This window comes from Camellia sinensis, chromosome 6, assembly GCF_055761805.1.
Source record: "Camellia sinensis isolate YWXY chromosome 6, ASM5576180v1, whole genome shotgun sequence".
Taxonomy (NCBI): domain Eukaryota; kingdom Viridiplantae; phylum Streptophyta; class Magnoliopsida; order Ericales; family Theaceae; genus Camellia; species Camellia sinensis.
The window spans coordinates 112,606,164-112,750,342 of record NC_138966.1 but is presented as its reverse complement, the minus strand read 5'-3'; the positions used below and the strand labels follow the sequence as shown (position 1 = coordinate 112,750,342).

At 36.1% G+C, this 144,179-nt stretch overlaps 3 protein-coding genes and 1 pseudogene across 17 annotated transcripts; 1 reads left to right on the top strand and 3 right to left on the bottom strand.

The window, feature by feature from the left end:
• The first annotated feature begins 11,037 nt into the window (after positions 1–11,037).
• On the top strand, positions 11,038–40,331 carry LOC114290087 (sterol 3-beta-glucosyltransferase UGT80B1). Of its 5 annotated transcripts, none has more exons than XM_028233980.2 (17): positions 11,038–11,402; positions 11,613–11,680; positions 11,834–12,060; positions 12,151–12,673; positions 15,570–15,718; positions 16,549–16,791; positions 18,811–18,922; positions 19,232–19,402; positions 24,448–24,511; positions 24,610–24,667; positions 24,774–24,951; positions 26,128–26,258; positions 37,062–37,164; positions 37,329–37,405; positions 37,699–37,746; positions 38,401–38,550; positions 39,816–40,331. In XM_028233980.2, the coding sequence occupies exons 4-17, from the start codon at positions 12,247–12,249 to the stop codon at positions 40,014–40,016; spliced, it is 2,112 nt and encodes a 703-aa protein (XP_028089781.2). In that variant the 5' UTR covers positions 11,038–11,402; positions 11,613–11,680; positions 11,834–12,060; positions 12,151–12,246; the 3' UTR covers positions 40,017–40,331. The 5 variants fall into 5 exon arrangements, with proteins under 5 accessions (XP_028089781.2, XP_082730677.1, XP_028089780.2 ...); XM_082874551.1 differs by having other exon boundaries at positions 11,613–11,684; XM_028233979.2 differs by having other exon boundaries at positions 11,613–11,684; positions 11,834–12,673.
• A 36,171-nt stretch (positions 40,332–76,502) lies between these two features.
• LOC145792839 (citrate-binding protein-like) lies at positions 76,503–77,500 on the bottom strand (annotated as a pseudogene).
• A 5,206-nt stretch (positions 77,501–82,706) lies between these two features.
• On the bottom strand, positions 82,707–89,998 carry LOC114290086 (uncharacterized). 4 transcript variants are annotated; one of them, XR_014332853.1, is made up of 4 exons: positions 87,270–89,998; positions 84,312–84,697; positions 83,494–83,879; positions 82,707–83,104 (listed from the first exon to the last, which is right to left on the bottom strand). XR_014332853.1 is itself a non-coding variant. In XM_082874549.1 (3 exons), exons 1-2 carry the CDS (start codon positions 89,941–89,943, stop codon positions 84,312–84,314), a joined length of 3,060 nt encoding a protein of 1,019 aa, XP_082730675.1. In that variant the 5' UTR covers positions 89,944–89,998; the 3' UTR covers positions 82,707–83,879. The 4 variants fall into 4 exon arrangements, 2 of the variants coding, with proteins under 2 accessions (XP_082730675.1, XP_082730674.1); XR_014332852.1 differs by having other exon boundaries at positions 83,494–84,697; XM_082874549.1 differs by having other exon boundaries at positions 82,707–83,879.
• A 2,226-nt stretch (positions 89,999–92,224) lies between these two features.
• LOC114280684 (citrate-binding protein) lies at positions 92,225–126,806 on the bottom strand. Of its 8 annotated transcripts, none has more exons than XR_014332854.1 (8): positions 126,602–126,806; positions 123,066–123,144; positions 116,233–116,465; positions 100,563–100,664; positions 99,707–99,894; positions 93,591–93,736; positions 92,774–93,462; positions 92,225–92,690 (listed from the first exon to the last, which is right to left on the bottom strand). XR_014332854.1 is itself a non-coding variant. In XM_082874554.1 (8 exons), the coding sequence occupies exons 4-8, from the start codon at positions 116,300–116,302 to the stop codon at positions 92,464–92,466; spliced, it is 738 nt and encodes a 245-aa protein (XP_082730680.1). In that variant the 5' UTR covers positions 116,303–116,465; positions 123,066–123,144; positions 125,348–125,454; positions 126,602–126,803; the 3' UTR covers positions 92,225–92,463. The 8 variants fall into 8 exon arrangements, 7 of the variants coding, with proteins under 7 accessions (XP_082730680.1, XP_082730679.1, XP_082730682.1 ...); XM_082874554.1 differs by lacking the exon at positions 92,774–93,462 and adding an exon at positions 125,348–125,454 and having other exon boundaries at positions 92,225–92,695; positions 126,602–126,803; XM_082874553.1 differs by lacking the exon at positions 92,774–93,462 and having other exon boundaries at positions 92,225–92,695; positions 126,602–126,803.
• Between the last annotated feature and the right edge of the window lie 17,373 nt (positions 126,807–144,179).

Sequence of the window (144,179 nt, the reverse complement as noted above, 5' to 3'; positions counted from 1 at the left end):
ATTTAAAAAAAATTAACCTATTATAAATTTAAATTTTGAAAATTGGAATGCTGCAGTCATTGTTCACAATTACAAAATTTTATATGTAATTTGCAAAATTTATAATTTATTCAAACTTTTAGCATTACAAAATCAATATTTAAGTTTTGTCAAATATGCCATAAATGTAATCATTAATTTCGAATTGCTTCCGTGTAAGTGGCACATAAATTTGTCTTTTCTCAAACCCATAAGATTTACTTCATTGTATTTTAAATCGTCAAGTACAAAATCAATAATTACAGTTTTTCTGTTATTATGTTATGATTAAATGAAATTTTGATATAGATGATCTAATATTTCAGTTGTACAGGCTTCATGGCACATGTACTTGAGGAGGTTCCACTATTCAGACAGGCACATCGGGCTGACAGTATGTGGGACCGTCCGGTATGCAATAACGTTTGTTGGACTTTATGTTTACAATTATATTGCATTTTGTTGTATATTTTGTGATAATGCTATTATTTAAACTGGTCATTCTGTTGTGCAGGATGAGGCACACATTGTGTTGACATGCCGTCGGGCAGATTTTGAATTGTGGAAGCATCTGTTGGACCATAGAGTCTTGCAGTATGTATTATGTGCGGGATTCTATGGTGTGTATCGTATCGGGCACTTCGACTAGACCACGCACTCATCACTGCTCTCGTTGAGAGGTGGCGCACAGAGACTCATACATTCCATTTCCCGATCGGGGAGGCCACCGTCACGTTGCAGGACGTATCCGTCCTATATGGTCTTCGGATTGATGGCCGAGCAGTTACTGGAGTTGACCTACCTTTCGCGACGGAGCAGTGGATAGCCCTATGTGCTGTGCTATTGGGAGTAGCACCTACACCAGCAGATTTACAGACAGGTAGAGTGAGGGTGAGGTGGCTGGCCGAGCACTTTGCTCATCTTCCAGATCATGCTCCAGATGAGTTGGTACAGCAGCATACCCGAGCATATATTCTGTGGCTTATTGGAGGGGTACTTCTTCCTAATAAGTCACAGAACCTGCTCAAGCTGATATACTTGTCATTGCTGAGAGACATTGAGGAGATTGGGCAGTAAAGCTGGGTTAGCGCGGCTCTGGCATGGTTGTATAAGATGCTATGTCGAGCAGCTCAGGTGGGTACGAGGAAGATTGGAAAACCACTTGTGTTGCTACAGGTTAGTAAGAATTTTATTACATGTTTGTTCATATTATATGCCATATATTAGTATTGTAATTGTGTTCAAACTATTGCAGATTTGGGCATGGGAGAGATTGATTCGCATTGCCCCGTCTAGGTGGCAACTGGTTGGTCCTGGTGAGCTTCCTATGGGTGAGGGGGACACGCAGTAGCCCACCGGACCGCGAGGTAGCCGGTGGAGGGTTGACATGGGCCACGAGGTCGTCTCGACCCACGTAGTGGTAGTTTATAGAGACCAGCTGGACCGAATGATCGAGGGCGAGGTATGAAATTTTTTGATTGCGTTTTAGTTGTCTTCTTAATTGTATATGTTTTGAGTTCACGAGCAAAATTTAATTTATTTGTCGTCATTGTAGTTTATTTGGCAGCCTTACGCTGGGGTCCTCGGTACGCTCCCCGACTGCTGCCGACTGGGTCAGGAGATATGGATGGCGAGAGTGACACTCATTTGTTTTGACGTGGTTGAGTGGCATCTCCCCCATCGTGTCCTCCGACAGTTTGGTCGGGTGCAGTCCGTGCCGGATCTGTTCGACACTATGTGGCAGTTGCACGTCACTGATAGGCGTGGCCGAGCTGGCACTGACTGGCATCTGTTTTATATGCTGTATATACAGTTGTGGGATGCCCGCCAGGACAGTATTGTACAGGCTGACTACAGCGATGAGGTGATCCCCTCTTCCGACCCTTACATGTTGTGGTATCGGCGACATACAGACCTACTAGTCGGGAATCCGAGCCTGGATATCAGGGAGTTGGGCCTTATCTTGAGGCATTGGTGAGTATCATATTATGTGTCAGATAGTTATTAAAATCATACTTGATTTACTTTCAGTCAACTGTAGCGTAATAATACGTCTGAATGTTTGTTTAGGTGGCTGGAGCTGGGAGGTCGTTTCACTTGGCTGAGGACGCCCATTTGAGACGTGATGGACAACATGCCTTGTAGGCCGTTGCAGAGATCCGAGAGTTATTGTACCAGGCATTCCAGCTTGCCCATCAGGGAGATCGTTTGCATTACGGCCACTACGGTGTACACACTTCAGTAGCTGCTCCAGACACATCACCGCCATCTACGTCAGCACCTTCCACTTCAGCGTCTGCCACATCAGCTCCTTCGACATCAGTCACCCCACCACATACTACTCCATACATATCTGCAGATTCTCTCGACGTACTTCCTACGCAGCATACTGGCATACCTTATACGCTTGACCCTGATTGGACACCGCCCCGATACATGCATGACGTTGTTACCCCACCCACCCAGTTACCACCACCAGACAGTTCAACCGCGACCATAAGTACACATGATGCAGTTCTCACTGACATCTCCCACATTGACGCTGAGGCCCATATTGAGCCCTCCCAGAGTGCGCGGGAGAGGCCGAGGTTTTGGTCGTGGCGGACGTCGCGGCCGAGGTCAAGGTGCGGGTAGAGGCAGAGGTCGAGCTCCAGTTGCAGATCGTGATACAGTTGCACCAGATGATGGAGTTTCACATCTCACAGCAGTATCCGATCTTCCGCCATAGACAGGATTAGGGGCAACACATGTAGTAGAGGGGGGGTCACACTCACAGGCTCCACAGGATACGCATTTACGATTGAGGAAGCCAAATATTCAGAGTGTCTACCGCAGGAGACCGAGGAAGGAGGTCCACGGTCGGGGTTGTGGGACTGGGGGCAGGTTAGGGCATTAGCGGGTGTGATGTGGAGTGTATAGTTTATTTTATTTTTAGTTTTTGTAAATCAAACTTGTACAGATGATGTAAATGTGTCATACTTATTTATTCGAAAAATATAATTTTATAATTTTTTATTCTTACTTGTTTTGATGATTTCCATAAAAATGAAAAGGAAAACAGGAAAAAAAGGATAAGAATTGATAGGATTTTATTATTGAGCAAGATTGGAGGACCACTTGTGTTGTTATAGGTTAGTAAAAATTTTATACAAAAAAAATCTGGGAGAAAAATGTAAACATTGCATAATGGATAGTTGTGGGGAGAAATATGAATAAAAAGGAAACAAAATAAATATCTAAACAAACACATAATTTTGTTTTCCCTTTTCTTTCACTTTTCTGAATGATTACATTCACTGTCTTCTTTTCATGTACAAACCAATGATAACCAAACAAAATGTAAACATATATATTTGTTGTTCATCTAGCTTAAATGTATATTTCAACTATTTGTTATATGAACATGTACTTCATTAAGTATCATTATTATATTCCACATCAATAATGCATGAAATCATGAAAGTCTAGTTCAAGTAGCGTTCTTCAAAATAACAATAACGGAGAGAAAGTAAAGGTAGAATTACAAGAACTATTCGAAAACAATTGAAATATCTCCCTTCATTAATAAGTCGTGGATAAGCATTAAAAATTGCATGCATTACAGAAATGGTTTGGGTGTTCATCCAAACAATTTCATTCATTATCATCATCATCTGACATCTCAATATCAGATTCATACATAACATCCATGCTCCAGGCGTAGTACTGGTGTGCATCATCCATTAACCCATCTTTGGCACGCTCATTTGCAGTCTTCATTAGTCCGGACCTTTGCAAACGTTGGGTCATGCGATTAACCTCGTCGTGGATACGATGTAATGCCCTTTGCAACAACTGTGGAGTGTCAGTTGGCATACGCATGGCTAACCGGCGAGGAAATTTAAGATTAACTTCACGACATAGCTCAACGAGAACGTTTGCTCGAGTTTTGCGAAATTCCCACTCAACTCTCATGGTATTGACGGTGGCACGTGAGTAACGCAAATTTGGATTTATTGGGTATTCAAATTCATCTCCATCTGCAACCCAATAGCGACCCATTGCTGAATATAGATCAACCACCGTATATCTCATGATGATATCGCTCGAAATAGCTGTAAAACTTTTGTTGTGGTATGATGCGATATTTATACCATATATACACATGGTAGCTGTATGTATGAAATTATTATAAACAACTATGCATCAGAGTTGTCTCGTCAACTTTTATGACCTGAACAACTATGCATCAACTTGATAGGAGTTGTCACTTCGACTTTTATGAATTGCATAATTTATTGTTATTCCAAAACAAAAAGTAAAAACATAAAAAGAAAAATAATAAAATAAAAACCAAGCTGATCAACCGACTACACGTCTGAATTAGTCAAATTTCTCTGCCTGAAATTTTTTTTAAAAAATAAATGTGAAATTACAATTTAAAAATCTTTAAAATATTTTTAAATTTTTGGAAATATTTATTCACAAATTTGTTTTACTTTTTAGGTGTATTGACATATTTATTAATTTATTGTTATTTTGTTATGACACCCCTTCAAAATTTTAATGGATTGCATAATTCACAAGGGCACAGTAGGTATGGTACAATAATAAATTGTAGCTCGGCGCAGTGATACGTCCAACATTTGTCAATGATGCTCGCCAATGACTTGAACAGATGTAATAATTTGAATGCTTTGTTTTTTCCTTAGATGCTATGTGACTTTGTGCAGCGATGCATTTGACTTTGTGCAGCGATGCAGTGATGCATGTGACTTTGTGCAGTGATGCAGTAATGCATGTCACTTTATGCAGTGATGCAGTGATGCAGTAATGCATGTGACTTTTTGACTTTGCGACCACATGGCACATCAATACGACCACATGGCAATAGTGTTGATAAACAATTATGTAATGGACTGAAGGAGTAAAGTGTAATTTACCGAATATAAAAAGAAGCAAAAAATGCAAAGATGAGAAAATGGGATGACTGTGAAGTTCATTAAGTGAAAATAAGATAAAATATAGGTTGTTCATGAATAACATTGCTTTAAAAAAAAAGAAAATTTAAGCATTTAATTTCATTTATAATTTGTTGAAAACACCAATTTGTACTAAAATCGTCAATTCCAAGTGACTACTTACTATATTAAAAAAGTAAGCATGAAAAAATAGTTTCATATGGCGATGTGACAACTCACTGCATGTTGTTTTATTTGACAACTCACTGCTCCAATATGAAGGGATTGCATTATCATCCTCTGGCCTACAATTATGATTTTATCTGACAACCACGTCCGTGACTACATCATAGGTACACAAAGTCACGGGTACTCAGGATTGCATGAAATGAAAAGCTAAAAAATAATATCACGGGTATCACTTCTTCCATAGTGCCCCAGCATGCATTATCATCACTAGATCATCTCTAGTTAACCCTCAGTATGATGTCTATAAATAGCGACACCCCCAGTATGATGTTTGTTCAAGTCATAACAATAGTAATATACCTACAATTACTATTATTATTTGTTTGTTTATTTTATGAACAATGTCCTCAAAGAAATCCGAAAGTGTGGCTGCTATCTCCATTTACTTATGACTACAAGAGCGAAAAGTACTCAAGTCCGAAGGATTATTATGCTGGTATCCGAGCAGAATGGGCGTTCAGGGTAACGGAGTAAGAAGGATTGTTTAATGATCTACGTAACTTTGGGGCACCGGTACCTCATCGTCGTTCATTGACCATGGCTAGACGAAATGTGAGTGACTATGAAAAAGCAGTTAGCAGAATTAAGAAGGAGAACAATAGAATGTTGATGCGGAGATGTCGACATTTCATGCTTCAGCTAGCCACCGAAATGGCAGAAGCAAGCAACAGAGATTTGACAGTGATTGAGCGAAATAATGTCTTAAACAATAAAAAATATCTTTCTGACTACTACATGTCAGATGAGGAATGAGAAATCAAACACCTTTATCTTTCATATATGTTTGTATGTTGTCTCATATCTTCGTTACTGGAGTGTAAGACAATGTTGTTGTTCATCTAACGTACGGATGTATTTCAAGTATTTGTTTTATGAACCTGAAGTTTATGAAATAACTACATTTATAACTGCACATTTATTAGTTTATGACTTTCTTTATTGAATTGCAGTGAGTTAATAAATGTTCTAGATTAATGAATGGATTAATGTATGTTGAATTATGTGAATACTTAAAACACATAAAATAGAACAGGTAGCTCGGTGAAAAGCTTCCCTTAACTGGGGCTCGTGAAATAGGGATCCTGTACGTAAAGAATTTCAATCTCCATCGGGAAAGAAGAAAGAGTTGCCTTCCAATTTCTGGAAGTCCAGTCAAAATAATGACTTTGGTAAGGAATGGGGGGTTGACAGATAACTAAACTTGGGGGGCTGGACAAACAAGCTCAAAACCAAGTAGTTGGTCCAGTTGGGGAACTAAATTTAAAACCCAATTGGTTTTACTTGATTTGCTTGTCAAAATCACTATTTACAATTAATTATACACAAACAGATTTACCTCAACACCAATTTGATATATGTGAGATTCTCAATTCAGAAAGTCACATGGCAACAGTGAATTCACTGATTTACCTTACAGTGAGCATGCCCTTATTTTGTCGGTATATGCAGATGGATTGTCAAGTCATGTGACTTGGTGCATAGGCTTTGGTTTTCTCGATTTTTTGCTCGATTTTTTTTATTACAGTGACAACTCATTTGTTATTAATATATGTGAGATTCTCAATTCAGAAAGTCACATGGCAACAGTGAATTCACTGATTTACCTTACAGTGAGCATGCCCTTATTTTGTCGGTATATGCAGATGGATTGTCAAGTCATGTGACTTGGTGCATAGGCTTTGGTTTTCTCGATTTTTTGCTCGATTTTTTTATTACAGTGACAACTCATATGTTATTAATATATGTGGGATTCTCAATTCAGAAAGTCACATGGCAACAGTGAATTCACTGATTTACCTTACAGTGAGCATGCCCTTATTTTGTCGGTATATGCAGATGGATTGTCAAGTCATGTGACTTGGTGCATAGGCTTTGATTTTCTCGATTTTTTGCTCGATTTTTTTATTACAGTGACAACTCATTTGTTATTAATATATGTGGGATTCTCAATTCAGAAAGTCACATGGCAACAGTGAATTCACTGATTTACCTTACAGTGAGCATGCCCTTATTTTGTCGGTATATGCAGATGGATTGTCAAGTCATGTGACTTGGTGCATAAGGTTTGGTTTTCTCAATTTTTTGCTCGATTTTTTTATTACAGTAACAACTCATTTGTTATTAATATATGTGGGATTCTCAATTCAGAAAGTCATATGGCAACAGTGAATTCACTGATTTACCTTACAGTGAGCATGCCCTTATTTTGTCGGTATATGCAGATGGATTGTCAAGTCATGTGACTTGGTGCATAGGCTTTGGTTTTCTTGATTTTTTGCTCAATTTTTTTATTACAATGACAACTCATTTGTTATTAATATATGTGGGATTCTCAATTCAGAAAGTCACATGGCAACAGTGAATTCACTGATTTACCTTACAGTGAGCATGCCCTTATTTTGTCGGTATATGCAGATAGATTGTCAAGTCATGTGACTTGGTGCATAGGCTTTGGTTTTCTCAATTTTTTGCTCAATTTTTTTATTACAGTGACAACTCATTTGTTATTAATATATGTGAGATTCTCAATTCAGAAAGTCACATGGCAACAGTGAATTCACTGATTTACCTTACAGTGAGCATGCCCTTATTTTGTCGGTATATGCAGATGGATTTTCAAGTCATGTGACTTGGTGCATAGGTTTTGGTTTTCTCGATTTTTTGCTCGATTTTTTTATTACAGTGACAACTCATTTGTTATTAATATATGTGGGATTCTCAATTCAGAAAGTCACATGGCAACAGTAAATTTACTGATTTACCTTACAGTGAGCATGCCCTTACTTTGTCTGTATATGCAGATGGATTTTCAAGTCACGTGACTTGGTATACAATATTTCCTTTTCTCTGTTTTTTCATTCTAGTGACAACTCATACCTTGTTCGTATATATGGGATTGTCATGCAGGGCCATCTTTCTAAAGCTGTATATAACCAACTCTATAAATGACTAAAGGTGAAGACACAACCTTACAACTCATTTCGCCCTACGAAATTATCATTCATTTGTTTTAAAAAATTAGTATGGCTACATGGTTCATGGGAGGGAGTGGGAATCGCAGAGGTGGTAGGAACTTGCAAAGGGGTGACAGTTCACGACGAGGAGAAAGAAGGGGAAGTGGCGATGCTGAAGATGAAACACCATTTACTTTGTTAGATGCCTCTTGTGCTTATCATGATAGGTTTGGGAAGTGACATTTTGTCATGCCCAAGTACTATCGAGATCCATGTGGTTTGGTGGAGGAACCATCCGATAATCAAACAGGATATGGTTTAGCAAACGCTAGACTTCTGAAGTGGCCCGCACTATTTATAGAGCGAGTCCAAATGGAAAGATTATGTCAGAAAAATCGATTGAAGTGCCAAAAGCACGTTCTGTTGAGATTCAAAAGGAAGATCCTAATAATGTTGATCGACTATGTGAAAGACTACAACGTGAGATTTCTCAAATGCGCCGTAGGTTATCCCACGATATGCAACTATACATAGTTAAGAAGGATGCCCAGAAGAAGAAAACAGAACCAAATGATGCGGCTATCAAGGGTATCATGGAGGATCCTGAGCTTGTCTCTGACGCTGAGCTTTCGGATTATTCAGACTCTGAGCCACCTACCGATTTAAGCGTGAATTAGGTGTTAATGTCTACATTTCGGCAATATTAGGTTATGCATTAATATGTAATGTCTGTGTTAGAGTAAGTGTTTCCGTAATGAGTTTGTCAGATTGTCTGGCTAATATTTGTCTATCTAACTGTTATGTTTATCTATGTATTGTGTGTTCAGTTCATGGTGTCCACAATGTATTGTTATCCGAGACTTATGTCTGTACTACCTATGTATTTTTGTGGGAGACTTATGTGTTTTTCCTCAAGGTTTTATGAATTACATTATCACCTTTTAACCCAAAACAAAGACAACAGGAAAAAAAAAATTATTTAAATGAAAACGGTTTTAGTAAAGCCAAAACAAATTTCTGAATAACACATTCTAACCCAAAACAAAGACAAGAGAAAAAAATAAAAAATAAAAAACTTTACATGAAAATGGCTTTAGTAAAGAGAAAAGAAATTTATGAATTACATTATCACCTTCTAACCCAAAACAAAGACAACAGAAAAAAAAAATTATTTAAATGAAAACGGCTTTAGTAAAGCCAAAACAAATTTCTGAATGACACATTCTAACCCAAAACAAAGATAAGAGAAAAAAATATAAAATAAAAAACTTTACATGAAAACAGTTTTAGTAAAGCGAAAAGAAATTTACGAATTACATTATCACCTTCTAACCCAAAACAAAGACAATAGAAAAAAAAAAATATCTACATGAAAACGGCTTTAGTAAAGCCAAAATAAATTTCTGAATAACACATTCTAACCCAAAACAAAGACAAGAGAAAAAAATAAAAAATAAAAAACTTCACATGAAAACAGTTTTAGTAAAGCAAAAAGAAATTTATGAATTACATTATCACCTTCTAACCCAAAACAAATACAAAAGAAAAAATATATATATTTAAATGAAAACGGCTTTATTAAAGTCCAAACAAATTACTGAATAACACCTTCTAACCCAAAACAAAGAAAAAATAAAATAAAAAAAAATTTACATCAAAACAACTTTACTAAAGCTCAAAAAATTTATGAATTACATTATTACCTTCTAACCCAAAAACAAACACAAGAAAAAACAAAATAAATTTACTTTAGTCAAGCAAAAAAAAAAAATACTGAATTACACATTCTAACCCAAAATAAAGACAAAAGAAAAGAAAAAAAAATAACATGAGAACGGTTTTAGTAAAACAATTTTAACCCAAAAAATTATTCTGAAATACATTATCACCAAAACAATGACAACAGAAACAAAAAAAAAAAATCAAAAAAAAATTGCCAAAAAACGTGGTTCAGAATCGCGTTTTCAGAAGAAAAAAAAATTAGGTTAAAAGCGTAGTTCATAACCACGAGTTCAGAAGAAAAAATTTTGGCCAAAAAGCGTGGTTCGAAACAGCGAGTTTAGAAGAAATTTTTTTTCTCATAAAAGCGTGGTTTAAAACAGCGAATTCAAAAGAAAAAAAATAATTAAAAGCGTCTTTTGTAACCGCGATTTCCTAATCAAAAGTACAATTTGTAATCACGATTTTAAGACTTTCCAAATCTCACGCGAGACAGGCGCATATATGTTGAAATCGTGATTGTGAATCATGATTTAATCTATTTTAAAAATTCTTTCAAAACTTAATTTAAAAATTAATTTAATATTTTAACTTAGAGAAATGCCCCAAGTTCGGGTTCAAGAAAAGAGAGATAGCCATAAAAAGCAGAGAAAGAAAGAAAAAAGCAAGAAAATAATCAAGGGTAGCTTTGGTTTGAATATTCGGAGCACAGGTGTCGGGCTTTTCAATTTCCAAGCCTCGACTTGGAATCTACCTACGCAGTTGTTGTGCCAACCATGCAATTCGCTGTATCAATGCCCATCTGCGCGTTTATTACAGCAACAATGATTTATCCCACTAAAAACATTACCATTAATAATATTAATGTATTAAAAAAGTAAAAAAAAAAAAAAAAAAATACAATTCCAAGATCAAAACATCACATCATTAATGACGGGACCCACTGTCACCTAATTAGTGGGAGCACTAATTAATGCTCCCAAACATTTTTCTTATTACAGAATAAAGCTTTGGACCCCCAGTGGGGTACTGGAGTCACCTCCCATTGGTCCAAAAAAAAAACAATTTTTTTTTTTTTTTTTTTTTTTAAGTTTTCAGCCAACCCCATACCGACACGTGGCACTGGGGTCACTGGGATGACCCCAGTGGGCCTGTAGCATTGCTGGTTTATTACATCATGATATGGACCCATTTCACAATCACATCTCTCTCTCTCTCTCTCTCTCTCTCTCTATCACCTACTCTATCTAGTCAATTGGTTGTTTAATCCCCAAAATTTTCTCACCTTTTCTTGCCCTTTTCAGTCTTTCTTTCTTCACTCAAATTATACTAAATGGTCTGTCAAAACCCATAATTTTATACCCTTAATCATTGTTTTACAGTAACTCTTTTGCTAGTCTTCTTGATTACATGTTACTCCAAAACCCAACAAAGAGTGAAGCTTCTTGTATTATACCTCAGCCACCTTCAACTCTGCCTCCACTGTGTACTTTCCTAGGAAACAAACAACCCTCATATAAAGGTAATTAATCTCGGATTTCAATTTCAGTCCTTTTTTGCTTCTTTCACAGACTCAAATTTATGTTTGTGTGTTCTCAATTACGTTTTCTACTAATTTAAATTGGTCACTTTCAGAGGTCTAATCTGGTAGTTGGTTATTTATTGCATGTTTGTAGAGATATAGATTCTGTTTCTATCTTTGGTTGAAAAACCCTCTTTAATTTTTGAACAGGGATGGAGGTTAAAAAGCTTCAAAGTTGGGTCTCTCACACCACACGTTCTATGCCTGGTAATTGACTGGTAGGTAGGTTTTTTTGTTTGAGTTTTTGATCGAGTCTTTGATTGTTTGACTAGTACATATATATATATAGTACAGCTTGAAATTTGATTCTCTTAATGGGTTTTTATACTTAACTACCACTAACTTTCATGGATTCTTTCATTTTTTCCCAGCTGTAATCTATGGTGAATTTGAAAATTTGGAACTGAAGAACAGTTGTTGAAAGGTTTTGAACTACTGGGTTCAGTGGGATTCTAGTTATTTTGTGCTGTTTTGCTTCTTTCAGTGCCAATCATTGGGGAATTCAGAATTTCCCAACTGGTTGCAGGGTTTTGGAGTTTTGGGTCTGCTGACTTTGATTGTTTTCTTTCATCGGGTGCTTCTACAGATTTGATTTTTGGTAAATCTGAGAATCCGGATTTGAAGTACTGTGAGGAGTTCTTTTTTTTTTTTTTTGCCCCCCCTTTGCTTATGCAGCTTTGCTTGGCAGTGAATTTGAGAATTTGGATGTTGGGAAGTGTCAAATGAACATTTTCTGAATTGTGGTTCTGGTGGGTTTCACTTGTTTGGAAGCTCATCAGATGAAATGGATAGTAATGGGATTGCTCATTCGCCAAAAGTTATAGAAGAGGAGGGTAGTAGTAGCCAAGAGGTGCAGAAGGGTTTTGGCCAGACTTTTCATGTTGATGCATCAGTGGAATTGGAAAACAAGTCTGTGAATGAACAATTCGATGCTGGTATATTCAATGGGACAGAGGAGGAGATGATAAGTGCATTGGTAGTTGGCAGTAAGTCTAAGAATGAACAATTTGATGCTGGTTCTTTTGACGGGGCAGATGCTCAGAAGATAAGTTCTCCTGTGGCGGGAAAAAAGTATTTAGGTGAGCATTCGGATGTAGGTTCTCCTGATGGGGTGGATTATCGAAGGACAAATTCGTTGCAGCAGTCATCGGTCTTAGAGATTTCTCCATCAAAGGATCCGTTTGTTACTCCTCCACGTCAGGCTCAGAAGAGTTAGTACTTGTAACCATTTGTTTGAGTTTGTTTTTTTATTTTTATTTTTATTTTTATTTTTATCAATTAATCTGGGGATCTAAACTTAACTTTGGCAATAGAAATAGTTGAAATAACATTTGTTTCATATGGAAATTTACCTCTTTTGCACGTTTGGTTAAAGATCTTAATTGTTTGAATGAATGTAGGATTCAATTACAGGGCTTCACAAAAAATATTCATATCTAGAAATCTGTTGCTACACTCAGCAGTTACCTAAATAAGCTATGGTAGGAAGAAGTTATTGTCAGAAATTGCTCATCATGATAATAGGGCCAATAACATTCTGGTTATATGCTTTGTTGTCTACTGCTCTGTCTTCTGTTTTGGTTTAAAATCCTCTTCTGATTATTTTAGGATGTACATTGTATGCTTCCTAAATTTTGAAATGCACTGGCACTAGTTTTAGTGCTAGATCCTTTGGATTCTATGATGCGGTCAATTCCATGAAATGAATCCCATCCCCAATAATAATATAAACTCACTAAAATGTCTATAACTTCAAGTCTGATAATCCCCTTGGAAAACTAGTGTAATTGAAACATTTTTGTTGTTGAGACCATCTGGAAGGGGCTATATTTGCGAACCATTCTGGTAGAGATTTTTCATTAAATGAAATAATTACTGCATTGAGTTTAAAATGGGAGTTGCATCCCCCCAAAAATAAACTGTTCCCTAGCCTATCAAAACCATTGGCGTTGATATGTTAGAAAGGAAGCAATCTCCAATTCTCTGGCACAACTGCTAAGATACTTGAAAAATCTAGAAATCCCCTAGATATTAATTTGTGATTATGTGTCAATTTTAAGCAGAATATAACAATCCCAATCAAACAATCAAGACAAAGAGACACAACGATTTAACGTGGAAAAAATCACAATTGGACACCTCCAATTGTGATCAAAAAACCACGGGCAACAGCCACAAAATAATCCACTAAGAAGATTTAAAGGAATTACACAGGTATACTCTCAATTACCTAGCGAATCCACGCCTAATTGAACCAACCTCTATGTGTCTCTTCCAACCCCGTCTTCACCTCGGAATTGTCTTTACGATGAGCCACCCCGGAATCCACCAAAGTTTCAGGCTCGAATTCTTCAGAATCCACCGAAGAACAACTCTCTCTTTTGTAGAACAAAACACAACCTTTGATGTACTCTCTTTAAACCATGAGTTGAATACTCAATAAAACATCAAAGAAAACTAACAAAATATCCCCAGATATAATCCTTAAGAACCAAAAAGAAGATCTGGAGGAGTTCAAAAAATCACTTAGTTTTGGGAGAAAACCAAGTATTTATAGAGAACCAAAAGTAATCCTAGATTAGGAAGAAAACAAACTCCTTGAAAAATCCGGATTCTGAGGCTCGCTCGAGCGAAGCTTTGCTGGCTCGAGCGAGTAGTGTATTTTTCATGATTTCTACTAGTGCTTTGGCTCGAGCGACGAATCCTTGGCTCGAGCGAGATATACACTCTTTCAGGTTTTTGTATGGACGCAATCCTTGGCTCGAGCGCGCATTCTTTGGCTCGAGCGAGCAAGCCCTAGCTCGAGCGAGAATTCCTTGGCTCGAGCGAGCAACGACGGACATGCAATTTTGAATACAATTTTGCATTTTGCTTCGGCCGCGAGCTGACCGGTCAGCTCGACCCCCGTAATAATCAGCGAAGTGACAATCTTGAAAGCATTAACATCACAAACTTCTCTGAACGGCACAATTCGGGTTGGATTCGCATCTAATAAACTCATAACCTCACTGAAATAAAAAAAGAGCGAATAAAATTACAACTCAAAGGAGTTTTGTCAAACGGGATTGTCAAGAAATAAAACCTAACAATTGTTTAATGCCATCTAATAAATCAATACTCTCTAGGTTATTCACCAAGATGGAAGTATCAATTTGTCTATGAATTGGTTGGCTTTGAGTGATGGTCAACTTGTAATTAAATTTGGTTCCCATAATTAATTTCTCAAGGTCTTGATCATTTGTTGATGCTTGCACTACACACTTTATAACAAATTCGGGATTTTGCATGTCTATCACTTTGGGAATTTTCTTATCCACATTTTTACTCCCTACTCACAGGGATGGTGTGTGGCCCACCATCATTATGATTAGGGAGTGAAAAATACGGTGGTATCCATAGCCGGACTCTATCAATATTGGGTACACTATTCGCCTGATAATATGCATAAGCTGTATCAATGAACTATGGTAATGTTCCAAACTGGGAAGGAGAAGCTACAAAGAAGTACTTGATTCACAAGAACAATCTGTCTTCACTAGGCATTGTATTGGTAAGAGAAGAATGAATTATGGCTGCGCTGTTTGCACACTTTTGTTTCCTTATCTAAACATTGAAAGTATGATAAATGGGTGAGGACTATTGATATCAAGAAATTGAGCAGGAACTAACATATTCAGATGTTTTTGCATTTCCATATTGCTTATTCTTGTTTATTTTTCCATATTACTATATGGTAAACTAGTTTTCTGCTATGTATTATGCTATATAAAAACAAGAGTCTTTATGATTTCTTTCATATAAAATTCCTCACGATTTGTTGTTCACATTGCCCAACATGTTTTATTTATTATCCCAGAACTTGAAATATTAATGTTTACGTCATTTACTAAAAAAAGTAAAATATTTTCTCAGCAATGTAGTCTCAAAATGGTATTTATGAACAAAATTTTGTTTGAGAGTCAGATTTAAATCTGACCATCAGTTTTTAAGGTACGAGACTTTTTATCTTTGAGCCACTTCTAGATGGTTAGAATTGTTTTCATTTTCTTTTTGCTTGCACAGTTGATTTTATATGTTCATTGATATTGTGTATTATTTTTCTTGAAGGCTTGGACCATTGCATCACTGCACCTGTGGGAACTCGCAAAACTCTCTTTCTTGAAAGCCATGAGGTAGCATTTTCTAGATCCATGACCGATAAGAGGGAGTGCCCAAGGCCTGACCTAAAATTGGATAGATTGTCAGAGCTAGCAAAGGTGAATATCATGACATTGACTGCATGCTTAAATACTCAACTGCTTAGGTATTCTATTTTCACACCACTATCAAAATAAATTCAACTACAGTGCTTTACAAATGCACAAGCATATGATACTGTTTGTGAAAAAAATTCACTTACTTGACTGAGATGTCTCTTGACAGTAAAATCACAAGACCAGACAATTGCTTGTGGTTCAATGTCCTGTTTCAGGATTTCTTTGGAAATAATAATATGATAAAAACACAAGGAGTGACAAAAGAATAAAAGAAGATTAACAAAAGGATTTTTATTAACCTTTTCAATTACAGTTAGAAGAAAAAGAATGAGGAAAGAAAAAAAAAATGAGAGAATGCACGGCTAATGAGAGCAATAAAAAATTAGGGTTCTGTCCCTTAGTCTCGTATACTTACACTAATATGTTTCTAAGTAGAAAAATATCCTTTAGACTACTGAAATTAGGGTTCTTTTTCTATTTATATCATCAAATGCTAGAGGATCCGAGTCTTGGATATTGAGGTCGGCCACATATCTCATATTCTTATCCTTGTTATATTTTGTTGTCATTGTTACATTGGGAGAAATAGAGGAGCCCATGTTATACTGATCACGACCCAAAAGCTGATGCCTCTCTAGATATGTTGCTTTATCTTTATTGGCTGAATGTAGATTAGTTGGCATGCTTTTATTGTTTGTGAAGTTTTGTAGATTTTGTTCAAGCGATGCTTTCTGTCTTATTGTACCCTTTTATTGTCATATTAATGTCATGTGTACTTGTGTATTATTCTATTCGTTTTATTGATTATTTTTGTGTGTGTTTGTTTTCAGAAAAATCTCATTGCGAACCTGGTAAAGATTCAAAATGACGGGACAGTGGAGGTTGATCTAACTAAGAGTGCACCTGTAGCTTCAGAATTGTTACAGCTTCAGTCTATTGAAGGTCTACCTAGTAATATTGATTGCGTCACCGCTGAGCTCAATAAATCTGTTCCAAAATTGAAAATTGCAATAATTGTGGTTGGAACAAGAGGAGATGTTCAGCCTTTTCTGGCTGTGGCAAGGAGACTTCAGGCATGTTTGAAACAAACGTTGTTTTTCCTGGGAGCTTAAAGATTTTTGTTTTTAAGTTCAATTGTCACTATTATACTTCTCTTACTTGTTTTCCCTTTGGTATTTTATGGATAAAAAGTAATCTAGCTATAGTCAATGCCTTAAAATGTAATATACTTATGTGTGGCCTTCTAAGCTAATGCATATTATGTCACTAAGGAAAATATTAATTTTATCTCTTAATGCATTTAATATGTTCCAAAAAAATTGTTAATTGTTTTGAAGGTATAGTACTCTTAATCCCTTATCATTTAGGAATTACCCAATGATAGAATTTTTAGGGTTTTTGCTACGGTTTTTGATTTTTTGATTTTAGCTTCTTATTGTGAAAGGGTTGCTCAAATGATTGAATCCAGCTTGGTGATAGTTTCTAAATCTAGTTTGTTTTTTCTTTGTGATTTTATCTGCATTGTTTCGAAACTAATAGGTTGTCAAAATTGAGAAATGATTAACAATAAGAATAAATGTCTTGTTTTTATGTTTTTCCTTTATTAAAAAAATGAATAAAATTTCAGATGCAATAGGGGGGAGCATGTTTCCTTTTTGGTCATTACAGCACGTATTTTTTTTTTAATCTTTCATTTTAAATTTTCCTTGCGTAGAATTATTTCTATTTTTTTTTTTTTTAAATTTTTAGTTTAGGGATATGCTTAATTGAGGCTACATTTTGCAGCATTGGAGAATAAATCCTTCTGCCTCTCATGTCTCTTATATGCGAGTATTATTCAAATTTATACATGCCTATGTTGAGGCTTTCTTGAAATTTTCGGAAAACCCCTTAAGTTTGACCTGGCATGAGGGCAAGTGCTTATCTGTTCTAGTGCTGTGGCGCCGGTTCAAGTCATGAGAATCAATCTCTCTGCAAAAAAAAAAAAAAAAAAAAAACCCCTTGATAAGGCTGCTAAGCGCTACCCCTCTCAGTCCTTGTTCTAAAGTGGGAGCCATGCACACCGGGTACGACCCTTAATTTTAACGTGCTTTTAAAAAAATAAGAATAAAAACTAAAATAAATCTTTCTCAACCAAAAACAATACCATTTTTGGTTCCACTGCTCCTTGTGGAAAAGTACAATTGCAATCCAAATCGTGGCTTCCTCCCAAGTATTTATGATTTTTTTAACATATAGTTTATTTTGGCCTTACTTTGTAACCACACATAATTCATTTCTCTCAAGCCACTCCTTACCTTCTCAACTTCTATTTATTTGTTCCAACTTAACCATCCCATCATTACACAGACCATTTGTAAACTAAAGGAAGATACTAATATGATTTTGGCTATCTATGCAAATCGAATTATAAATACCAGAGATGATACTAATAGTGCTTTAAAATGTTTCTTATGCCATTGAGGTTTAGGGCATGTAATGGCGATGATTATGATATGTAAAAGCAGATTGCCAAATAAGTAACTTGGATTTGATATTTTGGAGACCTCTTGCTTTGCATCTTCATTGCTTTATTTAGTAACCTTCGTGAAAATTTACTTCATTTTATTTTTTTCAAAATAAGGTAACTTCGGTTGTGTCAGTGGTTTGGATTGCTTTTATTCCATGGGCTCCTCAACTGTAATTGTTCCTGCAAATCCCAGATTGTTGTTGTGCATTTTGAATATTTTTAGTTTTCACGTTTTGATTCATTGTGCATGAGTGCATGTAAAAGTTTAGCTGTCCAGCTGCTCTTTTTGGATTGACATTTTCTGCATTTAGTTTTTTGCTGAATCTAAGCACTGTTAGAAAATTGAATTGTAATATATGTCTTGACTGAATTCTTCGTAGTATATTTAATAAAATGGCTTATTTTACAGTTCACTGAGTAATATCAGGAACTTCATGTTAATGCCATCTACCCTCTGCTTCCTGGGGAAGAACAGATCATTATTAGTAGTTTTAGTCGTCACTGTTCTTATTTTATTTATTTATTTGTTTTTATCATTAGTGCTGTTATTTTTTTGTTAAATTGATTCTACGTTTATCTGCAGGAGTTTGGTCATCATGTTAGGTTGGCAACTCATGTTAACTTCTCTACTTTCGTAAAGTCAGCTGGTATAGACTTCTACCCTTTGGGTGGTGATCCTCGGGTTTTGGCAGGATGTAAGATGTCCTTGACTTGATACTTTTTTCCCCCTTCTCTATTTAAAAACAGAATTGATTTTCTTCATATGTGTTAGTTTTCTCAGAAATCACTTTCTAGGCCTCTCCTTTTGTTTTACTTGGATCAATTATTATTGCTTTTCTGTTTGTTTGTCCTGTCATATTTTTGTCATATTGTTGACAGTTTCATAACTGGTGTTAAAATTGGGATAGCATGTGCAATCCCAAGATCTTTATTTTGGACGTACTAAGTTGTGCTTTTTTAATTATTTTATTTTTTCCTTTTCTGGTTCTCCCCTGCAATTATAGATATGGCCAGGAACAAAGGTTTAATTCCATCTGCACCAGGAGAAATATCTATACAGAGAAAGCAACTAAAGGCCATTATCGAATCTCTTTTACCGGCATGCACTGAACCAGATGTAGATACGGGTGAGCCTTTTAGAGCTCAGGCAATTATTGCAAATCCTCCCGCTTATGGTGAGTACCCGACAAATTGAATATGTATTGCTCTTTTATTTTCATCTTCCTTCTTTAAATATTATTTTCTGCCAACTTCTTTATGAAAGAGAAAGTTTTGCTAAACCCTGAGGAGTGGACAAGATTCCCCTCCTAAGAAGGAGATTTTCAGCGGTTACTGGGTGCTTGAAGAAGTGGCAACACCTTGTCACTAAAACAATGCAAAATAAAAATTCAAGCTGTGAAAAGTGTTTGTATAGCTTTGATTTTGTCGAAGTCTAAGAAGCACAGACACGGATATAGAACATGGATAGTACACAATATGGACACACCAACATGGTAATTTTCAAATATTTGGGATATGAACACAACAGAGACATGATGAGAATTAAATACATTTATTTCACAGTTTATGAAGACAATAACAAATTATTCATTTTCCATGTTTATAACTTGTAAAAGAAGTGTGTGCCAAAAGCTATAGTGTGAATTATATATTTATAATAATTCCCAAGTTATGCACTAATAAAATGGAAGTTCTTAGAGTTTAAAATGCTTAAAGGAGGTATTAGTGGGTGCATTTTAAAAACAAAAATATGGAATATGTAAAGAAAAAGATAGGCATAGAATTGGAAAAGAGGAAAGAAAAACCAATACAAAGATTCAGGGTTAAGGTGGTTTCACCTGTCCAAAACTATTGGAACTCATCTGAAAAGTCGATTTGCTAGGATAATGGTAATCCCACAGTTAACTACTTCATTTATGAATTTCATAGTAATAGAAATACTAGCAAAGCACCATATATATGCAATTTTTGAAAACCAAACTTTCTAGTCGAAAAATAAAAAGATTCCACCTCAGCTCACTTGGTTGGAGTATGTCGTCATCAAATTGGAATGCTTCTTTTTGCCATCTTTTTCTTCTTGTTCTTCATTGTCTTTGCTTTCTCTTTGGGTTTCATACATGATTTGTGGGGAGTGTCAACTCATTGAATCAATTTGTCCTTTTTCTTAAACATACATGCAGACTTCAGATGTGTCTCATGTGTATCCACTCTATATACACACATCTCATGTATGTCTGATTTTAGAAAAGCTAAAAAAGGGATGTGTTTGAATGTGTGTCCAGCATGTGTCATCATGATTTCTCCATGTTCGACATATCCAATTCAGACATTGCACTCTAGGAGGTGTGTCCATGTTTCTCAGGTCAACCTATTTCCTCAAGACTGGTTTTGGATGTCCAAATGTAGCTTTTAACAATTATATCATCACCCTCTTGTGAAATCCTGCTAATATAGAAAGCCGCGATAAATACCTGCGTTGCGTGCCCCCAATCTGATGTTGAAGCTTGTTGGTATGAAAATTACATCTCTATGTTTATTACTTGGATGGAAGCATGACTTCAATGGGAACCTGGGTCAATCATTTTTTATTCTTTTTTGAACCAGGGTCACTCTTAAAAATTGGGAAAAGAAAATGTGTCACAAGATAGTACAAAAGTGTAATTTGGGGTTAACATGCATCATGTGAATAACAGTCACCAAGAATGTATAGTCATAAAAATGTCTCAAAAGTCAATACATTATTGTAAACTTGAATTTGGACCTATTTGGTGCATCTTATTAAAGTTGCTTTGTTTTTTTGGAAGTTGTGCCAGAGTGTTAGGTGCAACTTGTAAAAATATGTGTATTATTGATTGATATCTTGTTATTTATGTCTATTACAAATGGTTCCTTATATAGATGTAGGTGTAGTGGATGGTGGTGGTAGGTGAGTGTAGTAGGTGAGTGTGTGGTAGGTGATGGTAAGTGTGTGGTAGGTGATGGTAAATTTTAACAGCCCCCCGCAAACTTAAGGGGGATAGAAACTAACCAATTTGAGTTTGGAGAGAGTAACAAAACAAGAAAATACATAAAAAATAAAGGAGGATAGGAGACACTGTATGGTGGTGTCATAACGGTGTAGAAGACAGTTTATGGGGTCATGTCGGACCGATGTAGCAGACAATGTTGTGACAGTTGTTGTGACAGTTTACAGAGTCTTGTCGGACCCATGAAGGAGCTAACCGGAATCAATGTCGGGACAGTTTACAGAGTCTTGTCGGACCCATGAAGGAGCTAACCGGAATCAATGTCGGGACAGTTTACAGAGTCTTGTCGGACCCCTAAAAAGTCGCACCCTCAAAAGGCGTGCCCAATCCATCAAAAGGCGTGCCATCAAAAGGCGTGCCCAATCCATAAAAAGGCGTGCCATCAAAAGGCGTGCCAATGTGTTGTCGAGCGCCGAGCGGCGCATGATGCGCGTGTCTGCCTCTTCTTCATGGTCTTTATAAACCGAAGCGGAGGCTGAGGCTGAGGCAGAAAACCTGCTAAAAAACTCTGAAAAAATTCTTCATTGTCTGAGACAAAAAAACCTGCGAAAATCCTTTGAAAAACCCTTTGTGTTCTGAGAGAGATACTCTGTAACACTCTGTTGCCAATCCTTCTCTGAAAGTATCAGTCGGAAATCGCTGCTTCGCTGAAACACACAGCAACCCAAAAACATGGCCTCTTCTTCCCGTCCAGCTACCCAGAACATGGCCTCCTCTTCCCGTGGTCTGCTCACGCTCTTTCCAGACCTGAACGAGTCCACAAGAGAAATAACTGGTGCGGCGGCCAGTGAACCTCAACCAAACACCTGCTCCGTTGAATTTTCCGATGCGGTCTGTGGAGCAAAAAATGGCGGTGCAAACTGATATTGAGGCCAATCAGTATACTCTGAAGTCATGCGTGGAAACCATGACTGCGGTCACAAATTTGTCGCATCGGCTGCAGAGCAGGACAAATGAGGTGCAACAGTTAAACTCCCAGCTGGCTCTGCTCCAGCGCATGTATAAGGATGCGCGAGCAGAGATAAGTGTGCTAAAGGCGGAAAACAAGGAGCTGAAGCGGAAGGCCACCGTGATGTTCCGATTTAGAGGTCCGCCATATGCTGCAGTGGAGGAGTATGGGGGAGTGATCGTGCCCAGTGGAGTGGGAAACACGGAGGCAACACCGTCAAGGACTGCCCAGGACGGAGGCAAAAAGAAGAGACCGGCGGCAGAGTAGAGAAGAAAAAATCCTGCCTGTGGATGTGGTTGTTTTGGGTTTTTTTTTTTTTTTTTTTTTTTTTTGGTGTAAAATGGTGATCGGGGTTGATCCCTGAGATGAATAAAATAAGTGTGTTTTGCAAACTCGAATGAGAGGTGTGGTAAGGCAGAAAAATCAACTGGAATGAATGTATTTTTTTTTTGTTTTAAATTAAAAGGTAATGGAAAATTATTTAAAAAGGGCTTGCGCACTATCCGAGGAAAAGGGCTTAAAATAAATAAATAAAAGAGAGAAGTGAGTGCTGGTGTTTTTTTTATTTTTTTTTTTAAATACAATATATTTCCCTCATTGGGTGGCCAATTCGGTGGAGAAAATCTGTGTGTTGGATTGAAAGAGTGGGTGTAAAGTGAGAGAGAGATGAGAGGAATCTGTGGTCAACTGAAAAAGCAGCCCCTTGTTTGGTTTTGTGGTTCTTCTCTTTCAACTAAAGAGAGAGCGGTGTCGGGCTTTGAGGTGGGCGTGGAGCGGTCCGTCAGCTCGAGGAACTTGATGGCTCTCCGTCAGAAGCTCGGAAGATCTCGACGCCGGAGAACACCTTCCATGCCCGGCACGCTTGATATCAGCGCATCCAACTCATTTTCTTGGAATTGAAATTCTCCAGATTGAAGGAGGATGGGAAGGCAGAAGAAAAGCCAGAGAGAACAAGGGCTGATAGTACGGCAGCAAACGATGGGAAGACCATGGGAAGACCAATCTCTTTAGCAACATCAATGGTAAAACTCAAGATTCCATCTGCTATAATGAAAGCGACGGAGACAGCGAGATCGCCGATCCGGCGTATACATCGCCGGAGACCGATTTGAGATCGCCGATTCGGATCTGCTTCGGTACGATCAGATCGTCGCTAGCCCCTTGTTTGGTTTTGTTCCATTTGAAGAAGCTAGTTGTATCTGTGTGTGATCAGGGAGAGAGAGAGAAATCGGAAGTGTGTATTGAGCGATGGCAACAGTGAGGTGCCGAGAGGACTAGGTTGAGGTCCGGCGGGCGGCCAAGGCGAGGTTGCCGCCCGCCGGTGACGCGAAAAAAATACTAAACTCTTAACCTTGCTCTGATACCATGTAAAAATATATGTATTATTGATTGATATCTTGTTATTTATGTCTATTACAAATGGTTCCTTATATAGATGTAGGTGTAGTGGATGGTGGTGGTAGGTGAGTGTAGTAGGTGAGTGTGTGGTAGGTGATGGTAAGTGTGTGGTAGGTGATGGTAAATTTTAACACAACTTTTGCTTTTAGCTTGTGAGGCAGAAATAGGTTAAATAAGTTTAGAAAAACTTATTTGGAAGCTGGGCAATGGGTGTTTTTAGCTTCTGCTTTATGATGATTAACTTTCAATTTAGGAAAAGCTGCATCAAACTCAGGAAGTGAAATGATAAAAGTTTGGAATAAATTGGTCTAAACCTTGCTTTCTCATGTAGCGATTAAAGAAGTTTGGAATCAATTAAAGTGATTTTCACGTTGTGGGCTGCCAGTTTGTTAATTGAAGTGTTAGATCATTTTATTTATTCAAAACTTATGTTTATTTTGTTATACAATAAAATGATGGTGGATCGAAACATGATATACAAATATGTTCTATGCTTAAGCATGTACTTTGCCAGGTTGTGGAGCCGAAGAAAAAGGAGGAAGATTTTAATGATACAAGTTAATGGTGTAGAATTATAGTATTAACAGGATAGGTTGTGTATCCAAAGTTTGATAATTTTAAATATAGACTTCCTTTAGCAGTGTTTGTCTGGGCAAGTTTTAAAGAACCTAGGTGGAATGATATTTGTATCGATAGCTTCTTAGTGATCCCTTGATGGAGCTTATGAAATATATTTTGACATCTTATCAGTTATCTCTTTGATGAACAATGTTAGAATGCTAAAGTTGTTGCAAGTGCCATTTCATTATTGGTGAACTTGAAATAATTACTGTGTCCTGGTTTGCAGGGCATGCACATGTTGCCGAAGCTCTTGCTGTACCCCTTCACATTTTCTTCACAATGCCCTGGACGTGAGTATTAATTGAAAATTCTCATCCATGTTTTACTTCTTTTCCTTAATTTTGTTTTAATCAGAGAACAGCTCCTTACATCCTTTTTCAATAGGCAGGCCAACTTATGAATTTCCCCATCCATTGGCACGCGTACCCCAAAGCGCTGGTTATTGGGTATGTTCTTGTCTGACAATTCGTTCTGTATTTGATTTTCCAATTGGAGAGCTTTTGAATTAAATTTTACCCCAAATTGTTTCCTAATATTTCTTGCTGGTTCCAGCTTTCATATATAATTGTCGATTTACTGATATGGTGGGGCATAAGGGGATATATCAATGACTTCAGGAAAAGGAATTTGAAACTTGCTCCTATTGCATACTTTAGCTTGTACCGTGGGTCAGTATCTCATTTGCCAACAGCCTATATGTGGAGTCCTCATGTTATGCCAAAGCCAAGTGGTAAGGACAATATTGTCTATATTGAAACAGAGATTATTTGTGTATTGACTATGGGATGTAGATTTATCTGTTTCATTGTCTATTTCTTCACTAATGCCTCAACATACTCTAATGTCATCTAAAGCCTTGGTAATTTCTTATTAGTCATTGGCTCATTGTTGACATAACGGTCTTCTTGCATCATTATGGATGGTTCATCTTACGCTTATTACCCAATGCTTGGTAATTAATCTTTTGATGATTGCAAATAAACCCATTTCTTATCAATTTTACTTCCATCATTTTGGTTTTAATTTGGGTTCAATGGAGGTGGTATTGGGTTGGTTTAAGGGAGCTACTGCTTCTTTTCCATATTTGTGGCTTGTTGTTTTGTTATTGTCAGTTGTTCACTTCATATTCGTGTTGTTTCCCCTACATTGGACTATATGACAGCTGTTTTCATATTAGGCATGACTAGTATGGTTATGCCCTAGAGTCAAGTGGAAGATCCACCACATACATCCAAGTGGGGTCAGTTTTGGAGCATCAACGGTACTGTTTTTTTTTTCCCCCTTCTCAAAAGTAGTGAAATCAATTGTTGTTCCCCAGTTAAGACATAATTATGTGTGGACGGTATATTTCTTATACTCTTTCCTTGAGTTGGCACAAATTTCTTGGATTATGTGATTAGTGTGAGAGTTGCTGGAATGTGTCCCACATCGCCTTTAGTTGTCCCATCTGTGCTAGTTATAAGGTTCAAGTTTTCTTCTGCTTAACAATTGGGTTTTAAGGATAAGTGTGAGCTGGGCTTTTTAATTTGGTATCAGAGTCTAGTTGGGCCTGTGATTGGTGTGCTGTTTGTCCGACTATTGTACGTCCTGGTTCAGGAGGGTGTGTTAGAATGTGTCCCATATCGCCTAGAGTTGCCCTATCTGTGATGATTATAAGACCCCAGTTTCTCTCTCCTTAACACCTGAGTTTTAAGGATAAGTGTGGGCTGGGCTGGGCTTGGCTTTTCAATTAGAGCTTGTCATGGAAAAAAGTTCTTCTTTTAGTTCACAGCATGAATATCATAACTACTGTTTACATCTGAGCTTTTTACTCCACATGAATTCTTGGTTTGGATGTGGAATTGAATCTATGGTTCATATATGAACTACGTTTTTAAAAAATTGATTTCATTTGGCTAACATGCAGATTGGGGCCCCCAAGTCGATGTTGTTGGTTATTGTTTCCTAAACCTTGGGTCAAAATATCAACCTCCTGAGGAGTTTGTTCAATGGATTCAAAAAGGACCTCAACCTATTTATATTGGGTTTGGGAGCATGGTATGGTGATCTTCTCAAAACTATATGAGAAAAATAATTTACATTTGTAACTGTAGCATTTCTGATGGCTACATGCCATTGTATTATTGTTATTATTATTATTATTATTAGGGTTCTTATCCTTCACGTTCTGATTGAGGAAAACAGTTTGAGGCACCCTAATATGTTTTACTTTTCTCTACATTACTTGGACTCCAAGGTATTTTGTCTTAATTAACAATATTTTGACCTCATCAATAGTTTATCATTGCATCAGTTATGTTTAGATTTACCCAACCTTCATCTTCTTGAATTCATGAAACCTCAAATGGGTCTGGCTTTGTATTTTTGATGTTTTATCAGTCCAAACTTGCAAAATTTGCTAAGTGGGGGGCTACATATTGTGATGAAGATTATGGAAAGAAGAAAAAGAGCACATGTGGAATTTCACATGAAGCACATTTAGGGTATCAAGAATTAAAGATTTAGAATAATTTTGAGTCTTCATGTCATTATAATAGGTTTTAGTAATTAAGGGTGTTAGAATATATAGTGATATATGTTATTTTTTGTGTTGAGTGAGGGTACTATGGTCATATTGTATTCTCGATATTTGCTGATGTTTTAGGTTTATGAAAGAAATCAAGAAACATACGTTTAATAATGTATAGGTCCCGTTTGGTAGAGCTGTGAGAAAGTAATTATAGATTATGACTTAACAAATTATAGATTATAGCTTTAAACATAAGTTGTTAACCTGTTTGGTGTAGCTGTGCGATTACGGATTTAATCAGCCGAGTAGTGTTTGGTTGAATAAGCTATAAAATAGCTTTTTGCTCTGTAATGCCCTTTTTTTTTTTTTTCTTTTTCTTCATTTTATTTTATTTTATTTTTCTCCTTATTTTCTTTTCTTTTTTCTTCTTCTTCTTCTTCTTCTTTTTTTTTTCCCTTCTCTTAATTATTTTTTATTCTCTTGTTTCTTTATTTCTTTATTTCTTTTCTTCTCTTATTTTTTTTTCTTTTTCTTCATTTTATTTTATTTTATTTTATTTTTTGTTCTTCTTACATATTAATTATATTCATGTATTTCTATTAATGTTCTGATTTCATTACATATTATTTTTTTATATTCATTTTAGTTTATAAATACATGAATATTTATTATTTCATATTTTTTATTAATATAAAAATCACAAATTTTTTTCATTAAACAATTTTATTTTATTTTCTGTTTCTCTTCTTTCTTTTTTATTTTTCTTCATTTTACAATAATACCAAACCCTAGCCACCGCCGACATCTCTAGGGTTTTGCTCTATTCAGATCGCGATCGATCAGGATGGGTGTGGTTAGGGTTGTCAATCGCAAGCTACGGTTGATCGTCATCGTGATCGCGATGCTGGAGAGAACACCGTCGATCGTGATGTTAGTTTGGAGCAGTGTTTTAAAAAGCTCTAGGCGCATCGAGGCGCCAAGGTCACTTGAAGCCTAAGCGTTGAGGCGCGAGGCGCGGCGTGCGCCTCACCAAGGTGAGGCGCAAGTTATAGAACTTAAGCAAAATATTAATATAGTACAATTTTCAACATAAGCAAATATTTAATATGTATATTATTAATTTTTTTTAATAAGAAGAGAAGAGAAAAGAAGAAAAAAAAATTAATTTTTTAAATATATATATTATTTTATTTATTTATTATATTTTTTAAATAATGTGTTTCAATTAATTTTTTTATTTTGTTTCATATACATGTGTTTATTTTTTTTATTACTATGTATAAATATATATTATATTTTATATATTATCTATAAGTATATTATATATTATATAATAGGTATTGTAGGTATTATATAATATTATATATATATATATATGAATTAATTATATTTTATATATTAGTTATGAGTATATTATATATTATATAATAGGTATTATATAATATATTATATATATATATATATATATATATGAATCAAGAAGATAAAAGAGGAAGAGACAGAAGCGAGTGAGAGAGAGAGAGAGAGAGAGAGAGAGGGATTGCGATTGCGATCGCGAGAGAGAAGGCGACAGAGAGAGAGATCGCGATTGCGATCACGAGAGAGAGAGAGAGAGAGCAATCGTGGCCCTTCGTCGTTGTCTTCTTCTTCTCCACTAGGGTTTTTTTTTTTATTTTTTTTTCTGCTCTTTTGACCCACGTTTTGATCATTTGATATTGTAAATGAAAATTATTCCATGTGGGTATTCACACCAAAACCAGATGGGCTGTAGCAGTAGAAGAAATGCGAAGCGCCAAAAGCGCACGCCTCGAGCCTTACGAAAAAGCGCACGCCTCATCGCCTTAGATGCGCCGCCTCTATGTCGCCTCGCCTCGCCTCGCTATGCATGATGCGCCGAGTTGCGCCTCATCTTGAGCTTAGGCGCGCGCTTAGGCGTGCGCTTAGGCGTGCTTTTCAAAACACTGGTTTGGAGATTGCAGCGCAATGGCGGTGGTGAGCTCTGGTTCGTCATCGTTCGATCGTTACGCCGTCGATGGTGAGCTCTAGTTCGTCACCGTTTGATTGTCACACAGATGTGGTAATGAGCTAGGGCTTTGCCCCTCTAGTTCATGAGAGAAAGAGAGAGCAACTCAAAAAGCTATGTTATAGATCGCGATGGCAACGGGAGGGTTTTGCCCCTTTGGTTAGGGTTTCAGATCACGATAGCGGTGGTGACGGAGAGAGTTTCAGATCGTGAGAGCGAGAGAGAGAGTGAGAGAGATAGAACTAGAAATCACCTCCCTTCTTCAGAAATCGCCTCTCTAGTTCGTGCGAGAGACAGAAATGAGTATGTTTTGGTTTATATACATGGCACATTTGTAATAACTTGAAATTGTGAGGGGCATTTAAGTCATTTTGCCCCTCAAATGGTAGCTGCACGCTTAAGCTATTTCAGAAAACTTCTCTCCCACTCAAAGAAAAAGCTGATTTTTGACTTACAAAAAGTTATAATCTGCATTATTAAGCTGAACCAAACACACAAAAATAGCTTAAATTAAGCTAAAAGCTAAAATAAGCTGAAATAAGTCCTACCAAACAGGGCCATACAGTCTTCTCCTTCTTCCTTCTCTCCTTTTCTCTTTGGCCCTAATCAAAGTTTTCTATACTTTTACACTTCAACTTGAAATTAGAGCTTTGATTCAACCTTATCAAAGTGTTCTTCAATCACTCGCGATTCCTTTGAGGTGACAACGACGTGTTGACGTCATCTTCCGTATGATGACGTCAGCATGACGTCATAGACTATATAGACAAGGTGACCCCTTCTTGGTTCCTTTCATAAACCTAAAACATTAGCAAATATAGAGAATACAATATGACCATAGTACCCTCACTCAACACAAAAAATAACATATATCACTATATATTCTAACAAAGGGTATAATGGTAATTCCAATAATTGTTGGACATGGGTTGTAGAGGTCGCCCATGGTTTTATTGGTTTTATTATGTCTAAAATAATTTTAGTGGTCAAAAGTCCAAGTTTCCTATTTTGATATTGAAGTAGAATTTGAAGTCATTAAAGTTTCTTATTATGATTGAAGTAGAATTGGAAGTCATACTTGGTCTAGAATATTAGTAGTTGCTAAATATTTTTAGTTTCTAAATTTGAATTATAGTCCTTGTAGAATTAGGGGAGTCTTTGGCCTAAAAATATGTGTAACTCAATGATTGACGAGTAGAGTTAATATTATGAAAATTTGAGATTGTGTTTGTGTGATTGGTCTATCCCTTGTGAGGGTGAAGCATCTCTCTCTCTCTCTCTCTCTCTAGCAAGGTTACTGTTCACAGTGCCTAGAACAGCCACCCGACAGCTCCTAAACACTTGTGTTGTCATTTCCAAAACCCTACCCTTTTGCAAACCCTTAAACTCCTATTTTTTTAAATACTTTTGCAGTCATAAAATGTCACCAAATCCAGCCCTATAAGTCTATTGTTGCTGCTGCCAGTATACTTAAACTGGGCTCACTACTTGTAGGAAAGTAATCTCTACTCGTCCTACATCATATTGGTTATTCAAATTTGAAGGTGGCTTTAGATTGTTAGGTGTCAGTTATGGGGTCATACAGGTTGCGTTAGTGGTTAAGCTGGTGTTCTGTGCTTCTTCCTTCATGTAATAGGATTTTAATCACTTTGAATCAGCATGTCCTTGATGTGAAATGCTTCATTTAGAATGCTGTTGGTCAGGAAGTCTACCGGTCAAGAAGCTGAAATAAGGGATTTCTAGGAATGTAATTTGTTTGCTGTTGAATTTGTCTCACTCTACAATGAAGCCAAAAAATTAATTTAAAAAAAAAAAAGTAGAACATTGTAAAAAAAATTCAGTATCTCCAATGGAGGGCCCATGTTCGATGAACTTCAAGACTACTTGTATATGTGTCTAGAATTGGGATTCTTGGTAGGATTGACACCAGGCTATTACATTCAAGTAAATATTTTAGAACCACATCAAGAATGCAAGGGTTTAATAGAAAATATGATTATTATATTGGAAAAGTGTAGCTTATAAGGGGGGAAAAGTGTATTTTGAAAAGAGTCATAGGCTTATCGAAAAGAGTAGCAACACTTACAAATTTAAGAAAAATGGATTTGAGAAGTAAAAATGACTCCAGACCCAATGATTCCCAAGAAAGGCAAAATAATATGGAACACCATTTGAGAAGCAAAATAATCTGCTGTAGCCATCTACAAAAAAGTGAGCCTTCATGTATTTGTTATGGTCTCCATGTGTGTGTGTCCACATGCATTAACTTTGCTCTTCATAGTCTCTTTTCAAATTGTTCCTCGGCCAATTAGGTAGAGAATTTTTATTTATTTATTTATTTATTTTCCCTCTCTGCTTTATTTCACTGTATTGCTTTGTTCACTACACTCTTCGTCCAAAACACAGTTTGGTCTGTGTCCAGTCCTATTTTGACATTGACATAGTGCATGTGTTGTGCATTTTGAGAAAATAAAACTTAGAGGTATGAGTGGTATCTCACCCCTTTTTATATTAAATCATCACCATAATTACAGGAGTGTCCTAAAGCATAAAATAAGGAGACTAAATATACATAAGAATAAAATAGAAAATATTCTAACACATTCTAACACTCTCCCTTAAGATGGTGTGAAGATATCTCTCATGCTCAGCTTGTTAAGAATGTCACGGAATGGTTTATTCCCTAATCTTTTGGTGAGAATATCAGTAAGTTGGTCCCCAGACCTCACAAATGGTGTACATATAGTGCCACTAGTGAGCTTTTTCTTGATAAAATGTTTATCAATCTCCACATGCTTGGTCTTGTCATGCTGAACTGGATTGTGAGCTATATTGATGGCCGCCTTATTGTCATAGTATAGCCTCATAGAATTTGTCTGATGAATCCCTAAATCCCTAAAAAATAGTCTAATCCATAATAGCTCACACACACTCTGAGCCATAGCTTTTAATTCAGCCTCTGCAGTGGACCTCACAACTATATTTTGTTTCTTACTTCTCTAAGTAACTAGATTTCCTTCGACAAAGGTACAATAGTCAGAGGTTGACCTTCTATCAGTGACTAATCCAGCCCAATCAGCATCTGTATATGCTTCTACTCTAAGATGATCATTTTTTGAGAAATAGAGACCCTTTTCCGGAGAATACTTCAAGTACCTCAGAATCCGCATAACTGCCTTTAAGTGAATTGTACGTGGGGCATGCATAAACTAACTAATAATACTCATTACAATAGCAATGTCAGGACGTGAATGGGATAAATAGATAAGCTTACGCACTAGTTGCTGGTATCTCCCCCCTGTCTATAAGCTTGCCTCCTTGATCCTCACTAAGCTTCAGTCCAGGCTCTAGTGGTGTATCACAGGCTTTACTTCCAAGCATCCCAGTTTCCTTAGCAAATCAAGCACATACTTTCTTTGACATATGATGATGCCATCTTTGGACTGAGCAACCTTAATACCTAGAAAGTACTTCAAGCTGCCTATGTCTTTGATTTCAAACTCATTGGCCAAATACTCCTTTAACCGAGGAACCTCGTCAACATCATCCCCTATGAGTACAATATCATCCATATAAACAATAAGAGCTGTTGTCTTACCATGTGAGGAGTGTTTCACGAACAAAGTATAATCAACTTGGCTTTGTTTGAAACCATATCGCAGCATGGCTTGAGTAAACCTTTCATACCAAGCCCTAGGAGACTGTTTAAGTCCATAAAGTGACGTGCGTAGTTGGCACACTTTTCCTTTGGTTTTAACATCCTCTAAGCCTGGGGGAATGCCCATGTACACTTCTTTCTTCCAAATCCATGGAGGAAAGCATTCTTCACATCAAATTGATGGAGAGGCCAGTCGAGATTAGAGGCAAGGGAGAGAAGGACTCTAACAGAGTTCATCTTAGCAACCGATGCAAATGTCTCCTGGTAGTCTACTCTATAATTTTGCGTAAAGCCCGTAGCCACCAATCTTGTCTTGTAACGTTCAATTGACCTATCGGCTTTGTGCTTCATGGTGTACACCCATGTACATCCAACAAGTTGTTTGCCTTTAGGTAACTCAGCCAATTACCAAGTGCCATTTTTAGCAAGAGCTCTCATCTCCTCCATCATGGCATGCTTTCACTCGGGAGTAGAAAGTGCATCCTGAAAATTAGAAGGAAGACTCACAGAAGAAACTTTAGACATAAAAGCTTTATAGGAAGAAGACAGATTAGTGTAGGAGACAAAATGAGAAATAAGATGTTGAGTACACGTCCTAACCCCCTTCCTTTTAGCAATGGGATCATCTAGATTAGAAAGAATAGAGTTACTAAGAGTTTCATCAGAAGATGAGGATTCTGGACACTTATCAGAAGGAGGAGATAGCAGTGGAGAATCCGAATTGGTCTCTCGTACTCAAGTAACTTTGTTTCTATCCTTGTCCCTGCTATAAACTTTGCCGTCTTTCACCGCAGATTTAGACTCAACATCTTTCACTGCGGATTCAGACTCCACATTCTCAATAGTTGGGTCACTATTAACATTCTCAACCTGCTCAATCACTGATGGTAGTGATACAAGAATCGCTTCACACCAAGTCTCTCCCCCTGAAGGGATGATTAGGACACCGGGGAGGATATGAAGTAGGACTTAGACTCAAAGAAAGACACATCCATAGAGACAAATCATTTCTGAGGGGGTCGATGATAACACTTGTAGCCCTTTTGTGTGGCGGAGTAACACAAGAAGACACACCAAAGAGATCTAGGATCCAACTTACCACGGATAGGAGAATGGTTATGAACAAAGCACACACACCCAAAGGTTTTGAGAGGAATGGAGAAACCAGAAGAGTGGGACCCTAACAAAACCTGAAGAGGAGTGTGTTTGTGGAGAACTTGGGTAGGCAGACAATTGATGAGGAAGGCGGCAGTGAGAACAACTTCCCCTTAATATGATCTAGGAACACACATTTCGAAGGACAGACAACGCGCAATATCAAGAAGATGGCGGTTTTTACGCTCTGCAACACTATTCTGTTGAGGAGTATTGGTACAAGAAGTTTGGTGAATAATACCATGAGTGGCAAAATAGCTAGTAAGGCCAGAGTCAATGTATTCCCCTCTATTATCAGAACACATAATTTTGACAACCGCTCCAAACTGAGTGTAAATCATTTTATGAAAATTTTGAAACACAGAAAAAGTCTCACATTTGTTCTTCATAAGATACACCCAGGTGGTCCTCGAACAATCATCAATAAAGGTAACAAACCATCTTTGTCCCTTTAAAGACACAAAATGAAAGGGTGCCCATACATTAGAATGAATCAATGAAAAAGGAACAAAACTTTTATTAATAGGAGTAAAAGAAGCTTTGTGTTGTTTTTCAAATTGACACGACTCACAGTGAAACTCAGAAACATTCACCTTGCTTGTTTCCACTTTTCAAAAAACACTTTTCAGAAAATTCTACTTTCTTATTTTCCGTGTTTTTTTGTTTTTACTGAATTTTTTTTAATATTTTAAGCAATTTTTTTACTTTTTAGACACATCTAACATAAATACACCTAAAAAGTAAAAAATTATAAAAAAAATCTTTTAAAAATTCACTAAATACCAAAAATACAAAAAAAATATAAGAATTCAGTACATTTTTGTATAAATTTTATGTATTTATTAATTTTTTAAAATATTTTTTCACAAATTTTTTACTTTTTAGATACATCTAAGTAAGGTGCATCTAAAAAAGTAAAAAAAATGTTTAAAATTTAAAAAATATTCACTAAAAACAAAAAAACACAAAAACCAAAAAAATCAGTTTTCAAAAAACTTAATAAAGAAAACTCAAACCAAACACACTGATTATTTTTCAAAAAAACTGAAGGAAAAAGATGCTTAAGTAACAAAAAAGATGAATGCCCAAGACAACGGTGTCACAGCCATAGGTCTTCCTTAGTAAATGGTAACTGAATGGATGAATGAGCCCACTTGTTCGCTTGATCTATTCTCGTTCCTACCACTACCAATCATCTTCCTCTTGATAAGGTCTTGAAACATACAACGATCAAGAAAAAAGGTTACACCACAATTTAAGTCTCGAGTAATACAACTCAAAGATAAAAGATTAACACTAAAATTGGGAATATGTAGTACAAAAGACAAAGGGAGAGAAGCAGTGGCATGAATTAATCCTTTCCCAGACACAGAAGAAATGGTACCGTCAGCAATTTGAACATTATATTGTCCTAAAGAAGGGTTATATGCTGAGAACAAATCAGAAGACCCAAACATATAGTCTAAAGCACCAGAATCGATAATCCAAGGCAACGTTTGATGAGATAGGAAAGCACTGGGAGAAGAAGCTAAGTTACCTGAATGGGCAAAATTACCCGAAGATGAACTAGATGCTTGATGGTCGAGCAAGTGGTGAAGAGTAACTTCCAACTCAGAAGTAGAAAACCCAGAGATATCAGCAGATGAAACAACCGGAGCTGGGGACTGGGGCTCAATTGTATCAGAATGATAAGCTTGGGCATTGGGCCCTCGGCCTCTAGACTGATCGGAGTGACCTCCTCTAGAACCAGAACGATCTCCATGAACCCCAGATGGTGGCCCATGCAACTTCCAACAAGTCTCATGAGTGTGGCGAATACGACAACAATAGTCACAGAAGAGAGTGTCTTTCTCAGAAGGAGGACGGGAACCACGATCCCCATCTCGAGAGGGTGCAGAAACTAGGGACAGATTGATTAGAAGAGGCAGATGGAAGCATAGTAGAACGACGATTTTCCTCATTTTACACATAAGCAAACGCATCATGGAGAGAAGGAAGCATATCTATACCAAGCACATGACTCCTAACAGGATCAAACTCTACATTCAGACCTTCCAAAAACTTGAAGACCCGTACTTGTTCAACAAATTTTCGATAACTAGCAGAACTAGTGGGACAGACAGGCTTGTAAACCTGAAGATGATCAAGTCTTTTCCACCCATTGCTAAGGAAAGTAAAATATTGGAGGATAGTCATCTCACCCTGGACAGACCAGTCAATGGAGCGGCACAACTCAAAAGTCTGTGAAAAATTGCCTTTGTGGGAATACATAGTGGCCACAGCCTCCCAAATATCCTGTGCTATGTCCATAGATAAGTATCCCTCACCAATCTCCGGAACCATGGAATGTATAAATCAGCCCATGATAAGAGAATTGGTAATCTCCCACCGATTATAACCCGGATCGGTGGTACTGGGGGTCGGAACGCGCCCATTAACATATCCCAACTTCCCTTTGCTTTTAAAAAAAATAGTCAAACTCTGTGACCACGCTAGATAATTCTGATCGTTAATGAGAGAGGTGGTGATTTTCTGGCCAACGTTGAGGGAATCAGTCTTAGTATGAGGCAAAACAGAAGTCGCGCCTTGAGGAGCAGGCTGTGAAGTAATACTCACTAATCAATTTTGCCATGAATACTCTACTAAGGAATTCTCACAAACAAACACTGGTCTAATTACAAACCCCGCAGATGGGAGAACATAACAGACAGAACAAAAAGAATTTAAGAGAACATAGGTTTTTTTATTTTTATTTTTTTTTCAAAGGAGAAGACGGAAAACAGGATATAGCAAATTACATGAAGAGAGAGTCATAGATTAATGGCGTCAATGTAACCCAAACCCAAGATGAGAGCTGACTGAACTAGAGCTTCTTCGACTGAACCAGAGCTCCTGCGAGGCTATCAAGAGAGTGACCCGATTGAATGCAGAGCTCCAGAGAAGCTATCGGCAGCATGAGGAGAGAAGAAAAACACCCCGACTGGACCTCTAACCTGCCGATAGACCTGGGCTGGGAAGAAAGGGGGCTCTGACGAGCCCTAGGGTGCTGTCGAAGCCCAAGGAGGCTGTGGCTAGGGCTGGCGAAGCCCTAGGATGAGGCAGCGATGACTATTGGAGCTCTAGGAGGCTGTGATTGGCGCTGGTGCTGTGGCTGGGTGTGGTGGTGTGATGGTGGCTGTAGGGATTGTGGTTTTTAGGGTTTTAAAGTGGCTTTGATACCATGTGCGTTTTGAGAAAAGAAAGTTAGAGGTATGAGTGGTATCTCACCCCCTTTTATATTAAATCATCACCATAATTACAGGAGTGTCCTAAGACATAAAATAAGGATACTGAATATACATAAGAATAAAATAGGAAATATTCTAACACATTCTAACATGTGTCTGCTGAATATTCTGTGAATTTTCCAATCAATATTGTTTCCAGATGTCATGCATTTTATTAATTGAAATGTGGAGAGGTTATAACTCAAAATATTACTTATTTCTTGTTAAGCCTCTTGAAGATCCCAAGAAAACTACGGATATTATTTTGGAGGCATTGAAGAATACAGGACAAAGGGGAATAATTTGTCGAGGTTGGGGGGACCTTGGTACACGTGAGTGTCTTTCTTCTTCTTCATATTTTTTTCCTGTTCAATGATTAATGGTTATTCCTTGCTTCCTACAATCTTTAAAGTCTTATGCTTTGTGAAAGACTACATTGTCAATATAGGTATCTTGAGTAAATTAATTTATATTTTACTTCAAATTTGTATTGCAGTTCCAGAAGTTTCTGACAGTGTTTTCCCTCTAGAGGATTGCCCTCATGATTGGCTGTTCCCTCAATGTTTGGCTGTGGTGAGTTCTATTTTAAGCTGCCTTTAGATTGGCGAACCTTGTATTTATTTTTTAAGCTTATTTTGGGGGGTGACGGTTGCAGACTCTGTTAACGGTGAATGTGAGTGTTGAAATGCCTTTGGAAATCAATTGTTACATGATCTATAATCTATATAGTTGCATTGTTAATGTTTTGAATGCAGCTATACATGCCAGGAAATACTACACTAATGCACAGTTTTGTTATGCATTTTAAAGTTACAGATCTGTGTGATAGATCACTAAAAGGAAATGGTATTGTCATGAATGTGCAGGTACATCATGGCGGTGCTGGAACCACAGCTACAGGACTAAGGGCTGGGGTAATATTCTTGTTCATAAGTTTTTTCATTGTTGTGGTATTCTTGGTTGCATATGAGAATATCAGTATGATGTTTCAACATGTAAAATATGTGTTAAATAAGTTTCAAAAACTGAGTTGAATGGCCATGAAGATAGTTTCTTACCAACCAGTGATTGCATTGGTAGTTCATTTCTTTCCCCAACAAGGGTAAGGGTGTAGATACATGTCTGTCTTGCATGTCCAATTTAGACATCTGAATATTTTAATTTATATGATGTTTGAAGAAGATGCTCAAATTTGCTAGTAAAGAAACATTTATAACTTGTCAGACGAGTATAAGATATAAATTTCATATTTTTCCTAAATCACATTTAATTTGAAGCATATTTTTAAATAATTTACAACATCATATTCAAGAATATTATACAATATGCAATATATAAAAGTGTTTTAACAGTTTAAGACGTATCCTCATACCTATACTCAACTTTTGGATGCATATCCTAATATCCTAAGATATAGATCTAGGAAGATCTTATGCTTGGACACTCACCGGACCCAATACTCGTACCCAAGTCCATGTAACTATCCCATGATATATAATTTTCATTTCTACATGCTATTTCTAGAAAGTGTAGTTGGTTTTTCTTAATGTCCACATCATTAAACGCAGTGTCCGACAACCATAGTCCCATTCTTTGGAGATCAGTTCTTTTGGGGTGAGAGAATTTATGAAAAAGGACTGGGACCAGCTCCAATCCCTATAGCTCAGTTCAATGTTGAATCCCTGTCAGATGCTGTACAATTCATGCTTCAGCCAGAGGTAATTTATATGTGCGTGTGAGTGTGTGGTATCTCAAATTTTTTGCAGGATGAGATCAGTCATTGTCATCATTAATTTTAATTAGCTTGAAAAGTTGTTGCAGCTAAAATTCTTAACTAGGCGATGCTAGTTGTTTTTGTCTTTCTCGTTTTCTTATTCCCACCCACCACCCACTTTGTCACTGTCAATAGATGGACAACGCATCTGAAACATTGATCAACCTACAAGTAATTTTTGTGGTTTACAATTTTAGAACTAGCAGAGAAATTGAAGCATCCATGAAGTCTAATCTCAATCTCCTCTGGAGAAGAAGAATGAGAATAAATGAATATATTTATTTGGTAAATTACTCTTTTTGCGTTATCTAGTGTCCAAAGGAGTTTGTAATGTTGTGTTGCTTCTTTGATTCTCTAACGTGGACCATGGTGTTAGAGCAGCCAAGAGATGTGTGCTCGAACCTTGTCGCCTACTTGATAATTCCAATACTCACTGATATTTATTGGACCTTATTGTTAATCTTGTTAAAAAAAAGAAGAGAAAAAGATCCTGACCTTGTTTTTCCGAAGGAAGTCTAACACCTTGGAACACTTTGATCTTTGTTTATTTTTTAAAACTAATTTTATTATTAATTTTTTTTTTTTGGGATAAGTTTGTAATCCTTTTCTTGATTGGACCCTTATGCACATCTAGAATTGTATATACTTTTGCTTGATAAAGTTGATTTGTTTGACATTGATTTAACATTAAATTTCCTTTTGGATTGAACACTAGTGCCTTTATTTATGTAAAGAGATGTGTAGGACTTAACGTGTTCGATTATTTAAATTTTGAGCTTGTATATGCATTTATGTAAGCCTCTAGTATTTGTTTCCAAATATTTATGTCTGTTTCTAAAATAAATTTTGCTATTTCCCTTGTGCTTCCAAAACCTACCCGAAATCTTTCCATTTCCAAGTTGACCCAAACAACATTTCAAAACAAAATTTTGATCATGGATATAGAGTAAATGTTGTCCTGGATCATGATTTAGTTCTAAACCTTCACACACACACACACACACACACACACACACATATATATTTCTTTTCCTTTTCTTTTTTCTTTGTCTTGTTTTATTGGCAAAGTAGTTACGTTTTGGTTTTTTGGTGTATCTATGATGATACATTGTTTAGGTTTCTCTTTTGCTTGTATTATAACTATGCTTCTCATTCAAGCAAAAGAGGACTTACGAAAATGGTGTATTGATGAACTTTTGACTCTCCTAGGTGAAATCTCGAGCAATGGAAATAGCGAAGTTGATAGAGAATGAAGATGGCGTAGCAGCCGCTGTTGATGCGTTTCACCGGCATTTGCCTTCAGAGCTACCGTTGCCAAGGTCATTTCCACAGGAAGATGACCAACCAAACCCTTTACAGTGGTTCTTTATTCAAATTGGGAATTTATGTTGTCTTCTTTGTGGTTCATAGGATTTTTCTGCAGTGAGTAACTTACAGTGCCATATAGTTGTGCTTCATTTTTAGGTTATTGTTTGATTTTATTTCAACTTCTTATTCATTTCATTCATGGCTCCTCTTTATGGGTTAGGAAATAATTTCATGTACGCTTGTACACAAAGAATAGGGTTCTTTTGTAATGTTTGAGGGTATAGAACTGGTAAATTAGGCTTGGTTTGTTGATTCGAGTCATGGGTTTTATACAAGTTATTGTCATTTGGCTTGGAATTTTGTATTAACCTGGATCTTTTTTTTGAGGAATATATTGAATTGTGGGTTTATTATTCATTAGTGACTAATATCCATATCTAATTTCTGTATCTGAAATGCACAACTTCTGCGTTTGCAATTGACTTAGCTGCCTTGCATGGTTATTCCTCCGATTAGGCAATATTGACATTTGTATTAGGGGCAAGTTGGGGAGATGCCATTAGGTGATTTAATGCCATTTCTGGAAATGGCTTGGATCAAGAAAATCACTACTGAGCATCTCCAACGGTAGTAGGTATTTTACCTATCTAAATATTACTATAAAGTATATATTTTATTTTGCCTATTAACTGTTTTATGTTTTTACTCCAACCATGCTCTTTATTTTAGCTATTAATCCAAATACTATAAATTTTATAGAATGTCACGTCAACAACAAAGATGGAGGGAAATGATCCTAATGATTGAATACATTTTGCCTAGCGTTGAAGGCTAGCTACATGTAGCTAGTGAATATGAGTTGAGCCAAAATGCCTAATCATATGCCTAGTGCGTTGGAATTGAAAAAAGTGAATCACACTAGGCATTTTAACTAACAAGTATGATATGCCTAGTGCATTGGAGATGCTCTAAAATGCTATCAATCAGCGTGCGCATGTCTGGTGAAAGTAACGAGGATACAAGATACGTGGTGTTGATACATATACATTCTTCATATTGTTTTTTATTCAATGTTGTAAAAATGCTCGATTTCGATGCTGCACATAAATGTTTTCCATTATAATTATGAAAATCTACATGTATTGAAATCAATATCATACAAACTACAGTAAATGATATAATTTAATGATCACATTTGCCAAGTTCAAATTGTTTTATTTTTGCTTTCTAGACTAAAAAGACTTGAAAAAAAAATTCACTAAAGGCTGAAAGCTTGAAATGAAAGTGACTTTTTAAGTATTTGCCCAACAATGTAGATCCTGTTAACTAAAATTATTTTTCCTTTAATAAAAGAAGTTAAAAACCAAATAACCAAAATGTTTTGAACTTAAATAGTCAAAAAGTTTTTTGTTTTTTAAACCAAAAGAACAAGAAAATAACTTGATTTTTGAGAAGTGGACCTCACCAACAAATCTTGTACCCAATTAAAAAATGTTAAAATTTTGTCTTGAGATTTGCAGACATGAATGTCTTTCGTGCAGTTTCAGTGAAGGACTAGGATTCTCTAAAATGTCTTTGAAAATGCGACCTCTGTTTTGTGCTTGTTAGTAATGCCAAAATGATCTCGTTTGACAATATTACTTTTTAACATAAAAGTTAAAAGTCACTAAAAAAACTAAAAAGCCAACAACCTATACTAAAAAGTCAAAGATTCTCTTTTCTATCTACTTTTAGCACATCTTTTCGTAAAAAATTAAAAAATCATCCAAAACAAATTAATGTTTTTTACATCATATTTTAGCTAAAAAGTCAAAAAATTACTAAAAAAACATGTTCCCAAACAAGGGCTTGCACACTAGAAAGAGTTCAATTTACACGTCAATTGCATTGCTCTTCCTTCGGCAAGCCTTTATGAATTTGTTTTTAATTAGCGCTACAAAACGAACAAAGTTAGTTGACTTCAACACATGTTTAATTCGTTTGAGATTAACTCATTATATAGATAAGTCAAATTTAAATATGTTTTCAAACTCTTTAAATTTTTAAACAAAATTTGAACATACCACTCGGCTCAATAAGCATATATGTTATCATAAAAAGCCAAATTATTTAAACTCGACTCATGTTTAACTCATTAAAAACTCATTTATGATTGGTTTATTATGTAAACAAGCCAAACTTTGAACAATTTTAAAACTTATTAAGTTTTCAAATTAAACTGAAGCAACCCGTTGCTCGACTCAACTCTTTTGCAGCTCTATTCTTGATGGGCGTGGCCTTGTGTGAGTATAAGAATTCAAAATTGTTCTTGATAGGCAGGGAGACTCTTCATCTGTATTATATCTCTCTCTACTATTCTAACATGGTATCAGAGTTATAGGTTAAACTCTTTGTGTTCTTCGCCTTACTGGCGGGCAACAACCTTGCCTTGGCCGCCCGCTGGACCTCAAACCATTCCGTTGCTATATTTTTCTTTTTATATCGCTTCATGGTGATCTCTTTCCTCTATCCGCTAATTTATTACCACCCCAAATATCTCTATCATATTTTTTTTACTTGCAATCTTTTTTTTTGTGTGTGTGTGCATGCGTGCGTGCGTGCTTCTGCTCCACTCTATCTTTTCCTTTGCTTTAACCTCAAATAGGTTTTCAAAACTATTTGAGTTTGAGGGAGGTATTATACCTATATCATGGTGAGCATGGTGATATACCATGTGAACCACCTAAGTCACCCTCTCTGATACACAATCCAAGCTGCCCCCTCTAGCGCACAGCCTAAGCCGCTCCTTATGCACCATCCAAGCCGCCCTCTCTGGCACACAATCCAAGCCGCCTCTTTGGCGCACAACCTAAGCTGCTCCTTGCGAACCATCCAAGCCGCCCCCTAACGTATTCAGTCATATGTTGCTATCATCGTTCAACACCATGTCATAAGTTATATGTGTGCTATGCTTGCTGGTTTAACATTCAATTCTTCTATATCGGTTTGATACGACCTTAAACTGTCCCGACATTAGTTCCGACCAGTTTTTACAACAGTTTGGCACGACATTAAACTGTCCTGGCAATAGTTCTGGCCAATTTCTACAACGGTCTAGCACGACTTGAAACTGTCTTGGCATTAATTTCAGTCAGTTTCTATAACGGTCCGGCATGACCTTAAACTGTCCCGGCATTAGTTTTGGCCAGTTCCTACAATGGTCCAACATGACCATAAACTGTTTCCCAGCATTAGTTCCAGCCTCTGATCTATCTCAAGCGCCCTTGAGCTCCTGTTCAGACTTTGCAATTTATTTGCCTTTTATTTTATTTTTTAGTTTTATTTCATGTTTTAGTTTCTCTCTCCAAACTCAAGATGTTTATTGTCCTTGAGTTTGAGGGGATGTTAATATTATATATGGCATATATTGCTAGATATATTAGGTATTGGTTTCCTAAATATATTTGTATTGCCATAGTTAGATTTCTTGTAGAATACCCTTTTTCATAGTTAGGTTTCTAGTAATATACTCTTTCTCAGCCTATTTTATTATATAAGATCAATTCATTGATTACAATACATATTATTTTCTCTCTTCCTACTATTCTAACAATCAGATTGCTACTGTTATACTTATCCAAGCTTGATTACTAACATTGGATTTTAAAGTGAGTCTTAGGTGAATTATTATTGTTATTATTTTGTGCCAATCTTTTGTGAAATTTTCCCCAGCAAATCAGAGGGGATACCATTCTAGAACGAAACTTTTGATATTCTACATGAATTGTTTTCTCTTGGAAAGATAAAATACCACCGTGTGAACAAAATATTAAATTACGAATATACCTCTTCAAAAATCGACCACTATTCTAAATATTAGTAAATTGAAGAACAGAGTTTAATGGAGTGCCATAGTGCGGCGGCGGTTGTTTCCATCGTTGAAGTTAGAGTCTCAAACTGAGCTTTTCGAATTACAAAAGGCAAAAAAGTGCTTAGTTTCGTTGCAAAAATCAATGCAAATATCATATTTACTTTCTTTCGCAATAACTTCATTTTCACCTGCTTCTCCTTGTTGCACTTTACATAAGTGATCAATAAGTTAAGAATTCGATTCATTATTTCGTTGGGAAACTTTAGATTTTGGTGACGGCCAATGTTTCTGAAAACAACAGCGTGCGAATATGGCGTTGTCCGCGTTGCAACCGAGTGATTCGGCATTCACACAGATGATACTTTTCTTAATACTGTAAAATTTTGCCTTCTTATGATAAAAGACATGCTGGTTGTGCTGCACTAGAGGTGTCAAAATGGGCAAATTTGGACCAGGTCAAAATGGGTTATGTATTTAAAACAATTTAACCCAAATTTACCTATTCCATAAACCAGTTTAAGAGAGTTAGGTTGAATTGGATATGGATATGGATTAGACAAATGAACCTAACTAACCTGCTTATTTGGTGCTTAGATGGCAGCGTTGGTGGTGGTGGTTGTGGTATGGTATTGGCGGTATCAGTTTAAAAGAGTTTAAATGGATATTAAACCTCTTTAAACTCAATTTTAATTAGATTTGCAAGATGCAACCTATTTAAGTCCATTTATGAATTTGAACAGTTTACACAGATTTTAAATGGATGTACTAGAATAGGTTCATGGTTTTCGAGTTGAATTTGTCACCTCTAATTACAACATCAGTTTGAGGGTTAATTGTCATGGGATGCAATTATATGCACAAAAAGAGTGACATCATTTTCTATTTAGAAAGCACATAGAACAGTCTCAATTAACAAATAGCATCAAAGTCTATTTTTTCTTTTAAACTTTAGTGTGTTTTGTTTCTTTCAATTTTATTTGTGTGACCTGCTTTAATTTGGCAGAATGTATTTGTTTTTTAAATTTTGAATAATTTTGTATTGAGGGCAGACATCTTTTCCCAATCTTAGTCTATAGTTTGTGTTGAAGCTTTCACATAGAATAAAAAGTAGAACTTTCACATAGAATAAAAAGTAGAATTTAGTATTGATAATATGAGATACATTACATACCTTCATTACAAGACCTTGAACTTGAAGAATGAATTGAGGAAAACAACTACATATATGAAAATCTTGGACTTGAAGAATAATGTGATGGATAATGACATCGATCATGTATACGTAGAACACAAGAAAGAAGTATACAATATTGGCAACCTTTTTGATTACTAAAGTTAGTAGGAGAGCAAGACAATTTTTATTTTATTTTAAAAGAGCACATAGAGCAATATTAGCCAAAACATGGAGTAGCATCAACGCTTATCATGTCTTTTGAACTTCAGTATTTTGTTTCTTGCAACTTTATTTGTATGGCCTACTTTAGTTTGGGGGAATGTATTTGCTTTTGAAGGAGGAATAATTTTGTAAAAAGGTTGAAGTCCGACCTCTATAAGAGGCTATTGGCATTGCATTGAGGGGTGTCGTGTCTCTCTCCTCTCTTGAGGGGTTTAAGCACATGTTTGCAGAGAAATTGGTTGCTACTAGTTCTAGTTATAGTGAATTCATAGAACAAAACTAAATAACAACCTCATCACAAGACCTTTCTAACAATCTCATATCACTCAAAACTAAGCAACATTGATCGGTACTTCTTAAATTACTATTTGGTTTACTGGAATGATTTTAAACAAGAATAAAATAACTATTCCTTGATCTCCTAATCAAATAACCATTTCCCAAAATTGGTGAATGGTGATTCCATTCAAAATGCACATTCCCTACTATTTTACCAAACAAAACAAGAGAATGATTATTCCAACATAATGACCACTCTATTCTAACCTTCATACTACTAAACCAAACACTGCTCTATCTAACATGAATTCTTGTATATTTTGATGTCTCTTCACCTTGACTCCATTTAGTAGCTTATATTTGCTGGTGCAGCATGTAGGACAATCTTCACTGTATTTAAAAAGATTAAATTCTGTTGTGTACAAAACAACAACAAGAATAAAAGAAATAGAGAAAAGGAGAGAATTTGTTTGATTACAAAAATCAAACTCGAAATAAAAATAAATAAATAAAACCACAGATTTTATTTTGTTACAAAAACAAAAATAAAATCTAATTATATAAACATAATAAAAAACAGAATAAAATTAAACAACTTACTTGGTTAATTTATTTGAATAACTTTTCTGATCAAGTCCAGTGTTTAACACTGTGTCCTTAAGACAGATTCGTCCTCTCCACGGTGCTTTCAGAATTTGGACATCTATCTCCCAGGATGAAATGATCTTACCACAAACAATAGCAGCACTACAAATTTTTTGCCTTACGAACACACTAAGTGTTTACACTCTTTCTTTCAGCAATAAAATGCAGCAAAATGCAGAGATTTAAAGCAGAGGATGGAGTACGAAAATTGGAGTAAAATCCAAATGGGAGGCTAGTCTATTTATAGATGTAAAGGTGGATTTTGGTTTTGAATTGAACAGGTATGAAACCTGTTAGATTCAAATTTAAACAGATTTGAATCTGTTTATTCAAACAGATAGAAACGGGAAGGGCTCTGTTTGGATGAGCAATAAATCCAAAACATTTTAATTCTGTTTGAAAACGGGAAGGGCTCTGGATGAGCAATAAATCCAAAACAGTTTAATTCTGTTTGAAAACGGGAAGGGCCCTCTGGATGAGCAATAAATCCAAAATAGTTTAATTTTGTTTGAAAACGGGAAGGGCCCTGTTTGGGTGAACAATAAATCCAAACCAGTTTAATTTGAATTATGGATTTTATTTTAATAAAAAATAAAATTAAATTAAAAAGATTAGAAGCCCAACCAGACGGACGGCGGTGGCGCGCGCGTGTGGTGATTTTTGGGTCCAATGGGTCTAGCCCATTTTGCCCATAACCTCTCCCTCTAAAACACTTGGGTACCCCTTGGGGCACACCCCAAGTATCTCACCCTAAGCCTTATAAACCCTTTCAAAACTTCCCACCAAATCAATGTGGGACAAGCCAATTTACCACCTTAAGGAATTTCCACCAAAACTCCATTTCCATGGAGCACACTTTGGCTTCAATTTCCCATTCACTCGGTAATAGTTTTAAGCAACCAAATATACCACGTGAATCACAACGCGGCATAGAACGCGTTACCACTTTGACCCGAGTAAATCGATGCTCGGGGCCCACCTAAAAAATAGACCAAACTTGAGAAAAAAATTCTGGTTTTACCCAGAATTTTTCCACCATTTCCAACACAGCATACACCACATTTGAAATAAAAGTCTCCAACACCTCTATCTTTTGTTTCAAACTTTTTCATACCATCAATGAAAACTGTGAGATTTCTTTTATCCACATTATGGATTAACCCTGAACCATTTATCATACAAGTCTGTATCCACAAGATCACCACTGTAGTACCTCATGTCCCCATTGTAGATCCTCAGTATGATAGTTGCGGCGTAATTGGTCGCGCCATGGATCTGCACAATTGTAGCACCGGAGGTTGAGTTTGGGACGAAACCATAGCCTTTGAATTGCCAGACTCCGGATGAGTAGTCAAGGGCCCTGCACAAAAGATCAAACTGATAAATAGGTGTGTAATGTAGCAGAAACGTGTAAAAGCAGAATTTGTAGTAATGAAATCACTACAAATCTTCTATGATTCAGTTGATTCCACGAAATTAGGCTTGTCAATGGTTTGGGTTTCGTCCAAAACATCCAAACCGTTTATTAAACTCTGGTCCTAAACCTGATTAAAGGTGAATCTGTGTAGTCCGATCCAAAAATTAATCATATTTTGGATGCCTAATTGAATTGGATCGGGTTGAATTCCTATGAATCCGATCCATTAACCGGTGCAGACTACCCGAACAATTGGAAACATTGAGAAAAATCTATATTATTTAGGGGTGGGCGCGGGTCGGTTGCGGCCACAGAACCTCCAATCTGCCATCTGTCCGCTAGATTGGCGGATTGGAGAAAATCAATCCGCATCCGTCCGCCAATCCGGCGGATGTGGATTGAGCAGATTGGCAGATGGATGCGAATCGGTTTGGCGGTTTAAAATTTTATAAATTTTCAACATAATTTAACTTGTGCACTTCCTCAAAAAAAAAAAAAAAAAGAAGAAGAAAGTATTACAGTTAATGACTTAAAAAAATATTACAATCACTACATGCCACATTTAAAGTAAAAAAGTTTGAAACTTTAGAATATCACAATCACTGCATGTCTCATCCACATAAAGTATTACAAGCTGTGATTCTTAAAATATAAAACAACTCAAACCACGAAAATCATGAATAGAGCAGTAGTAGAGATTGTATGTCTCTGTATTGTTATATCTATATCTGTTTTTGACAACAAAAACCAACCACCATATATCATATATCATATTTTCTATTTATTATTTTTAGAGATAGATTTAAAAACCAAAAAACATAGATAAATAATACGTTTATTTTTTTCAGTTCAAAAAAGATATTCAAGTTGAAATTTTTTTTTCAACAGAATATTTAAATTCTTTTTTAATTGAAAACACAAACAAAATATTTAAATAAACTGAAAACACAAAATTTTATAAATTACTAAGGGTGTTCGCGGTTTGGCGGTTCGGTTGCGGCCAAAAGAATCTCAAATCCACCATCTGTCCGCCAAATTGGCGGATTGGAGAAAATCAATCCGCAACCGTCCGCTTGTCATCACGCATCCGTCCAAAATGCGGTGGATCGGTTCGGTTCGGTCGGTTTTGGCGGATCGGTATATCCGCTGCTCACCCCTTATTATTCATCAAATGAAGAACCCCCCAAGTATTATAATTGTTATTTATAATAAATGACAACCATAATGCAATCAATTTCTTGCTAATCACAACACTAATTATTAAATTAGAAAATTATCAAATTTGACAAATTTGAGTTACTCTCAAATTTGAATATTAGAAAGAAAAAGAAAAGTGCCAAAAGAAACTTAAAAATTATAAACAAAATAATCTTTTCTTAAAACAATAAAATCACTAATTTAAAGCCTAAACGAAAAAATCTATTTTAAAAAACTTAGGTTACAACAAATCGGTGAGTTTCAATTATTAGGTTGTTTTGTTTCCAATCGAACACCGGCCTCTCATAGCAAATTAGCCAAGCAGCATACCCTAAGTTGCTATTTTGTCATCAACCCACTCAAGCCAAGTTTCTTTAGACGGATTGGATTAGATGATATTATCATTCTTAAGACTGTTAGTCCTGAAATTATCAATAGCTTTATATTGTGTGTCATATTCCATGTTTGGATTGTCTTAAGATTCTAAATGATTAATAATATCCTATCAATTTTGTAATTTAATTAATTAGTTTAAGCATCTTCTTAGTCCTCCATTTTATATCTCACTCCTCGAGATTCAATAGTCCCCTATTTAGATAGACTATTGCTCTTAACCTTAATTTTCTTAGCCAATCAAATTATATATTTTATTAGATTATTAGTCCAATCCCAAGGTTATGTCCGTCTAAATAAACATGTCCTATGTACAATGATATAATGGTATTATACTGTACTAGAAAGCCTGGCACATCTATGATGTTGTCGAGAAATGATGGATGTACCATTGATTATTTTTTTTTGAAGTAATTAAAATTTGAAATCAAATATTTGAGTATGCACCATATGCACTTGTTATGTATGTTTGTATAATATGTTACGTATTTTTGTGATAAATGTTATGTAATTTTGTAGTAGAGTTATGATAATTTGTGGTTGAGAAATGAAGTGATGCATTTTGTCATAATGTTACGTATTTTTTTGTTCAAACATTGTTTAACCAAAAAATGTGTAACACTATCACAAAATAAGTAACTTCATTTCTCAACCACAAATTATCATAACTCTACCAAAAAAAAAAAAACAAAAAAAAAAAAACATACAAACAGTGACAGAGCTAAAAATTTAAAATAGAAGGGGCACATATTAATGAAGCAATTCTATAAAGGATAAATAAGAAATAATATTTATTTGTAAAGCTATTAGTATAAATATAAAAAAGTTAGGGGGTAATGACCCCCTAGTCCTTAGTTACATTTGTCCCCGGGCCTGTTTGTTTTCAAAGGTAAAATGGAGGGGATCCGTAGTGAGAGGATTGATAGTGAGAGGATTAAATAAAATTGTGATTGTTTTGATGATTGTTGTTGGTGTAGGGATTGTTAAATTGTTTTTATATAAAATAAATATAAAATAATAAAACAAATAAAAAAATGCAAAAACATTAAACATTAATGTTCAAAAAAAAAAATGCCCGACATGTAAAAAATAAAAAATAAAATAACATAAATAAAACTATGATTTTTACTTAACAAAAAATACAAAAAATTAAACATTAATGTTCAAAAAAATAAAATAAAATGCCTAACATGCAAAAAATAAAAAATAAAAAATAGTTCGGCAGACTATTTTTTAATACCAAGTCCTAAGCCTTCATCCTAATCCCCTCCCCAAGACCTATCATAATCCGGAGGGGATTATGAATCCCCTTTTCATCTCCCAAAACAAATACAATATTAATGGGTTTCACTTCCATCTCAATCCCAATCCTTCTCTATCTCCCAAAACAAATGGGGCCTGATAAGTTATATATCATAAAAATACGTAATATGAGTGTATATGATATAAAAGTGTGCACAATAACATTATTGAAAAATCTAAAAATTTCCGAGATATTGATTTGTGATTATGTATCAATTTTAATTAGTAAATAACAATCTCAATCAAACAATCAAAGACGAATTGACACAACGATTTTATGTGGAAAAACCACAATTGGAGCGCCTCCAATTGTGATAAAAAACCATAGGCAAAAGCCACAAAACAATCCACTAAGAAGACACAAGGGAATTACACAAGTGTACTCGGAATTATATAAGTATACTCTCAATTACCTAGTGAATTCATGCCCGAATCGAACTGACCCCTATGTGTCTCTTCCAGCCCCGTCTTCATCGCGGAATTGTCTTTCCCAACGTTGAATCCACAACACCGATGTTGAATCCATGACGACAAGCCACTCCGGAATCCACCAAAGCTTCAGGCCCAAATTCTACGAAATCCACTGAAGAACTACTCTTTCTTTTTGAATAAAACAAAATAAAATAAACCCTTTGATATAATCCACTCAATTCATGATATAAACTCTCACAGTTTGAAATTTTTTTTGGATAAAGGGATACGTGGTGAAGATTGAATTTATGCAGTGTAAAATCTGTATATGAAATGAATAGAAACCATTCATATAAAATTTTGAATAATTTTTGAGTTTTATATTGGAATTGATAATATTACTTTTATTATTATAGGTATTAGGCAGACTTGACTTTGTGTGGATACTCTTGTCATCTTGTTCTGTTCTCGGTGAAAAATGCTTTGAAGCTCTAATTCTTGAGCTCTAAAGCCAGTTCTAATGAGATGGCAGTGGGCCTCACCCATTGTGATGTGAGGTTTTGGTCTTTTTTTTTTCCTCCTTGCTATGTCATTAGTGCTCCATTAGAATATCAAAATTAGTGCTCTAAATCATTGCTAGTTCTTGGTGGACCATAAATCACAGATGCAAAGTTCGTGCATTTTAATATTTAATGCAAATTATAAATATATTGAGACAGCACACGCTTCTCTGGTTTGAAATCGGATTAGAACGTATTGTTGGGTTTTGTAAGTTCATTACGGAGTCTAAATCGATAATTTGAACCGTTCAATATATAAACCTCGCAGAGTTTTTTATTCCTGTGAAAAATCACGTTGATAACATATCAATAACTATTTGATCAAATCAAATTCATATTAGCGGTAACTATAATTTTAAAAATAAATTGTTAATGCAAATATGATCTGATCAAATGATTATTGATATTTGATTAACGTGATTTTTTATAAGGATAAAGTACTGGATGAGCCCTATGTATTAAACGGTTCGAATCATTGATGTATGCTCTGTAATGGGCCCACAAAAGTCCAATAACACGCTCCAATCCCAATTGGAGAGAAGTTATTCCTTATTGAGATTTGTTTAAAGTATTAATTGTAATTTCGAAAAGAAAAATGCTTGGGAGCTTTAATTGAGTACCCCTAATCCACCTCTAATAATGTGAAATGGACCCCATTTCTCACTCCTCATCCTTCCTCACTCTATCTCTTTCTATTCTCTCTCCCACCTCATTAAAAGTCAAAATAAAGGTGATATATTAGGGGATGTAGCACTACTCTTTTGAAAATTATATTTTGTCTTAAAATTTTTAATTGCATAATAAATGACTCATTTTATTAATAAATCATTAAGTCATAAACAATTTTTAATGATATTAGAAATATATTTTAATTAATATTTTTAGTAATTTTATTGTTTTATAAGTGGGTAGTTAAAAATTTCTCTTTTTATATTATTTCTGTTAAATGACAAATTCTAACTAGAAGTATTTGTAATTTTTAAAATCACAAAGGGCAATATATGATTTTAAAAAATCTCAAAAAAATGTATTATAATTTATCATAAAAAAAATAAGTCAACAAAAAAATATCAAAAAAGCAAATTCCAAACACCTACTTAATCTGCACCAAACAACCCCCATTGTATAATATCAAGACTGGACTATATATGCCGATAAACACTTATATACGAGTTATGACATTTGTAATTTTGATTATCACAATTATTTTTTTGTTTGCCATAACTAAAAAAATGACTCATAAACAAACACTACATATAGTATAATTAACGACTTTTTGGTTTATAACCAAACTAATAATTACGAAAGGTTATAATTAACATCACTATAAGTCATAACAGAATCATAATTATAATCAAGTCATAACAAATACCATAATAAGTCATAACAAAAGACTATAAATGTCATAATTGATACATACGGTGTGTATTGTAAAATTTCCTTTATTTTAATTAGCCTACCAGCCCCCTTCTTTAACTTATACGGCCAAATTTAAACATAAGATTTGGATCGCCACCACGGATCTCGTTTCAATAATTAGAATTATTCATTTTGGAGAGTGCGTCATGTATATCATTTACACAAAAAATTTAGTCGATCCAATAATCGTAACACGTTCAATTTATAGCGTTTATTACCAAAAAAAAAAATGAATGATCTTTTTTAATAAAATACACTTGTTATCAATATTTTTTTGAGATAAATTTGAGAAATTGAATAAATTACAATTATTGAATCGATCTATTTTTTTATGTGAATAATAGGGTTGGACTTTTCTCTAATCCAAAGGAGCATACTATTTAGGCTTGTGGAGCTCACCATACATCCCGTTTTCCAATTATCCAAATCATTTATTTTATGGAGTCTTTCGTGTATATCATCCATACAAAAAAGTTAGATTGATTCGGTAATCATAACATATTTAATTTATCTCATTGGTTTAAAAAAAATAGACGATAAGTATGTTTTTGAAAATACACTTTAGCAACAAACACAATAAATTGAACAAATAATGATTATCGAATCAACCTAGTTTTTTGTGTAGATAATATACATGAAAATTCCTCAAAATAAACAGTTCATATCATAAAACGATACCTGTAGTGAGCCTTACAAGCTCGAACAATATCCTTCAATTCAAGAATTGAACTAAAGAGAAGCTAGACTTCTAAAAAATATAATTGAACTAAAGAGAAGCTAGACTTCTAAAAAATAATTATATATATTTTTTAGAAGTCTAGCTTCTCTTTAGTTCAATTCTTGAATTGAAGGATATTGTTCGAGCTTGTAAGGCTCACTACAAGTGTCGTTTTATGGTATGAAATGTTTATTTTGTAAGAATTTTCATGTATATTATCTACACAAAAAATTAGGTTGATTCGATAATCATTATTTGTTCAATTTATTGTGTTTGTTGCCAAAGTGTAAACTACAGGGACCATATTGAAATATCATTTGATTTTCCGTCCATCAAACTTAGCCGCCGTTATTTATTGGACTAATATGACACAATCTGTAAAATTAAGGGCAAAATTGAGCAAATTGAAATAATAAGGACCAAAATGAAAAAACAGGTAAACTATAGGGACTACCACAGTAATTTGCCCTTGATTATTCAAAATTAGACAATTATATGCTACACACAACCACACTTATTATTATTTTATTTTTTTAATATTTAATTGATATAAGCTATTATATATTTACAATAAAATTCAAAGCATTACAATTATAGTAATAGAGATTAAATACAATATAAATTTTTACAAAGAAAATCCTAAAATAGGAGAGAAAACCTCATATTTTTACAAAGAAACTCTCAAAATAGGAGAGAAAGTCCCGATTAAATTACAATCATAGTAATGAAGATCAAACACAATACAAACTTCTACAAAGAAACTCTCAAAGTAGGAGAGAAAACCCAATTAGTACACAAGGAATAAGACTCACATAGAGGTGTGGAGATTCGAATTACTGACCTCCTAGCGAGGTGTAGGACTTTTGGCGAATCGAGACCCACAGACACTTTTTGAGTTTGTAGCATACATTTAAGGCAATTTGTAATATATAAACCCTTGAAAGGGATGTACCACATACATTCCTAATTATGTCTTTTTTTTTTTTTAGTTATGATTAATTTTCTTATTTAGTTATGATATTATTTTAATTATGATTCATGAGTTTTTTAGTTATGGCTCATGTTATGTTTGATTATGATATTTTTTTTTTTGTTATAACTCAAAGGCCACGTTTGTTTGGCGGATTAGGTTGAATGAGATTGTTAGTGAAAAGATTGTTAATGTGGGGATTATTAGTGAGGGGATTAAGTAAAAGTGTATTTATTTTGATGATTGTGTGGGAGATGATTAGTGATGGAATTGTTAAATTATTTTTATACAAGATAAATAAATAAATTATTTCTATGTTAAAAAAAAATTAAAACAAATGCACTTGGTAAATTTTTTTTTTTTTTTATATAAAATAGACTTAATCCCCTTACTATTTTCCTAATCCCACCCAAAATCTGGCCAAGCTAATCCCTCTTGTAACGCCCCCAAAAAATACACAATTGAAGTGCATCAACCACCACTCTTTATGGTAACAGAAGTAGTTCTCCAACATTTGAATACATGATCCTAAGGTGTTTACAAAATAGTTCCACATGCGGATATACATTCAATGACTTCGGTATATGAATCTATAGCACGTAAAACATATAGTCAAAATAAATAAACGCCCTCAAGGGGCTACAAAGTCCAAGGCTTAAGCCCTGTTATACAAAATGGTTGCATCGAACCCATACAAGTATAGCCCTTGGCTTGCAAAATTTATAATCACAACAAAACAAGAGCCTTGTGCTCTCATCATATATATCTACGCACTAGCTTGGCAAAATCGCCACATCTTTTCCTGTACCAAAATCCTATAGGGTGAGCATAAAGCCCAGTAGGACATTCTTAACAAAGTATATACATTTTGTACAAGTCTCATGAAATGAAATGCATATGCCATGCTGTGCCTTTAAAAGAAAGTCGCATCTTTATCTTTTGAAACCTTCATGCACAATGAGATATTGAAATTTCAACAATTCAAAAATTTTACATCAAGTTCACGGGGCGGTAAATACGACTCAAGTAATCCCTAGGTTGGTGTCTGCAAGTAGGCATAACTAGGGCTACCAAAACCCCACTTTACTGGTAGTTAAGCGGAAGGCACGTGGTACCTTCTCTATGTGTGTTTTCGGTCTTTCACCCTGGACACTCAAGCCAACTTAATCAATTTCATCTACACCCCCTATCCGGACTTACCAACGTATTTACCCCAAGCAATTCAATGAAATTTTATTCACAAATCTTCTTTTCTCAATGCAAAAGTTTCCAAATCTCAATTCAAAATTTGTAACAACCAAATGAATGGACATGCTAATGCAACAATTATCAATGCCATGTAACGTTCTTCAATCTTTACTTTTTGCACACAATAATTCCATTGTGATCACAATTTCCATTTCTCTTTCCAATGCAATTTCACAACATAATATACTTTAATTTATATTTAACCAAGAGTAGCAACACTCCCACATTTCCATGCATTCTCAACAAATTAGTCATTTCATGACTCTATTCCCATTTTTTATCAACACTTCAAAACCAACATTTCCTTATTTTCCATGAAATATTTTTCATTCAACATTGTCCTAATATTTTTCAAAAGGCAATTTCATAACAGCATCATATTTTCTTAAAAACATTTCCAAATTTCTAGGGTTTTCATGTTCTGGGTCTTCTCTTCATTTGAAAGAAATAGTTTCAATGCAGTACTCCTTTACAACAAAATAGCCCAAAATCTCAAGGCTTTTTTCTTAAAAAAACATCATGGAAACCCATTTTTAGGATTATTCACAACACATAGTCAAATCCAAATCTAATCATCACATGAAAGGGTCCCAATAACAACATACTGTGTAAAAATGTATATTTAACTCAAAGAAAGTCCCTAACTCAAGTTTTTTGAAGGAAAAAGAGATGAAAGCCCCAAATCCAATGGTGTCGAAACTCGATCTCCACCTCACACAACGAAGCCCTCGCTTAGCTCTCCAAAATTAGTGAAGGATGTTGGGTCAAAACTCCAAATGGATTGGAAGAAATCAAGAGTTCATGGTGTTTGGTGGAGGTTTTAGAGAGAAGGGAGAGAAAAAATGATTTTGGAGTGAGAGAGAGATGTATAGAAGTGATATACACTCAGCCCAAGAAGAAAGAAAAAATAGATTTTCAGATTCAGCTTTATCCCGCACGTGCGGCACCCATTCCCGCACGTGCGGCAACCCACTCTGCACGTGCGGCACTCTCTCCGCACCTCCTTCTGCACCTGCATATAATGCAGTAGCCAACCAAGAAATTCCCTACTTCACCGCACGTGTAGCCCTTCTTCTGCACATGCGGCCCAAGCCCACCGTACTTGCGGCCCTACTCCCAGTTAGAAAAATTTTCCCACTTAACCCATGACACCCCGGATCTAACCTTGTACCTCCCGATCCAAGTGAACTCGACATCAAAATAAATAAGAACGAGAATTTTGAGAGAAGTTTTCAAGAACAACGAGCCCAAACAGTTGACACGACTTCACATTTAAAACCCGACACTCTAACAAGAGTAAACCCAACATAATTCAAAGAGGACGAGGCAGTTTACGTACTCGGTCATCACAACCCTGAGGGGGATTACTCACACTGTTAATCCCCCCTCCCAAACCCTCACCAAACAAGGTATGGGTGGGAACCACACCCATACCAATCCAATCCAGCCCCTCACCCCGCCAAACGAACATGACCAGAAAGTATGAAATTATGCTATTTTATTCTTTAATTATAAAGTGCATATTATACATACCATTTGAGGAGTGTGTACCATAATGTTTTTCTACATTTAATTTTATCTTTTGTGGTATTTTGTTATATCCCATTTGCAATTTTAAGTGACTATAATATATTATTAAAAATACAATAATTATATTTAATTTTTTTATATTTTGTCTCTCGTAAATAAAATTTTATATATAAGTTCAAGGATTTTGTTTCAAATGTTCATTTAGTATAATATATAGTATATATAGATTAAAATTATTATATTGGCAATTAATAATTAAAATTATGCTTTGTTATAAAAAAATGGCATAGTTATAATATTTCACTATTTTAGAATAAAAATATATGAATTTTAAAAAAATTGTCATATTGGTTTTTGAAAGAGAAATAATTAAAGAAATTATAAAAATTTAATGAGTAAAAAAGAATCATTGTAACATGTAAAACTACTAAAATCACAGTTAAACCAGCAAATTATTCAAACTAACAATAGTTTAGCTTAATCAGTTAGGTCAAAAGATCAACCAGCTTACACAAAAATTAATTAATTAAAACTTTTTAATTTTATTTTATTAAAATTTAAATTGTCACTAAATATGGAAAACAATCTATTAATTTAAATTTAAAATTGACACAATATAAATTTAAAATTATAATAATATATCCATCATTTATAATTTTTAAATACAAATTTAAAATTATCATAATTACGTCATAATTTTTGAATTAAGGATCAGCAAGAGTGACCTTGAGATTATCAATATATCTATATATTGTAGAAAAGAATACTTTTAAGGAGAGATATTATGAGAGTTTCAAAATCTCATATAAAATTATTTTTAAAATCAAAATCTCTATGTGGGATTGTAAAATAAAAGTTAAATAGAAGCTAGCCAATCGGGATTTTCTTAATTGTTTAAAATTAAGAAAAAAAAGAAAGTATGAGATAATGATTATAAGACTTCTCACTAAAAATCTCATTTTGCTTATATAAATGTGAGTATAAGATTCACTTTATGTAAGTGAAACAATTCTCTCTCTTTTTTTTTCTTTTTTTTTTTTTTGATATGGAATGTAAAATAAAAGTTAAAGGGAAGCTAGTCAATGGGAATTTTTTTAATTGTTTAAAATTAAGAAAATTCAATAATTTATATAAATGGGAGTATAATATTCACTTTATGTAAATGAAACAATTCACTTTTTTCGTATTTTTTCGATGTGGGATTGTAGAATAAAAGTTAAATGGAAGCTAGCCAATGAGAATTTTCTTAATTGTTTAAAATTAAGAAAATTCAATAATTTTAGAATGAATGTTTGGAGCTCTCAGAAAGCTTCTTTCTAAAACCCCCTTTTCCATATATAATAGGGTAAATTATGCAAATGGTCTCTATAGTTTACCCCTTTTTTCATTTTGGTTCCCATTGTTTCAATTTGATCAATTTTGCAACTTAATTTTACGGATTGTGTCATATTAATCCAATAAATAACGGTGGTTAAATTTGATGGACGGAAAATCAAATGATGTTTCAATTTGGACCGTATAGTTTATAGGATTGTCAATTTGGTCCTTGTAGTTTATAGGAAAGTCAAAAGAATAGGGACCAAATTGACGCATCCTGTAAACTACAGAGACCAAATTGAAACATCATATGATTATTCGTTCATCAAACTTAATTGTCGTTACTTATTGGACTAATGTGACACAATCCATAAAATTAAGAGACAAAATTGTGCAAATTGAAACATGGACCAAAATGAAAAAAGATAAATTACAAGGACTACCGTTGTAATTTTCCCAATATAATATAAGTGAAATAGCCTAGTTTTTCCTTCTTTTCCCGATGTGGGATTGTGTAAAATAAAAGTTAACAATTATTTGGGTGGAAAGTTTGTTTCGAATCAAGCAATCTCAGTCGTTCAATTTTTAATTAGGTCAAACTATAATTTATTTCAAATCGAACAAATTTAACTAATATATTTTGATAAAACTGTTAAAATCGAGGTTAAACTAGCAAATCAGTCAAATCAAAAACGGTTCACCCTATCGATCAGGTCAAAAGACCAACAAACTTATATAAAAATTAATTATTTTTTTACTCATATTCATGGACAAGGGGGGTGGAATTTTGCATATATATATATATATATATTATATAACTCAACAAGAATATCTAACAGTGGAATTTCTTGAAATCACAAGCTAAAATGGTAAATGTTTTAATTTGAAATGAAAAGATCACAAAGTATCATATCATTCTGCATATAAATTTGTACGATGGAGTAGAGAGAGAAAGGGAAGAAGGGAAAGAAACAGAGTTAGGATGAGGTAAGTTTGTTTCTCTATTTTTTGCACCAGGTGAGGATGGACTCATTTTGAGCCTTTGGATGACATTCTGGATGTGGCCAACAATGAGTTATCTATCCTCCCCTTAGAAGGTGCACAGCATATCTATATATTTAACGATTTGGCTGTTACAAAATCATAGAGCACCACTCGTATCAAGTCTCTCTATAAGGTAGGTTAGTTTATGAGAATCAATGGTTGTTTCATGGGTTCAAATCTCGCTAGTCCATCAGGACTGTCGAGAACAGATCAGAGGAGTTGGAATATGTAATTAGAAGGGAACCTAGCTATATTTCACAGCCCGCCCATCAATGCACGAGCGCTTCTCACATGCATTTAGTCTATAATGGACCATTACATTATCTACATCCCCAAATGGCCACAAAATGAAAAAAAAATGATCCTATTGCATGGTGTATTTCATGATTGAAACTATATATGATGGTATTTAACCCCAAAAATATTCTTCTCGTTCGTGGCATTATCCATTCCAATAAAAATATTGTGTCAAAGTTATATACAATTTGTATCAACAAACCAATCCCAAAACTAAATAAAATAGTCAACGCAACTTGGCTAGGTTTTCATCTAAACCTAAGTGGAATGCCTAGCCACTCATCGAGCCGTTTTCTTCAATAAGTGGAACCCTCTCTAATAGGGCGGACTCAGGATTCGTCGATGAGATGGGCTAATATTAATTTAAAATCATATAATCTATTTTAAGTATAATCACATAAGAAAAAAGAGAATTTAATCTTATAATCTGATTAACATCTAAATTTATTGATTAGAAACAATCTAACTAAGTTGTGCTTAACGAGTCTTTAAAGATTTGAATTCATCGATTACAGAATCTAAATCAATTTTCAAAAAGCATGAAAAACAGTATGCTTTATCCTTTAAGGAAAATATTCTAGCCAAGAAAATCGTTTAAACCAAATATATTGAAATCGGCGATTCTTCTTTCCAAATGAGGACCTAGGATACTCAAGTTTAGGTTGATAAGGCCCCAGTTTCACATAAGCTTGTCTAACCTCATCACGTTGATTAACTAGATATTCACAAATTTTCAAGTGTAAATTAGGATCCCGTTCAATAATAGTTGAATCAAGTTCGCTTGGTTTATTTGCTTGAGGCATGGAAGACGGTTGCACATGAGAAAATGAGATTTCAACAACATTGGATGTTGTATTACTAGACTTCTGTTTTGATTGATAGAATGACAAAATGATTTTGCCTTTTTTGAGTGTGGAGGTTCCATTATTTATAACCTAAATTTTTTAAATTTTTTTTTAGCCCTATTTAATATTAAACCAGAGTATATTTGCAATAATTTTAAATATTAGGGTTTTTATATATATCCTCAATAATTCTTATTTAAGCTTTCATTATTTTTATATTTGTCCAAAAAACTCCTTCAAAGTTCAAAAACTAAGAGCAATATAGAACATTGAACAAGGCAACATCATAAAACACTAAGAGTAATATAATATTTGTTGCATAAAGACAAAATTTCAAAACCATTGTTAATCAAACCCATTCTCAACCAATGAAATAAAATAATTGGTTAATTACACTTACCAAAAATGTTAGGAAAGTGGAGCTGCTGCAGGCTGCTGGAGACGACGGAGAGGGTTGTTGTCTATCTATTGGAAGATGTGAGGATTGTTTTGGAATATTTATTCTTTAAACAAATACAAACCTATCGGGCTGCCTATCTAAAAAAAAAAAAAAAAAAACTATAGGTCCTTATTTGGAGCGGGGCTGGACTGGGAGAGGTTGGGAGGCTGGGCTAGGAAAAAAAATTTCTACAGATTTTTAAAATTTTGGGCTGGGCTGCAGCCACCTATGCCCAGCCCTAGGTCCGCCCTTGCCTCTCTAAGTCTTTAAAAGAGACTTATATAGTCCTCCCCTAATTAGGTCTTAAAGGGAAAAATAAATGCCAAATTAACTAAAAGTAGTGAGTAGATTGTTGCCAGACTCACTCAGGCAGAAAAATGTGAGAGCTAATTCTGTTTCTGCTCCCCTTGCCCAGGCAGAAAAGTGCTGAAACTTAATTTTCCTTCTTGTTCTTGTAACCCAATTGGCACTCTATCATCAAGGCTCCACAAACTTCTGAAAAACTCCATTTAAAGAACTATCCCACCATAAGAGTTCAACTACAAAAAAAAAAAAAAAAACATGTAAGTGGAATAATTAAGCCAGGTAACAATGACTTGAGACTTAGCAAATGCAAGTCCTCGAGCAAAGCAAAAAGAAAAAAAAAACTATCATAGGCCACTTCGTCGGACTCACAACTGCAGTTAGCACGTGTAACAAGTTTTTAAACTACAAGGTTATTCCTAGTGGCCGAGTTATAGTCTCGTGAGGATTTGCAATGAATTTACACACAAAATTCATCCATGTTAGTCTCTCACCACAAAATACATATTCAATGAAGACTCTAAATTCAAACAACGCCTCAACTCCCACACAACCAATACACACATCAATTGAGTTCAAACACAATTCTCATTCATGAACACAGTTAAGCAATTGAACAATTCACTATCTCCGACAATGCAAGTCAAGTTCTCTACCATGTATAATCAGATAGTAAGATATCATAAGTGCCTTGGGTGTAAAGTGAACGTTCACATAAAGATGTGGCCCCAACTTAATCCTTGAACACATATCACCAAATCCATTAACCCCATCAAATCTCATGTTCATCAGTGAATCAAGCTTTTTGTTGCACTTATGATCCTTTGTCACGTTAATTGCATCAATATGCTTGAATGTGGGTAGTGCAATGCTTGGGTCCTTTATGCTTTCTAAATAGCCCATGTATCAAGCTTTGGACCAGTGACTCCCAAACCAGTTAAACATCCCTACGGCTTACTAGAATTAAATAGGATACAAACTCAAGCTAATCTCGCATTACATTCTTTCCAAGACTCACGGTTTGACACGAACACTCATTGCTTATTGAGGCAAGAAACCTGGTTACTAAGTAAAGAGCTCAGTAAGACAAGTAAGCACATGCACAAGTTTAATTCCTTGATTTTTTTTCATCGACTCCACATCAATGCAATTCACATTATAATTAACTTGATCACAATGTCCACAAGGCATCCAACTCATTACGTCAATGACATATCAAAGAGACAACACAAATAACCCAAAGAAGAGAATAAGAGATCTCACCTCAAGCATGGCCAATACAAATATGCAAGAAAAAGGAAGAGGCATATCCACAAGCAGCTGATATGGACCAATAAGAGATGGATCTCGATACAATATATATATATATATATATATATATATAAAACCAGAAAGTCATACTATCCATCCAAAAGTTAGGTGCAAGTCTTAAGAACAACAACAGACTATGAGATTCAGACCATGCCACTCGCACACAACACTCACCCTAGGATGACGTTGCTGGGCATCAAGAATAGCCTGCAAAAGAGACCAGAGATCTAACATATCCTGCTGATACTGGGATCTGAACTCCAAAAAGTCTTGTTGAGACTGAGTACGGTAAGCAATGACGTCCTGCCGTAGACCACTAACTTCCTGACACAGTTGCTCATACTGCTCGGAGGTCACCTGAAAAGGTGCAGGGGCAGGTTCCACTGGAATAGGCACAGGAGGAGGGACAGGCTGTCGATTTGTCCGAGTTCGAAGCATAGACTGAACACTAGCAATCCAACAAGACTTACCATACATGCCAACAGGCTCGTCAACAACAATCTCATCCGTATCTATCGGGAAACCCTGATCTAGCAACAGTTTAGCAATCAAACTCGGAAAAGGAAGTGCCCAACTCTCACTCTTCTGTGTCTAAGTAACCACAAGTCCCTTATGAAGCTTGTCCCTCTCGGCCCAAATTAAGTCAGGCACGGACACACAATACCCTTTCTCGATCTTATACAAGGCTTTCAAGTAATGCCGCCGATGCTCATCCTTATGGCCTCTAAGACACACATTAAAATGAAAAATTGAATCAATCAACCACATCTGCTGTAAATCAAAGTACAAAATATGCAGCGGATAAAATGTTTAGATCATACCTTTTTGATGATAGAACCTCGTGGATAAATCACGTGCTTCTAGAGTCTGATAAACCAACCCAGCAGTGAAGTGATATCACAGATTGAATATCACCCACACAAATCACAGTACAAATGACTTGATCGTTGTTTCTTGGGAGAGAGTAAGTTTATGGGTAGAAACAAACCATACGTTGTTTCTCTCTTGGTTACCCATAACCATATATCAGATATATAATATATTATTATATCTATCCATATCAGTTAAAACTGATAATATCTGTATCTTGAGTGGTTATCCTAAATAGGTTTGAATTTAATTCAAAACCTATTTGGATAAGATTCAAATTATGTTCAAATGGTCATGCCACATGGGCACCCATTACTAACATCTCCTACTCGCACATGAGTTGGCATGACACTACCATATCTCTGTCTCAATCTCCCAAAAATAAACAATCTCATACTAGCCACTGCACCGTGCGACTGCTGAGAACACCTGCATGTGGGAGCTCTATACTAGAAACTCAAAATGAGCCAGCATAGAGACATCAACCCAAAAAGAACAGAAATAGTGTCTCATATACCCCAGACCCATCTAATTACACCGGTCCAAAAAACATCTCTAATCCCTCAAAAAGAGCATGTTTGACCCTCTCAATTCTTGCAATATATTCACACTCAATTCGCCTCTCATACAGAGCGATATGAGTTGCCGGCAGTGAATATACAACAGTGGTGTAATACTAGATGATCTTCCCTTTGCACTCATGCCATTTAGTTTAGGATTGACCGCTTTCCCAGTGATATCCCTTAAGGCCGAATCATGCATGACCGCAGGCAACATACCAAAGTAGCAGAACATCAACCCCTTACCTTATGACATAGTCAAAAGTCACAAAAGGGTACATAAATGAAAGTCATATCAATAATGACACGTAAGACTCACACGGTGAGGAAGCAGGGATCCATTCTCTCACCTCATTACTCGGTCGCCAAGTACATATAGTATGAATACATGCTACGGTGGAGTAACTCTTCCATAAAGAGTGATGTCATACTCGATACACCGTACAGATATTAGTCTAGTCGCTTTCTAGCGCCTAACCCATATTCTCTATTTGCTCGCCATCTAGGCGCCAAATGAGATCTCGCATCTGGCTAATCATAACAGGCACAACATGGAAAGTGGGTACTAACATCCATGTTTGGTCCTTAACACGACCTCATCTTGGTTGTAACCAAGGCGACATGCATAGTGGATGATTTAAGCCTCTCTTGGCTCCAAATAAAAATAAACCACCAGTCTCATCCTTGCTCGCTCCCAAGCGCCAAGGGCGATTGCTCGTGTGAGTGAGCCAATCTTGCCTGCTGACATCATCATTTGCTAATCATTATGACACAAACCGTAATAGTGTCAACATCCCATCATCTCAAAATAAGTGATCGATTTTTTTTAAAAAAAATGACCACAGCTTGCGCAATTATGGATTCCAAACATAAGCCTTATCAGCACCTCTTGCGATAAGTATATACAACGGAATCCACCATGTGCGCCTCACATGAAATGATTTAAGATCACTACCTCTTGCGCAATAACCTCTCTAAAGATATTTTGGTGACCAATTTGCGTTCATTCTTAGTGTGCCCAACTAGCACAGATGCGCCCAACTAGCGCATTGAATCTTACAATAAGCAAATTAATATACTACTAGTAAAGCATTTTATCCACAGTCTAATGAGCAAGGTCAATGTCTAAACAACTCAGTTGATCATTTACCAAAGATAACACTTATCATGCCGAATACGCCCACATAGCGTACTTTAGGCTCCCACAACAAAGAAAAGATCGAGGAATATAGGTCATCTGTTTCTCCCAAAGACAATTCGAGGATTCACTTAATAGCTAAGGCTCTGGCTTTTACCGATAGGTAAGTCAATGGGTTTATAATTTTGCATCTAGAATCGTTCTAGGATATTCCTTATGTAAGTCATCGAAGACAAAACATGAATTCTCCCAAAGCAATCCTTAAGGATCGTACATCCGAGCATATAAATTACATCACCCATGTCCATCATATCTAAAATAGAGGACTGCCCACCCTAGGTGGTGACAACCTTATAAATTCCTGGCTCATAATGACTAAGTAAGGAAAAATTTCTTTTGGACCATTGATCATGCCTCAGTGGTCTTCATGGATCATCGTTGGCCTATCATGGCTTGACGAAATCTAAGAACCACTGTTTGGATAACTGCTTTAGGTTGTAAAAGATTTATTAGAACCAACAACCTTTTTGCGCTCCTAACTTTTCACCATAAAAGCAGAAGGTAAATCCTTACGGATCTACTTATCCAATTCTCTAATGAAAAAACGGGTCACAATGTCCACAAATCAATGTTCCGAACTTATGTCAATCATAGCCTAAGTCAAAATAACCTCACTCCCCAGGAGGAAGTCTTCTCATGGTCTACACTTTCCTTAATGGTGCGACCATTCGATATCTAGCGAGCCTTATGCCTCAAAAATGACTATCCAAATTACACGTAACTTTATAACAGTTTTGCGTCATAATAGAAAGTCAACCAAATTATAAAAATGGTTAATCCTCAAAGACTTTGTCTTAAACTGCGCAACATTGATCCACTTTCTAAAAACAGGGGACTAGAGCCTTTGGCATTATCCTAGGCTCTTTATCATTTTGCGGAGCAATCATGAATGTTTCCCTCTCAATCACCCAGTGATGACGTGGAAAATTTTCACATTTGCTACCACGCAACTAAGAATGTAGAGTATTTTGCTCTAATGGAGTAATCCATTAGTAGGCACATCGCTCCCACTGTCCCTAGGATATTGGAAATTTCTTTCCATTCTCAACTAGGCTACATAGAGCGCTATGCTTGGAATTCTCCATCTTATAGAGTTCCGAAAACTCTATTCACGTCACCTTTACTAATAAAACTTTATGTGACTTAGTTACACTTCCACAAAGCTGCTTACCTATATGCACATGACCCAGAGGATTTGCATGACCGCATACAATAATGCGCCATACGATCCTTTGTGTTTACAAGACAGCATACAATAATGCGCTATAGAACCCTAGGTCTTAACTTCACAATCTTATGAGAAGTAACATAAAGATAAGCTGCTTAACGGTTACAGATCGCCCATAGATGGCTCTCCACTAACCTATTACTCAAAATTGGAGTGTAAAATCTGATATGGAGGGCTCTTAGTTAGGGATATAGGCAACAAACTAGTGCAATTTCCAATTGGGAAACATTTTGCGCCATTATCCACCTAACATTAACAATATTTAATTCCTTATTCTCTACTACACCATTGTGTTGTTGAGTACTAGGAATAATCAATTTTCTAAGCATCCATCTCTCTTCACAGAGTTTTCTAAAAATAACTCAAATAGATACTCGCCACCTTGGTCAAAACTAAAAGCACAAAAGCTCTTATCTAATTGATCTCAACCTCATATGTGCAATGTCAAAAATCATCTCAAAACCTTTGACTTATGGGAGATCAAATAGTCTTGACTCAGATGCGTATCGTGATCTATAAATATGTCGAGATTGAGACTTAGCTATCATACCCTTACACATATCTAGTCACAAATATCATAGTGGACTAAATGCGCCAAAACAAATGACCTTCTACGGCTTTCCTACTCACTTGTGCGCACCCATTGCGAACAAAGTTACACATTCACATGAGAGCAGGATGTCATAAGCGAGTGGGCCCGAGAAGGCCTACTCAAACCATCATGTCATCATCTCATTAATGTGATTAAGTATAATAAGCCACTGGTTCATGACCAATGTCATAATTAATTCCAATCATCTTAATGTGTGAGTTCTCAAAGATAAGTTTAAAAGGTTTAGGCCCAACTAGGTAATGACTCAGGACTAATTCATTTTCATTAGATCATAAAAAGATGTCATGGAGATATCAACTGCGCCTAAGTCGCAAATTTAACTAGTAAGTGCTAATCCCCTACACCTTCAAGTCAATTTTATTCTCCATACACTTTAATACATCTAGTTGAAAGATGACGATACTCCTCTTGCCATATCTATTTCTCGCTTCATAGTTACTTGCAATTAATTCTACTATCCACAAGAAGGAGAGAATAAGCTATCAACTATGACAGCTCCTGAAGTAACTTAAGCGCGAATTAGGCTAAATAGTCTAATTCAACACAATGCTCTTGCTCTCACGAGCCAGGCGTCAAATTCTTAGAGTCATAACAACCTTGTCAGCCTTGACCTTTTCATTACTATGCTGCAACGTTTGCGCTTGGTGGTAAATGTTATTCAAAACGTTAGCCTAGTAAAGGAATCACACAAAGAAGCACCTCATCCATGTCTCACACTTAAGTGTGGAAACAAAGTGTCCAGACTTAGACAAGTTAGCAATGCTAATAGATTTTGCAGCCACTTGGCGTTAATCTTTTCACTTAGTGTTAATAGATTTTGCTGCTACTAAGCGCTAATCTTTTAATCTTCAAGTGATACTTCAACGCACACTATTATAGTGCATGAAATTTTGCTCCATCCAACTCCCAATAATTGGGTAGAGAGCAAAACACTGCTCATACTGGCTACTCGTCTTACACTTAATGACTAATTTATTTAAGCTCGCATTTCTTGGATGACGTGACTCTTGAATGTTACTTCATCCAATGATGTAACATTATTTACAAGTCAAATTACAAAGTCAATCCGCGCAGCTCATTAGTCAAGATCATATACAGATCTATTGAGGGCTTACTAATTTCATAACTCCAAAACTCGCCAACCAAAACTATGTAGCGTGCCGCTAACTATAGCGCACACATTAGTTTTTATTGTGCCGAACAAGGCAACAAAACCACGGCGACTTTGAGTCATGTTTCCTTACTTTGGCTCAATTAAGGTTTGACCTAAAGTCTCCAAGACTTTTGCTCATCTAAAGAATGGGATTAGTTTGTTCACATTTGAACATCTCTACTAAGTCTAGGTCAATCAAATTAACTTCCATAAGTTAAATCAATTTAGAGAGAAATTCGCATTGGGATTAATTTGATTAGCATAATATAATTTTGCCGCAAAAATCTAAATTAAATAGTGACAATATTACACAAGTCGCAAGATCGAAAATCCGCTATGCTCGTAATCATCTCTTGCGCCACATGTGACAATTATCCAAAATTTAATTTAATTTATGCGCAAAATATTGGTTTTCGGGAGTTAATCTACAAAGATTTCTCTCAACCGAATAACCTCCCACTGACTATGGCATATACAAAGCATGATAAATTCCATACAATAGCATCTTAATGTAAATTTACAAATAACTCATACTATATTCATTTAATAATGGAATTCTAATAAATAAATAAATAATCATGCTCTTCTAATTACAACATATTACAAATCCAAAAAAAATATGCTGTATTCAATATTCAGATTATGCCATAATTAAAGTGTACATCATTTTGGAATTTTCTGGAATTTTTCTGAAATATTCTGGAATTTTAAATAACTAATAAACACACATAAAATTAGAAATAAAAAATCCAAAAACTGATAAACTGAGACAATATTACCAGTAGATAGTAAAACATTTCAGAAGTCCACAATAAAAATTTCAACCCCAGAAAATTAATCATGCAAAACCAGATGCATTTTAAAGCAAAAAAAATGCATTATTAACACAGGAAAAATATTTTATATTTTCGTAAAATTTTCAAAATTTTACAGAATGTAGAAAAATTAATTCTGAGTCTAAGGGTACCAACCATGCTTAAAACAAAGCTATAACGAATAAATTATGGCCAATTAACGCAATTCAGAATTAAAAAACAAACAAACAGAGCCTTAGAGCCAAGCCAGGTGGGAAAAACGGCTCGGCTCGGCTCGCCGCCGCTCAGCGCAACTCGGCGCGAGTCGGCTCAAGGAGCGGCTCGGCGCGCGGCTCAGCCGCGGCTTGGCGCTCGGCTACAGCACGCGGCGCGCGTGCGAGGCGCGGACGGCGCGCGCGTGGACAGCGCCGCTGACGCGCGCGTGATGGAGCGTCTATTGGGCGTCTGGCGCGTGTAGGCGCGTGGCAGCGCGTGGGCGCGCGTGGCTGCGGCGTGGTGGCGCGTGCATACCACGCGCCACCTTCCAAGGTACTGACTGGTCCGATTTTTATACTGCCGGACTCCTTTTTTCAAAATAAAACTGTTTATGATATGAAAAAAGACATTAATGAACATAAAAAAAATATTTATGCTCTTAATCTAATCAAAGTAGATTTTTTTTTCTCCTTTACAAACATTCATGTATATAATGTAAACATACACATGTAAAAAATATACACATGATTAAAAAGAAACACGAAAATATCCATCAATGGCTCTGATACCAATGTAAATCAAAGTACAAAATATGCAGCGGATAAAATGTTTAGATCATACCTTTTTGATGATAGAACCTCGTGGATAAATCACGTGCTTCCAGAGTCTGATAAACCAACCCAGCAGTGAAGTGATATCACAGATTGAATATCACCCACACAAATCACAGTACAAATGACTTGATCGTTGTTTCTTGGGAGAGAGTAAGTTTATGGGTAGAAACAAATCATACGTTGTTTCTCTCTTGGTTACCCATAACCATATATCAGATATATAATATATTATTATATCTATCCATATCAGTTAAAACTGATAATATCTGTATCTTGAGTGGTTATCCTAAATAGGTTTGAATTTAATTCAAAACCTATTTGGATAAGATCCAAATTATGTTCAAATGGTCATGCCACATGGGCGCCCATTACTAACATCTGCGGAGGAAGGTGCACAAGACAGGTGGATTGGCTGTCAGAACCGGAGTGACCCTCGCACATATCATTGACTATTGCTTCAGGGGAGAGATCACCATGTAGATCTTGGTAGGGGCCTTCTTCCAATGGACACGAGTCTTCACAATCAAGGGCCTGTTGAATGTTGGAGCTGGTAACCTAAACACAGACCCCATCAAGAACAGTGTACAAGACGTTGGGGAACCTATACTGCTTGTGCACATTTTGATAAAAAAAAAAAAAGGCGAACCAAATGTGGGTACATCTTCAAAAAAGGCCCAAACAACCCCACCAACTCACGCCTTTCTAGTTCCTCCACTGCCCATTTGGTGTCTTCATTATGGTGAAAGAACTCGTCAATTGCAAAAACAGTTGGAAGAGCTAAGCCCTTGGTTTTCCATGCATTCTTGGGTTGTTCTTTATACCCTGTCCGCATTTGATTAGGCTTCTTGGTTCAGGTAGAAGAGATAGCATCCCTAGCCCGTTTCTTGTTGGTCCCTCCGGTCATTATTGCAGCTGCAATGGCCACTTAACAAATTAGTGGTGTCAACATCAAGTGAGAAGGCAGATTAATGCCAAGAATAGAGAGTTAAAAGTGCACTGTCATGGGCAACCAATATCAAGTTCAAGCACACACCAACAAAAATGAGAATTGCTTAGAAGAGATTATGTGAAAATGAGCACACAAAGCCAAGTGATATCAAGCACAGGGGCAATTCCCACATGTTAAAATTCACCTACTACACACCTACCACTACCACCTACTACACACTCACCTACTCTCCACCTACTACACACTCACCCTCTTCTATATATAGGAATCATTGTAATATATCAAAAAATAGAAAATATCAATCTATCAATAATACAATCATTTCTCTTTATACATTAAATTTCTACATGGTATCAGAGCTGTAAGATTTAGGCCTGTATTTTGCTTTCTCACCGGCGGGCAGCCGGCCGGCAACCTTGCTTTCGCTGCCCGCTGGCATTTTCTACACATACCTTCACTTTCCTGCATCTTCCAACTCTCCCCAACCTTGCCTTTCATCGCCCTCGAGCAATCCACGGCGTCAACATTTCCGGCCGTTTCTCGACCATAGACCTGATAGCCTGGTTGTTCCATTTTGATGCATAATAAGGTTCTTTCTGTTGTTGGACTTCTTCAAGATAAAGTCGATCCTTATCCACGGAGATCGTCGACCTTGGATCGATCCTCCTCGGTCTTCTCCTCTTAGGGCTTCAACCTCTCCTGATTGGCGACGAACTCTTCTTCCCAGCAACCACTTGATCGGCCTACTAAACTCTTCTTCCTCCTCCTCCTCTCCAGTTGTTCCATTCTCTGCAACACTGCTATTCTCAAACCCAACAGCTATGGCTTCAATACCCAGTCCAAACCCATCACCAGCTTACGTAGAAGCCATAGAAGAGATCATGAAAACCTACAAATCACTCCTTCCCAGACCCACAATCGAGGAGGTCAAAGCCGCCACTTCCCTCCTCCACACCGTCGAAACCGAACACCAATCTCGTCTCTCCGAGATCTCCCTCCACGTGGCGCCGCCGGCGGTCCCGCCGGAGCTCTTCTCGGTGCTCCAACTGGTGAGGAAATCCATGGCGTTGTTCCAAAGCCACGAGCAGAAGAAAGAGGCGACCCACTTGGTTGAACTGGACGAGATGTTTCAGACATTCGATGAGTTGATTCAGAGAGCTTCTGAGCTTGTTTTTGAGACTACCCAGATTGAGAAGAGTGTTGATTTGGGTGACCCAGTTGGTGAAATCGGAAGAGCAGGTGTGATTGAGAAAAGGGTTTTTGGAGAATCGGTGATTGATGAGAGTTCTTCGATTATGGCGAAGACTGATGATGATTTTAAGTATTCGGTGCTGATGAGTTCTTCTTCCACTAAGGCAACTGATTTCACTTCAGGCAGGGGAGACAACCTTCTCCACTCCTTTATTTTCTTATTATTTTGTACAAATCCAACCCATCCTTTTTCTTTTTCATTCTTTCGACACACTCATGTTCCCCACTCAAATTTTCTACTCCTCTCTTACCTTTATTTATTTTATTTTATCTTCTCTTTTTCTTTCTCTGCAGCTGCTCCCACACGGCACATGCTTTCACTATTACTATATATTATTATTATTATTATTATTATTATTATTCTTACACAATCATACCATTAATATATTATTATTATATAGTTTTCAAGCCCACGGTTTTCCATTATTATTATTCTTATTATTATTATTATTATTTATTTTTTTTGTGTAAAAAAAAAAAAAAAGAAGAAGAAGAAGAAGAAGAAGAAGGAAAATCTGCACACCAACTCATTTTATTCATGTCGGGTCTCACCCCGATCACCATGTTTCCACATACAAAAACACAAAACAAACACAAAACAAAAAAAAAATATAAAAAAATAAAAAATAATAAAATAAAATACAAACAAACACCCACATTCACAGGTGGGATTTTTCTTCTCTATTCTGCCGCCGGTCTTTTCTTCTTGCCTCCGTCTTGGGCGGCCCTTGCCGGTATTGCCTCCGTGTTTCCCACTCCACTGGGCATGATCACTACTCCCTGCTCCCCCACTGCAGCATATGGCAGCCCTCCAAATCGGAACATAACGGTGGCCTTCCGCTTCAGCTCCTTGTTTTCCGCCTTTAGCACACTTATCTCTGCTCGCGCATCCTTATACATGCGTTGGAGCAGAGCCAGTTGGGCGTTTAACTGCTGCACCTCATTTGTCCTACTCTGCAGCCGGTTCGACAAATTTGTAACCGCAGTCATGGTTTCCACACATGACTTCAATGTATACTGATTGGCCTCCACATCCGACTGCACTGCCATTCTTTGCTCCACAGACCGCATAGGAAAGTTCAACGGAGCAAACTCCGGGGCGCTTGGTTGAGGTTCACTGGCCACCGCACCAGTTATCTCTCTTGTTGACTCGTTGAGGTCGGGAAAGAGAGTGAGCAGACCACGGGACGAAGAGGCCATATTCTGGGTAGCTGAACGGGAAGATGAGGCCATGTTATGGGTTGCTGAGTGTTTCAGAGAAGGGTTGGTTACAGAATGGCAACAGAGTGTTCCAGAATCTCTTTCTCAGAAACGGAAGAGTTTTTTTCAAAGGATTTTCGGCGGTTTCAAACTGGTTTGCACAGCCTCCGCCTCAACCTTGGTTAAATAGCCGAGGCAGACACGCGCATCATGCGCCTCTCGGCGCTCGCCGACAACATGGGCGCTCCTTTTGATAGGCACACCTTTTGATGGCACACCTTTTTATGGATTGGGCACGCCTTTTTATGGATTGGGCACGCCTTTTGAAAGATTGGGCACACCTTTTGAGGGTGCGACTTTTTAAAGGGTCCGACAAGACTCTGTAAACTGTCCCGACATTGATTCTGGTTAGCTCCTTCATGGGTCCGACAAGACTCTGTAAACTGTCCCGACATTGATTCCGGTTAGTTTCTACAAGGGTCCAGCAAGACTCCGTAAACTGTCACAACAACTGTCACAACATTGTCTGCTACAACGGTCCGACATGACCCCATAGACTGTCTTCTACATCGGTCTGACACCGCCATCCAGTGTCCTCTACAACGTTATGACACCACCATCCAGTGTCTTCACCAATGGTCTGACACGACCATACAGTATCACCTATCCTCTTTTATTTTTTATGTATTTTCTTGTTTTGTAACTCTCTCCAAACTCAAGTTGGTTAGTTCCTATCCCCCTTGAGTTTGCGGGGGCTGTTAAAATTCACCTACTACACACCTACCACTACCACCTACTACACACTCACCTACTCTCCACCTACTCCTCACCTACTACACACTCACCCTCTTCTATATATAGGAATCATTGTAATATATCAAAAAATAAAAAATATCAATCTATCAATAATACAATCATTTCTCTTTATACATTAAATTTCTACATCACATATATTCAAAGCACAAACTAACATTAGCTGGAAATAACCCCACCCCAATTCATAAAATTGAATTTGAAGCATGAAATAGTAGGGCTTCTAGTAGCAACAATAACAGAGTTTCTATAAAATTTTGTAAAGTAGCCTACCCTCATCAATGCCAAATGAAGGAACATACCCAAGGAGAGTGAGAGGGCAACACGATGGCTGTAAAGTCGATAACAGGGCTGAGAAGTGACAGCGGCGTGGCGATGAGACTGGTGGTCGCCGGCGACGAGAAATCGACCGGAGATGGACTGTGACGGGTAGGGTTTAGGGGGTAAAAAGAAAAGAAGAGAAAGAGAATAAAATAAAATAAAAATGAAAAGAAGTGGAAGTGAAATGCAAATTGTGCAATTCAAATCCAATTCCTGGCTTTAGAATATACGCCACCATGAATGTAGGCATCACTTCATTTCAAACATAACAATTGCTTGTTTAATCTAAATTGATAAACAATGACATTTGACTCATGAAACAATAGCAATAATATAACCAAACCCTAGAAATCCTATTTTAGAGGAGAAATCTTTTGTCAATGCTGGGGACAATTTCAACCCTTTGGTCTGCTTTTGCAAACAGGTCCCCCTGCTCCAGTGCCATCCCCAATTGCTGAGAACCAACCCAAACAATCTCTTTTCCATGCTTTGCAATGCATTCATCAGTGATGCAGACCAAATTGAAAAAAATATGCTATATATTTTTATTTTATTATTTTGAAATTAATAGTTGATTACGAATTTTTTAATTAGTATAAAATATTATAGAATTATTTAGTTATTTTGTTTCCTGATTTGATATGATGAAATTTTCCTACTTTATTAGTTTTGATTTTATTAGTTTCTTGTTCTTTAAGAATTACGTTTACTATAAATAATGGTTACAAACTTTAGGGTTCTTCAATTTTTGATGATTAATGAAATTGTGAGTTGATATACTCTTTTGTTCCAACCTTAGATATTATTTGAGAATCAATAATTGTTGAGCCTTTATTCTTGGCATTCTTGGTGAATCAACGAGTATAGAGAGAAATCTTGTTTCCGGTATTCTTGTTTGAATCAAAGGATTTTAAGATTGTTATTATTTTGCGTTTCACACTGCATCAATCAAAGCCTAATGTCACTACATCCCACTGGCTGTCTTTCACCCAAAAAATTCAAGAGTTGCCTTATGAGGATTGGCAACTTGTTCTCACCCCTTACAAGCTTTGTTATTTCACTTGATGAGAATGTTTTGTGCTGAATCCACAACATTATATTCTGAAAATTTTGGCTGAATAGCAATTGCATGATTCCTGCAATCACAACAACATCCATTGCCTCAAAGCATGATTGATGATGAATGGATAACAGGTTCAATTTGAACAAATTTAGCAACAAAAATTTAAACAACATTCACTAAATGGGTGTTGCCTCAAGTTTGAGAAATGTTTCTTCATCAAATTCCCAACTACTACTTACTTGTATTCGCATCCTTAAACGTGTGCTATGTAATCACCACTATTTACAGCAGAACCCTAGTGAATCAAGACAGCTGACTGCAAGTCATACATTAATCATCTGATTGTGAATGTTCAAACAAATTGTGTGCCACATCCAGTTCACCAGAAAACAGAATGCCTAACTTGGACAAATTTTGAATTTCAAAACTACTAGAATCCATCTGACCACCTCTTATTCCTTTCCTTGGCATAAACTATTAGAATCCATCTGACCACCTTATATTCCTTTCCTTGGCATAGTACATATGGATGATTCACTCACGAAGGCATGAACTTGTACTGGTTTAAGGTTTTCAAATTCTCTTCATACATTCAAGTCTGTTAGTGTTGATTCTTTCTGCATACAATGCATTGCACAAGAGGTGAGCCTCATTATGTCCCCCTCTCAGTTTTGGATTATTAATAATTTTTTCTCGATTTGGATTATTAACAAAAAATTTCCTCATACTGCTGAGGTTTATCCCAAAAAAACAAAAACAAATTCTATAACAAGTTCTCAAATTCTATTATAACATATCCCATATTTAACTGTTTCTGATATAATATTTATTTGATACATAAATGAGTTCTATAATAAGCAAACCCATTATTTCATAAGATATATAGTACAAATTGTTACAATTTCATGATCATTTTTTGTAGATTTTAATTCCTTTCCACCTTGACTCCATATAGTTGCTTGAATTATCAGGTGCAGCATAAACTCTGCACTTGAAATACAAGTCTCCCGGCCCCTGATTGTTCTTGATGAATTTCTGGACCCCATCGATGAAAACTGTCAACTTTCCCTTCATCCACGTCGTGGATCACGTTTAATTGGAACTATTTATCATATAAATTTGTGTCTACCACCTCAAACCTGTAGTACCTCATATCACCGTCATATATCCTCAGTTGCAGAGTTGTGCGCCGTGGATCTGCATTATGGTGACACCTGATGTTCCCTTTGGCACATAAAAATACCCTTCAAATTGCCATACTCCAGATGAGTAATCATGACCCTGGAAAGAAAAAAAATTCAAGTGGATTTCACATAATGATCACTAGAAACTGTGTTATTGTAGCTATGTTGTTGTGACTAGTATATTCTTCTGTGCAGGTAGAATTTTTTTTTTTTTTGGTATATGCATGTGGAGAGAGTGGAGGTTATGTATGTGGAGAGAGTGGAGGAGAGTACCTTAAGGCGAACTTCTGTGCGGGCCTGGTTCCGCTGCCATCGTAGAAGGGCTTGCTGTGGTTGTAGACCCATAATTTTCGGACTCCATCTTCATAACTGTAACGATTGCTAGAGGCACGTTGTATGGTTTTTGCAACCCAAAATTCTTTTCGGTTAGTGGCATGAGGGTGAATCCATCTGTGGGATCAGCAGAGCAAAACAGAACAAGTTTTGCTGAAAATGTCACAAGAACAAGGAATAGAAGACTGTTCTTGTGAGAAATTTCCATGTTTTGTCTGCAGAGCTAGGACTTCTATGAAGTAGAGCACTGATTGAAGTTGTGAAGGTGCTTTGCTTAGGGACTTGGAAGCCTATTTGTGCTCAAATTTCGTGTGGGCTTGCCACTGGCAGACAGCTGCTTTGTTGTAGTAAGTCAAGAAATTAAATATAAAATCAGACATAGAGGCTTGGTTTGGAAAATGCTCTTCAAGTAGTTTATTTATATATTTCAATTTTTTTGTACTGTTTTGTAGGATATGGTAGTTGAAAAAGTCGATGAGTTTCTCAAATGCTAAAAAAATTTGCTTTTGTTATTGAGAAAGTTTAGGTGGGGATTAGAATTTTGTCTTTAGTGAATTTTTCTTCTTTTTTTTGGCCTTCTAGACTAAAAAGACTTGAAAAGTATTCTTTTTAATGAAAATTAAAAAAAAAAAAAAATTTCACTGAAGACAGAAAGTTTGAAATGAAAATGACTTTTTAAGCATTTGCCAAACAAAGTGGATCTTGTTAATTATTTTTTCTTAAATAAGCAAAATGTTTTGCACTTAAATAGTCAAAAAGTTATTTTTTATTTTTTATTTTTGAAACCAAACAGAACCAGAAAATAACATGATTTTTTAGAAGTTGATCTCACCAACAAATCTTGTGCCTAATTAAAAAATGTTAAAATTTTGTCTTATGATTTGCAGACATGAATGTCTTTGGTTCAGTTTTAGTGAAGGACTAGGATCCTCTAAAATGTCTTTGAAGATGTGACCTCTGTTTTGTGCTTGTTAGTAATGCCAAAATGATTCATTGCATACTAGAAAAAGTTCAATTTGCACGTCAATTGCGTTGCTCTTCCTTTGGCAGGCCTTTATGAATTTGTTTTTGATTAGCGCTGCAAAACGAACCAAGTTAGTTGACCTCAACTCGTGTTTAATTCGTTTAAGATCAACTCGTTATATAAATAAATCAAATTTAAGCATATTTTAAAGTTTCTTAAATTTTTAAACAAAATTTGAACAACATACCACTCGCTCAATAAGCATATGTGTATCAAAAAAAACCAAACTATTCAAGCTCGACTCATGTTTAGCTCATTAAAAACTCATACAAAATATGTTTATTATGTAAACAAGCCAAACTTTGAACAATTTTGAAACTAAAGTTTTCAAATAAAACTTAGACAACCCGCTGCTCGACTCAACTCTTTTGCAGCTCTATTCTTGATGGCCATTGCGTGAGTATAAGAATTCAAAATTGTTTTTGATAGGCAGGGAGACTCTTCATCTGATTGCTACTGTTATACTTATCTAAGCTTGATTACTACCTTTGGATTTTAAAGTGAGTCTTAGGTGAATTATTATTGTTATTATTTTCTGCCAATCTTTTGTCAAATTTTCCCCAGCAAATCAGAGGGGATACCACTCCGGAATGAAACTTTTGATATCACACACGAATTGTTTTCTCTCTTGAAAAGATAAAATATCACCGTGTGAACAAAACATTAAATTACGAATATACCTATTCAAAAATCGACCACTATTCTAAATATTAGTAAGTTGAAGAACAGAGTTCAATGGAGTGCCATAGTGCGGCGGCGGTTGTTTCCATCATTGAAGTTAGAGTCTCGAACTGAGCTTTTCGAATTACGAAAGGCAAAAAAGTGCTTAGTTTCGTTGCAAAAATCAATGCAAGTATCATATTTACTTTCTTTCGCAATAACTTCATTTTCACCTGCTTCTCCTCGTTGCACTTTACATCAGTGATTAACAAGTTAAGAATTTGATTCATTATTTCGTTGGGAAACTTTAGCTTTTGGTGACGGCCAATGTTTCTGAAAATAAAAGCATGCAAATATGGCATTGTCCGTGTTGCAACTGAGTGATTCAGCAGTTATACAGATGATATTTTTCTTAGTACTGTAAAATTTTGCCTTCTTATGATAAAAGACATGCTGGTTGTGCTGCAACTAGAGGTGTTAAAATGGGCAAATTTGGACCAGGTCAAAATGGGTTGTATATTTAAAACAATTTGATCCAAATTTACCTATTTAATAAATGAGTTTAAGAGAGTTAGGTTGAATTGGATATGGATATGGATTAGACAAATGAACCTGACCAACCAGCTTACTTGGTGCTTTGATGGCAGCATTGGTGGTGGTGGTTGTGGTATGGTATTGGTGGTATCAGATTAAAAGAGTTTAAATGGATATTCAACCCATATAAATTCAATTTTAATTTGATTTGGAAGATGCAACCTATTTAAGTCCATTTATAGATTTGGACGGTTTAAACATATTTTAAATGGATGTACTAGAACAGGTTCATGGTTTCAAGTTGAATTTGTCACCTCTAATTACAACATCAGTTTGAGGGTTAATTGTCATGGGATGTAATTATGCACAAAAAGAGTGACATCATCTTCTATTTAGAAAGCACAAAGAACAGTCTCAATTAGCACATAGCATCAAAGTCTATTTTATCTTTTAAACTTTAGTGTGTTTTTTTTCTTTCAACTTTATTTGTGTGACCTGCTTTAATTTGGCAGAATGTATTTGTTTTTTAATTTTGAATAATTTTGTATTGAGGGTAGACCTCTTTTCCCAATCTTAGTCTATAGTTTGTGTTGAAGCTTTCACATAGAATAAAATGTAGAATTTTGTAGTCATTGATAATATGAGATACATTACACACCTTCATTACAAGACCTTATGATATGAAAAACATATATATCCTATTGTGTATAATACATACTATCAAAATAGAACAAAGGGTATAATAGTCCCAAAAAAATTATAAATCAGGAAAAAAGGATCTCTTGGGATATAAGTCTAAATATATGGAATTGATGGAACACAAGAAAACCTTGTAGGTTTATTGGATTATAAATCTACTAAAAGGGATTTATAAATAAATCTCCCTATAAATTATGCTTTGCAGCTTTCCTCTTTATATTAAATCCCAAAATTTTCAATTATAATAGTTAATTATTTACATTTTTAATTAAGTTGTAATGTGATTATTTTGTTAAATGTTAAATTTAGGAAAGAAAATTTGGCATGTGACCCATATGTGGGGCATTTTTAAGGGCATATAAGTAACTTTAATACATATGTTACTCTCTCTAATGTATTTTTTTTCTTTTAATTGTATTTTCCTGTCCTAAAAAATTCTTATTTTTGTCCTAAAAAATATTTCATGTATGAGACACATATCATTTTTGTCAATCAATTTAACACTAGACTAAACATAAGGACTACATTTTTATTTTTTTAGATAGGGAAAGCAATTACAAAACAGAAGGGACCTTAGATGCAATCAACAACAATAAGGATGAAGGAATAGCTTTTACCTTCTATCCAAAGGTGTGGAAAATCAAAATCAAAGACTAACCTACATAGGCAATGAGCCACAGAATTACCCTCGCGATGCACATGCGAGACAGGTGAAGACGGGAAACTAAAGTAGATATCGGTATAAAATGCAAGAGTGCAAAATATAATTTATCTATAAAAAAAAAAAGTATAGAAAAATGAATTTTTTGTGTAACTATGCCAATAGGATACAAGTTTAACTCGAGCAATTTAATTCACTTGACAATCCTATGGATATAGATGTAAGACAAAATAGTTGCATCTATCGCTATTATAAATACAAATATTTTATCTCACATCTATGCAATGATGAACATTACTTTATGTACGCATAAACTTTTTTTTTCTTCGTACATAGCATTCCTGAGAGGTGACTCAATTATTAGATCACTTCAGCTGTCGCTTAAGACTTATGAAAAAATTTCAAAGAATTCTTACGATCAAAAACCTTAACTTTTAAAAAACTTGATTAGATAATATCGTATTTTGATGTTTACTTTTAAGACTTGCAAAATCTTAAGCAATTTTTATTTTTGTAAAGCAACTTCACATTGATTTTGCCTGATGATCTTTATGGCATTCACAACTTAATTGAAGATATTTGTCTTATACATATGGCTTGTTCTACCAAGCGGATTGCACAACAGCATAGATTCTATTTTCATTGATCTAAATTTTAATCTAGTTAGTTTTGTGTATAAATAATCAATAAATTTTTTTGAATTAATTTAGTAATCGTAAATTCTATCATTGTAAAAATTAAATAAATATATGCACATAAGAGTCCATATGATAAACAATTTAATAAATCATTATAATTGAACCCGTAGTCAACCTCAGGAACTCAACTTTAGCGGATTGCAACAATCCACCTGTTCTTATTTCAAACAAGATGTTCAGCTAAAGGGCTAGGTTAAAATAGCTTATTAAAAGATAAAATAGGTTAAAATAGTTAATAAGACAAAATGTCACATCCAACCCATAATAATTACACTTTTTTTTCTCACAACCATCAAATCAACTACAAAAATAAAAGCCAACTAACTTCCCACACACAACTATTTTAGCCAGTTTAAAATAGCTAAAAAGTCAAATAGTCAATTAAAATAGCCCACTTCCCAAACACAACATTTCGATTTTTATTTGATCTACTAATATGTTGTCTGTGAATTTAGAATTTGCTTGTGTATATTTTCTAAAATGTTCATCTTAAATACAATAAACTTCTTAAGCAAATCAAGATATCTTGACTTTGCTCATTTTTTTGGTAATAATTCAACAACACTTCTTTGTTGACAAAAGTGGTCATGTGAATGGTTATGAGTTCATTTGTATTAGTTTGCTTTGTGTGTTAGACCTACATGTGCACATGTTTGAGATTGATGTCTAGAGATTGGGCCAGACAAAAGGCTTAAAGCTTTTGCAGAATCAATGTTGAAGGAATGATTTGGATACTTGAAATTGACTTTCTAGTAAATGTTTCTGTATGGTGAGGATGTTTTACAATGTGTTTGAATTGATATTTTTTTACAACTGAAAGCCTTTTTTTTTTTTTTTTTTTTTTTGATCAGCCTGAAGCAAAGATTTTATTAATCAAAAGTAGATCAAGAAACTTACAAAAAGTGGGAACAAACGCTGCATCATTATCAAAAACATAGCATCCCAACTATGTTGGCATCCTATGTGTGATTAATCATGAGCAATCCCACAACAAACCAAAAAACCAGAATCGGAGAGGTTTCAATATGGCTACACAAAAAAGAAGCAGAACAGAGGAAACAGAGCAAAAGCTCAAGCCCCAGCACCATGCCTACACTGCTGCAAATTGAAGATCAGATTATAAACTTAAAGCCCTTTTTGAGGTTTAAGGACTTACAAAGATTTAGCATTTCTTTGTTTATTCGAGAGAATGAGTGGAAGGAGGAAAGAGTTTATGAAATGATCAAGGAATTATCCATCCTATGCAAATTGGTTCCAACCTTGAATGCTTGTTAAATATCATAGGTGTGATTCATGAACTTCATTTCATATACAAAGCAATCACAAGTGAACCATAGGAATAAAGAGATCGTAAGAAAAACACCACCTAAGTCTAGTATAGGAGGCAGAATCCTAAAAAATGCAAGCAACACACCACACCAGACCACTACCCTGCTAGACGTGAAATCAAAACAAAACACATAAAACAAGACAAACAAACCCACCCACCCAAAACTTAGATGATTGCCCTCTGGTTGAGATGCCCAACGAAGACTCAGTTGAATCCTTGCATTTCTCGAAAAACAAGCTTGGTTCTCTTGGCTTTTGGAACTCAGGACTAAAGTCGTAGATGTCCAATAATAGTGGAGCCAAGTTCCCATGGAAAATCTTGTTCACCAGCTACCTGGAAATACAAAAATCAAGAAGACAGGATATTATACAATGTCGTACATGTTGATAGCATGCAAGATGGCCAGAGCTTGAGTGTGTCTATTATTCATGGTTGGATTACGCTGATCACAGAGCCTACTTGTTGATCGAGAGCCAAGATAAATATATGTAATACAACAAGTGAGCTACTGCAAAATTCAAGACACATTATTGTATCTCTAACTGTGATGGAAATTATAGAGGATTGATACTTTTAAATTACGCATATAAAAGTTTGTAAAATGGTAATTAGTAGAACAGAGTAGCAAAATAGACTGGAAACAGGGTGAAATTGAATGGTATAAGAAGACAACTGAAAGCAAGAACATCATGCAATCCAAGAATAAAAAGGAAAATAAATACTCAAGAGCTCGAGCAGTTGATGTCAAAGAGTTGTCCTAATGTAATCGTGTAGAATTGATTTTGTAGTGTTGGCCTTTGCTTTGATAGTATCGTAGCAACTTGTTGCATGGTTGGCCGAGACAGTGGAGTGGTGTGTAAACATGCAAATGCTAGTTTCGCAACAACAACTATTTGCTCTGCCACTTGATTCCTCGGAGGTAGGAGGCGTTGGTCCAAGACGTCCTTCAAAAATATCCCTTGCGCAGTTGATGTTGATGATGAGGACGAAGATGATGATAAAGAGGAGATTAGATCACCCGGATGCTTCCCCATAATCACTTCCAGTGCTAGCACCCCAAAACTATAAACATCGCACTTCTCATTTACTTCCATTGTATAAGCAAGTTCTGCCCAAAATTAAAAATGCCCAACAACAAAAAATAGTTAAATAAAGAAAGGGTGGAAAAGAAAACAAAAATGCTCCTGGCCCATTTCCAGACATTGATTAAATTGCTTGGAATTCTTTGATAAATGATGCGAATAGTTTAGGGTTCCAAAAAAAGGAAATTATATAAATGCTTGATCGAGAGCCAAGATAAATATATGTAATACAACAAGTGAGCTACTGCAAAATTCAAGACACATTATTGTATCTCTAACTGTGATGGAAATTATAGAGGATTGATACTTTTAAATTACGCATATAAAAGTTTGTAAAATGGTAATTAGTAGAATAGAGTAGCAAAATAGACTGGAAACAGGGTGAAATTGAATGGTATAAGAAGACAACTGAAAGCAAGAACATCATGCAATCCAAGAATAAAAAGGAAAATAAATACTTAAGAGCTCGAGCAGTTGATGTCAAAGAGTTGTCCTAATGTAATCGTGTAGAATTGATTTTGTAGTGTTGGCCTTTGCTTTGATAGTATCGTAGCAACTTGTTGCATGGTTGGCCGAGATAGTGGAGTGGTGTGTAAACATGCAAATGCTAGTTTCGCAACAACAACTATTTGCTCTGCCACTTGATTCCTTGGAGGTAGGAGGCGTTGGTCCAAGACGTCCTTCAAAAATATCCCTTGCGCAGTTGATGTTGATGATGAGGACGAAGATGATGATAAAGAGGAGATTAGATCACCCGGATGCTTCCCCATAATCACTTCCAGTGCTAGCACCCCAAAACTATAAACATCGCACTTCTCATTTACTTCCATTGTATAAGCAAGTTCTGCCCAAAATTAAAAATGCCCAACAACAAAAAAATAGTTAAATAAAGAAAGGGTGGAAAAGAAAACAAAAATGCTCCTGGCCCATTTCCAAACATTGATTAAATTGCTTGGAATTCTTTGATAAATGATGCGAATAGTTTAGGGTTCCAAAAAAAGGAAATTATATAAATGCTTGATGAATGCCAATGCCGACATTTCAGAATATGAAAACCTAAGAACCATGAATGTGTTAAAATAGGATAGTTAGTTCATTGAAGCAACTACCTACCTTTCCATACATGATTTTCAAGACATCAATAGGATTGTTAGTCACCAATATTAACTAAAGTCCTTCAAGTGTTATTAGTCTTTTTGATTTGATGACCAACCTAAACAATTTGAGAGAAATAAAGAATTAAAGAAAATTATCTCACTGCCAAATGTTAACAGTATAAATAAAAGTTTTTGAAGCAATGAACTATATCAACAATGCTAGGGATACTAACAGTCTTACTAATAATCTTACTAACACACTCACAAGCACTCACAAGTTTTGATAAGATCAACCATCGCTTGGTATGGGACCTATATCAACTTGTGAGTGTGTTAGTAAGATTGTTAACATCCCCAACATTTACAGTTGCTTTTGAAGGACTGTTCACAAGTGCAAGGATGGATGCATGATTTTAATCATAGGGGGAGAACTTATTATGAAGGAGAGAAAAATACTACTTGTGTTGCTTAGTTTGGATAATTTTCACTGACAAAAATGTGCATTTTGTAGTCACTGTAGACATGGGTAAAGTTAAAAGATGACGATTGAATCTATTGACAAGAGAATAAATTATAGACTTTCTTGCTTTACAAACACTTTGGCACAACTCAAATATTATTAATAATTTTTGAAATTGGAATGTCTAATTTTTTAACTGGAATTTCAAATGTAAATTAAATTTACTTGCAAGCAAGCTTGCAAATATCTTTAATTTTGAAAAATCAATCAGTTTTTTTAATTCTTGTAATCGAGTATCGCATGTAATTGTAAAATGTCAACTCGAAAATGCTCAATGGTAATATGATCTCTTTGTTGGCAAGTATGGCTTCCATCGAATGTAATTAAATCAAAGAAGAAGAAGAAGAAACAGAATAAAGAAAGACAGAATTTAAATACAGAAATAAGAAAAGGACGAAGAATTGAAAGTATAAGTTGTTTTAAAATAGAGATGGAAAAGAGGAAGAAAAAGTGAAAATGGAAATTGAGTGTTGGGAAGAATTTAAATAACAAAAAAGATAGAGGAAAAAATTGAGGAAAGAGAAGAAAAAGAAGAGAAGAGAAGAACAGAAACAAACAAGAAGAATAAGAGGCAGAGAGAGAAAGGAAACCTAGAGTTAGAAGAGTAAGATTGAAACTTAACACTACAAATCGAGTTAAAGAAAATCAATAAAATCTTGGAGGGGTGAGCCTATATAATTTATAAATATTGATAACTAATACCACTATATCTAAGGAGTTATTTCAAAATTTTGGGGTGGCGGTCGCCCTGCCAACCCCCTCGATCCATCCCTGCACAAGTAGTAGGTCATTAGAGCGGGCCAAAGTCTCAACTATAACCATAAATACCAAAATAAAGGAAACACATAGAATCGTGCTGAAATATTCATTTTCTTAAATGAAAGTTAAACAAAGAGAAAATATTCCATGTCTTGCAAAAAAGAGTTTTTATTTTTTACTTTTTGGAAAATCTTGACGACATACGGAGAAATTTATTAATAATCTAAAATCGAGAGGGGTAATAAGCCTTACCTCTCAAGCAATAGAAGAAAAAAAATATTCATGCTAAAGAATGGGTAAATTACACTGTACATCCTTATACTTTACATCTAATCACACCTTATCTTCTGACCTTTTATTTGTTTTACTCAACCCTCCAGACTTCAAGTCAAATTGGAATTGGGCCCATTTGTATAACTTTGTTTCAAAAACTAACAAAGAATAATCATGTGATAGAATTAATTACAATTAGCCCCCCGACACTTTTATCAAAATCTCACTTTATTCCTTATCAACTTGTATTTTTATCAAAATCTCATTTTAAGACAATGTTATATGCTTAGGCCCGATTGAAACTGGGCTTGAAGTCTAGGGGCTGACTGAAATAATTTAAAAGTCAAGGGGCAAAGTAATAAATGGTGTAAAGTATAGGGATACAATGTAATTTGGTCCAAAAAAGAATCAACACTAACAAACTTGAATATATATATATACAAAGTACCCAACCTGTCTAAAGCCACAACATGCTTAACCAATCTACAAGGCTCTTAAAAAGTAGAGAAGTAAGAATTATTATCACAACCCCAATTAGCTAACACATCTGCAACTCTATTTACTTACTTCAGTGCATATTTTTCATCTAAAATGGTTTTTCAGTAGCTATGCTCATCATACATCAGAATTTAAGGGTATGCATATTAGAAAAAATTGGAATAACAAGCTTAAATCTAGCAATTTGTCATCATTAGCAAGTTAAAATGAACAAACACTACATGGGTAATTTAATTGGAAATAAATCATTGCAATAGAAAAATATATACCAGGAGCAGCATAACCAAAGGTCCCAGCAAATGACGTCCAATTGGATGACTTGAGATTCATAAATCTAGCTGTGCCAAAATCAGAGATGTGAGCCACATACTCCAAATCAAACAAAACATTCTTGCTTGATATATCTCGATGGATGATTGGTTGAAAACAATCATGGTGCATATAAGATAGAGCGTTTGCCACACCTTTAACAGTGTTCACTCTCTTAATCCAATCAAAGACTACTATATCATTGTCCGTGCTTAGTACCTTTCCCAAGCTTCCCCCTTCCAAGAACTCATAAACCAAAAACGAGTGCCTTGGGTGTGAACAATAGCCATACAGCTTTACAATGTTGTGATGTCGAATCTCAGTTAATGCACTGATCTCACTTGTAAACCCTTTTAGATTAGCCGAGTCATCATCAAGTGTTGCATGAAGTTTCTTCACAGCAACTGCTTGACCATTTGGCAGGTCAGCTCTATAAACAATACCATATCCTCCCTCTCCAACACAATATTTGGCACTAAAGTTCTCAGTGACTTCAATGATGTTTTCATAGACCATTTTTCCATCATAGCTCCATATTGTAAAAACATTATCATGGTTTACTCGTGATGGCTCATTTTTTGTGTTCCTCACTTTCTTATGAAAAGCCATGAAAATTCCAAGAACCATTAGCAAAAGAAACAAAATTCCAAAAACAAGAAGTACAGTCAGTAACGTAACTTTCTTGCCCTTTTTTTCAACATCCCCATTGTTCAATTTTGTCAAGCAAGCCTTAAGACCTGTAGCATTACCACATAAACCTTTATTACCTTTGAGTGCCTCGAATGGAGCCTCTTGGAAGGCCTTGATGTCAGGAAGAGGACCCTCTAACTGATTATATGACACATCAATGGAAGTAAGACTTACCATTTTATTGAAAGAAGATGGTATAAAACCAAAGAACTCATTGTGGGAGAGATTCAACCTTTCTAAGCTTCGCAATTCTCCAATCTGTTGTGGTATCTTACCAATTAGCAAGTTATTACCAAGATCAAGACTTTGAAGAGTGTTAATCTGGCCTATTTCAATAGGAATGCTTTCCCCAAATCTATTATTGCTCAAATTTAAGTCCAATAGTTTTAAGTAGTCTCCAAGTTCTCTAGGGATTGAGCCACTTAGATCATTTGCTGCCAAGTTAAGGTGCTCTAAATTGGACAACTTACTTAATTCTGGAGGAATATTGCCTAATAGATAGTTATCATCCAGCTTAAGGTTGTATAGTGAAACCAACTTTCCCAATGTCAATGGGATCTCTCCAACTAGATGATTTGAAGAGAGATCAAGAATGGATAGCTGAGTTGCCCCTACTAACTCAGATGGTATCTTACCAGAAATTTTATTGTTGGACATTTTGAGACTAGTTAAATTGTGGCATTTTCCCCAGTTTTTAGATAGCTCACCATAAAAATTGTTATGACTCAAATCAATGTAATCCAAGCTTGGGTATACGCCAAAATCTTCTGATATATTGCCCGACAGTTGGTTTCCATCAAGTCTGACTCGATATAGGCTATGGCAATTTTTCAAGCTTTTTGGGATAGGACCCGTGAGATTGTTGTCATCTGCACTTAATTCTGTAAGTAATCCACTAAAGCATATGTTTTCTGGTAAATGACCAACGAGCTTGTTGTAACCTATCTGAAACCATTTCAAATGTGTAAGATTGTTCAATCTTGGAGGAATAGAGCCAGTGAGTTGGTTATCAATGAATAACAAATAACCGAGTTGTTTTAAATATCCTATCTCTGAAGGAATGGAGCCTGATAATGTATTTATACTTAAATCTAATATATTCAACTTTGTCAAGTTTCCAATTGTCGAAGGAATGAGCCCTGAAAGCATATTTCCAGCAAGGTGCAAAGTGGTTAACATGCCTAAGTTTCCTATAGATCCAGGGATTGATCCAGTGAGTTTGTTCGTTGAGAGTGCGAGATTAACGAGAGACCTCAGCATCCCAATTTCTTGAGGGATTGATCCGGAAAGTTGGTTATCATAAAGGTACAGAATGGTTAAGTTGCCCAAGTTTCCAATTGAAGAAGGGATTGAACCTGTGAGATTGTTAATAGACAAGCTGAGCTCATTGAGAGAGTTGAGGAATCCTATTTGTTGAGGGACGGAGCCACCGATTTGGTTTCTATTCATGTACAAGAACCTTAGATTAATTAGTTGGCCTATTTCGGTCGGAATTGTTCCAGAGAGATCGTTAAAAGCCAAGACAAGGTAGGTGAGTCTCCAAAGGCTACCAATATGAGGGGGGATGGTCCCATAAAGTGAGTTGTTAAAAAGTCGAAGTTCGAGGAGATGAGGAAAGGATGAGAAATTAAGATTAGAAAGAGTACCTTTCAAACCATAACTCTGAAGGTCTATATGGGCAACTCTACCGGCCTTGTTGCAACGAATTCCAAGCCAAGTGCAATGGTTGGTTCCAACCCAGGAGGACAGGAGAGTTTGAGTTTGGTTGTGAAGGCTAGCTTTCCACGTCAAGAGAGCCGTGGCTTCAGTTGGTTGTTTTCCAGTTAAGGAAGAAGCAAAAGCAGCATAATAAAAAAAAGTGGGCAATGCAAGGATGATGAGGCAGAGTAAAAGGGGTGGGAAAGAAAGAAAGTGGTTGGGAAGTATATTGGGCAAGAATGTCATTGTATTGCAGGCTTGTTTGTTACTAATAGAATAGAAAGCTATGAAAGACAGTAATAGGATGGAGGGATGAAGAGCTGCAAGAGCATGGAGAGATATTTATAGACAATACAACTTGGAAAATTATTTTTTTTTATCGAACATGGAGAGGTATTTCTCTCGATAGTTTTGGTTTGGATCCTCCACTAGGAAGTATTCAATTTTGGGAAATTGATGACCAATAAGATCATGCCAGATCGATGCATATGAAAGAGATATCTTTGGACCATCACTTCTGTAACAAATTAGACAACATAAGCATCCAATCATTTGGATGAACGACCTTGCCCCATGTTTGATCCTCCAATAGTTTCATTTGCAGCTCTCACCATATTATTATAAATTAGGATGAAATACATTTCTATAAATATACTTTTTCGTGTTACTTTGATTTTTAAAATTTTTAATATTATCATTCAAATATTCACTTTGAGTCGAATTGAATTGATTCAATTTTAAACAAATCATCTAAATCAACAAAATGATAATGAAATAATATCTATAGTTTCTAAAATATGAATTTCATGTTATTTTGGACTCTAATATTTTAATTTTTGTCACTTTAAATCCTAAACTTTTTTATTTTTATTTTTTCAGTTTAATTTTATGACTTTATCATTTATCATTTATCATAATCATTCTGTTGATAATTTAAACAACACAATGATACATAATTTTCAAATTACAACTTTTAATAATAACAATAATATTATATGCAGACTTGACTTGCCTTTTGGCAATTCCTGTCATTTTGTTTTTTTTAATAAGAATAATATCAGGATATAATTTTGAAAATAATTATAAATTAATAATAAATTTTATTAATATTAATAATTAAAATTATAAATTTTTTCATGCATATGTAATAATTTTATCAACTTACATATTTTTAGTAATTTACTTTTTTTTTATTATTATTATTACAAAATTGTTATGAACCATGACATATCTATCCAGATTTTTCTAGATAGAGGAATACGTGGTAAAGATTGAATTTATATAGTGTGAGATCTGTATATAAAATAAATAGAAACTATTAATATAAAATTTTGAATAATTTTTTATTTTTATATTTGAATCCATAATATTACTTTTATTGTTATAGGTAGACTTGACTTGACTTTGGGTGGATACTCTTGTCATCTTGTTCTGTTCTTGATGGACCATAAATCATAGATGCAGGAATGTGTGTATATATAATATATGTGATCAGGGCCGGCCTTGAGATTTTGGGGACTCAAGGCGAACTGCAGAAATTGGGCCCTCTTATATTGAAAAAAAAAAATTCATAGATAAAATGATAAGTTACAATTTTTTTATTTGTTTGTAGCCACAAAAAAATTTACTTGCACATATAATCATTAAAGTTATAAATAAAAATTTATTTTCATTTATTAAGATAGGAAGCAATCATTACAAATATTTAAAAAAAATAAAAATCTAGTCTTCTTGTTTTTTTTTAAGCCCCATGTTCTATTGGGTCTATAATATTTGAACTTTTTTTTTTAATATCTAAAACACAAAATTATATTTGGAACCCCTAGTTGGGGGCCCAAGGTGCAGGCCTGGGCCGGCCATGTATGTGATTTTCTAAAGATCCAGGAATGTGTGTATATATATAATATATGTTTTATATAATAACTAATTGAACATGGAAACTTGATGAGATTATGTTCCCAAGTCCAACCTTCCCACATGAAAAAAAACATAAATAAATAATTGTGAAAACGGTTTTTCATGAAAAGTCTTTTCTAAAACCGTTTTTATATTTAAAATATTTTTTATTAAAATATATTTATGTTGAAAATATAAATTAAAAAAAATGACGGTTTTTCATGAAATGTTTTTAGTTATGACTCATGTTATGTTTAATTATGACAGTTTTTTTGTTATAACTCAGAAAGTATGAAATTATGCTATTTTATTCTTTAATTATAAAGTGCATATTGTACATACCATTTGAGGAGTGTATACCATAATGTTTTCCTACATTTAATTTTATCTTTTGTGGTATTTTGTTATATCCCAATTGCAATTTTAAGTGATTACAGGACTACTTTTGGTTAAGTGTCACATTAGCCCTTCTATTACTCTCACTGTTAAACTCTTTAATGACTCTTTAACAAAAGTTAGTAACATGAAAAACATGTGATCACTACATGACAGCGAAGGGGGGGAAAACTTGCTAGCAGTATCCATAACTACATTGTCACAAATGAAGCCAATATCCACAAGAACACACAAATGGCCATAATGATTTTCATAAAATATATTGTTGGTACCCACCAAGTCAAAGTGGCCACATGTTCATGATGATGCACACATGCTAGCAGTATCCATAACTATATAGACAAAACATGCCACATTGTCAAAAGTGTTTGATAATCAAAATAAACGACACCCCTACTTTGGGTTCTTCTCCTTAGAAGCAGATGCATTCTGAAGTGAGGACAAGTTCACAACATTCCTCCCTCTCCATGTAAATTAGGCTATTGTTGGTGTTGATGTTGCTCCCCTTGATGCTTCAGATGTTTGTGACGATGCTGCCTTTGTTGTTGTTGTTGTTGCACTCGTTGCTGTTGGTGTTGTCCTTGTTCCTACTGCTATTGTTGCCTTTGATGTTGAAGTTGCTTTTGTTGCTGAAGTTTCCCTTTGTGTTTGTGAACTTGCCCTTGATGCAGATGGATTTGGTGCCCTTGGAATTGCTGAAGCTGCCCTTGGAAAATATTTGGTCCAATCAAAAATATATTTAGTTGTATTAATTTAAAACATTAACAACAAAGTATGCACTCACCCTTTTCCTTTTATAGACTAAGCTCTTCCATCTTGGTTTATTTTTTTGTTGGTACTCCTGTTTGGTGGATTCTTGCACTGCTATAGTTATGGCCCCATGTCCCACAATTACCACACTTTACTATTGTATTAGGCTTTGTGACTTCGGTAGGTTTGGTAGGTTCATCTGGCCCCTTCCTTCTAGAAGTTGGAGGCCTTCCTGGAGGCTTATGATAAACAGGAGGTAATGGCAGTGATAATCCAGTCTTGGACCACAATTTAAAACCATTTAGAGGTTGCATCATGTTTTCATAAATCTTTAAATCAGTCTCTGTCCAATAGCATTCATTCACATTGACTGGTACTTCTTAAGTTACTATTTGGTTTACTGTAATGATTTTGAACAAGAATAAAATAACTATTCATTGATCTCCTAATCGAATAATCATTTCCCAAAATTAGTGAATGATGATTCCATTCAAAACGCACCTTCCCTACTATTTTACCGAACAAGACAAGAGAATGAGTATTCCAACATAATGACCACTCTATTCTAACCTTCATTCTACTAAACCAAACACCGCTCTATCTAACGTGACTTCTTGTATATTTTGATGTCTCTCCACCTTGACTCCATGTAATAGCTTATATTTGCTGGTGCAACATACACACCACATTTGAAATAAAAGTCTCCAGCACCTGCACCTCTATCTTTTGTTTCAAATTTTTTCACACCATCAATGAAAACTGTGAGATTTCTTTTATCCACATCATGGATTAAATTAACCCTAAACCATTTATCATACAAGTCTGTATCCACAAGATCAACACTATAGTACCTCATGTCCCCATTGTAGATCCTCAGTATGATAGTTGTGGTGTAATTGGTCGCGCCATGGATCTGCACAATTGTAGCACCGAAGGTTGAGTTTGGGACGAAACCATAGCCTTCGAACTGCCAGACTCCGTATGAGTAGTCAAGGCCCTGCGCAAAAGATCGAACTGATAAATAGGTGTGTAATGTAGCGGAAACGTGTAAAAGCAGAATTTGTAGTAATGAAATCACTACAAATCTTCTATGATTCAGTTGATTCCATGAAATTAGGGAAAGCAATTACAAAAGGACTACATTTTTATTTTTTTAAGATAAGGAAAGCAATTACAAAACAAAAGGGACCCTAGATGCAACCAACGACAATAAGGATGAGGGCATAACTTTCAGCTTCTATCCAAACGCATGGAAAAAGACTAACCTACATAGGCAATGAGCCACAGAATTACCCTCCCGGTACACAGGCGAGACATATGAAGACGGGAAACTAAAGTAGATACTGGTATAAAATGCAAGAGTGTAAAATATAATTTATCTATATAAAAAAGTATAGAAAAATGAATTTTTTGTGTAACTGTGCCAATAGGATACAAGTCTAGCTCAATTAATTTGATTCATTTAACAATCCTATAGATATAGATGTAAGACAAAATATTTGCATCTATCACAATTATAAATACAAATATTTTATCTCACATCTATGCAATGATGAACATTACTTTCTGTATGTATAAACTTTTTTTTTTTTCTTCGTATATGGCATTCCTGATCAAGGCTACCGAGTGGTCAAAAGTTGCTAAATGCCCCAATCATTATACACTATTTAGATGAGTATTCATAAGAGGTGACTCAATTATTACATCACTTAAGACTGATGAAAAAATTTCAAAAAATTCTTACAATCGGAACCTTAACTTTTTAAAAACTTCATTAGATAATATTGTATTTTGATATTTACTTTTAAGACTTTCAAAATCTAAAGCAAAATTTTCGGTTGCGTTTGGTTGTGTTTTGTAATTATGATTTGAGAATATGAGTTGTATTTTGAGTTTGTGGGGTTTGAAATTATGATTTGAGTGTAGAAAATTTGTTTGGTAAAGAGTTTTGAAAATAGTTTTGAAAAGAGTTTTGATTTGAATGGGAAATTGTTGATGTGACATTTGATATTTGATACAAAAATTTACAACTCATAACTAAACATACAACTCAAAATTATTTTAAAGCACATAAAAAATTTTAAAAATTTCATAAAATATTTTTTTTTGATTATTTAAAAATTAACATATCAATTAAAAAAAAAAAATCAATATTCCGGTTAACTGGCCGGACATCCCATTAGGCCAAATTTTGAAAAAAAAAATTGAAAAACGCGTCTGTCAAAACAGAAAACCACGCCTTAGATAGGGTGTTTTCTGCAGAGTTTTGGAAACATCATTTGAGAACTTTAACCAAACACCATACTTGAATTAATGTGTGGAATCGTGATTTGAAATCACAACCAAACAGAGCCTTCATTTTTCCAAGCAACTTCACATTGATTTCACCAGATGATCTTTATAGCTTTCACAACTTAACTGGCAGGTAACTGAAGATATTTGTTTTATACATGTGGCTTGTTCTACCAAGCGAATTGCACGACAGCATAGATTCTATTTTGATTAATCTAAATTTTAATCTAGTTAGTTTTGTGTATAAATTATCAATGAATAAACAGATTCTATTTTGATTAATCTAAATTTTAATCTAGTTAATTTAATAATCATAAATTCTATCATTGTAAAAATTAAATAAATATATGCACATAAGAGTCCATATGATAAACAATTTAGGCCCCATTTGGGAAGAGGGTTAAAAACCAAAAGCCAACTTTTTAACTCATTTTGGTCACATCACTTTTCACATTTTTTTACATATGTTTTTCAAAAAAGTCAAAAAACTAGTTTTTAACTTTCTTTCCAAAACACCAGTTAATAAATCATTACAATTGAACCCCTAGTCAACCTCAGGAACTCAACTGCACTCAACTTTACTTAACTTTAGTGGACTACAACAATCCATGTGTTCTTAGGCCTCGTTTGGCAAGAGGCTATTTTAGCCAATTAGCCAAAAAGTTACTAATTTAGCCAAAAAGCCAACAACCCATACCAAAAAGTCAAAGATTCTCTTTTCTCTCTACTTTTTGCACATCTTTTCGTAATTAGCCAAAAAGTCATCCCAAACATACAAGTTTTTTTTACCTACCTTTTTAGCCAAATAGCCAAAAAGTTACTAAATTAGCCTGTTCCCAAACATATATAGGGTGTTTGGGAGGAGGGTTACGTTAAAATAGCTTATTAAAAGATAAAATAGGCTAAAATAGTTAATAAGACAAAATGTCACATCCAACCCATAATCATTTTATTTTTTTTCTCACAACCATCAAATCAATTGCAAAAAAAAGTCAACCAACTTTCTAAACATAACTATTTTAGCCTCACTAAAATAGCTAAAAAGTCAAATAGCCAACTAAAATAGTCAACTTCCCAAACAAGGCCACAGTAATGCTAGCATCATAAACACTAAACGCAGATACTCTATTTAGTGCTTGTTTGGCATGTGCTAAAATACAAGCTATTTTAACGCATTATCCTATTTGGGTCACAATCATCTTATTTGGGTCACATCACCTCTCTACCACATCGCTTCAAACCCAACTCATATTTCACGTTTTTTCGTAAAAAGTCAAAAAGTAAACTAATCTAACACTTTCCAAACAAGTTTATTAAAATGAGAGAGAATGAAATGGAATAGTGATTCCTTAGACTTTCCTATAAAATGATCATTCCTTTAAAATTGTAAAAGATGATTTCATTTATTATGTATTTGTCATTATGTTGCTAGTCTAATCAAACATAGATATGAATATTTTCATGGAATGATCATTCCAGTGAACTTTGCACACCAAAATGAAATACATGTCTCACAAATATAAAATATGTTAGGTTTGTGGACCTGATAAGTATTATTCACTGGGCCCTAAATCCAATATGGGCCCAAAGGGAAGCAGATCCAGGGGTTAACCAGCCGAATTACCCAATAGTGGGTCTCAAAGTGATACAATTAAAATTATAAAATAATAGATAAATTATAAGAATTACAGGTATAATTTCCAGAAGAAACATAATATATACGATGCAAGTACCTGGGGAGGGGGGGGAGGAGTTGCTATATTGACAATTTTCAGAAGAAATTTGGATTTGCATGGGTGTTTTCTTCTCTAACTAATCTAATGTTTGTATTGTATTCTAAATTACTATAGATCAAATAGAATATTCTGTACATAGCTAGGAAGGACTATTCCCATCTGGGTGTTAATTTTAGATGGGTTATTGAAAATTGTTAAAGATTTATGTTAATGATTGATCTACTGAATTTGGGCTTGCCTGAATTATTCGAATTACATAAGTTAGACGACTGCTCGAATGACTGATGTCACCTTTGTCAACCGGCGTGTCAACATGCATCCACCCGGAGGATCAGAATCCTCCTGGATGGCTGGTGCGTCAACTGGCATGCACAAATTCAAACAATTCAAACGAGCCCAAATTCGGTGGATGTAACATTACTGTAAATATTTATGCTAATGATTCACCAATTTCCTATTATCAATGTCTAATGGCATTTATAGAGTGTAATGTATAAAAAAGTAAACACGATAAATTATACTGATCATTTCTTAGGTTTGAAAAAAAATAAAATATGTTCAATAAATTTTTCATAATTACTCTAATTTTTTTTTTAGTTAGGCTAAAATACATAAATTGAATACATATGGCATGTAAACATTGAAATAATAAATATATTTTAATGTGAAAGATATTATAATATATATTAAAAGATATGATAATATTTTTCCCCCCTATCTATATGACTAACAAATTATAGGTGAAAATGAGCCTAATTTTACATAAATTAAAATGTAAGAGATTAGATCACAAGCAAGTATTATAAGGGATTATTAGCCACAAGCAAGGCCATTCATTATTGTATATGATCGGACAATCAAGGGGTTCTGTGACTGAGTTTAAGGTTTTCATTAGACCCATAAACTAAAACACTTCAAAATGTTTTAGAAAAATTAGGCATTACAAATTGTTATGGTTGCCAAATGTCTGGATACATTTGTTGGCACAACCAGAGTAGACCATAGGTATGTCAGTGTTCTTAATTTAGCTAAATCACACCCTGTTTAAGTATTAATCATCTCATCAAGAAAAAATTGTGTTTTGAAGAGAGAAATGTGGATCCCTGTCCCATACTATTCTAAATCTCCTTTCTACATATGATCTAGTTAGAGAGATCCGTTATATGACAGAGATGTAATATGGAGTGACAAGGTAGGCGAGAGAATCTATTGTGCATAAATGTATCTGTCTCCAAACATAGCGACAAGGAAGGAGAGAGAGAATCCATAGCAGAGAATTTTTTTTTATTTTTTTTTACGCCATAGTAGAGAAATGGATACTCAATTCTTAGCCTCCAAATCCTTTTACCTATTTGTCTTACATACTCATCATTGTTGGATCGTGTCTCGAGATTTTTTGCACATCAAAATTTTCACATAAATAAATGATTGTGAATATTTTGACTAAAAAAAACCAAAAAAAAACTTTGCATATATGAAAGACTGATTGTTTACCATCAAAAAAGTACACCCATGACATATATAGGACTATGAACTAACTTTTCATAAATGCTCTATCAATCATCCCACAAGCAAACTAGTATATTTATCTTAAACGAGGCTTTTAATTGCACTTCTTGAATATTTTGATGTCTTTCCACCTTGACTCATATAGTAGCTTACATTAGTTGGTGCAGCATAAACTCCACACTTAAAAAACAAATCACCGGGGCCTCTATCCTTCACCCCAAACTTTTTTGAGCCATTGATGAAGACTTTCATCACTATCCCTTTATCCACATTATGGTCTGAACCATTTATCATACAGATCAGTGGTCACTAAGTCATGGCTATAGTACCTCATGTCCCCATTAAAGATCCTTAGTAGTATTGTTGTGCCTTTGGGATCATTGGCTGCACCATGGATCTTTCGCCACTATGGCTCAGCCCTCTTTGAGGGAGCACTTGTAGATCCCTCGCAAACCCCCAATGTCTGCAAACCCCTCTAGACTCCTCTTGTTGGGCCTTCTAATGGGTAAGGGCTCCCATGGTCACACATAGGGTGACGACTATGCCCTCAATAAGATTGGGATCAAGACTCAACCCACATTGAGAAACATAAATTCATGCATGCAATATTAGTAAAGAAAGATAAATGAAAGGAAAAATTATGTTAGTAGTGTCTATACTTTGCTTCTTGTATCGATTTAGACCCTATAGTTTCAATTAGTTTGATTTTTCCTAAATTTTTAATGTGTCAATTTAAGGATAATAGGCATCACAGCTCACGTGATATATTTGTATGAGCAAAACGGTGAATTCATCACTGCCATCCATCCTCATAATCCTAAAGCCATGCAGGCAGGGGAATTTGGGTTTCTCCTAGATTTGAATTCCATTTTAATCTTTTGGCTTTCACTTCTTAGGAGGAAATATAAATTAAGAGGGAGGACTGGGGGTGATCTAATGATGGGAGGGAAGGACCGAGAGTGGCTAGCCGCGGGAAGAAGAGAGGAATTGGGTTTTAGTTGAGTGAGCTAACTCGCTGAGCTGGGCACTGAATTTATCATTTTATTCTTGAAAATAGGCCATGTGTGAGTTTAGTATGGCTCCTAAAGTATGAGTTGTGTCATTTTAGTCTCTAATTTTAAGTTGTATCAATTTGGTTCCCAATATATAAAAGTGTTTCAATTTTGTCCCCAATGTTAAAATTGTGTCAATCTAGTCCCTACTATATAAGACCAAGTTGACCCAATTTAAATAGTGAGGACCAAAATGACATGAGATTTATATTTTGAGGACTAAAAATGTGATTAATCCAACAAAAAAACAAAACCTTTTGCTATCAATTGAATCATATTAACACAAAATAAAATATACAAAATAAGTACACAATTAAATATACCATAGAATTTTCCACATATATATATATAAATAAAATTTAAGTGGAGAGAGAGTACTAGTATGCGAATCTTGGTGCGGGGCTGGGCAGGACTACTGGGGTCATATGGCTTGTCATCGGCATAGACCCACATGCAGTGAACTCCATTTTGGAAGCTGTAGCGCTGCTCAAGTGGTATGTCATATGGTTTCTGCAGTTTGAAGTTCGATTCTGTTAATGGAATATTTGTGAATCCATCAGTTGGATCTGCATCACAACAACGGATAGAAATTAGTCAGCAAGCCCACTAGAACCACAAGCACTACAACATGGGAAATGTAGAAAAAATTCATGTCTCTCTCTAATGGTGAGATGAGAACACTCAATGTAGGTGTGGATGCAAGTTTTTATAATGAAAAGTTAGTTTAAAACATTGCTAGCGAAAGTATTATGAAAATGTTAGGTCTTGGACTTATGTTGTTTTTTAACAAAATAAAACTAAAAAGCAAAATGGTTGACAGTATCTATAGGTAGGCATTTTGAATGATAAGGTGACAACTGAAAAAGAACAAAAAAGCCTTAAATATTGTACACTCAGGTTTAAATAAGTATCACGGATATTGATGCGTATAATGGTTATTTAGAACCATGTGTACAACTTGGATTGAAACACTTCCTCTTTTTCTATCTTCATTGGGATGTTTGTTTTCAAGAAATAGATTCTGAAAATTCAATCAAACGACATTTGAGAATAAGTTTTAATATACTATTTAATGTAGTGTGAGTTGCACTCACAATAAATTTGATCCATATATTTTAAATTATGAATATCTTTTAAATACATATCATTTGTTATTTAATTTAAAAATAAATAAATAACTTACAAATAGAATTTAGGGGATTAAAAACTGGAGTTTCCTTAACCAGCCACCAACCTATAGTTATCTTTAAAGTTCCATGCTTGGTGGAGAACAACCAATCAAAGGTGCTCTGGCTTGCTATCTTGTTCTCTGTCACCAACTGGGATTGCTCGTCAGCTAAGTCAAATTGGAGGAACATTGTATGAGAATTTTTTTTTTATCATATTCATGGACAAGGGGGGTGGAATTTTGCATATATATATTATATATATAACTAGATTTTAATGGCCATGTAGGCATAGATAAACTAGGCTATGAAAGGGTACATGGTGGATAGAGTTTTGGTGACAGAAATGAGGCTGGAGAGAGTATCTTAGATTTTGCGTTGGCTTCTGACCTGGTGGTGGCCAATACTATGTATAAGAAGAGGGAGGAGTACTTGATAACCTTTAAGAGTGGGTCAGTTAAGAACCAAATAGATTACTTCTTAATGAGAAAAGTGGACCGCCTAAAATGTATTAATTGTAAGGTGATTCCTGGAGAGAGTCTGGCCTCTCAACATAGGATTTTGATACTAGATTTATGTTTTAGAGGGCAATTCCAAGCTAGGAAGGATGGTGGGCGTCGTAGGACGAGATGGTGAGACCTAAAAGGAGATAAACTAGAAATATTTAAGAATAGAATGGATAAGGAAGGTACTTGGGACTTGAAAGATGATACTAACACTATGTGGAACTCGATGGCCAATTGTATGAGGAGAATCTCGAGGGAAGTGCTTGGAGAGTGAAAGAAATAGGGCCCAGCTCTAAGGAAACTTGGTAGTGGAGGGAAGAGGTGCAAGCGGTAGTTAAGGTAAAAAAAAAGTACTTTAAAAAGTGCAAAAGGATATAACTGAGGAAAACCTTAAGAGCTATAGATTGGCTAATAAGGAGGTCAAAAAAGTAGTGGGAGAGGCTAAGTTAAAAGCTTATGATGACCTATACACTAGACTAAATAATAAGGAGGAAGAGAAGAAGGTATACAAACTTAAATAATAAGGAGAGAGAGAAGAAGGTATACAAACTTGCTAAGATACGGGGAGAGGAAAACAAGAAATTTTAATCAAGTTAAGTGCATCACGAGTGAGGATTCTAAGGTATTGGTGAAGGATGAAGAGATTAAGGAAAAATAGAATAACTATTTTGAGAAACTATTAAATGAGAAACATGGAGGTACTACAATAGGGGAAGAAATAGTCAATAATACGATAAATCAAGACTATAGGTTCTATCTCAGGATTAGGAACTTTGAAGTGGAGATTGCACTTAAGAAGATGAAATCAAATAAGGCTTTAGGACCCGATGATATCCCTATTGAAGCTTGGAAGTGTTTGGGTAAAAAAGGGTTGCTTGGTTGACTAAGTTGTTTAGCAAAATTTTGTTGACTAGGAACATGCCAGATGAGTGGAGAAAGAGTATTTTAGTGCCAATCTATAAGAATAAAAAAGATATCCAGAATTGCAACAACTATAGAGGAATCAAGCTAATGTGTCATATAATGAAAGTGTAGGAGAGGGTGATGGAACGCCGATTGCAAGATATAACAGAAGTGTCAGAGAATTAATTTGGGTTTATGCCTAGCAGGGTCAACAATAGAAGCGATTTATCTTTTGAGAAGAGTAATAGAAAAGTATAGAGAAAAGAAACGAGACATTTATATGGTGTTTTATTGACTTTGAGAAAGCATATGATAGAGTGCCTCGAGATATAATATGGTGGGTGTTAGAGAAGAAAGGAGTAACAAAAAGTTACATTGATGTGATTAGGGACATGTATGAAGGAGTGGTGACCACTATTAGATCGTCTACTGGAGAGACAAATGAATTTCCTATCACTGTAGGGTTACACCAAGGATCTACCTTAAGTCCTTCTCTTTTTGCTTTTATTATGGATGAATTGACAAGAAATATTCAGGATGGCGTGCCATGGTGTATGCTTTTTGCAGACGATATCGTGTTAGTAGATGAGACTAGAGAAAAAGTTAAGATAAAGTTGGAGATTTGGAAAAAAACTCTTGAATCTAAAAGATTCCGGATAAGCAGAACTAAAATAGTACATCGAGTGTAAATTTAATAACAGTAACAGTGAAAGCAGAGAAGAAGTGACGAATGAAAATCAAGAACTATCTAAGAGTGGACATTTTCGTTATTTAGGGTCAATTATCACAACAGCAGGGGAGATTGATGCGAATGTAACCCATAGGATTAACGCGGGATGGTATAAGTAGAGAAGTGCGTCTAGGGTACTGTGCGATAAACGAATACCCATTAGACTAAAAGGTAAGTTCTATACAACGGCTATTAAACCAGCGATGTTGTATGAGACGGAGTGTTGGGCAACCAAGAAACAATATGTAGATAAGATGAGTGTGTCTGAGATGAGATGCTAAGATGGATGCGTGGCAAGACTAAACAAGACAGAATTAGGAATGAGTATATTCAGGAATGGATAAGAGTAGCACTAATAGAAGATAAGTTAAGAGAGAATCAATTGAAATGGTTTGGTCACATTTAACGGAGACCAACAGAGGCAGTAATGAAGAGATGCGATGCTGTAACAGTAGATGGGAGTATTAGGGGACAGGGTAGGCCTAGATTAACGTTGGTTAGCGTTGTAAATAGAGATATGGATCTACTTAATTTGACTAAAGAAATGGCCTTTGATAAGGCCGCATGGAGACGAAGGATTCATGTAGCCGACCCCATTTGATGAGACTTAAGGCTTGGTTTGGTTTGGTTATATTATATATATAACTCAACAAGAACATCTAACAGTGGAATTTCTTGAAATCATAAGCTAAAATGGTAAATGATTTAATTTGAAATGAAAAGATCACAAAGTATCATATCATTTTGCATATAAATTGTACGATGGAGTAGAGAGAGAAAGGGAAGAAGGGAAAGAAACAGAGTTAGGATGAGGTAAGTTTGTTTCTCTATTTTTTTACACCAGGTGAGGATGGACTCATTTTGAGCCTGTGGATGACATTCTAGATGTGGCCAACAAGGACTTCTCTATCCTCCCCTTAGAAGGTGCACGGCATATCTATACATTTAATGATTTGCCCGTTACAAAATCATAGAGCACCACTCGTATCAAGTCTCTCTATAAGGTAGGTTAGTTTATGAGAATCAATGGTAGTTTCATGGGTTCAAATCTCGCTAGTCCATCGGGACTGTCGAGAACAGATCAGAGGAGTTGGAATATGTATTAGAAGGGAACCTAGCTATATTTCACAGCCAGCCCACCAATGCATGAGCGCTTCTCACATGCATTTAGTCTATAATGGACCATTACATTCTCTGCATCCCCAAAAGGCCATAAACTTAAATATGGTAATTATGTTTCCAACAAATGAAAAAAAAAAATGATCCTATTGCATGGTGTATTTAATGATTGAAACTATTTATGATGGTATTTAAACCCAAAAACATAAAAATTTAGACAAAGCTCATTTGACAGGGAGTATATAAACCCATCCAAAATATTCTTCTCGTTCATGGCATTATCCATTCCGATAAAAATATTGTGTCAAAGTTATACAATTTGTATCAACAAACCAATCCCAAAACTAAATAAAATAGTCAACGCAACTAGGCTAGGTTGTCATCTAAACCTAAGTGGAATGCCTAGCCACTCATCGAGCCGTTTTCTTAGTAAGTGGAACCCTCTCTAAGTCTTTAAAAGAGACTTATATAGTCCTCCCCTAATTAGGTCTTAATGGGAAAAATAAATGCCAAATTAACTAAAAGTCGTGTGTATCTTGCCAGACTCACTGGGGCAGAAAAATGCTGAGAGCTAATTCTGTTTCTGCTCCACTCAACCAGGCAGAAAAGTGCAGAAAATTTTCCTTCTTGTTCTTGTGACCCAATTGGCACTCTATCATCAAGGCTCCACAAACTTCTGAAAAACTCCATTTAAAGAACTATCCCACCATAAGAGTTCAAATACAAAAAAAAAAAAAAAAAAAAAAAAAAAAAAAAGCAAAAAAACATATAAGTGGAATAATTAAGCCAAGTAACAATGACTTGAGACTTAGCAAATGCAAGTCCTTGAGCAAAGTAAAAAGAAAAAATAAAAATAAACTAAAATAAACTATCATAGGCCACTTCGTCGGACTCACAACTACAGTTAGCACGTGTAACAAGTCTTTAAACTACAAGGTTATTCCTAGTGGCCGAGTTATAGTCTCGTGAGGATTTGCAATGAATTTACACACAAAATTCATCCATGTTAGTCTCTCACCACAAAATAAATATTCAATGAAGACTCTAAATTCAAGCAATGCCTCAACTCCCACACAACCAATACACACATCAATTGAGTTCAAACACAATTCTCATTGCAAATCCACTATCTCTGACAATGCAAGTCAAGTTCTCTACCGTGTATAATCAGATAGTAAGATATCATAAGTGCCTTTGGTGTAAAGTGAATGTTAACATAAAGATATGGCCCCAACTTAATCCTTGAACACATATCACCAAATCCCATAACCCCATCAAATTTCCCATGTTCATCAGTGAATCAAGCTTTTTGTTAAACTTATGAACCTTTGTCATGTTAATTGCATCACTATGCTTGAATGTGGGTAGTGCAATGCTTGGGTCCCTTATGCTTTCTAAATAGCCCATGTATCAAGCTTTGGACCAGTGACTTCCAAACCAATTAAACAACCCTACGTCTTACTAACTCGAATTAAATAGGCTACAAACTCAAGCTAACCTCCAATTACATTCTTTCCAAGACTCTCACGGTTTGACACGAACACTCATTGCGTATTGAGGCAAGATACCTGGTTACTAAGTAAAGAGCTCAGTAAGACAAGTAAGCACATGCACAAGTTTAATTCCTTGATGTTTTTTTCATTCATTCCACATCAATGCAATTCACATTATAATTAACTTGATCACAATGTCCACAAGACATCCAATTCATTACGTCAATGACATATCAAAGAGACAACACAAATAACCCAAAGAAGAGAATAAGATATATCACCTCGAGCATGGCCAATACAAATATGCAAGAAAAAGGAAGAGGGATATCCCCCCCAACTGAAATTTGTGTGAACCTGCAAGTAGATAAGCAGCTGATATGCACCAAAAAGAGATGGATCACGATACAATATATATATATAACTAGAAATTCATACTATCCATCCAAAAGTAGCTGCAAGTCTTAAGAACAACAACAGACTATGAGATTCAGACCATGCCACTCGCACACAACACCCACACCCTAGGAGGACGTTGGTGGGCATCAAGAACAGCCTGCAAAAGAGACTGGAGATCTAACATATCCTGCTGATACTGGGATCTGAACTCCAAAAAGTCTTGTTGAGACTGAGTACGTTAAGCAATGACGTCCTGCCGTAGACCACAAACTTCCTGAAACAGTTGCTCATACTGCTCGGAGGTCATCTGAAAAGGTGCAGGGGCAGGTTCCACTGAAATAGGCAAGGGAGGAGGGGCAGGCTGTCGATTTGTTCGAGTTCGAAGCATAGACTGAACACTAGCAGTCCAACAAGACTTACCATACATGCCAACAGGCTCGTTAACAACAATCTCATCCGTATCAATCAGGGAAACCCTGATCTAGCAACAATTTAGTAATCAAACTCGGGAAAGGAATCGCCCAACTCTCACTCTTCTGTGTCTGAGTAACCACAAGTCCCTCATGAAGCTCGTCCATCTCGGCCCAAATTAAGTCCGGCATGGACACCCAATACCCTTTCTCGATCTTATGATGATTTTAGAGAATAACAAAATTAGGGAATAATTGTGATATCATCCCCTTTTTATATTAATAAAGATTAATAATTACAAGGAGGCCTTAAGGCATAGAATAATTACAATTGATAATAACCCAACTAATAATAACAATATTTTAACACTCCTCCTCAAGCTGGTGCGAAGATTTCTCTCATGACCAGCTTGCCTAGGATGTCATGCAATGGTTTACTCCCAACTCTCTTGGTGAGGATGTCAGCGAGTTGTTCACCAGTCTGCACACATGGAGTACAAATTGTGCCACAAGTGAGTTTCTCCTTAACGAAATGGCGATCAATCTCCACATGCTTTGTTCTGTCATGTTGAACCGAATTGTGAGCAATGTTGATGGCAGCCTTATTATCATAGTACAACCGCATGGAGTCTGTCTGATCAATACCTAGATCACTCAATAACAACTTGATTCATAAGAGCTCATACACCCCTTGTGCCATAGCTCTAAACTCAGCTTCTGTACTTGACCTGGCAACCACATTTTGTTTCTTACTCCTCCAAGTAACTAGGTTACCTCCAACAAATGTGCAATACCCTGAAGTCGGTCTCCTATCAGTGACTGATCCAACCAAGTCAGCATCTATATAGGCTTCCACACGAAGATGATCATGCTTTGAAAAATAAAGACCCTTACCAAGAGCAGACTTCATGTACCTCAAAATTCTCACGATAGCCTCAAAGTGAATCTGATGAGGAGCATGCATAAACTGGCTAATCACACTATTAGCAACAGCAATATCAGGACGGGAGTGAGATAAATAGATGAGCTTACTCACTAATCGCTAAAAACTCCCCCTATCAACAACTACTCCCCCTTCATCATTCCCCAGTTTCTGATTGGGTTCTAGTGGAGTGTCACAGGCCTTGCAGCCAAGCATCCTAGTTTCCTTCAACAGGTCAAGCACATACTTCCTCTGTGAGATAAATATCCCATCTTGGAGCGAGCAACTTCAATTCCCAAAAAATACTTCAAGCTCCCCAAGTCTTTGATTTCAAATTCACTTGCTAAATATTTCTTCAACAGAGGTATTTCCTCACTATCATCACTTGTACGAACTATGTCATCCACATAAACAATGAGAGTTGTAGTCTTACCACGAGAGGAATGTTTCACAAATAAGATGTGATCTGCCTGACTCTGTTTGAAGTCATATTTAAGCATAGCCTGAGTGAATCTCTTAAACCAAGCCCTTGGAGACTGTTTGAGACCATATAATGATTTCCTAAGCCGACATACTTCACCCTCTGTCTGATGATCCTCAAAGCCAAGAGAAATGTCCATATATACCTCTTCTTCGAGGTCACAATGGAGAAAGGCATTCTTTACATCAAACTGATTAAGTGGCTAATCTAGATTAGCTACTAGAGAGAGTACTCTGACTGAATTCATCTTAGCAACGGGGTGCAAAGATCTCTTGATAGTCAACACTATATGTCTGAGTGAACCCTTTTGCCACAAGTATAGCCTTGTAACGCTTAACAGAACTATCCGCTTTGTGTTTCACAGTATAAACCCATTTACATCCCACAGGTCGTTTGCCCTTAGGTAACTCAGTCAATTCCCAAGCGTCATTCTTCCTAAGTTCTTTCATTTCCTCAATCATGGCAAGTTTCCACTCAGAGGTAGCAAGTGCATCCTGAAAATGGTTAGGAATGCTAACAGAGGAAATATTTGACACAAAAGCTCTATATGAGGATGACAAGTGAGAGTAGGACACAAAATTTGAGATAGGATGTTGAGTACAAGATCTCACACCCTTTCTCTTGGCAATAAGAACATCAAAATCAATAGGAATATCAAGATCAGCAAACTCAAGAGATTCAAAGTTACTTGAACTCTCATCAGAAGCAGAAGATGGCAGTGGGCGAGCAGAAGACACTCTTGTATCCAGTCAACTTTCTGTCTGTCTTTATCCCTGACATAAACATGCCCTTGCCCTTCTCTATCTTTAGTAACATTGGGTTCTGTAGTCCTAGTAAGAGATGGTGGGGAAAAAACAACTGGTTCCACTATAGGAATCACAAGAATCACTTCACACCAAGGCTCCCCATGAAGATAGGGCTGTGACACCGGAGATGACAAGAAATAGGATTGAGACTCAAAAAAAGTGACATCCATGGACACAAACCATTTACGAGGAGGGTGATAACACACATACCCCTTTTGAGTAGGAGAGTACCCAAGAAAAACACATTTGAGGGAGCAAGGGTCCAACCTACCACGAGTCGGAGAGTGATTGTGGACAAAACAGACACAGTCAAATATTTTTGGAGGAATAGAAAACAAGGACGCAGAACCTAAAAGGATTTGAAGGGGAGCTTGTTTTTGCAAGACTTGGGTAGGAAAACGATTAATAAGATAGGCAGCGGTGAGAACAGCGTCACCCCAGTAGGACCAAGGCACAGTCATAGAAAAACACATGCACCACGCCATGTCAAGAAGATGACAATTCTTGAGTTCTGCCATCCCATTTTGTTGAGGGATATTGGTGCAAGAGGTCTGATGGATAATGCCATGGACAGAAAAAGATTGCCCTAACCGAGAATCTATGTATTCCCCCCCCCCCCATTATCAGAACAAAAGATTTTAACAGTGGTCCCAAATTGAGTACAAATCATTTTATGAAAATTGCGGAACACAGAGAAAATCTCACTCTTGTCTTTCATGAGATACACCCAAGTAGTACGAGAAAAATCATCAATAAATGTAACAAAGCATTGATTACCTTTCATAGACATAACACGAGATGGACCCTAGACATCAGGATGTATTAATGAAAAATGAGCTAAACTTTTATTAAAACTGGGAGCAAAAGAAGCACTCTGTTGTTTTCCAAGTTGACAAGACTCACAAAGAAACTCAAACACATTATTGTTTGCAAAAACAGATGGAAATAAATGCTTAAGAAATAAAAAGAAGGATGTCCAAAACGCCGATACTACAGCCATAAATCTTTGGTAGTAGGACTCGTGGTGGAAGAATAAGCAAGCTTGTCCAGTTGATCCAGGAAGTAGAGACCATTTTCTACACTACCACTGTCAAGTGTCCTCCTTGCAACAAGGTCCTCAACAAGATAATGATCAGGGAAAAATGTCACACTACAATTCAAATCCTGTATAATGCAACTCAAGAATAACCGGTTAACAGAAAAATTGGGAACATGGAGAACAGAAGATAGAGGGATGGTAGGAGTGACATGGACTAAACCTTTCCCAGAAATAGAAGAAACAGTAGCATCTGCAATCCTCACTTTGTCCTGACTTGAAAATGGCTTATAGGTAGAGAAAAGATCAGCGGATCTAGATATATGATATGAGGCACCAGAATCAATAATCCAGGGCAAAGACTTATGAGAAAGGAAAATACAAAGAGAAGAGGCTAAGTTACTTGAGCTGGCAAACGACAAGGAAGATGTACTGAGAGCAATGAAAGACCGGCGGTCCAGGAAGTTACGTAGAACATTCTCAAGTTTATGAGTAGTCATGCCAGAAGGACCATCAGAAGCCTGGCTAACAAAAGCAGAAGTAAAATCAAGTGTATCAATGGCACTAGACTGGTGAGCCCATGGATGAGAGCCACATCCTCTAGACTGGCCTGGCCGACCATTAGAACCAGACCGATCACCTCGACCCTCAAATGGAGTTCCATGAAGGTTCCAACACGTCTCACGAGTATGCCGTGGCTTTTTATAGTAATGCTAAGCGGTCAGTAGGGATGGGAGGGATGGGATGGGAGGGATGGGAGTTAGACTGAGGCCATCTCTAGAGGCAGAGAATAATGCTGAGCGGTCAGTAGAGACAGAGGGCATCATAGAAGACCGGCAACTCTCCTCATTTTGTACATAGGAAAATGCCTCCTGAAATGAAGGAAGAGTGTCCATACTCAAAACCCGACAACAAACTGGATCATACACCACATTGAGACCGGCCAGAAACTTGAAGACCCGTTCCTATGCAATGAACTTCCTGTACCTGACTGAATCAGCAGTGCAAACAGGCTTACAGTCCTACAAGTGATCAAGGCGTTTCCAACTGTTGGTGAGGAAAGTAAAGTACTGAAGAACCGTCTGCTCTCCCTGAATAGAGCTCTCAATAGAACGGCGCAACTCAAATACTTGTGAGAAATTCCCTTTGCAGGAATAGGTGGCAGCCACAACACCCCAAACATCCTAGGCAATCTCCACAGACAAGTAACCCTTGCCAATTTCAGGTACCATCGAATAAATAAGCCAATCCATAATCAAAGAGTCGGTAATCTCCATATCTTCCTATCTTTTCTTTTCTTTTCTTTTCTTTTCTTTTTAACTTTAACCCATGGTCAGCACTAGTAACAAAGGATCCGAATTCACCAGCTCACTGCTCAACTCAACCAACTTACAATCATTTCATTCAAATGGGGTGAATGAAAGTTGGGTATCATGATGTTTACTAAGAGTTTGACAGTTAAAGGTCTCTTTCATCACATTTATAGAATTAGTTTCATAGCGATGTATATGTGTCCTAATATTCATGGTTAAAGATTAACTTACTTTGTTTATTGGTATATTTTAAGGTTTGTTTTATAACATTTTCCATTGGTTTCTGGTTCACTATTTGATGAGAGATTAATCTATAAAGATGATCCAAAAGAAAGGCTTTTGCAGATTCCATAACGTATAAGAGATTTACAAAAAAACATCATGAGACCCAAAACCAATCATTTATTTTGAGTAACAGATGCAGATTAAATTCTTGGTGCAAATGCTAATATTCGTTCCGTTTATCCATTTCTTTGTACTACCAACTGAATATTTGCTATTGAAGCTTGCAATTGATGTAATGCTACAAGTCACTGTATTATTTGTATGACTCTTAATATAGATGTTGTTTACTTTGGAATGAGTAATATTTTCATTGTTAACTAGTGATGTAGCTACCTGTACTAAATCTAGTATTTTACACTCTACAGTCACTGGCATAGCATGTGAGCACAATTAATGCCTACTTTTTTGATCTATTTAGCTTCTATGTATTCTTTCTCAGATAGTTCACATTGTGGCACCAATTATATTATTTGGCAATATTCTCGTGTTAAGTTGTTTGCAACTGTAATTTTATTGATCTCCTAAAAATTAAGTGTAGTGGCCAGGGTCACAAGATTCTATAATCCATATAAAACTGAATTGCTAGAATCAGTAGATCATGACTGGCCAGGTCATCCTTGATCTTTTTGCTTTTGCAATACGTGGATGTTATGACTTTGCATAGTTGTGTATCTCCATGGTTCTGCTAAGTGCTCAATTTAAGCTATTTGAATTGATTAATATTTGACATATGTAATTTTGATTTGCTAGTTACTGTCAAATTACTATATTTTTGCGAATTGCCTTGTTTTGATGATGTTTTGGTGTTCGTTGTTGAAGTGGAGCTGGGCTACATGTTGGTAATCCTCTTGGATATACTGCCACACATATTCTTGCTAGATTCAAACACGTGCAGGGTTTTAATGTTTTGCACCAGATGGGATGGGATGTGTTTGGATTAGGATTTATCGATACACACCATCATTTTCAACAAAATAAAGAAAAAAATAATAATAAATCTGTACAAATAAAACCAACACTAATTTTAACTGAATAATGTGTAAAAGAAAAATAATATTTGGTTTGGAATTTTCAAAAACAATTTTTGAGTTTTTAATTTGTATATTGAGACCTTTTGATTGTTACTTGCTGCTTGTTTCTTTGCCTGTATTATTTTTTGGACATCCATTGACAAGCACAGATAACCTTGCAATAGTTACACATTCCTTCATCCAGTCTACTCATTTTGATCCAAAGCCAAAATTTGAAAGCAAGGAGAATAGGAAATACAAATTAACTGAGTCGTAGTTGTCAACCAGTTAGCTAGAAAAAGGAAAAACTAATATTAAATGAGAAAGACATGTCAACGAAGTAATTATGTAGTCTATTAAACACATTGCATTTGTAGAGTTGACTTTTTTTCTTTTTCTTCATATTCTTGATTGATTCTTTTTGTTATTCAATTTGTAAATACATTTGAAGGCGTTTTGGACTAAAAGTAGTATTTGCTCTTCTAACATTGAATGTACTATTTCGTTTTTCTTGGAAATTATATTAAATAATTGTTGTTGTTTATTGCTTTTTCTACAAGAGCATGAAGATTGAAACACAATAATGCCTTTAAAAAATTATTGTTCTTCTGTTTTTGGGGTCTTTGATTTATTTGGATATTCAAGCCCCATCAAAGATGTAAGGACTTAAATCTACGGTTGAAATGTTATACTACAATGTACTGTAAATGTGATTGTAAACTACTGTTGACTCTAATCTCCATTGTCAATTTATGCAATTTAGTTGAATTTGAACTCTTAAGCTTAGAATTTAATTTTCTTTCCCTCTTTAGGAGAATCATTAGCTCTAGTTAGCCATGTGATTATCTGAGATGGGACTCCAACCATATGATCTAGTTAGCCATGCCATTTTGTTGGAATGGTACCTCAAGGTGGAACTTGTAGAGCTCGTGTACAAACTCAACAAAATCATGAGGATATGTAATGCAAAAGCTTTTAAAAAAATGAGAAATAAACAAAAACCTTCAATAAGCACAGGCCAAGACATAGAAGGTAAATCAAATTTAGTACAGTAACAATGATAAACACAAGCAAATTAATAAAGAAAATATAAAAAATAAAAAATCATCTGGATTGAAAAAGAGTAATGATAGGATTACCCCCAACATTCATGACATATAACACATCTCACAGCATATCGAACTAGCAAATACACCCATAATGATTTTCCATTAAATAAAAAAAATATATCAAAATTACTTGATTCCAGAAAAACCTATTTTCATTCAAAACCATCAAACTTAAAAAACACTAAGACTGACTATTTACTTCTTCTTTTTCTTTTTCTTTTTTTGGTTTCCCCTTTTTCTTTGTTATTTATTGCTTTTTCTACAAGAGCATGAAGACACGTGAAACAGAGAAATGCCTTTAAAAAATTATTGTTCTTCTGTTTTTGGGGTCTTTGATTTATTGATTCATTCCAAACCAGAGTTTATATAGGTTTATGAGTGGTATGTATGGTCATGCTACTACACCCCTTTTGGGATGTGTACCATAAGCAAAATATAACATTTGGCCTAGTTTTCAAAAGATTTACACTCTAACATGTATTCTAATTAATATGCTATATACTTATTAGAGTTCTATAACCCCTCATGTCTAATTGTAATTATTTCACATTTTTCCATCAGTAATGGTGCCCTTTCGTATATACTATTTTCCCACCACCTCATTAACTCTTCTACTAATAACTTCATTTTGGAATTTATAAAGTTTTGGCATGTTCTTTTATGTCTTTTAATTTTTTTCCCTCTCCCTTACTTTTGTGTGTTGGTTGAAATGCTTCATTCCTTATTTTTGGCTGGTATAACGAGATCCCAATAACGCTTACATCTGAGCTTATATTTCGAGCGACGGAGTACACTACAGCTATTGACGTCTGGTCTGCTGGTTGTGTTGTTGCTGAACTACTTCTTGGACAGGTACATATTTTGTCCTACAAAGTCCTCTAAGCTTCAATATATCTAAATTGTATGGTATGCCTGTTGGCCAAATTAAAAAGCAAAATATTTATGTTATAACTTGTACAGTCACACCCTCATTCATCAAATTTTTGTATTAAAAAAACTGAGATTAGAAGTTTAAGGTCATAGTTAAAAATTGTGACCTTTAACCAATTTTGTAGTAGTGCTCATATATTAGTATTATTTATTATGAATCTAAAGTATCAATGATAGAATAAATGTAAATAATAAAATCAAATAATAAGCATAGCATTAATATAAGAGAAGCTCTATTCACAGCCCAAGATTCAATTGTGAGTGGCGGAGGGTTATAGCGGTAAGCAAGGGTCGTGAAGATCACACCCTTCAACTTCTCGGACCTCAAAAGACCTTTATTGCATATATTAATTGTTTAATATATATTTTGTACATTAACTATTGTATAAATGCACAGTATAAATAATGTTTTGTTTGAATAATTTTCATTTATCATTCTCTCTTAAGTTAGGAATATTGAGAATCAAGTATACCTTAAATTTTGTTTCCCCATGACACACAAAAAATGAATAGATAGCATGCATTTTAGCAAGAGGATCCCCTTTATTGTAGACACAACTTGGGAATAAGAGGAACAACAAAATGGTGTTCTCCCTTCGGGGCACCCCATGCCAATACGAAAATGGTGTTATTGATCAAAATCTAAATAGCAACCACCTCCAAATGTCTACTGCTCAAACCAAACCAAACCAAACCAAACCAAACAAAACCAAATCAAATCTATATAAGTTCACACAATGTCAATCTGCCTGTAAATAATCTTTAACTTTATACAACGTAAATCATTTTCAATGTGTGTCAACGATAAAACCAAAAAGTGTAAATTCTTCCATTGAATTCCCCAGCTTTGCACCAATTTAAATTTATTGACGTACAATGCATGTGCTTACACTACTACACAGAGTCAAAAGATGCTTTATGGGTAAAGGACCAATCACACTTCACAAATAAATTCAAATGTTTTACATAGAAACAAAATAAAGATGCCATCTAAGTTTGAATGAGACGTGATAAATTGCCCTTTTACTCATAAAAACTTCAAAACAATATTTAAGTGATTGCTATCATAAAAAAGAATCTTATGAGTAAATTAGTGCATCAAATCTTTAGTTAATGTATGGATATTACTGAATACAATTGTATCAAATCATTCTTCCATTTTATAATTTCTTGGATTTTGTATTCTACAAAACAAATTGCCTCCCTAAACAATTAGAGTTTTCAAGTGCTTTATGTGGTTCAGGCCATCCCCAAACCCATGCGGAGAATAAAAAAAAATTAGCAAGATAAAATGTGGGAAAGTAAACCACAACATGGCTAAACCAAAGCAAGTAAAACCATTTAATAAAGATATTCAACCTTCTGACTATACACCAAAACTGAGAATTGAAGCAACAAAGGAGCTATACATAACCACGACATCATTTTTAATTTTTGTCTACAACAGTCCCAGAAATAAAAAACGACGCCGTTTTTATTATCAATTCGTATGGTGCCAAAATATTTGGCTCCTTTTTGCGACAAAAAAATTTCCTTACCAAATTACAAATTTCGTCTAAAAAAATTAACTTCTTTATTCCGTTTATTACAATAATGTGACCTAAGCAGCTGGGGTATCATTTTTTGTTTATGATTAGATTTTTTTTCTGTGTTTTTCCTTTCTACATTGGAAACATAACCTCAGTATTTGTTAACTACATTATTATTAAACAAATCCATTCATGTGTGCATGTCGTGCAATTAATGAATGTACTGTAACCTTTAAGATTTTTGTTTGTTTGTTTTTTTCCTAATTGAAGATATTGTAAGTTTATTTTTCTTGTCTTTCTTCACAAGGAATTATGATTGAAGCCTGATGGATAGACCGACTGATCCTCCAAAGCGCCCGATAACTCCATTCATTTTCTCTTGGTATTTCGTTAATATCTATTTGTATGCAGTTATATATTTTCCATTATATGCATTCTTATATTCATTTTCATATATTTATAGCCAAGAACAATAAATGAAAATGAAAAAATCCCAAATGAAAGTAGACGTGAAGGTAAGTGCAACGTATTCTTGTTGTTTGTAGTATTCCTCTTGTACTTGTAAGCTTGTATGTAATTGTTCATATGATTTTATGCATGCAATGTAGGATATTGGACACAGATGGAATCAACTTCCCGAAGAAGACAAAAATAAGTACATACAAATGGGAACGTTGCAATCTGAACGATATGACCAATTAAAAACTGTGGTCCAAGAGCAGCCTCCAAAAGTAAAAATTCAAACACGGATTGAGCTTACATCGATTTGTAAGATTATTAGAAGGCTGCACAAAGCACAACAAGAAGTAGTGACTGAAATGGGGTTTCATGGCATCCTAAGCCTTCGGTGCACGCACATAGATCATGACTTGTGCCATTGGTTAGTTCAGAACTTTGATCCTTCAACTCATTCATTGAATGTCCACGGTCTTCGAATGCTTCTCACCGTAGAAGATGTTCATGAGTTGATGGGATAACCTTCCAATGGTCTACCTGTGAAGTTAACAAAGTCCGCAGATGAAATTACAAACCTATGTGCTAAACTTGCGGTGAAGAATAAAATTGTTCCGTTCACATCTCTAAAATCTTATCTGATTGAAACAAAAGATGCTGGAACTGAATTTAAAAGGAAATTTGTCTTATACATCATAGGAGCCCTCTTGTGCCCCACCATGAAGACAGGCGTACACCAATCATTCATTCAAACAGTTAAGAATGTTGAGTCCATCAGTCAATTTAATTGGGCAAAGCACACACTTGATTTTCTTGTCGACCGCATTGATATGTGTGTGGTTGTTTGCTTCTTTTAATGGTACCTCGATGTGTAATTATTTCATCTATTAATCTTTATTGCATATTGTCTAACACACATTAAGATGACTTTTTTTTCCATGTAGTTATTTTACTTGGAACAATTTGCTCGCAAAAAGGAGTTGGTAGGTGCTTCCAACCCCATCCCTCGCTTGTCCTAGTGGGGTAATTCAGAAATTAAGCAGAGTTTGAATTGAATTAAAGTTTTGGGAGAATATTTAAATGTTGAGGTAAATATTTACAACAGAAGACTTTTTATAATTGTAACTCAATTTACATTGCACCTGTGACATTAACAAGTTATTGTATATGTGTGAATAGGTGGTTTTGCATAACATTGTTGAAAAGTCGCATGCACCAACTTTGAGCGAGGGAAGAATTGACAACAATGATGACTCCCAATTGGCCAAAGTTGAGAAGCAAGTCATTGAAATTCATGCCCTTTTGGTACAAGGCCATAAGGACACAAGGCAAGACGAGGATAAAAAAACGACTGACCAAAGTGAAGAATCAAGTTGGAAAAATTCTTGAGTTGTTAGAACAACGCATGCCATTGGATGGAGAACATGTTAAAACACCACCAAGCAAACTACTTGCGGAGCAGTGACTGGTCAAAGTGGAGAACCAAGTTAGTAAAATTTTTGAGTTGTTAGAACAACGCATGCCATTTGATGGAGGACAAGTTAAAACACCACCAAGCAAACAACCTGCGAGCAACGAATTGACATTGAAATGGTTGATCTTAATGTTAGTGGTATCGAAAAGGTTCCAGCCAATTCCACGAAGTTTGTAGATGAGGATGGGATAAGGAACATGAATGAGAAAAAACCAATGGAAACTTTGCGTTTGAGAAAAATAAATTCAATCCTCACACCACCAAATGCAAAGGCAGTTGCAAAGAAACAAGCTAAATTGGATGGTGGGAAAGCATTAAATAATGAACGACTTTCTATTCCACAAAAGGGGCGATCACACGCGAAAAAGAGCGATACAAACGCAGTTGAAGTTAATGTTGTAACAATGTCATCATCACGTAGTGTTGGTCATGGTCCTCAGACTCAAGGGACCGAGAATTGCAAAGCCAGTCAATGGCTTCATGAAATTCGATGTAATGAAGAAAAGACCGCAATTGAACGACGACGTCCACAATAATAGTCCATGACAATCTCGATCCAGTAAACTAAATGATTGTGTCTCAGAAACATATTTGATTTGTGTGTAACAAATAGTGTTTGTTTCTTACTTTTCTTTTACTTGTATCAACTAATTGATAATTTACTTGATCAACTTGGGGGTAATGTTGGTCCTGAAACCCCAAAGGTTTGGAACTAACTATTATAGTATCTTCTGTATATGTGGTTATTTAGTGCCAACTCCATCTTCATGAACATACGCTAACCAAGCTTGATTTGTTTTATGCGCTATTCTTCTCAATACCTTTACAAGTCATCCGTGCCTTTGCCAAACCCATTAAATGACTGTGACAGTCTCATCCTACATTATGCATTTGATGAAGCTCTTTCAAAAGGGTACAATTGGACTACCTTTAACTTGTTATGTATAAAGTACTATACCTTCTAACTCACATAGTTATCCATGTGAAAGGGAATATCTTGTGAGGATGAAACTCCACTACGTGGAAGCACAATTTGCAACTCGCAAGGAATTGTGGTCGTTGAAACCATATCAATGGATATCTTCATGTGTAAGACTTTTCTCCTTCTCCTATTTTATTTGCTACCATTCCATCATCCTAGTTACTTTACTTTGCCTACTCATAAATTTCATATATTTTGCACTGCAGGTTATAAATCTCATTGTTGTGAAGTTAACAAATAAACAAAGGAAGAAGTTTCCAAATAAGGATCACATGGTTTGGTACTTTCCGACCCATGTATTGGTAAGTATTAGCCATACCTGAAGACTCTGGTCATATAGGCACAAGTTATTTATATGTTCGAATTGAATATGCAGCAAAAGATTTTGTGTCAACCTTCTGATGATACAATGAAAGACATAATAAAAGATTATTTTGGAATTTACAGATACACTGGCCCCCTTCATGCTTGTAAGGAGGTAAAATGATAAAATACGACTATTACCCAATTTCCAAATTTACCATGCACAATAACATTTGGTCCATGTTATTTATTTATTTATTTTTTGCATGTGCATTTGACGTTATATTTTTAGATTTACATGCCCTTCAACCATGGGCAAAACCACTGGTTGTGCTTGAACGTAAACATGGAAAAACGTGTTGTGTATCTATTCGACTCCAACAGATGTATTGACACCAATGAGGATTGAGAAAATCAAGCTAGATTATTGGTAATAGAATAACCATTATGATACCGAGTGTACCCTCTTTTTTGTTTCTTGATCTATGTACCTCACTACCTACCACCAATAGCTACAATCATTGCATAAGCTGCTTCAATATGCGCATGGAGAAGATCATGTTCAAAACATTAGTTCGTTTGCATTTCAATGGTTGGAAGACATGCCACGCCAAGACAACAGGTAATACACTACATTGTCGTTCTTAATTTTTAAATAAGCATTAATGTTGTAATCTCTAAGTTCGTTGACTCTATTGTTACAACTACACTGATTCCTATAGCTACGATTGTGGTCTCTTCGTCATCAAATATATGCAAGGGAAACCTTTTCCTTTTGGTGTAATCAAGGTACATATGTTTATACCCAACTATCCATTTATCAGTATCTTATGTTTTATGGTGACTAATTTTATAATGTGTGATGTTTTTACGTACTCACTACTTTTGGCATGTAGTGTGACTATTTGCATAGGGCTCACTTGTTACTTGATCTTGTGATATACAAGCATAATTCAGCTGATATTGTTAGTGATATCGCGCAATATAAAGCTGGTGATGTTCTGTTCTTTTTTATTTTTCATGATTTCGTACAATCAATGACGCTATTGCATTTCTTAAATTAGTGAACTTTGAGTTTATAATGCAACCATTGTTACAAAATTATATTCTAAAGCGTGCTATCTTGTGTAGCACTCAGAGCTAGGGGTGAATGGAAAAGGAAATAGAGGCTATACGATTTTCGTGATCCTGAAAGAAGTGAAGATAGTGGATAAGGTTGTGGAAGCGAACAAAGACAAGTTGCTACCATTGCCAAGCACGTCAATGCTGCCTAATTAATACTATTATGTTTCGATTTTTGCTTTTGAAGGTGTTTGTGGACCTTTGTCATATGATACATATTGCTTTGGCTTTGCTTCATAATGGAAACATACAACTATTCAGGTCTCGGTCTACCAACCTACTTTATTATTTGGATGATATTTTGCAATTATTAATTATGTGGTTGAGTTTTTATTGGATGCAAAAAATGGTTATTGATTGATTAAGGTTTTTCTTATTCCAAAAATATTCTATATAAAGTATAGTAATCCATAATATATATATATATATATATAAAAAGTTTAGAAAAGCATTCTTAGGGTAAAGCTTTTTGCTTTCCCTTCTGTTAGACATTATTGTTTTTGATGATTGTTTATATTTTCGTTTTAATTCTATTTCTATTCTAATCATGCCATTTTGGAGTTAAAAATGTGGCTTAAAGAAGTACTAAAACAGTGCACCAAAGCAGCAAAATTAAAAGAGAGCAGCAGCATGAAAGCAGCAGATCAAAGCAGCAAACCAAAGAGGTCGGCCCACAAAGGGGCGGTTGACTGCCCGGTCATCCGGCTGGACGACCGCTGGCAACGTTCTGAATTGAATTGCATTTCAAGAACATCATTCTTGGTTAAACTTTGAATAGGGTGATTTGCATGGGAACCTAACCCATTTCTATTCCCACAAACTTCATCATCTTATGCTCAAATTTAGTACTTCTGGAAGGATCTATGATAACTACATCAAAAACAATACGAAAAGAATAACATTGTTTTACAAAATGAATAAAAATTCCTAAAATCACATAAGAGAATTTTGTAAAAGAGCAAATAACAAACATAAACAATAATAGAATAATGTACATAGATTTAATGGCATAGCTATTGGAAACATAACCTGACTTACCATTAATGACAAAGTCATTGAAAATCCCCTTATTTTAATGCATTGTACGAAGTTTACCAATACTGTGCTATCAATTATTAATTCTTAAAAGAAAATGAACAAATAAGCACACCAGCCAGTGCTCTGCTATCACTAATACGCAAATAATAAAAAAGCATACCTGTAAGTACCCTACTATCAATTAAAATTAAAAAAAAAAAAAATAAGCACACCCGCCAGTGCCCTACTATAAATTAAAATCAAACAAATAAATGAGTACACCCGCCAGTACCTTGCTATCAATTAAAAGCAAATAAATTCAAAAACACAGAAGCAAGTACCCTACTATTAGTTAAAATGAAACAAATAAATAAAATAGCACACCCGCCAGTGCCCTGCTGTTAATTAAAAAAAAAAAAGACAACACACTCTCATGTATCCTACTATCAATTAAAATAAACAAATAAATAAAAAAACACACCCGCCAGTGCCCTGCTATTAATTAAAAGCAAATAAATTAAGGAGCCTCCATATGCTTAGACTTGAGAAAGCACAGCAGCTTATGTTAAAGCTAACTACACATGCTATCAAGCCAAATGAAAAAGACATACGAATCACCCGGACAACCATTGATGTTGCTCCAAATTCAGATATCACCACTCACCTAGAGTTTGGATCGCTAGGCCTAAAAATTGTATCACATCCCAAGCACAATGGTTTCTTTAAATCATAAATCCACGACTTAATCATTTAGGATTTCAACATTTCCCCATTGTACATTCTTAATTGTATGTCAAAGCACCATAGTAACCGACTCATGTCATTAATCTCAATTTCTTAAAATCTATACTCAAGTATCAACATTATATATGGACACACAAAATAGGGAAATTGTTTTACCTTCTTTGTGGTCCACAATAAAACATGCGTTCTACCTGACTTTGAGCAAAACCGAGTTTCAGTTATGTTTGCTGGAAATTCCCAAACATATATAATAAGTTTTTTTAAATAGGCCAAACATACATAACAACTTCATCTTGTACTATGACATCAACAATGAGATGTCATAGTACCAACAGTTTAGTATTAAAGAGGTGAAATTAAAGAGGTATTCCCAGTTTAGTATTTAGGTGAATCTTTTCTTCACCTGGCTTTGGTAAAAACATTGGCCTATTTCAAAGATGATTTGAAGGTGTTTGTGCTGGTGAAACTTTCTTTCATTATTTGATTTATATATTTATTTCTTGTTTCTTGGGAGAAAGGTGAATCTTTTCTTCACCTGGCTTTGGTAAAAACATTGGCCTATTTCAAAGATGATTTGAAGGTGTTTGTGCTGGTGAAACTTTCTTTCATTATTTGATTTATATATTTATTTCTTGTTTCTTGGGAGAAATTTCTCCTGTGCAGTGTTTCCAATTCTCACCATATGGCGTACATAGCATTGTCGTCTATGCTAGTGTTAAGTATATATCATTGTTTGCTATGCTGGTGTTGAAATAACATGTCGTTACTAAGTGAAACATATTGTTTTCCTGATAAATTAAGTGTTTCTCTAACCTTGAATGGCATACATATTGTTTTTAATTATTCTTAACCTCAATTAAATACCTTAAAATGCATGTGACATGACACCATTCACCTCTACCTCTTCTCTAATAGGTTGGTTCATCCTACTTTCCCATTCAGGAATGCACAATCTATATTGCAAAAAGTAGCTCATACCGCTGTATCCATCTCTAACGAAATCATAAAAAATTGAATTTTGATATATTCGTCAATTAAAACCAAATCAATTCAAAAACAAAAAAGCAAGTGCCCTACTATCAATTAAAATCAAACAAATAAATAAAATAGCACACCCGCCAATGCCCTGCTATTAATTAAAAAAAAAAAAAAAGCACACCCGCAAGTATCCTACTATGAATTAAAATAAACAAACAAATAAAAAAGCACACCCGCCAGTGCCTTGCTACCAATTCAAAACAAATAAATTCAAAAACACAGAAGCAAGTACGCTACTATAAATTAAAATGAAACAAATAAATAAAATAGCACACCCGCCAGTGCCTAGCCATTAATTTTTATTTTTTTTTTTAAAAAAAAAAAAAAAAAAAAAAAAAAAAAGTCAGTACACCTACAAGTATCCTACTATCAATTAAAATAAACAAATTAAAAAAAAAAAAAAAAGCACACCCGCCAGTGCCCTGCTATGAATTAAAAGCAAATAAATTAAAAAGCACACCTGCTAATGCAACCACTAGGGAGGAAGGGATGGAGGAGGTATAGCTTTACTTCTACGTTAAGATGGAGAAATTGAGGATCTATGACAAACAAAAATAGAACATCCAAACAAAGTTAGTAAAGAAGGCAATACTTAAGTAAATTAACCATTATGGGGAGAAAAGAAAGAATCTATGTACGAAAAATATTATTTTGCACATCTTTTCACATTAACAAACTGCATAAGCAAAAACAGAGATGAAAGTCTACCACCTTTGTTCAAAGTATCAATAACCATTACATTAATGAACACTTAAAAAAATGTACCACAACCAACCGTTTGACCACTTCAACAAAAAAATTAAATAAAAATATATACAAACAAAAATTATTTGATTGGATGAACTATTGGACTATTTGATAGATCATAACTTGGTTAATTTCCTAGAAGTTTCCTATGTTAAAGGTGAAACTGAGTAGCTTCTAAATGGATGGACTATTGGATTATTTTTTGAAAACTTCGTATCCGGCCTATTGAACTACTGGACTACTGGATTTGGATTATTGTTATTGGATTTTCTGATCGTGATAGAACCTTTATGTTGTGTTTGGATCATAGATATGAGTAGAGATTTGAAAAAGAAATGGGAAAATGTGGGTGAAATGTCAATGAACTATAATTACATTTTACATACCTTTTCCCTTTCCCTTTCCCTTTCCCTTTCCCTTTCCAAATCCCTAGCTAAATCCATGATCCAAACATAACATTAAGGAAATATGATGGTTTCAGCGTCATAGAAAGCAAAGCACATTCACATAATTTTCTTCTTCTTTGGTGCTAGTTTATTATTTTCCAAAAAAAATTAAAATAAAATAAAAATGTGGGAGTGTATTTTCCAAATGATTTGAGCCAACATTAGTCCATATGTCATAGTTACATGAAGTTATATATCATAAAGTGAGTAATTATAAATGACAGCAACTAGGGCTTTGGTTATAATTCTTGCTTAACATAAATGATTTGTATGTAGAAAAGTTTCTAGAATTTGAATGTTTGGTATTGATTTAACTTGATGCGATGTGGACCACACCCTATATCAATCTGATCCAACCTTTTCAAATTCTATACATTTTTCAAAGTTTTTTTTTCTAGTTATGTAGAATTGTTGTTTACTTAAAAAGCATAACTTAGTTTCATTCCTAGTAATTTTCTATGTCAAAGAGAAAGATGAGTTGCTTTTAATTAGGTTGACTATGTGATTGTTGTTATTGGATTTTCCAATCTTCATAAAGCCTTCTTGAAAATCGGATGTTTTGATTTGAACATCATAGAAATCATATTCTTATAAAATTCCAAAATCTTATTACAAAGATCATTGACGATGCTAATAATGATAGCTAATAAAATTGTTAAATTCCAATATTTTCCAAAATATATTTTGAAACTGTTTTTTGTTGTTATGTATTCAATTTTCTCTTCTCCGGTAATGTGATTTACATTTTATCACTATTCTATAAATTCTTCATCTCTTACTCTTTATTTGGGACAACAGAAAGCCATTGGATTTTTTAATATTATACATTGGGTGTGTTGCGCATGTTGGTATAATAAAGAATATTTTTTTTCTAAATTTATATAAAAAGTCATTGGTTTTCCCATTCATTATGTATTACATTGAGTTGAATGTTAAGCAGACCCCTACTCAATCTAAAGGAATTCCAAACAAAAATAAAATTAATATTAAAATAATATGTGCACAGATAATGCACCAACAGCATCCAATCATGAGAAGAATTGTATATCAATCAAATAAAAATCCTCAAATGCAGAGGTAAAATATGCAACTATTAATCCAGAAGGGGAATATTGCATTCAACCATAACCCAAAAGCACCAATATTAGAAGTATAACATAACAAGAAACGAAAAATTATAAATATAAACATATTTCAACAAATAACTAAGAAATTGCAATATCATATCAGTTACATGAATACAAAATTCAATTAACCACACATCAGATTTCACAAACCCAAGCCAAATTTGAAGTATATATCTATATACATGTAATCAAAACAACTACCAAATCAAACAAACATGAAAAATAAAAGCTATTCATATCATATTTTCCTAAATTTTGAAAGCAACCACTCCAAGTGAGGCAGTTTTGAAGAAGGGGAAACAAGAATCGGGAAAAGAAATAGGGTTAACAAAAGGGGATTTTGGTCTAGGGTTTCATAGAATACGGTTGAAGAAAGGTGAGAGAAACGAGTTGCAAAGAGAGACATAGTCAGAAATTCATACCTTCAGGCAAAGTTTTTACATTTAGAAAATAGATATCGAACAATCAGTAAAAAAGATGCACTTCGCGGGATGGTCTTCTAGGGCGGACAAGATCGCCGGAGTTGTGTCTGAAAACGGGAGGGTTTTGGACCAAATCACATGAGGGTTTTGGCAAAACAACGTGAGCCTTTGTGGGGAGGGGGGAAGCACAATCAGTAAAAGGGAAATAAAAAAAAAAAAAAGTTTCCAATTGAGAAGCTATTCAATTTTTTTAATGAAATTATGGTTCAAATTAATTTATAGATATCTAATGGTTTCAAAGTAAGGTGTACATGATATGTACATTTAATGAGGTGCACAATCCTTAATACTCTGATAATTAAACATAAAGTCATTCGCAGAGAAGACTTTCAAATGTTTATTGGATTTAAATCATATAGGCACATTTGAAATAATTCTTTCCTGAACCTTGATCTAATCTAGATGACCATCATTACACAAACATTCGTTTCTCACTTTCCACGGTTCCCAGAAAATTGCTAAAGGTATCTTATATATAACAATTTGTCTTCTTGGATTTTTAATAAATCAATTAGTTCCATGGAATAAGTTGGCTCTACAAGAACAAATATTAACCATTCCAAATCGAATTGCATCAACTTCTCTGAATGCATCTTGATGAACTAACAATATCCAATTGTTTGTCTGTGAGCTTGTGAACTATAAAACCTTGATGGGTTTATACAGTAACATCAAAATATCCATTTGTTTCTCAGTTTCCACGATTCCCAGAAAATTGCAAAAGGTAATACATCCCAAACCACTTTAATTTTCTTTCTTATAGGAAAATCAAGCCACCACAAGAGTAATTGTTAGAAACAGCAACAGATTTCAATAAACAAATAAAAAAATTACAGTCTCACATCAGTTACATGAGTACAAAATCCAATTACCCACACATCAGATTTCACACAGTCAAGCCACATTTCAAGTGTATATATATATATATATATCGAATCAAAACAACTACCAAAGCAAACAAACATAAAAAACCTAAACCTATTCAAATCATATTTTCCTAATTTTATAAACCAACCCAGTGAGTTCACAAAGGTGAAAGGGGCAGTTTCGAAGAAGGGGATTTCGGTCTAGGGTTTCATAGAATGGAGATGGAGAAAGGAAGAGAAACAAGTTGCAGAGCGAGAGAGAGATACATTGAGGCATGTAGCTTACTAAAACGAGGAGGAAAAGAAAAGGGCAGAGGAATAAACTCACTCTTCGGTGGAGGAGCTCCGGCGAGATCCAGTAGAGATCTTCGTCAACAGCTTTGGGAGCTTTTCTCCGTGGCGGCGGATGCGGCGGCGAAAGCAAAACAGGTCTCGGCGGTGGCAAGGGGCAGCGGCGACGACCGAGAGAGAGAGAGAGAGAGAGAGAGAGTAATTTCTGATAACGTTTGGGCTGAAGAAAGGGTCTAGGATTTGTCGACAACAATTAATAATTTTTGTAGAAAATTATTTTGGGTGGGATGTTTATAAAAAAGGAGTCTTATAATATTAATTTATAATTTTGTTAATTTATACATAAATTTTTTCATGTATTTTTAATATAAATTCTTCATCTATTTTTATTAAGTAAAATTATTTAAAAAAATTATTTTATTCATCAACTACAAAATGTATAATCACACCATTAATTGGTGTATAAAATTCTAGAAATCACAAATATCGTAATTAAGTCACAAAGTTTTGTAATATAAAGCACAAAATACATAACGTCATCACTAATTGGCGTAATAAAATTGTTTAAAATTATAGAAAATCAAAAATGTAGTAACTAATTTCCAAAATTTCTTAACATTAACCAAAAATTATGTAATTATCCACTAATTTGTGTAATAATAACATCTAAAATTTTTAAAAACCACAAATATCATAACCAACTCACAAAATTTAATAACATCAACTACAAAATGCGTAACTGCATCACTAATTGACATAATAAAAATAATTAAAATTTTTACAAATCACAAATGTCATAACCAACTCATAAAATTTCATAACATCAATCACTAAATGCATAATAACACAACTAATTGTGATGTAGCAAAAATATCCAAATTTGTTTATAAACCACAAATATTGTAATCAAGCAACAAAATTTCATAATAATTATCATAAAATGACTAACAAATCACTAAAAACCCTAGAATCGCCAATCGGGATCTCTCATGATATAGCGAAAACAAAATGTAATGACAATTATTAAATAATTTAATCAGCGACTTAAAGCCATGGAATAGAAAATGAAAGTTAAAGAAGATTAATGAGTAGAGCGAAAGGAAAAGGAATATGAGAAAGAGAGACTGAACGGTCGCCCATGAAAATGACGTCAAAGGTGGTGTCGTTTCCGATAAGGAACATCGGAGATATCTATAGTGACAGTAAGGAATGAGAGAGATGCTCGAGAGATGAAGAGGACTGAGATGGTAGAACAGTAAACAAAATCCGTAATATTCATTTTTCAACAGTTCTATAACACATGTACGAATTGATAATAACAAAACTTTTCAAATCATAACTACAGTCAAATGTTTATGTATGTATAACATATTAATGTGAAAGAGCTAGAGTTTCGAGATAAATGCATTTACTAGATAGAGAAATATCACCAGAATGAATAGTGTTGAAATAGACAAAGAGAGTAGTGACGAGTTCAAGAATCTATTGCAGAGACACATGAGTGGAGAAAGGAAGAATCTAGTGAGAAAGAACTATCAACGATGGTCCTTTGATAATTTGAGTGAAATAGAGAAGTCTGAGTAAGAAATAGAGAGAGCTCAGGCACAACTAGGACAAATCAAGGAGAAGAAAATAGAGTAGAGAAAAAAACGAAGAAAAGTTGGGAAAAATTTTTAAGAGAAAAATTATTTTGTAGAGAAAAATTATTTTGTAGAACAAAATAAAATCACATCATAGATATTTTTTTTAAACATATTTTTTATTAAAATTTAGTTAAATTATATATATATATATACATGTCAATAAGTGTATATAGATACTTAAAAAGTATATCGTTTGTATATTACTATTTTTATTATATTTAATGAAGATACTATGACTAAAAATAAATATAAAATAGAGATATGTGATCAATTGCAATTGTCACTTAGGATGACACTTCAAAATTAATTGAGAGAGTTGAGAGTTTGAGAGACAGATTTGTTTGTGAGAAATAAAAAAAGAGAGGGGTGGTATTTATTGGACTTAGGAGGGAGGAGTTAATTTATATATATATATAAATAAAAATTTAAATTGGTTGTTGGTGGAATTAACGATTATATGACTGTTTCAATTTTTTTTTTTTTAAATTTTTTACCGTTGCACTGACAAGGAGGCATGAAGCTGTTGGGGTTGGGTCGAGCTAGATGGGGAAAAAAAATTCGGGCCGAGCTCACAGGATAGGTCACACTCCATAACACACTAGGGCTGGGCTCTAGAACACATAGCCTAGGGTCTTGGGTTGGGTTTAGGCTTAGGCCTGGTTGGACCCACCCAGGTCGCAAGCGGACTTGGGATATGCCACGAGCTCGTGGGCCAAATTTACACCTCTATATGTGGGTAGTGGTTATGAGATATGTAATTAGTGATTATGAGATATGTGATGTTCGTTATGAGGCAAAAGATATTACTTATGAAATGTGGTTATGACATATGTGGGTAAAGGTTATAAGATGTATGATTACTAATTATGAGATATATGATTTTGGTTATGAGCAAAGTGGTGTTGTTATAAGTCAAAGGTGTTTGGTTATGAGATATGTGATTAGTGGTTGTGAGATATGTAATGTTAGTTATGATCAAAGTAGTGTGGTTATGAGATATGTGATTAGTAGTTATGATATATGTGATGTTGGTTATAAGATATGTGGATAATGGTTATGAGATATTTGATTAGTGATTATAAGATATGTGATTTTGGTTAAGAGCAAAGTGGTGTCAAATGATGTTTGGTTATGCTATATATGTTAGTGGTTATGAGATATGAGATATTGGTTATGATTAAAGTGGTATAATTATGAGCAAAAGGGTATTAGTTATAAGATATGTGACTAGTGTTTATGAGATATGTGATGTTTGTTATGACAAAAAGGTGTTGGTTATGAAAAATGTGACTAGTGGTTATGAGATATGTGATGTTGGTTATGACTCAAAGAGGTTTGTTATGAGATGTGGTTATGATTCACATGGGTAGTAGTTATGAGATATATGATCAATGATTATGAGATATATAATATTGGTTATGATCAAAGTAGTGTGGTTATGAGCAAAAGAGTGTTAGTTATGAGATATGTGACTAGTGGTTATGAGATATGTGATGTTGGTTATAACAAAAAGGTGTTGGTTATGAGATATGTAATTAGTGGTTATAAGATATGTGATATTGGTTATGAGATGTGGTTATGATTTGTGTGTGTAATAGTTATGAGATATGTAATCAATGGTTATGAGATATGTGATATTGGTTATGATCAAAATGGTGTGGTTATGAGCCAAACGGTATTGGTTATAAGATATGTAATTATGGTTATGAAATATGTGATATTAGTTATGAAAAAAATAGTTTTGGTTATGAGATGTGACTATGAAATATGTGATATTAGTTATGAACAAAATGGTGTTGGTTATGAGATGTGGTTATAACTAAGTTATAATCAATTTGATTATAGTTATGAAGAAATATGATTTTGGCTCGTAATTATAAAAAGTGACTTGTTTAGTAAGTCACTTTTATTGATGTGGCTCAATCTTACCCATTGATTTTCTATGTACCGTACATTTTTTGAACAAAATGTACTATAGATTTTCCCTTTATGGGTATTTGTATCCTTAATTCGTAATCACCACTATTTACAGCGGAACCCTATAGCGAATCAAGACAGCTGACAAGAAGTCACACATTAATCATCTGATTGTGAATGTTCAAACAAATTGTGTGCCACATCCAGTTCACCAGAAAACGGAATGCCTAACTGATTTCTTTCTTATTTTTAATATGCATAAGTAAATAAGACAAGCAATACAGTTAAGCAAATTTCAATAAGAAACACTCGCTAAAAACTGTCATAAATTTTATTACAAGTACTATATGTTTCTCCATACATTGAGTAAAAAAGTAAATAGATAAACATTTCTCTCTAAGCACAACAGCTATCAAACGAACCGTGTAGGCTAAGAGGTAAAGTGCAATTACAACACCACACTGTGACTTCAATTTTTGTTCCGATCCCTTTTTAACCGTTCGGTGTCACCGCAATGTTGGAGATCACAAAACTTCTTGTAATGGATGCAATTATCAATGAGTTAATCGCTACAAAAACAAACAAAAATGACCTCTTTCCAAGTGGAACCAAATTCGTTAGCAAAAACATGAGGCACAAGGCAGCGATGAATCTTACAGTATTAAACCCAAAAAAATAGGTGTATAGCTGTGGATTATTATAAGCCATGACAGCTTCCCCAGCTTTGTGGCCATCTTTATCATCTTCCCAAACCCCACCTGGAGGGTTCTCATCGGCATCAAATGTCATCGCTGCCCCAACAGATGCCACCACCATTAAGATGTCTCTTCTCTGTAGCCAATCAAACTTGTTGAGGTCTTTGGCTCTTTGAACACGTTTTACACAGACATCACTTGGACACACTGGATTCATTCCACTCCGTGCTAGAGTTAGAACATCCATCGCAGTGTTCCCATCCGCATTAACAGCATTTACATCAATCTGGCTGTCCTTCAGCAAAGAGTACATGAACTAAAATTGATAAGAGAAATCAAATTGCCAACAATGGCTGCTTCACAAAGTCTCTCCTCCATTAGCAAGTAATTGAAGATAATCTACCAAAAAGGAAGGGGGGAGAATGTTATTTGAATTCATCCAATAATTAATTGTATGTATATCAAGTTTATCTTCCTCAATTACTCCTGAAAGTCCACAGTAAAGTAATTTAAAGGCCTAAAAGATCAGCAATAACAAAACAGAATGTCATAGAATGTGGATCGCAACAACAAAATCATACATCAAGAGTAGTGGTTATATGTATTTTTTGCAACTAGGAATGCATTGGGCTCTATGTATATATTGAGTATATTAATAATAATAGTTGGGTAACTAGGAATGCATTGAAAAATTTGTATCAGTTTCTCATTAATTCATTCATACTCTTTGCATTGTTCTCACCCCATGTTAAGAACAAGTTTATGTTTTCATTTGAATCTCAGTGCATAATAATGCTATAAAAAAATCAAAACAGGTCTTGATCACACAAAATAATAATAAATAAATAAAAACCATGTTCTATTTTGACTCATTAATAAGCAATAGGCAACATAATCAATCTTATCTTGATAAATTGAATCATGATGTTACAAAGGGAAAATAGATATAAAACCACACCACAGACCAGTCAGTAAAACAAAAAAGTAAGAAAAATAGTCCATAGTGCATGCAAAAATGATTCAATACACTGTTTTAGGCCTTTGATTAGTTATCAATTTAAAGCCTTAAATTATTAATTTATGATCCATTAGCTGCTTGAACTAAGGCTTTGGGGAACTGAACCTGTTTGGGCTATCGAATTGGAATTGTCAAGTTTTGAGCCACTAATTGGACGATTTTGTGGGCTATGAAATTGGAGCCTAAGGCTGATATTGAGCCTAAATTCTGGGAAGTGAGCCTACCTTTTGTCATTTTCCTTTTTAAACTTTTCTTATCCATGAAAGAGGCTAAATTATTGAATATTTATACTAAAAATTCGAAAGCAATTCAAAAAAATAAATAAATAAAACTTTGACTCTATTCAATATTTATACTAAAAATTCGAAAGCAATTCAAAAAAATATATAAATAAAACTTTGACTCTATTCAATTGTATTGGAACGTGAGGGAATTAAACTAACAACACGATAACCATCAAGGGTGATGGTTCAGTGCTTTTTGAGGCTCTTTTCACACAAGTTATCCGGGTTTGATATTTGGAGACACATAAATTTTTAGACAATGTGTTGTATTTTTGTCGCATACCTTTACGACCCTTATTGTACCTCTACGACCCAATGTTACCCCACTGGGGGCCCTTCCTTTGGTTTGGTTAAATTTGCCTGTCAACAGGTTACTTCGGGGTCAGGACTTACGAAAACTATAATACCCCCGTGGAACTTTTTTTTTATATTTTTGAGAGGGTAATTTTTGTGAAAATTGGGCCGAGCTGGGAGATGGTCATTATGGCCCATAATACGAAGGGCTGAGTAAAAAGGCCGTAAAGTTACTCCGGCCCAAGAGAGGTACAAAATTACTCCGGCCCGAGAGAAATGTAATGTTACTCCGGTCCGGAAGCGACGTGGAGTTAGGCCGGTCTCATAGATTAGCCCAGTCATGGCATAATGTAGACGTAGCAAACCTCACTCTTAACTTAGCTCGGTCTTTGCAGGGAAACCGAGGTACAAACTGCGGAGTAAAAGACCGGGCTAGTTGAGTCTCGGCCATGTGGTTGCTAGCATAGCATGGTCATTTTACTTCGGTCATGATAGCCCGGTCATAGAAGAACCATCTCACTTGGTTTAAGCAGTGAGGGGGGTGTTGGAGGATAAGGATTATCCTTCAGGAGGTTAAATCCTAGGAGGACTCTGCATGGAGGAGTAGAAGTCCTACTAGGATTGTGCCACACAAAACCTATAAAAGCTCACAAACATCACCTTTGGAGAGGTAACACACAATTTTGCTTCCTGAATATACAGAGCTTTTGTCTACTTGTCAAGCTTACTGACTTAGGCATCGGAGAGGTTTTCGGCACACACCCGCCGGCTAGCTCACGTTTGTGTTTTCAGGTGATAAAGCGACGACGTATAGAGGAGTGTAGGCTTGATCAACAGGATTATATGAGAAGGTTTATTTCTTTCCCGTACAATTGGCGCCGTCTGTGGGAAAAACAGACAGGACAAAACCTTTTGATCATGCTTTGCCTCTTGAGAAACAATGGCGCACAATAAAGAATTACCACAGTCCGCCATCGACGGGCAAACACCAGATGAGGGGGGGCCAGGCGTGAAGGATTACCTTCTATCCCTCCCATAGCGGACTTGGAGTCCCAACGACATAACCCCAGGAGAGATACTAGGGGAAGACGGACTCACAGCCCCCGTCACTCTCGTTCACAAAGTCCTGACAGGCAAAGGCGGAGGATTGATCCTCAAGTTCTGGAGGACCGCGTGAAGGAGCAAGACGAACTGATAAGGAAGATGGCGGCGGACATGGAGGCCTTGAAGCGCCAGATGAAGAACAAAGAAGTAACGACAGGAGAGGGGCGCAAAAATAAGACGCCCCCTCGCCACTCAGAAACTCGTAGTAGGAATACCACACCCTCACAAGGAGAGAGTAGAAGCCTCAGGGCAGGCGATACTCAATCCAGGTCTTCCAGAACTCGTCACTCCAGGTCTGAGAGGACGAGATCTGAAAGATCATACACTGAAGGAAGCACGTATTGGCCCTCACATACGCACCAAACCAGATCTAGACAGACGGAGTTACCCAGATCATCCGACTTACAAACCGTGCTCGAAGAAAAAGCACGATGCAAGGAGGATGCCAGGGCACGGGATCCACACAGAGTTTCTGCCTTACAGCGGTTGGCTCCTCGGACGCATGGAAGCGTCGAGGTTGGAATGCCAATACCGCGCCCTGCCTACAAACCAACGGACAAAGCATTACCAAGGCTGCAGACTTCGCCGTTTGTTCCGGCGATTGAAAACGCGCCCTTACCATCAGGCTTCCTTCAGCCCAAATTCACTACATATGAAGGGAAGACGGACCCCTATTCACACTTGAGCCACTTTCGCCAGGTCATGGCTGTATACAGGCGAAACGAGGCCTTAATGTGCATACTCTTCCCATCTAGCCTTGGCGACCTAGGCTTGACTTGGTTCGAGAAACTTCCAGAGGGCAGCATAGCCTCTTGGGCGCAATTGACAGAGGCGTTCGTAACAAGGTTCCGAACGAACACTAAAACCCCGGTGGAGATTGACCAATTGCTCTCCATCGACATGGGCGATAAAGAGACCCTAAGATCCTACAATAGTCGCTACTGGGAGACATTCAATCAGATTGGGAACTGCCCCACCAATCTCGCCATTGCACAGTATAAAAGAGGCCTTCCAGTCGGGAACAGACTAAGGGACTCGATCACCATGACGCCACCCCTCACCATGGAAGCCTTGATGGAAAGAGTGCATCAGCACATCAGGGTAGAAGAGGATAGCGCACGTGCCAAAGCAAAATCTAGGGCGACCACAGTACCAGAAAAGAAGACCTCAGCGAAGGTTAATACGGTAGATCAACCGAACAGAAACGGACGTGGCAGACGGGATAACGGAGAAGACCCGATAAAAGATGGTTGAGAATCCGCACTGCCATAACCACGGTGTTCAAGAAACCGATATATCGGATTCTGAGCGAAATAAGAGATGAGTCTTTCATCAAATGGCCAGCTAAGCTGGGAGAAGCACAGAAAGACTACGACGAAAGATCGCGGTGCACCTTCCATAAAGAAAAGGGGCACCGCATTGAGAATTGCACACCATTGAGACAGCACCTGGAGGAGTTGGTGGCGGCAGGTCACTTGGATAAATACATTGAAGGAGGGACGCAACCAGCCCCCCAAGACCATAATGACCCCAATGGGATGCCAATCGACACCCCGCCTCAAGGCATTATCAATGTGATACATGGAGTTTTTGAACCTGAGCGTGTATGCGAGCTCAGGGGATCAATCAAAAAGGCCGAGCATTTAAGAGAGGTTCTAAGTGCCCAACCTGCCATCAAGAAGGGGAAGATAGAAGCCACAAACGTCATGTCCTTTTCAGATAAAGACTTAGAACGGATATATTGCCCTCACAATGATGCCCTGGTCGTCACTCTCCGAGTCAAGGATTTTGACGTCAAGCGGATTCTGATTGACCAGGGTAGTTCATGTGAAATCATGTACTACGAAACATTTAAACAACTGAAGCTACAAGACAAAGACTTGGCGCCTGCTGTATCTCCCTTAATTGGATTCAACTCCATGCCAGAATGGTCCGTCGGCAAAATAATTCTTCCAGTTAGAGTAGGAAGTGTGACGAAACAAGTGGAGTTCTGGGTATTGAAGGTCCCCTCCACTTACAACATCATCCTGGGCAGAACATGGCTGCATGCCATGCGATCGGTGGCGTCATCCTACCACCAAGTAATGCGGTTCCCCAACGACACCGGTGTAATTGAAGAAGTCTATGGAGATCAGATCATGTCGAAGCAATGCTTCGTCACGGTAAATGGTAGCTGCACTGCCAAAGGATGCGTTCATTCGGTGGAAGAACCTGAGAGTAATGAGCTATTCGCAGATGTCGGCAAAGCGGCGGATCAGAAAGTAGTTGAGGACTTGGTAGAGGTAAAAATAAATGAAAAGAACCCGGATAAGTTCTTTTTGCTTGGTTCGTCGTTGTCTAGCACTGAGAGATTAGAGGTCTTGGAATTCTTAACCTCTAACATCGAAGTGTTCGCCTGGACACCCTACGACATGCCAGGGATTGATCCAAACTTCATCTGTCACCAACTTAATGTCCACCCATCCGCCAGACCAATCATTCAATGCACCCGTAGATCGGCACTCCACCACGCCGAGATAGTGGCGGAAGAAGTAGGCAACCTGCTGGAGGTATGAGCAATTAGAGAAATGCACTACCCAAGATGGATCTCCAACACAGTCGTAGTGCCAAAAAAGAATGGCAAATGGCGTGTCTGCGTCAACTATAAAACAGTCAACAAGGCGTGCCCAAAAGACAGCTTTCCTCTACCACAGATAGATCAACTGGTAGACCTAACAGCGGGGCACAACCGACTCAACTTTCTGGATGCATACAGAGGCTACCACCAGATCACCATGCATGAACCAGACTAGGAGGTCACATCGTTTACAACTCCAAGAGGACTGTACTGTTACAAGGTCATGTCCTTTGGCCTAAAGAACGCAGGGGCGACATTCCAATGGATGGTCACCAAGATGTTTGAACCATTGTTAGGAAGAACGATGGAGGCTTACATCGACGACATGGTGGTCAAAAGCAAGGATGAGAATGACTATCTCAAGGACCTAGGCGAAATGTTTGGTATCCTGAAGAAGCACAAGTTGCGCCTCAATGCATCTAAGTGTGCATTGGGAGTAGGATCTGGCAAGTTCCTGGGCTTCCTTGTGACCAACCGGGGTATAGAAGCAGACCCCTCCCAGATCAAAGCAATCTAGGATTTGGAGAGACCAAACTCAGTAAAAGAAGTGCAGCATCTCACCGGCATGGCAGCCGCGCTCAATCGGTTCATAAGCCGATCGTCAAACAGACTACGACCATTCTTTCAAGCTTTAAAAACCAAGTTCGAATGGGACGAAGAATGCGACCAAGCTCTGAAAAGCTTGAAAGAATACATGGCCTCCCCACCATTGCTGGTCACCCCAGTACCAAGAGAAAAACTTTTCCTGTACCTAGCAGTTTCCCAGTACGCAATTAGCGCAGTGTTGGTCCGTGCGGAAGGAATTCAACATCTGCCCATCTATTATGTCAGCAAGACATTGCTGGGAGCCGAAACAAGGTATTTGCCACTGGAAAAACTGGCATTAGCCTTGATGATGGCCTCCAGAAAATTGGTATACTACTTTCACGCCCACACCATAGTCGTCCTCACAGCTTTTCCACTAAAAGCTTTGTTTGAAAGGGCGAACTTTTCTGGGCGAATTTTGAAGTGGGCAGTAGAGCTGGGACAATTCGACGTCAAGTTCCAACCTAGAACCGCAGTAAAAGCCTAATCTTTGGCAGACTTCGCCGCAGAGTTTACTCCTGGAAGTCATCATATCTGCCCAGTCGACCTAACCGACACAACCGAACTAGGGATGGAAGTTGACGCCGGAATAACCCTAGCAGAAGGTACTCAGTCAGACTCCAAGGCAGACCAGACTAAAGACAGTAAGGAAGAAGCAAACTAAGACTCACCAACAAATAAAGACTTGGTACAATCAGATAGCGAGGGGCAGACAGTAAGCATGGACCTCGAAGAAAACACCAGCAACATTCTTGACCCCACGATATCATCCGAGCCCTCCACTTGCTGGAAGTTGTTCGTTGATGAGATGTGGAAGCTTTTTGTGGATGGAGCATCCAACCGGCATGGTGCAGGACTTGGCATAGTCCTCATCTCACCAGACGGCCTGGTTATGGAACAAGCAATCAACCTTGGCTTCCCAGTATCAAACAACGAAGCGGAGTACGAAGCACTCCTTGCAGGACTCAAAACAGCATCCCACATGAAGGCCACCGAATTAATGGTCTACAGCGACTCACAGTTGGTGGTAAACCAAATTTCTGGCGACTATGAAGCAAAGGATGATAGGATGGCCAAGTACCAAGAATTGGTCAGAACAGAAATCAAGAAATTTGAAGTAGTAAGGATAGAACAGATAGGCAGGGAGGAGAACAGCAGAGCAGACGAACTAGCAGGCTTCGCCTCAATGGCAGACACCTCCATCACTCATCCACTACTGATCGACTACCTACCTAGACCAAGCATTGAGGACCCCGAAGCAAAAGAGGTATGTTGCGCAGAACTAGGCCCCTCTTGGATGGATCTCATCGTCCTATTCTTAAAAGACGGCATCTTACCAGAAGAGAAAAAAGAAGCCAACAGAATAAGAGCGAAGTCGCAGCGATTTTGGCTCTCCCCATCTTTGGCATTATACAAAAAGTCATTCTCAGGACCTTACCTAAAGTGTGTTCATCCTAGCAAAGTGGAAGCATTCTTGCTCGAAATACACGAAGGGGTGTGCGGAAGCCATCAGGATGGAAGATCACTAGCTTACAGGGCCATTTTGCAAGGATACTGGTGGCCAAACATGCAGGCAGACTCGGAGAAATATGTGAAGAAGTGCGAGAAATGCCAAAAATTCGCACACCAAATACATCAACCAGCTAGAGAACTCCTACCATTGACTAGCCCATGGCCTTTCGCAATGTGGGGCTTGGACATAGTAGGACCACTTCCAACAGCACCCGGAAACAGGAAGTTCTTTCTCGCAGCAACAGACTACTTCACAAAGTGGGTGGAAGCAGAAGCATTGGCATCAATCAAAGAAAAAGATGTGAAGAAGTTCGTTTGGCAGAATATCATCACTCGGTTTGGCATACCAAAAGCCCTAATCTTAGACAACGGCACTCAGTTCGACGGCAGAATCTTCAGAGGCTTTTGTGAAGAATACAAGATAGAGTTCTATAATTCTACACCGGCATATCCCCAAGCAAATGGACAGGCAGAAGCTTCAAACAAGGTAGTATTGGATGGACTGAAGAAACGGTTAGAAAAAGCCAAGGGCAAGTAGGCGGAGGAACTCCCTCATGTTTTATGGGCTTACCGTACTACACCACGACGATTAACTGGAGAAACACCATTCTCCTTAGCTTATGGCATGGAAGCAGTAATCCCACTGGAAGTTGGTCTCCCCACAATTCGAAGCAAAAATTTTGATCCTGACTTGAATGGCGAAGCCATAACTTTGGAACTCGACCTTGTGGAGGAAAGAAGAGAAAGAGCACTGGTTCACATTGCCTCGTATCAACAAGAGTTATCCAGGAAATACAATAAAACAGTTCATCCAAGACAATTCAAGGTTGGAGATTGGGTACTGCGCAAAGTGATGGGAAACACCTTGGTACCCAGAGATGGCAAGTTAGGGCCTAATTGGGAAGGACCTTACAAAATGGTTGGATTAGCAGGCAAAGGGGCATACCACTTAGAAGACGAGGACGGCAAGACAATTCCCAGGGCGTGGAATATTGCCAATCTCAAATTATTTTATTTTTAACTTTTTCTTTTAAAAAAAAAATGGTGTAAATTTTTTTCTTCTCATCAATAAAACAAAGTCAATTCGTTTCAGCATAAGTTATTCTTTGTATGAGATTGCATTAGTAAAGTTAGGGACATCAAAAATAAGGTTGGCTGGATTAAACCAACACCCCTCCTAAGCCCAGGATAAGGATCCAGGCTGCAGGACGTTTGGTCGGAATAACCAAAACATTCTACTCTAAGTTGGCTGGAAAAACTAACTTAGACGTTGGCTGGAAAAACCAACACCCCTCCTAAGCCCAAGATAAGGATCCAGGCTGCAGGACGTTTGGTCGGAATAACCAAATAATCTATTCTAAGTTGGCTGGAAAAACTAACTTAGACGTTGGCTGGAAAAACCAACACCCCTCTTAAGCCCAGGATAAAGATCCAGACTGCAGGACGTTTAGTCAGAATAACCAAACAATCTATTCTAAGTTGTCTGAAAAAACTAACTTAGACGTTGGCTGGAAAAACCAACACCCCTTATAAGCCCAGGATAAGGATCCAGGTTGCAGGACGTTTTGGTCGGAATAACCAAACGCTTTATTCTAAGTTGACTGGAAAAACTAACTTAAAGGTTGGCTGGATTAAACCAACACCCCTCCTAAGCCCAGGATAAGGATCCAGGCTGCAGGACGTTTGGTCGGAATAACCAAACAATCTATTCTAAGTTGGCTGAAAAAACCAACTTAGAGGTTGGCTGGATTAAAACCAACTCTTGTTACTCTTCAGCCGAAGTAAGTTTAAAGCTGAAGAGTGGTTGGCTGGATTAAACCAACTCTTGTTACTCTTCAGCCGAAGTAAGTTTAAGGCTAAAGAGTGGTTGGCTGGAATAAACCAACTCTTGTTACTCTTCAGCCGAAGTAAGTTTAAGGCTGAAGAGTGGTTGGCTGGATTAAACCAACTCTTGTTACTCTTCAGCCGAAGTAAGTTTAAAGCTGAAGAGTGGTTGGCTGGAATAAACCAACTCTTGTTACTCTTCAGCCGAAGTAAGTCTAAAGCTGAACAGTGGTTGGCTGGATTAAACCAACTCTTGTTACTCTTCAGCCGAAGTAAGTTTAAGGCTGAAAAGCGGTTGGCTGGAATAAACCAACTCTTGTTACTCTTCAGCCGAAGTAAGTTTAAAGCTAAAGAGTGGTTGGCTGGATTGAACCAACTCTTGTTACTCTTCAGCCGAAGTAAGTTTAAGGCTGAAGAGTGGTTGGCTGGAATAAACCAACCCTTGTTACTCTTCAGCCAAAGTAAGTTTAAAGCTGAAGAGTGGTTGGCTGGATTAAACCAAACTCTTAGTACTCTTTAGCCGAAATAAGTACATCAGCTAAAGAGTGGTTGGCTGGAATGCTCAGTCAGACTACTCAACTGAGACCAGATTAAAGTATCTCGGCCACAATACTATTAGAAAGCAAGCTCAAATAGGAAATTAAACCGAGATAACAGTTTGAAGTGAAAAGAGTATGGAAAAGTCATTGCAAGTACAAACATACAGATAAATCGAAATAAGAGTTCAAAACAAAAAGGAATTTTTCATTCATCAAAAAGCAATTACAAAGGGGGGGCCATAGCCCGGTTACAAGAGCAAAAAGTAACAAAGGAAAGAAAAGTACAGAATCAAGTGAAAAGGTCTTCAAGGTCGGCGTCAATATCAACTTGAACACCGGTTGCAGATGGAAGATCAGTCTCAGTAGCAACTGGCAGAACGATATCAGTCGATGGCTCAACAGTCAGGTCTTCAACTGTTGCCTCCAACCGAGCTGATTGATCGTTGACTTGCTCGTTGACTACCGGAGTAACAGTTTGTTCATTTTCTTCATCTTCATCATCTGAATCCTGCAAAAATTGTTCTTGGACAGAAGCAGCATATTCCGCTAGTGAGGCCGGAACAAAGTATTGCGGAGCATTGTAGACCTCGGTTTCGGGCCCACAACCGAGCTGTTCCACAGCACTCCTCCAGCCACACTTAAAGAATAAGTCCTTCGCCCCCTCACACTGTGGAATGTAGAGGCCCTCCACCTCTTTGAAACCTGTGGCGTTGGCATCACCGACCTTCTTCTTCAGATCGGCTATTTCGACGTCTTTTTTGCCTTTAAGTTTGGCTAACTCGCGCAAGTATTTGTCTTTCACCGTTGCTGCAATTTTTTGTTTTTCTGCTTCAGCCGAGCTAACAAGTCCGGTCAAGCGACCGTTTTCGGACTGTAGCTCGGTTATCTGCTTCTTAGCTTGCTCAAGCTCGGCTGTCTTTGCCTCGGCATCTGCCATGGCTTGCCTGGTAGTCCTGCAGAGCTCCAGCACTTTCTTATGTGCAATGTTGTTCTTCTAAATGGCCTGCAAAAGATTAGTCACTCTCTTTAGCCGGACTGACAGTTGGGAAAAGTTAGACAAAGAAAAGAGAGAGCCACTTACCAGGATCATTGATTTTGTTGATGACCGGATGGCCTTCAGCTCGGTGTTTAGTTGTTTGTTGTGGTGCTCCATGTCTTTTGGAAGACAAACACTCTTGGCTAGATTAAAAGCCATCAAGTGATCATTCTCAGCAACAACCGAGTCAGTTTCCTGAATATCTCGATTTTGAAAGGTAAGACTTGGAGCCCATTTGGAGGAGTCAGCTCGGTCAGAATACTCCGGTTGAGGGCTTGGTTGAGGGCTGGGCGGAAGAATGGTCTCGTCCTCGTCAACAAGTCGTTGCTCGGTTTGGCTAGTCCGGGCACGCTTATTCGCCCGAGATGAGGATGGCTGCTAGGATGGAAGGGCTACCACGGTCTCAGTCGTTTGGCTTGGTGGCGGTACTTCGGGTCTGTTGGTCTCGGTCAAGAAGGCCCTGACTCTGTTTCTCTTGGCCATTTCCTCTTCAGCGGTCAGTGGGATTAGTCTGATATCTGGCAAGGTTGGGTCCGGTTCTGGGGCCTCCTCTAGCAGAAAGTTGGTCACTCTCGCTTTTCGGCGGCCGCTGTATCTATAGGTCGGCTCGAACTTTAGCAGCTTGGCCCAACTACGTTCTGGATACCGTAGTGCGGCGCGCAAGGTCGCTAGATTTGGATAGCTGTATAGAGAATGGAGGTGGGCAGAATCTGCGAAAGAAGACAACTGTTAGTTCGGCTGAAAGATTGAAAAACCGAAATATAGTAAAGCACACAAGAAAACCGAAGTAAATATACCGGGTTCTCCTTTTTTCCAATTGATGCTTCGGCAAGGAATCTGGGCTTGGTGATCCTCAAAGTGCCCAGACACCCAGAAAAAATCGTCGTCATTTAAGTCTTTATCCGGTGTGTTTTTTATTATTTTCTCACGACGGCGGCGTATTCTAAGGTAGTACACCCAGCCGTCTTCCTTCGAACCAATGGAATATTGGTGAAAGATTTCGGCCAGACCGAGGTTAAGACCGGCTTGGCGGTTTAGTTCGGCTATTCCCATTATTATACGGTATGAATTGGTGGATAGTTGGGTTGGGCATAGTCTGGTTTGCCTAAGAAACTCACAAATCAAGGATTGGACTGGAAATCGTAGTCCGGTTTCAATTATGGACAAGAGGGTAAAGGGGACAAAGCCTTCATTCCCCCAGGGTATGACATCTTTTTCTGCTAGGGTAAGGTGTACATCGTCAGGTATGCCATAATCCCTTCGGAATTTGGCTAGACCACCTGGCGTCTCTACTAGAAACCTATACTTCCCCATTTATTGTATAATTTATGAATAAATTAGTTCGGTCCAAAAATTGTGCTCAGTAGCACGGTTGAGCGCGCAGAGGAGTGCCTGGGCAACCTAAGTCTGCAAAGTAGAAAACAAAGGGGTTAAGCACAGATCATTGGACCGTGCTACAAAATAAAAGTAAAAAAATAGGAGCCCTACTTCGGCTATGTGGATGCTACAGGTTCTATCTCGGTTTCTGCAAGGAGATTGGTAGCTCGGTTTGAGCAGGGCTTTTATTAGTTCGGACCTGGCAAGCGTCTAGATATCTCGGTTGTGGAAACGGTTCTGTTTGACCGGTTGATCGTCTAGGGGCAGCTTTCCGAGTTCCATCTAAAAAACTAAGAAAGCTGGTTTAGCCCCAAAGGCCTAGATCGGTTGGAGTTCAGGTATCTCAGTATGCTAAGTGCAAACCTAGTTCGGTTAGTTACCTCGGCTAAGGTCTATCAAGAAGTGGTTTGACTTATTCAAAGCTACTGGTGTAAACATGAAGTGTTAGTCCGGTTGTAAGCTGACTAGACTTTTACCTAGCTTAAACAGTATCCTAGTTCGGTTGCATCATGATTTTGGATCAAAAACCAGTTTTCTACAAGATATTTCATATACTCATGTGTTCTATGGTTAAGTTTTTTCCATAAAAGTACAGAAGCAAAGCAAAATGAAAAAACATGTTTTGCAAAAACACAGAAAACAAAATATGAAAACAAAGTAGATGTACAGTGCTTACCTGATGAAGAGGCAAGAGCTGGAGGGAGAATAACAGCTATGGAGAACACGAGCTCAGAAAATGAAGAACCAATGGAGGCTCAGAGAGAGAGAAGTTACAAAGTGTGTCAAAATGAAGAGACTCGTTTTAGGTAAAGGGAAAAGGACTGGACTGTTCAAATTTCACGAAGTACGAAGACGGCATGACAGCCATCCTCGGTCAATCAGTGCGTGCCACGTGTCCTGGGAAGGAGAAACGATTCAGTTGCTGTGATTGAAGAGATGTTTTGACCAGACAAGCAGAGCCCGGTGTAAAATTAGCTCGGCTGGAAGGCTTAAGAGTTTTAGCTTGGCTGGAAAGGCTAAAGGGTTTTTAGCTCGGCTCGAAAGGCTTAAAAACTTCAGCTTGGCTGATAGACAGGTAATCCCTATCATGTTGTGCAGATGGAATTAAGGGGCAATTGAGAGGGTAATTTTTGTGAAAATTGGGCCGAGCTGGGAGATGGTCATTATGGC

Coding starts and splice junctions, on each gene's coding strand:
- LOC114290087 (XM_028233980.2), top strand. CDS start 12,247: ATGGATAGTAATGGGATTGCTCATTCGCCAAAAGTTATAGAAGAGGAG. Junction 16,792..18,810: donor CTGTGGCAAGGAGACTTCAG/GCATGTTTGAAA, acceptor GTTTATCTGCAG/GAGTTTGGTCATCATGTTAG. Junction 24,512..24,609: donor TTCTTCACAATGCCCTGGAC/GTGAGTATTAAT, acceptor TTCAATAGGCAG/GCCAACTTATGAATTTCCCC.
- LOC114290086 (XM_082874548.1), bottom strand. CDS start 89,943: ATGACATTCTTGCCCAATATACTTCCCAACCACTTTCTTTCTTTCCCA. Junction 84,698..87,269: donor CTTTGGTTATGCTGCTCCTG/GTATATATTTTT, acceptor AATTTTGGGCAG/AACTTGCTTATACAATGGAA.
- LOC114280684 (XM_082874554.1), bottom strand. CDS start 116,302: ATGAAACCCCATTTCAGTCACTACTTCTTGTTGTGCTTTGTGCAGCCT. Junction 99,895..100,562: donor AACTTTAAAGATAACTATAG/GTTGGTGGCTGG, acceptor GTTGTGATGCAG/ATCCAACTGATGGATTCACA. Junction 93,737..99,706: donor GCACCAAGATTCGCATACTA/GTACTCTCTCTC, acceptor TCTTTTGCGCAG/GGCCTTGACTACTCATACGG.